This window comes from Bufo bufo, chromosome 7, assembly GCF_905171765.1.
Source record: "Bufo bufo chromosome 7, aBufBuf1.1, whole genome shotgun sequence".
NCBI classification, from domain to species: Eukaryota; Metazoa; Chordata; class Amphibia; order Anura; family Bufonidae; genus Bufo; species Bufo bufo.
The window spans coordinates 134,614,826-134,759,004 of NC_053395.1; positions in this window are offsets into that span (position 1 = coordinate 134,614,826).

The following is a 144,179-nucleotide window of genomic DNA, read 5'->3' on the forward strand; positions in this document are numbered from 1 at the left end:
GGGCTCTCCAGGCAGACATCCTAAAATTTATTTGGCCCCATAAACGATCTCGCATCTCTAAGCTTGTTATGTTCCGCCACAAGGACATATCACGATACTACAAAGCAGCTAGATTGGCCCAACTATTTCTGACACACCTTCCTGCGCAAGCGCAGCCATTATGGGTTACCCTTGAGCAATCATTGATAGCACCGTACTCTTGGAGAGCCCTTATCTGGACCACCTCCTCGTTACCCTCTTCATTCCGCATCAAATCCCTGCTCTCCTACTACTCTATCTTCCTTTGGAGATCTATTAGATTTAAGCACTCTCTCCAGTCTAAGCCGTCCCCCCTAGAATATCTTCTTGGTAATCCAGCTTTCCCCCTGGTCTCCAATCTAGGGCCTTTTCATGGTGGGTTAAAAAAAAGTTGTGCTCTCTCCGGGCATTCCTAGTAAGGGGTACAATGCTGTCCCTGCCGGACTTCACAGAGAAATTTTCCCCACCTCTCCGGGAGCAATTTAATGTCTGGAGAGTCTTCTCATTTCTTCACTCCTTAAAAGAAGGTCCCCATAAGATTGATTATACTCCTTTTGAAAGGTTAATGTCTTTCTCCCTATATAAACAGGGTCTACTGTCCCAGATTTATAATATTCTGAATGCGCCCCCAGAGGACTCCAAACTACGTTACATGTTAGAATGGGAAGCTGATTTATTGGAGGAATCCAGTGTATCTAGATGGTACCAACGCTCCCAGACGCTCTCCAGGGGATCGTGGCAAACCACCCTGGCAGAGACCTCAATCAAGATCCTCAATCGGACATACCTAATACCAGCCAAATTACACCACATATACCCTGAGGTCCCTTCTATTTGTTTCCGGGGGTGTGGAGAGGAGGGTACGATGTTACATACTTGGTGGATATGTCCCAAAGCCTCCAGGTTGTGGATTCGCATTAGCGATCTACTTTGATCCCTGCTGGGGCACACCCTCCCCCCTACACCCTCGGTCTTTCTTCCAGGCGATAAGCCATCAAAGTTGACAAATGCCAAATTTAAATTGACCCAGTATATTTTGTTAGCTACCAGGATTCATATTGCCTCCCAGTGGCGTTCCCTGTCACTAAACTATCAGGCAGTGCTCGATAGGATCAACAGGATTTACCAGTATGAACTGCTGACAGCTATTCGTACAGATACATTTGCCCTATTCGAGAGGGTCTGGGAGCCTTGGTCGTCCTCCCCCATTCCGCCAACCTTTCTCTCTATTCTGAACTCTGATAGGACTCAATATGTATAGTACTCAACTAGGGGATGGATGGGTCTGTGGGTCACCTCACTAATGTTCGTCACCCGAGAAGAAGTTTAGCCGACGCGTCATTGCTTGATTATCACCCCTGACACTGTTTTAGTTTTATTTTCCTTATTTTATTTGTCCGAATTGTTTACTTGACTGGACAATTTGTCCTTTACTATGTACACACTGTGCTCTGTACCTCTTTGCTGTGTAAAACTTTAATAAATACCTTTGAAACAAAAAAAAGCACACAATGTCCGCTAGCCAGGCATCATCATACAGGACCAGGTCATGAGCAAGCTTCTCTAGCAAGTCCTCAATAATAGAAAAGGCTGCTCTCGCCCACGCAGAAGCTGAATCTGCAAAAGTAAGATCTTCCTTTGCTGCACAAGAGAAGCAACTAAAGTTAAAGCAAACAGATCAAGTGTCACTGCAAGCGTCACTGAAAGAAGACAGAGTACGCCGTCAAGCGTCACTGGAAGAAGAGAGAGTACGCTGTCAAGGGTCAATGGAAAAGGAGAGAGTACTCCTGCAAGCGTCACTGGAAAAACTTGCCGCAGAGAAAGAAGCGGCAGCCAATGCAGAGTACCTGGAAGCCATGGGGGGGGGGGGGGGGGGGAAATGTGACACAATAGGGGGTTATGATGTGATCATGATGTAAACTAAAAGGGAGGGGGTGATGTGACATGGTTTGGAGGGGGAGAAATGTGACATGGCGAGGGAGAAATGCGACATAGAGGGCTGATGTGACATAGGTGATTTGACATGGAGGGGGAGAAATGTGACATGGAGGGAGAGAAATGTGACATGGAGGGGGAGAAATGTGACACGGAGGCCTTAAGGGGGAGAAATGTGACATGGAGGGCTCATGGCTGACATGGCGGGCTGATCTGAGGCATTAGGGGCCTGATCTGAGGTCTGATTAACATTGGGGGTCTAAATGCTGGTCTGACCTGAGGTGTAGTGGAATATATTTTTTTCTTATTATCCTCTAAAACCTAGGTGCGTCTTATAGGGCGAAAAATACGGCCCTCAAACCAGCGATTGTCTGAAGCACAGAGAAGATACCAGGACCACACAGAGGAGAAGCCATGCAGATGGGACCAGGGCCAGGTGAGCTGCAGGGGGGGGGGGGGGGGGGGCTCCAAAATGTAGCTTCGCTTGTGTTGGCAAAAATCCTTGCACCGTCCCTGGTTAGATAGTGTAGGTAAGTGAGTGAATAGTGTAGCTGATAGGTTCCAGTGTAGGGTGTTAGGGATATTATATAGTTAGCTCATATATATAATCCAGATATTTAGTGGTAGATAGTCAGTGTAGGTTAGTGAGTGAATAGTGTAGCTGATAGGGTCCAGTGCAGGGTGTAGTGTAGGTTAGATAGAGATATAGTACAGTGTAGGGTTTTGCTGTCTGTTTCGTGTGTAAAAAAAAAAGTTTGTTTCTGAGTTTTAGTGTTTTAGGGTTTCGTGTGGGTAGTGATTAGTGTCAGCGTCCTTTGTCTGTGAAAAAAACAAAAACAAAAACAAAAAAAGGTATTTTTCAGTGTTTTAGGGTTAGTGTTTTAGGGTTTCGTGTGGGTAGTGATTAGTGTCATCGTCTTTTGTCTGTGAAAAAACAAAAAAAAGTATTTTTCTGTGTTTTAGGGTTAGTGTTTCAGGGTTTCGTGTGGGTAGTGATTAGTGTCAGCGTCTTTTGTCTTTGAAAACAAACAAAAAACAAAACAAAAAAATTATTTTTCTTTGTTTTAGAGTTAGTGTTTTAGGGTTTCATGTGGGTAGTTATTAGTGTCAGCATCCTTTGTCAGTGAAAGAACAAAAAAAAAAAAAAAAAAAAAAAAAAAAAAAAGAAAAGTCTGTGTTAAGGTTTAGTATCTATTTTATTTTACCTTTTTTGCCTCATTGTCCCCAACCCAATAAAGTTTGCCCAAATTTCCTCATTACTTTCCTTAAATATTTTTTTTGTATATAAAAACACATCATGAGTAATGATGGACGATCATCCGCCGGGACGATTCGCAAACGCGATCGCGTGAATGTGATCAAATGTTCGCGAACCGCAAGTTTGCGGCGGGCCCCATTCACTTTAATGGCAGGCGAACCTGAAAAACCTTCAGGTAATATTTGCAGCCGCCAAATACTTACTAAAAGTGCACAACATGGACAGTGACATACCAGAAGGGGATCAATGGCAAAAATTCCCACAAATATGTATTTTAATCAGGGGCCATTTTTATCAGTCTTAAAGGGAAACTCTCAAAAATGTGCCCTGCTGGAGCCTAGAAATTTTTTATTTTAGGCCACAGAAGTACAGGCCCCAAACATTAGGCATTCATCCGACAGAAAACATAAAGTGATTATGTGGCTGGAGGTATATTTGGCGGACAGTGGATAACAATTTTACTGCAGTCAAGTGGAGTAAAGGCCCCAAACATTAGGCATTCACCGGACAGAAAACATCAAGTGATTATGTGGCTGGAGGTATATTAGATGGTCATTGGATATCAATTTTATTGCAGGCCAGTGGAGTACAGGCCCCAAAAATTATTAATTCACCGTACAGAAAAGAACAAGTGATTATCTGGCTGGAGGTATATTAGACGGTCAATGGATATAAATTTTACTGCAGGCCAGTGGACTACAGGCCTCAAAAATTATTCATTCACTGGACCGAAAACATCAAGTAAGTATGTGGCTGGAGGTATATTAGACGGTTATTGGATATCAATTTTACTGCAGGCCAGTGGACTACAGGCTCCAAAAATTATTAATTCACCGTACAGAAAAGAACAATTGATAATGTGGCTGGAGCATTAGGCGCAGTGGCGTAGGGATCGCCATAGCAGTGGCTATGGGGCCCTACGCCACTGGGGGGCCCGTCCGACCGCATTAATTTTTTTAAATTTTTTTATTAACACACACAGACACTACACACAGGCAGCGAGGAGGTGGCGTAACTACCGGGGAAGCAGCTGCTTCGGGGCCCGACAGTTTATTTTCAAGTTAGTTAAATATCGATGTCTTAATGTTCAGGCCCCCCTTCACAGCAGCGGTCTTAATGTTCAGGCCCCCTCGCTAATGTGCTCTAATCTTACTGTATTCTAAAGTCTCCTGATGTGTCTGGGATTCGAACCCACAACCTCCAATGTATCAGTGTATCAGAGGCAAAGCATTTACCCTCACAACCATAAAGGAGGCATTGCAACTGATTAAAAAAATTTGACACTTCTACTGTTATAGCTGGCTAAGTGTACATCTATACATATGACAGCTGCCCCAACACACCCAGCACTGCTATATCTCTATGTGACAGCTATCCCAGCACACTCAGCACTGCTATATCTCAATATATGAGCAGCTGTCATGTGTATAGATGTACACTTAGCCAGCTATAACAGTAGAAGTCTCATAATTTTTCAGTCAGCAGCAAAGCTTCTTTTATGGTCTTGTGGTTAGGTGCTTTGCCTCTGATACAGAAAGGTTGTGGGTTCGAATCCCAGCAGAAACCTTTTCTGAAATACAAGCAGTGACTCCATATATGGACATACAGGGCGGGACACAATACAGGAAGAGGCTGCATCGCATCGCTGACATAGAGGTAAGTAGAAGTGTTTATTTTATTTTTTTTAATACCCAACTGTTACTGCCATGGGGGGAGTGGGGGGGCACTTGATACTGGCACATGGGGGGAGGGGGGTTGGTACCTGATCTGATACTGGCACCTGGGGGGGGGGGAGGCACCTGATACTGTGGATGGCACTGTTTAGGGGAGGGGGATCTGTGTATGGCACTATTTAGGGGAGGGGGGGATCTGTTGATGGCACTATTTAGGGGAGGGGGATCTGTGGATGGCACTGTTTAGGGGAGAGCGATCTGTGTATGGCACTATTTAGGGGAGGGGGATCTGTGTATGGCACTATTTAGGGGAGGGGGGGGATCTGTTGATGGCACTATTTAGGGGAGGGGGATCTGTTGATGGCACTATTTAGGGGAGGGGGATCTGTGGATGGCACTTTTTAGGGGAGAGGGATCTGTGGATGGCACTATTTAGGGGAGGGGGATCTGTGGATGGCACTATTTAGGGGAGGGGGATCTGTGGATGGCACTATTTAGGGGAGGGGGGATCTGTTGATGGCACTATTTAGGGGAGAGGGATCTGTGGATGTCACTGTTTAGGGGAGGGGTATCTGTGGATGGCACTATTTAGGGGAGGGGGATCTGTGGATGGCACTATTTAGGGGAGGGGGATCTGTGGATGGCACTATTTAGGGGAGAGGGATCTGTGGATGGCACTGTTTAGGGGAGGGGGATCTGTGGATGGAACTATTTAGGGGAGGGGGATCTGTGGATGGCACAATTTAGGGGAGAGGGATCTGTGGATGGCACTGTTTAGGGGAGGGGGACCTGTGGATGGCACGGGGGGGGGGGGGGGCGCCCATAATTTTTTTTTGCTATGGGGCCCATGCATTTCTAGCTACGCCCCTGATTAGGCGGTCATTGAATAACAATTTTACTGTTGGCCAGTTACATTACAGGTCCCAAAAATTATGCATTCAACGTACAGAAAAGATCAAGTCATTATGTGGCTGAGGTACATTAGGCGGTCACCATATAACAATTTTACTGTTGGCCAGTTAGATTACAGGTCCCAAAAATTATGCATTCACCATACAGAAAAGATCAAGTGATTATGTGGCTGGAGGTATATTAGACGGTTATTGTATAACAATTTTACTGCAGGCCAGTGGAGTACAGACCCCAAACATTAGGCATTCACTGTACAGAAAAGATCAAGGGCTAGATTTATCATTAGCTCAAGTCAGAATAATGTAGTGAAAAAGTTGTGAATTTTTGCGCAATCGCTAAAACTGTGCAAAAATTTGCAACTTTTTTCTGCTCTGCACTATGCTCGCCAGTTTTCTGAAAGTGGGCGTGTTTTCTTATGTAAATGAATCTCTAGACAGATTTACTATTGCGATTATTTAAAAAGTCGCAATAAAGTCACACAATTTTACTCCTGTGAGGACCATGCTTATCTTATGAGACTTTTTAATAGAACATGCGACTTTTTCATAAAGAGGTGCGACTTTTGTAAAGCTGCTTACTGACGGATAAACTGCTACCGTCAAACCACATTTATTACAGTCTTAAAGGGCCAATCATAAATCTGACTTGGCTAAAACTGACTTTAGCCATATGTGAAAGTGGAGTGAGCTGTCAGAGTAATGATAAATCTGGCCCCAAGTCTATATATGGCTGGAGGTATATTAGATGGTCATTGGATATAAATTTTTCTGCAGGCCAGTACAAATACATGTCAAATACATATGTTTAAAAGAACTAAAAATATAAAATTGGATTAAAAACATGGCTAACGAAATCCCCCCTCTTGAAAACCCCCCCAATGGTAATAGGTGAAATTCAATTAAACGTGGTCATCACAGGTGTTGAATTCCTCCGAGATCCATGCCTCATTCATTTTTAGAAATGTGACGTAGTCCACATTGTCGTGAGCTAGTCGAGTGCGCTCATCAGTCACGATCCCCCCTGCTGCGCTGAACGTCCTTTCGGACAGGACACTGGACGAGGGGCAAGCCAAGAGTTCCATGGCAAATGTGCCAGGTCTGTCCACAGATCAAGCCTGCACACTCAGTAGTCAAGGGGTTCCTCGTTTCTCAGAGCGTCCACATCGGCCGTTAACCCGATGTAGTCGGACACCTGCCCGTCTAGGCGTTCCCTGAGGCTGGATCTGAAGGACAGCTGTCGATGGGTTGGCTGCAAGAATGATCTCATATCCGAAGTGACCAATACATCTTCAAACCGCTCTCTTCTTGCATGCATGGTAGGATTGGTACCCGCATCTGTTTCTCTGTGGGTGGGAATTCCTCTGCCAGCACCCGCAACAGCAGAATGCAGCATCTCTCGAAGCAAGGCCTAGAAATGCTCCATTCTGACAGCCCTCTGTGACACTGGTAACATGTCCACCATTTTGTGTTTGTACCGGGGGTCTAAGTACGTTGCCACCCAATACTGGTCCTTGCCCTTTATGCTTTTTATACGGGGTTCCCTCTTCAAACACTGGAGCATGAAGGCCCCCATTTGCACTAAATTGGAAGCGGTGGAGCGACCTGGCTCCTGCTCATCGCCCAGGAGAATGTCATCCTCGATCTCCTCCCCCATCCACGGACAACACCAGGGATCCCAGAAAAGTTTGAAGCCTGCTCTTCTTGCTCCTCCTTCTCCCCCCAGGCACCATCCTCCTCTGACTCCTCTTCAGACTCCTGCTGACTTGTCTCAGATGGAGTAGCCCCCCCCTGGGAATTCATTCAGCATTGTGACTTCCTCATCTTCCTGCTTCTGCTCCTCGCCGGCTTGATCAATGACACGACGCAATGCACGCTCCAGAAAGAAGGCGTAAGGTGTGATGTCACTGATGGTGCCCTGGCTGTGACTGACTAGTTTGGTGATCTCATCAAATGGCCGCAGAAGTCTGCATGCGTCGCGCATGAGCAGCCACTGGCGTGGTGAAAAAGAAAAAAGCTCCCAAGAACCTGTCCTGCCACAGAGTTCATACAGGTATTCGTTAACGGCACGTTTCTTCTGGAGCAGCCTATCAAGCATATACAAGGTGGAGTTCCAGTGCGTCTGGCAGTCACAAATCAGATGTCTGACGGGCAAGTGGTGTCGCCGCTGAACGTCAGCAAAGCGAGCCATGGCCGTGTAAGATCTTCTAAAATGGCCAGATATTTTGGCCTGCCGCAAGACGTCCTGGACCCTGGGGTATTTGGCAATGGATCGCTGCACGACTAAGTTCAGGACGTGTGCCATGCATGGCACATGTGTCATTTTGCCCTGTTTCAGCGAGCTCAGCAAATTGGCACCATTGTCGCACACCACTTTACCAACTGTCAAATTGAGCGAGGTTAGCCACTGATCGGCCTGTGACCGCAGAGCTGAAAGGAGTGTAGGACCGGTGTGGCTCTTGTCTTCCAGGCATAACAGCCGCAGCACATCATGCCAACATCTTACCTGGCACGTTGAATAGGTTCTGGGGAGCTGGGGGGGTGCAGCGGAAGAAGTGGTAGCAGTGGAAAAGGAGGAGTCAGCTGAGGAGGAGATGGAGGATGGAGTAGCAGGAGGAAAAGAAGAGGCAGGCCTGCATGCATTCCATGGAGGTAACACCAAATCCACATGGGTGCCACGGGTTGCATGCTTGACAGCCATCAGAAGGTTCACCCAGTGGGCAGTAAAAGTTAAGTACCTTCCCTGCCCGTGTTTGCTAGACCACGTGTCTGTGGTCAGATGTATCTTGCCACCGACACTGTGTGCCAGAGATACATTCAGTTGCCGCTGAACGTGGCCATAAAGCTCTGGGATGCCCTTCTGGGAGAAATATTTCCTTCCGGGGACCTTCCATTGCGGTGTGCCAATGGCCACAAATTTTCTAAAGGCCTCCGAGTCCACCAATTTATATGGCAGTAGTTGGCGGGCTAGCAGTTCCGACAAACCATTGTTCAGCCGTTGGGCAAGAGGGTTATCCGGCGTCAACAACTTTTTATGTTCGAACATTTGGGCCATGGAAGCCTACCTTTTGCCAGTTAAACGCGACGACGGCATGGTGGAAGGTGGAGTGAAGGACAAATGGGAGGAGAAGGAAAAGGACAAGAGGCAGGACGTGGAGCTTTGTGGGTTCTGACGGTGTTGCTCCCACTGGGCTTGGTGATAGGAGGCTAGGTGCCTTCTTAAAGCTGTCGTCCCTAGGTGCGTGTGGGGATTACCGCGACTTACGCGTTGACAGCACAGGCTGCAGATGGCAACACTATTGTCAGCAGCTGACACGTTAAAAAAAGCCCACACTGCGAAGCCATGTGCCGGCGTCCTGGGAGTGCAAGATCTGACCGTGCATGGTGGATGGTTCACTCCAGATACATTTGCAGTCTGCTTTTTTGCCTCCTGTGCACTCCGAGTTCTGCCTGCTGCTCCGTCTCTCCCTCTGAACTCCACTTCTCTACCTCTCTTGTGGGCACCCATGTGACGTCCATCGACAAGTCATCATCGTCACCTTCATCACCTCTGACATTAGAGATCTCGGAGTAGGCATCAACAGCGGGGACCACCCTCCTTGGCCTGATCTGGGTACTGTCATCAGACCGCTGGGTTGCGGCCGTTGCTACCTCCTCTTCCTCATCCAATACCAAGAATGGCTGCGCATCGGTAAGGTCTGGGAATGGATGGGGAAATAATTCCTCTGACTCCAGTTGAGGGGCTATGATGGTGGTAGTGGTGGTGTCTTTGGGGGTGCACACAGCAGAGAGTGAGGAGGGTGCTGATACAGAGGATGAGCAGGGTGCAGAAGCGGAAGGCTGAGTAAGCCACTCAACCAACTCTGGTGCGTCCTTTGACGTAATCGCGCCACCTTCTCCAACTTCCCACTTAGGCTCCGGCCTAGTGCACCTGCCTGACCCCTACCACCCCTGCGGAATGGCCTGCCTCTTCCTCTGCCTGTCTTTTTAAAAAGACCCTGTGACAAAGTCCCTATAGAAGAGTAGTATTTGTGGAAGCAGGTATATAGAACCCCTTAACCAGTTGCAATCAGTTGTTCCAATAGCGTTTGTCCCTCTGTATAGCTTCGGTATCTCAGCAGAACCGCACACAACTGCTGCACAATACAAATGCACTATAATATACTTTCTATGTTAGAAAGTATATTATAAGTATATCACACCCCTCAGTATATATTAATAAAACTTCGTTGCACTCTGCCGTCTGCTTGCTGCTGGAAGTCGGGTTCCCACCCCGTCTTAAAGTAACAATAAATACTCCAGCGTTTATGATGCAAAAGAATAGGTATTTATTGGATAGTGCGGCTGTACGATACATGTGACGTTTCGGCCACACTCTGGCCTTCATCAAACTGGTGCCGCTTGGTAGATGGATGTCCTGGGAAATAGGCGTGCAGGAAAGAGTGCAACAGCACTGAGGGAAAAGGCGCCTTTTCCCTCAGTGCTGTTGCACTCTTTCCTGCACGCCAATTTCCCAGGACATCCATCTACCAAGCGGCACCAGTTTGATAAAGGCCAGAGTGTGGCCGAAACGTCACATGTATCATACAGCCGCACTATCCAATAAATACCTATTCTTTTGCATCATAAAAACCCCTCAGTGTGTCACACCTATACCAGTCCTTAAAAGGACTTTTGTGGCCCTATTAGCTAGTGTTTGGTGTCCCTAACAGTCTGTCCCTGCTTCACACAGCAACCTCTCCCTACACTGGCAAAAGACTGAATGTAAAATGGCATTTATAGGGTAGGGTGTGTGTCCATGTGCTGAAACGTCTCAATTGGCTGTCCAGTCCCACCTGATGGATGTGTCATGGGTCAAAGTTTGGCGTAATGCAAAAGAATATGGTGCCTACGGATATCGCCAAATGTTCGCATGTTCGACAAATCACGAATGAGCAAAGTTCGCCGCGAAACGACCGCCGGGCGAACCGCAAGGCTATCTCTAATCATGAGTACACATGGGCGTGCCGGCAGCCATGGTCATGGTAGGGGAGTTGGCTCCAGTGCTGGACCGCTGCCAGCACAGGGCCCTTCTCTACCCACGGAGGGGCGAGCGCAGGTGGCAGGGGCATCAGGCTCATCCGTGATTTTTTGGGATTGGCAGCCGCCCCATTTCATCTCAAGACGCCGAGGCAGTGGTGTTATTCGTGACACAAACTAGTGGCACGGTGTCCTCTGCCACGGCTCTGAGTAGCAGCAGCTCTCCGCCTCCAAGAATCGACCCTGATGCTGTTTGACAGCAACAGTGAGAGGGACATCTTGGGGGTGGTAATGCAGGAGAGTGAGCTAGAACTTGGTCTGGATGCTCAGGACCTTTCTGAAGGGATGGAGGAGGAGGAGGAGGAGGGGGTACCGCCCGTCAGTACCCCAGTGACATCCCTTCCAACTGGTGCTGGTGGTTTCAGCCACAGAACCCCTGCACCTAGTCAGACCCAGGCATCAGCGAGGGGACAGCGGAGCCAGGTCAGGGGCTCCATGTCTGCTGCTCCCCTCAGTCAACCACTGGTCGACCTTAGGTCTGACATTACAGGCGATGAAGTGGAGGGTGACTTAGAATAGGTGGCACCCCCCTTATCAGGTGACAGCAGCACTGATGAGGAAAGTATGCACCCGAGGCAAACGGGGCGCCAGGTCACCAGGGAGCCCAGTGGCAGGGGATCCACTGGTAATGGCTGCAGGAGGCGGCAGCAGCAGCAGGTGCCACCTCCACCTGTGCACACCTGTGCGGTACCACTGCCCTTACCCAGCACCTGAGAGTCAACCACTGGCGGGAGAGTGAACAGATGCAGGGTGGTCGCAGCAGTGCCAGCAGCAGTGCGTAGGGAACAGCAGCTCTTGCCACTGTCTTGCAGCCACCCCACCCCCTTCCTACTGTAAGAGCGTGAACCGGAGAGGGACCCCCAGGATACAGCGAAGTCACGGAACAGGGAAAACGACACAGACACCAGCTTTTTATGCAAAAACAGAAACTTTTCTATAACAGTAGTATAACCACAACAATACAAACATGCACAGAATATACTATATCCCTGTCACACACACAGGGGGTAGACCACTGAGCTCTACCCGCACCCCTGTCCCTCCCTACTTGCCTTGAAAGTCCTATTGACAGGGGACAACTGGTCGACAAACCCTCAACTAGGATAAGTGCAGGGAAGACGGACAAAACACACAACAGTGCAGTCAAACGAGCTGAGTCAAAACCTGGATAGCAGCAAGGTACCAGAGGAGAAAGCAAAGGATCGTCAGGAGGCAGCCAGAGTCAGAACTAGTAGGGAATGCCAAAACCAAGGGATGAGACGGACGGAAGTCTAACACGAGCAGGAGAACAGCAAACCAGGTAAGTAATCGCAGGAAGGACCTCAATAACAGGCCATATGTGGCCAGCAGATTGCCTGTTTAAATAGGGCGCTGGTGGAGTCATGTGCTGTGGCCAGCGTCACAGGACTCCTGAGTTCTAATACCGCCGAGCGCCAAGTAAGCAGCTCGCCGCTCAGCCCCATTGCTGTTACCATGGGAATGGGCGACGCCGGGCATGCTATTGGCGCGAGCACACCCCGGCCGTCCCTGCCTCCGCACAGAGCACACCGTGACAGTACCCCCCTTTTACACAGGGCCACCGGACCCAAGGCACCAGGCGACAGCTTCTCAGGATGTTCCACATGAAATTTTTTGACAAGTCTAGAGGCATGAACATATTTAGCTGGTACTCAGGACCTTTCCTCTGGTCCTTTCCAGTGCACCAGGTACTGTAAATAGTTACGGACTCTTAACATCCAATATCTTGGAAACAACAAACTCCACGGAATAATTAACCAGTATCGGCGGCGGAGCGGACTGTGAAGAAACAACAGGTGCAACATGTCTCTTAAGCAGAGATTTGTGGAAGACTTCATGGATGTGGAAAGAGTCGGGCAACCTAAAAGATACTGGGTTAATTACCTCCGTAATATCGTATGGACCTATAAAATGAGATGCTAACTTTTTGGAGGCCATCTTAAGAGACACATTTTTAGAAGATAGCCACACCTTATCCCCAACCTGAAAATCCATCCCCTTAGAACGTTTCTTATTCGCTTTGATTTTAACACTGTTTTGAGCTTTTTCTAGGTTCGACTGAACCTGAGCCCAAACTGTGCACAGTTCTGACGAAAGCTTATCCGCCTCGGGGTAAGATGAGTAGACGTATGACCCAGAATGAAAACGAGGATGGAAACCGTAATTACAAAAGAATGGGGAGACACCAGTGGAGGAATTAACACGGTTGTTTATCGCAAATTCTGCCAAAGAAAGGTACTTAACCCACAATTGTTGATCATCAGAGACATACTGTATGACCTGAGAAACTGTTCTACAGACTGATTAAGTAGTTCAGTCTGCCCGTTACTCTCAGGATGATAGGCAGATGAGAAAGACGATGAAATTTGGCACCTCTGACAGAAGGCTCTCCAAAATCTAGACACAAACTGGACCCCCCTATCCGTTTCAATGTTTTCGGGAATACCGTGCAAACGTACAATTTGTTCGACAAATACAGCGGCCAGAGTCTTAGCATTAGGAAGCTTAGAAAGAGAAACAAAATGTACCATCTTGCTGAACCTATCGACCACTACCCAAACCACAGGTTTACCCTCTGCAGGTGGCAGGTCCGTGATGAAATCCATAGAAATATGAGACCAGGGTTTACTGGGAATCGGTAGGGGTTGCAGCTCACCAGCAGGGCGAGTTCTAGGGGTTTTAGACTTGGCACAAACCTCGCAGGCCGACACATAGGACTTGACATCCTTGACTAGGGTGGGCCACCAGTAAGACCTTGATACCAGCTCTTTAGTACTCTCGATACCCGGATGTCCACACAAAACGGAGTCATGACACTCACCCAACAGCCGGAGATGGAATTGTTTGGGAACAAACAACTTATCTGTTGGTGTGGGTGCCGGGGCTAGATGTTGTTCTGCCTTAATAAGAGCCGTAAGGTCTTGGGACAAGGCTGCTAAAAAGACATTAGCTGACAGTATGGTTTCAGGCGGTGCGTCCGTAGGCTGAAACGCGCAAAAACTCAGAGATAAGGCATCGGCCTTCACGTTCTTACTTCCTGGCCTGAAAGTGATGGAGAAATTAAAATGTGTAAAAAACAATGCCCATCTGGCTTGACGGGGAATCAACCTCTTAGCAGACTCAAGAAACATTCGATTTTTGTGATCAGTGACAACGGTGACACAATGTTTAGCCCCTTCAAGAAAATGCCTCCACTCCTCAAACGCCCATTTAATGGCTAGCAATTCCCGATTCTCCACGTCATAATTTCTCTTGGTGGAAGAAAATTTTCTGGAAAAGAAGGCGCAAGGCCTTAAATTGGTAAGAGTAGAGGGGCCTTGAGAGAGGACCGCCCCTACTCCGTCCTCGGAGGCATCCACCTCTACAATGAAAGGTCTCTCTTGATCTGGCTGAATCAAAACAGGAGCACTACTGAGGGCCTTTAAAAATCTCGGACAAGCCTGACCTGAACTGGCTTTTAAGGGCTGGTTCATTCCATCCAGAGGGAACACACCATCTTCTGAACTGGGTGCACTACTTTTCTGCAGGTTGATCTCCCTGAACCAAAGTTTTAAGAGCGGTTTCAGCTACCATGGCCCTGTCAGGTTCATCATACAAAATTCCCAGAGCCTGAAAGAATCCCTCGACGGAACTGAGACAACTAGCATCGGAAGGCAAGAAAAAAGCCCAATCCTGGGAGTCCCCCTGTAGTCGGGAGATAACTATGCCTACTGCTTTACTCTCAGATCCGGATGACAAGGGGCGTAACCTAAAGTAAAGCTTACAGTTCTCTTTGAAAGAAAGAAACTTTTTACGGTCACCAGAAAATGGTTGAGGAAGCTTAATCTAGGGTACATATGATGACTAGGTGAATGCGGAGTGGAGACACTCTGTCCTGACTCATGTAAACTGAGTTTCTCCCCCAATTCCTGAACCATCAAATTAGAAACATGCTGCGTCAGGGTAACCAAAGGATTCATGGTAACAGTGGTAATTTGGGCCTGTTATTCTGTCACACACACAGGGGGTAGGGAAGGGAACACAGCTCAACCCGCAGGCCTGTCCCTGCCTACTTGCCTCGTAAGTCCTAGTGACAAGGGACAACTGGTCGACAAACCCTCAACTAGGATAAGTGCAAGGAAGACGGACAAAACACACAACAGAGCGGTCAAACGAGCCAAGTCAAAACCTGGAGAGCAGCAATGTACCAGAGTAGCAAGCAGAGAATCGTCAGGAGAAAGCCAAAGTCAGAAATAGGAAGGAACGCGAAGACCGAGGGATGAGACGGATGGAAGTCTAACACGAGCAGGAGAACAGCAAACCAGGTAAGTAATCGCAGGAAGGACCTCAATAACAGGCAGTCTGTGGCCAGCAGATTGCCTGTTTAAATAGGGCGCTGGTGAAGTTATGTGACGTGGCCAGTGTCACATGACTCCTGAGTTCTAATACAGCCGAGCGAGCAGCTCGGCGCTCAGCCCCATTGCGGTTACCATGGGAACGGGGCCCCGGCCATCCCCGCCTCCGCACAGAGCGCACCGTGACAATCCCGGACCCACAGTCATTGTCCCTGCCCAGTGAACAGCCCAAGCCGATGGCGGACACAGCAGAGCCTGCAAAGTCAATACTGTGCCGCAAAACAGGACAAACCTAGCCGATGGCGGACACAGCAGAGCCAGCAAAGTCAATACTGCACCGCAGAACAGTTCTGTACAGCCTGACAATCACACAACCCTATCTATCTAATTTCAGGCCTAGGCTTAGTCTCTGTTGCTTCAGGCGCCACTAGTATAAGGCGATAAGTAAACGGGTGTACTTACCTGCGTCCGTTCTGGGCCCGAGGATGCCTCTTACCCGAGATGGCCACCAGCCTCTCAGCACACGTGCGGCTTTGCTTGGTAGTTAGACTTCTGTCTAAACGCTGTAAGTAGAATGAAAGAAAACCGGCACTCCCAAAAATCTTTGCTGGTGATAGATTTATTGGTCACTCATATGACGCGCAGCGTTTCGGCACTCACAGGTGCCTTTTTCAAATAAGAAGTGAGCAGCAGTATGAGTGGAAGAACATGCAAACAAAACAGGTTTAAATAACCCTCCCCTGGTCATGTGATGATGACATCACGTTGCCGGGGAGACACATAAACAACAATGTGAGTGAACGCCTCCTGCTGAGTCTTCACAGAGGTCACACCCTGGAAAGTAAATTTCAGTTGCACTGTGAAGAGAAACATTGTTGCAAGTAACTAACACAAATTGTGCATATAAACATATCATGGTAGCAACATTCACTAATTGTTATATATTACAAAATTGTGCAACCAACAATAAATTTCAGTTGCACTGTGAAGAGAAACATTGTTGCAAGTAAGTAACACAAATTGTGCATATGAACATATCATGGTAGCAACATTCATTAATTGCTATATATTGCAACAGTGTGCAACCAACAGAGAGAGGCAAAAAAGAGGACTAAGCGGTCTTATAAAAGATCTTATAAGAAGCTGTTAATTGCATAGTCCCGGTTTAACCCTTTAGGAGCCAGTGTCTGTAGCCGATGGATCCAAAAAGCCTCGCGTCTGAGTAACATTTCTATACGGTTCCCACCCCGTCTAGGTAAAGTGACTTCTTCAATGATCTGAAACCGGAGTTGTGAGGCATTGTGTCGCTGCTGGTGAAAGTGTTGAGGAATGGGGAGTAATAAATTCTCATTGCGTATGGTAGATTTGTGTTTACCAAAGCGTTCCTTCATGCGCATGCTGGTCTCACCCACATAACACAGACCGCAGGGGCACTTCAGCAGATAGACAACAAAGGAGCTGTCACATGTGAAGTGTCCCCTCACTGGGATCTGCTCACCTGTATGGGGATGTGAGATACATGCCCCTTTAATGACACTTGAGCAGTGGACGCAATTGAGACAAGGGAAGGTGCCCTTTCTGACAGTGGCAAGTGTCCTTTGTCTAATGTTTAGTTTATTGCTGCCTATGTCGGCCCTAATCACCATGTCCCTGATGTTTCTTGCCCTTTTGTAGCAGATCATGGGAGGGTTCTGGAGTTCTGCAACAGTGGGGTAAGAGGATTTAACTATATTCCAATATTTATACATGACAGATCTGATGCGATTAATCCACGGATGATATTTGACCACAAATGGAATTCTTTTGGGGTTGGATTTTTTTGGTGTTGCATCAGTACTGTTGATTTTGGCCCTTTGTTGTAATAAAACAGAACTGGGATATCCTCTTTGTTTGAATTTGTCAGTCATCTCACTCAATCGTGTGTCACGAGTTGTGGGATCACTGACAATTCTGTGGACTCTTTTGTACTGGGAGTAGGGTAAAGATTTTTTTACTGCAGGGGGATGGTTACTATCATAATTGAGTAAACTATTACGGTCAGTCTCTTTGGTGTAGAGGTCTGTTATACACTTGCCGTCAGTCCCCTTTATAACCCAAGTGTCCAAGAAGGATATTCTGTGAGGATCCCAGTGGAGTGTGAATTTTAGTTCAGGCCAAATATTATTGATGTAGTCAGTGAATTGCTGTAAGGTTTCTACGCCGCCCCGCCATATGCAAAATATGTCATCTATAAATCTTTTCCAAAATTTGCAATTTTGATGAAAAATGGGATTTGGATATATATAATCATTCTCCAACTGTGACATATACGTATTTGCATACGGCGGTGCGGCGTTAGATCCCATCGCGGTCCCGCAGCATTGTTGGTAGTATGTGTCCTGAAATAAGAAGTAGTTTTTTTCTAGTACAATGGTAAGCAATGAGGTGAAGAAATTTTTCTGGTCGGTATTATAATGATTTAACTGCCGCTATCCCCTTTGCATGGGTTATAGATGTGTATAAACTGGATACATCATATGTGACCAATAGGCATTCTTCACCTACATGTACCTGGCTAAGCTCTTCTAGGAAATGCTGTGTGTCCTTAAGGTACGAGGGGGTTCTTTGTGTAAGAGGGGTCAATACCTTGTCTAGTAACATGGCTGGGGGAGAGAGTATGGAATCTGATGCTGCCACTATAGGTCTACCTGGGGGACGTTCCATTGATTTGTGCACTTTAGGCAAGGTATAAAACACCGGTGTAATGGGATGCTGTTTTATTAGAAATTCTGCCATTTTCTGGTCTATAATTTTTTGTTCTAAACTGTTCTGTATCAGAATTTGCAGTTCTCTTTTGATGTCATATACTGGATCGCGTGGTAAGATCGCGTATGTTTTAGTGTCCGACAATTGTTGCAAAATTTCATGTGTGTAATACTCCTTGTCTAGTACTACAAGAGCGCCCCCTTTGTCCGCGGGTTTGAAAATGAGTGATCTGTCATCAAGTAGGTGATTGATAGTCTGTCTCTCTAATGCTGTAAGATTTTGATGTAAATAGTATTGTCCTCCCTTAAACTGTGTAAGCAAGGTACTAATACCTTTCTGGACTAGCTCAATGTACGTTTCTATAGGGTGTGCAGTTTTAGGTGGCATATACTGACTTTTTACCCGTAAGCCATAAGATTTTAGTGTTAAAATGTCCTCAAATCCACCAGGGGGATCCGGATCATATGATACGGTATCTCCTTGTGTGGAGAAGTGAGCCTTCAATCGCAAAGAGCGAAAGAAGCGTTGCAGGTCCATGTCCAAGCCGAAAGTGTCCAAGCAGCAGTATGAGTGGAAGAACATGCAAACAAAACAGGTTTAAATAACCCTCCCCTGTTTTGTTTGCATGTTCTTCCACTCATACTGCTGCTCACTTCTTATTTGAAAAAGGCACCTGTGAGTGCCGAAACGCTGCGCGTCATATGAGTGACCAATAAATCTATCACCAGCAAAGATTTTTGGGAGTGCCGGTTTTCTTTCATTCTTCTGATTTTGGGATTACCTCCACACAAACCGAGCACCCCTCAACCAGTACGCTGTGCCGCCTGACTTCATTACACCAGTATTCCTAGTTTTCTCGGGCGTGCACGCGTTGAACAGAAGCAGCAAACACAGATGAATACTTTCAGCTACCACGAGGAAGAAGCTCAACGCATCGTCTCACAGATCGATTTTTCATCCGATTTTCTCAAAGTTCCATCAAGTGAATTTCGCAGCCGGGACCTTGAGAGAGAGTCTAAACATTTAATCTCCTTGGAGCTTCACGCAACCACTCTTGCGGAATATTACCGCACACAGCGTATACCACGTGGCCTACGCGTCAATCTCAGACCCACTTTATTCGGAGATAATCTGGAGTTTTGTACTCGCTTTGCGAACATTCTAAATAAATGCTCCCTGGATCTGATCACTCTAACGATTGAATACCTTTCTAAAGCCATCGCTGAATGTAAGCAGAATATCACAACCATCGAGACCCAACTACAGGATTGTTTGAAGTCTGAAGATCTCAACATACTAAAGGAGAAGATAGAGAAACACTGCGCAGATCTAAGGACCCAGATCCAAACCACAAAGAGGACCAAATACATCCGGGATTCTGAGGACTACTTATCTAATCGTGTCTACAGATGGCAGGACAAATCCGGTACAGCTACACAGACCATCCGCCGTCCTGGTCGCCGGGCAGGCCATACATCCTCTGGCTCTGGCAGCGACTCCACTACTGGCCAACAGATACCTTTTTTAGGAAGACGACGACGCCAAAAAAAGCCAACACCAGGAGAGCAGGCCGACGCCATCATAGGGGGAGCAGATGCACCACGACTGACCCGGTCCCAGGTACGGCTAGCACACCAGACACTTTAGTTCTCAATTTATCTTCTAAGAACTTAAATCCTCTACAGATGCAGGTGTTGCAGAAGGGACTGTCCTTCAGCCCCACTGCAACCTTGGACACTTTCGGCTTGGACATGGACCTGCAACGCTTCTTTCGCTCTTTGCGATTGAAGGCTCACTTCTCCACACAAGGAGATACCGTATCATATGATCCGGATCCCCCTGGTGGATTTGAGGACATTTTAACACTAAAATCTTATGGCTTACGGGTAAAAAGTCAGTATATGCCACCTAAAACTGCACACCCTATAGAAACGTACATTGAGCTAGTCCAGAAAGGTATTAGTACCTTGCTTACACAGTTTAAGGGAGGACAATACTATTTACATCAAAATCTTACAGCATTAGAGAGACAGACTATCAATCACCTACTTGATGACAGATCACTCATTTTCAAACCCGCGGACAAAGGGGGCGCTCTTGTAGTACTAGACAAGGAGTATTACACACATGAAATTTTGCAACAATTGTCGGACACTAAAACATACGCGATCTTACCACGCGATCCAGTATATGACATCAAAAGAGAACTGCAAATTCTGATACAGAACAGTTTAGAACAAAAAATTATAGACCAGAAAATGGCAGAATTTCTAATAAAACAGCATCCCATTACACCGGTGTTTTATACCTTGCCTAAAGTGCACAAATCAATGGAACGTCCCCCAGGTAGACCTATAGTGGCAGCATCAGATTCCATACTCTCTCCCCCAGCCATGTTACTAGACAAGGTATTGACCCCTCTTACACAAAGAACCCCCTCGTACCTTAAGGACACACAGCATTTCCTAGAAGAGCTTAGCCAGGTACATGTAGGTGAAGAATGCCTATTGGTCACATATGATGTATCCAGTTTATAAACATCTATAACCCATGCAAAGGGGATAGCGGCAGTTAAATCACTACTAGACAACAGTCATTATAATACCGACCAGAAAAATTTCTTCACCTCATTGCTTACCATTGTACTAGAAAAAAACTACTTCTTATTTCAGGACACATACTACCAACAATGCTGCGGGACCGCGATGGGATCTAACGCCGCACCGCCGTATGCAAATACGTATATGTCACAGTTGGAGAATGATTATATATATCCAAATCCCATTTTTCATCAAAATTGCAAATTTTGGAAAAGATTTATAGATGACATATTTTGCATATGGCGGGGCGGCGTAGAAACCTTACAGCAATTCACTGACTACATCAATAATATTTGGCCTGAACTAAAATTCACACTCCACTGGGATCCTCACAGAATATCCTTCTTGGACACTTGGGTTATAAAGGGGACTGACGGCAAGTGTATAACAGACCTCTACACCAAAGAGACTGACCGTAATAGTTTACTCAATTATGATAGTAACCATCCCCCTGCAGTAAAAAAATCTTTACCCTACTCCCAGTACAAAAGAGTCCACAGAATTGTCAGTGATCCCACAACTCGTGACACACGATTGAGTGAGATGACTGACAAATTCAAACAAAGAGGATATCCCAGTTCTGTTTTATTACAACAAAGGGCCAAAATCAACAGTACTGATGCAACACCAAAAAAATCCAACCCCAAAAGAATTCCATTTGTGGTCAAATATCATCCGTGGATTAATCGCATCAGATCTGTCATGTATAAATATTGGAATATAGTTAAATCCTCTTACCCCACTGTTGCAGAACTCCAGAACCCTCCCATGATCTGCTACAAAAGGGCAAGAAACATCAGGGACATGGTGATTAGGGCCGACATAGGCAGCAATAAACTAAACATTAGACAAAGGACACTTGCCACTGTCAGAAAGGGCACCTTCCCTTGTCTCAATTGCGTCCACTGCTCAAGTGTCATTAAAGGGGCATGTATCTCACATCCCCATACAGGTGAGCAGATCCCAGTGAGGGGACACTTCACATGTGACAGCTCCTTTGTTGTCTATCTGCTGAAGTGCCCCTGCGGTCTGTGTTATGTGGGTGAGACCAGCATGCGCATGAAGGAACGCTTTGGTAAACACAAATCTACCATACGCAATGAGAATTTACTACTCCCCATTCCTCAACACTTTCACCAGCAGCGACACAATGCCTTACAACTCCGGTTTCAGATCATTGAAGAAGTCACTTTACCTAGACGGGGTGGGAACCGTATAGAAATGTTACTCAGACGCGAGGCTTTTTGGATCCATCGGCTACAGACACTGGCTCCTAAAGGGTTAAACCGGGACTATGCAATTAACAGCTTCTTATAAGATCTTTTATAAGACCGCTTAGTCCTCTTTTTTGCCTCTCTCTGTTGGTTGCACACTGTTGCAATATATAGCAATTAATGAATGTTGCTACCATGATATGTTCATATGCACAATTTGTGTTACTTACTTGCAACAATGTTTCTCTTCACAGTGCAACTGAAATTTACTGTTGGTTGCACAATTTTGTAATATATAACAATTAGTGAATGTTGCTACCATGATATGTTTATATGCACAATTTGTGTTAGTTACTTGCAACAATGTTTCTCTTCACAGTGCAACTGAAATTTACTTTCCAGGGTGTGACCTCTGTGAAGACTCAACAGGAGGCGTTCACTCACATTGTTGTTTATGTGTCTCCCCGGCAACGTGATGTCATCATCACATGACCAGGGGAGGGTTATTTAAACCTGTTTTGTTTGCATGTTCTTCCACTCATACTGCTGCTCACTTCTTATTTGAAAAAGGCACCTGTGAGTGCCGAAACGCTGCGCGTCATATGAGTGACCAATAAATCTATCACCAGCAAAGATTTTTGGGAGTGCCGGTTTTCTTTCATTCTTCTGATTTTGGGATTACCTCCACACAAACCGAGCACCCCTCAACCAGTACGCTGTGCCGCCTGACTTCATTACACAGTAAACGCTGTAAGTAGTCCTCCTGGAACAATCCATCTCCCTAAGAGCTGGATCTAGGTGTCTGTCAAGGACATGTTTGAGTGTAAGAAGCCAATGTCACAAAGTGCATTGTCTGAACTCTTAGCCCGCCAGCTTTTACCATACAAGCTGGTGGAGTCTGAGGCCTTCAAAAAATTTGTAGCTATTGGGACACCGCAGTGGAAGGTACCCGGCCGAAATTTCTTTGCACAAAAGGCAATCCGCAATCTGTACTCTATTGTGCAAAAGGAAGTAATGGCATGTCTGGCACACAGTGTTGGGGCAAGGGTCCATTTGACCACTGATACCTGGTCTGCAAAGAACGGTCAGGGCAGGTATGATCACCTACACTGCGCATTGGGTAAACCTGCTGACGGCTGCCAAACATGGAATGCGTGGCTATGCAGAGGAGTTGGTGACACCGCCACGACTTGCAGGCAGGCCTGCTGCCACCTCCTCTACTCCTCCTACTCCATCCTCTTCCATACCTCCTCGGCTGAGTCCTCTTCTGCTGCTGCGTCTTGCTCCACATCAACGGCACCCCCCCAGCTCCCCAGGGGCTATTCCATATCCCGGATACGACAGAGTCACGCTGTCTTGGGGTTGACTTGCCTAAAAGCAGAGAGTCACACCGGACCAGCACTCCTGTCCTCCCTTAACGCACAGGTGGATCAGTGGCTGACTCCGCACCAACTGGAGATCGGCAAAGTGGTGTGTGACAACGGAAGCAATTTGTTGGCGGCATTGAATTTGGGCAAGTTGACACATGTGCCGTGCTCGGCACATGTGTTGAATCTGATCATACAACGCTTTGTGCATAAGTACCCAGGCTTACAGGACATCCTCAAGCAGGCCAGGAAGGTGTGTGGCCATTTCAGGCGTTCCTACACGGCCATGGCGCACTTTTCAGATATCCAGCGCGCGAAACAACATGCCAGTGAGGCGCTTGATTTGCGACAGCCCGACACGTTGGAATTCAACACTCCTAATGTTCGACCACCTGCTCCAACAAGAAAAAGCTGTCAACGAGTATTTGTATGACCGGGGTGCTAGGACAGCCTCTGCGGAGCTGGGAATTTTTTTGTCACGTTACTGGACGCTCATGCGCAATGCCTGTAGGCTCATGCATCCTTTTGAGGAGGTGACAAACCTAGTCAGTCGCACCGAAGGCACCATCAGCGACATCATCCCATTTGTTTTCTTCCTGGAGCGTGCCCTGCGAAGAGTGCTGGATCAGGCCGTAGATGAGCGGGAAGAGGAAGAGTTGTGGTCACCATCACCACCAGAAACAGCCTTATCAGCATCGCTTGCTGGACCTGCGGCAACGCTGGAAGAGGAGTGTGAGGAAGAGGAGTCAGAGAAGGAATGTGGCTTTAAGGAGGAGGAGGAAGACCAACCACAGAAGGCATCCCAGGGTGATTGTTGTCACCTATCTGGTACCCGTGGTGTTGTACGTGGCTGGGGTCAAGAACATACCTTCAGTGAGATCACTGAGGACGAGGAACGGGACATGAGTAGCTCGGCATCCAACCTTGTGAAAATGGGGTCTTTCATGCTGTCGTGCCTGTTGAGGGACCCTCGTATAAAAAGGCTGAAAGAGAACGACCTGTACTGGGTGGCCACGCTACTAGAGCTCCGGTATAAGCAGAAAGTGCCTGAAATGTTACCGAATTACCGCAAGTCGGAAAGGATGCAGCAGTTCCAAAATAAATTAAAAAGTATGCTTTACACAGCGTATAAGGGTGATGTCACAGCACAACGGGAATCTAACGGGGAAAGAGGTGAAAGTAATCCTCCTCCTACCACGACCACGCCGGCAAGGACAGGACGCTTTACAGACGTGATGTTGATGGAGGACATGCAGAGCTTTTTAAGTCCTACGCATCGCCACAGCCCTTCGGGGTCCACCCTCAGAGAACGACTCGACCGACAGGTAGCAGACTACCTTGCCTTAACTGCAGATATCGACACTCTGAGGAGCGATGAACCCCTTGACTACTGGGTGTGCAGGCTTGACCTGTGGCCTGAGCTATCCCAATTTGCGATAGAACTTCTGGCCTGCCCCGCTTCAAGTGTCCTGTCAGAAAGGACCTTCAGTGCAGCAGGAGGTATTGTCACTGAGAAGAGAGGTCGCCTAGGTCAAAAAAGTCTAGATTACCTCACCTTTATTAAGATGATTGAGGGATGGATCCCGAAGGGACTGACAGTGGGCGATACATTCGACTAAAAAAGGCCTGATGAGATGAGCTGCCTTGGACTAAAAATGGTCCACACGCTTGTGTATTTTATCTCTGAATGCCGGATGACTTGCGTGACTTATCCGCCATTAACTAGGGTTCAAGCCGCAATGTTTTAGGGCACTTTCTGCCTGGGAAACATAAATCTTTCTGGCCGCTGCTACAGCAGCAGCTGCAACAATACCTAATTTTTCAGGCATGTGTACATGCCTAATTTTTCTGGCCTCTGGTGCTGCACTGTGGCTGCAAAAACAAAACAAAAAAAGAAGGCACATACATGTGTCAATTCCCCTTCGTGATCGTTACCTTGTTGTGGTAAAGGGGCTTGCGTATCACAATGAAACGATCACCTCTATGAGTGTGTTGGCAATGGCAATGTTGGCACACCCCAGATGATAAGGTCGTTGCTTCATTGTGAACAGACCAAAAGCGATCGGCTGGATAATTTTGCATAGAAAAAACATTAAATGGTTTCTACCACCAGAAATACTGCTATGTAGCTGACTGACATTAGCGATGCGCTAATGTCAGCACTACATAACAGTATGTTTCTAACATTAGTCCCTACAGCCGTTTTTGTTAAAAAAGCACTTTTATTATATGCTAATGAGCCTCTAGGTGCTATGTGGGCGTAAAATCAGCACCTAGAGGCTCCGTTCATTCACGCTTTATCCCGCTCAGGTCCAGTGTTCTGCCCGCCCAGCTCCTCTTGATTGATGCCACTGTTCCCTGCATCGTTGGCGAAATCCCGCGCCTGCGCCATTCCCTTATGTCTTTGGCGCTGGGGCAGTGAGTGAAGGCCACTCTCCTGATGCCGGCTTCTTCACTGTGACGTAGTCGGCGCAGGCGCAGTGAGGAATCCGGCACCAGGATCGCATCATTCACTCACTGCACCTGCACCGAAGACAGAAGTGAACGGCGCAGGCGTGGGATTTCACCAACGATGCAGGGAACAGTGGCATCAATCAAGAGGAGCTGGGCGGGCAGAACACTGGACCTGGGCGGGATAAAGCGTGAGTGAACGGAGCCTCTAGGTGCAGATTTTACGCCCACATAGCACCTAGAGGCTCATTAGCATATAATAAAAGTGCTTTTTTAACAAAAACAGCTGCAGGGACTAATGTTAGAAACGTACTGTTATGTAGTGCTGACATTAGCGCATCGCTAATGTCAGTCAGCTACATAGCAGTATTTCTGGTGGTAGAAACCCTTTAATTTTCTTTGTGATCATCTAAAGTGATCATTAAAGCCTACTAGGCCAACAATGGGCCCACACTGCAGAATCATTGTTTTCTGGGTCACTTAACTATCTCAGCACCACCATAGACTTTGAAAAAACCCCATCGCCTGCAATCTCCCAAACGTGCGCACGAGCACAGTCATCACTACACCAAGATTGACGCATAGAGGAATAAAATTTATGTCATGAGTGTGTCAACTATTGACAACTCTTTGCGGTTGTCTAAAATCTATTCCATACACGTCCCCTGATAGGGATTAAACTGATAGGAATAGTACTACTTAACACACCACTCATATCTGGTGGCACAGTACATTACACGGTGCACGCGCAGTGCCCTGAATTGGAAGTAAGAGGACCGACCAAGCATCTTTTTCCATCTCCCGGTTCCTAAAATCTATTCCATACACGTCCCCTGATAGGGGAGGTAACAGGGATTAAACTGATAGGAATAGTACTACTTAAACACACCACTCATATTGGGATTGCTCAGTACATTACACGGCGCACACGCAGTGCCCCAAATTGGAAGTAAGAGGACCGACCAAGCATCTTTTTCCATCTCCCGGTTCCTAAAATCTATTCCATACACGTCCCCTGATAGGGGACAAAACAGAGATTAAACTGTTAAGAACCAATTTTTTTTAAATAAAAAAAAAAAAAGAGGACAGCCTCTGCGGAGCTGGGTATTTTTTGGCCGCGTTACTGAAAGCTCATGCACAATGGCTGTAGGCTCATGCGTCCTTTTTCGGAGGCGACAAACCTGGCCAGTCAAACCCAAGGCAACATCATCGACCTCATCCCATATGCGTTTTTTCTGGAGCGTGCCCTGTGAAGAGTGCTGGATCAGGCCGTAGATGAGCATGAAGAGGAAGAGTTGTGGTCACCATCACCACCAGAAGCAGCCTTGTCGTCGTCGATTGCTGGACCTGCGGCAACGCAGAGAGAGGAGTCTGAAGAAGAGGAGTCAGAGGAGGAAGGTGGCTTTGAGGAGGTGGAAGACCAACGACAGCAGGCGTCCCAGGGGGCTTGTTATCACCTTTCAGGGACCCTTGGTGTTGTAAGTGACTGGGTGGAGGAAGAGACCTTCAATGATGTCAGTGAGGACAAGGAACGGGACATGGCTAGCTTGGTATCCAACCTTGTGCAAATGGGGAGTTTGCGGTTGTGCAAATTGACTGTTTGCGGTGCGTTAAACGGGGAGTTTGGTCTGTCACTGTGAAGCGGGCGTAACCCTTACACTACCTGATCGATACAACATCATACCTGATGTTTTAAAGCACGTTATTCCAAACAATTTAGGAATGTTAGGTGATTTATGCCCTTTATGGATTAAAACCCGACTCTGCGTCAACTGCGTAATTTTCCATGGGAGTTTTGCCATGGATCCCCCTCCGTCATGCCACAGTCCAGGTGTTAGTCCCCTTGAAACAACTTTTCCATCACTATTGTGGCCAGAAAGAGTCCCTGTGGGTTTTAAAATTCGCCTGCCTATTGAAGTCTATGGCGGTTCGCGAACATTTGCGGAAATTCACGTTCGTCGTTCGCGAACGGAAAATTGTATGTTCGCGACATCTCTATTCAGTATATCATGTTTTTACTGGGTATTTTAAGGTATATATATATATTTGTGGTCAGGGCGACGGCCCCTGGACGTAGGAACTAGAGCTAACCTCTGGCTGGGAAATGCCGGGAGCCCGTAGCGAGGATAGGCCTAAAAGGGGGCCTATCCTAAAGGAAGAGCTAAGAAAAGGGAAGGGAGGGAGGGGTACCTGGCCGCACGTCCCGTCCCCTGACCTGCGTGGGGTTAATATAGCCAAGGGGCGTGGCCTCTGCCCCTCCCACAAATACAGGCTGCACGGCAGCCTTAACTACTTGTGGTCAGGGCGACGGCCCCTGGACGTAGGAACTAGAGCTAACCTCTGGCTGGGAAATGCCGGGAGCCCGTAGCGAGGATAGGCCTAAAAGGGGACAAAAAGGAGACTCAACCATGCCGTCAAACACTCATTGCACCGTTACAGGGCAAGTGAACAGAAAGCCTCACGGATCCCGATCGGAGGATTTGGATTATCTCTGGAAAAAACACGACTACCTCCAACGTCCCATGTACCTGATAACCTGAGGAGGCATCTGGTGCTTAGACACCGCCCCAATACGAAAGGAGTGAAGCAGACCCTGTTTAGAGTAAATATACACATACCGTTACGACACCCGTTTGAACGAAAAGACCCTTCACGATGGAGGTGCGGGATATACCGTCTTATATCACAGTGACTTCCATCTACCTTACCTCCTTGTCATGTGTACCGCCACACCGTTCTTGGAGATGGTTAACTGCTGATGCAATTGAAAGAGTGTCTGGAACTAGGAACAATTTACTCCTATGTTGACTAACAGATGACCATATACGAGAAGGTCTGAATCCTGAGAGCTGCAGACTGAAACAAACAATGGTGAAACTGTTGGAAGTGCCTAATCAGGCATCCCAAGCCGCGGCCCCTCAGCTGCCGCAACCACAACGCCCCGCCGCAGACAGATACCTGCCGGCTGTCCGGGCACCGCGGGAGAAACAGCCCCGCAACAGCCGGAGGGCCGCAGCCCACGACCCCCGGCCCAGATGAACCCCAACCATCCACCAAGGGCCCCGAACGGGCACCAACTGTTCCTGGTGGCAAAATACTTACCTCTACTTATTCCCCAGGCCACACTTTCTAATAAGGGCCAAAAGTCAGAACATGGTGCCTGCCGTCCTACCGTAGTAGCAAACTCGGTGAAGTGTAAACCCACCAGGCCTGGGGAACCATCCCCAGGAATACATGGCTATTACGATTGATGAGCTAATGTGCCTGTACTAAGAACAGGACGTACCCCAATACCTGCAGTTGTGACAGAAAATGCTTAAGGACGTGATAAACTATGTATGCTGCGCCTGTAATCGTGATAGGCCTTGCCGTGTCAGGCGACACGACAGACTTCGTACACCTGCGCCTTATTACTGTACCTCCTACTGGAAGATGGACCGATACCCTGGACTTAGGCCGGACACCAACACCCTCAGCCCGAGTTTGTAGATGAAGTAAGCATGCCTGGGAGAAGATGATGTCCGCAAAAGGCCGGCTTGAAATGACTGCTTATAAATAAAACAATGAAACCCAACAACCTAGAAAATAAAAGAGTCAGAGAAAACAATAACGTGAGTGGGACTCTAATGGCACAAGCCACATGTGCGAGCCACCCCAAGAAATTGTATTGCGAGCCACAGATGACCGAGCCATGCGAGCGGGTCTGAGGACAGAAAAGACATGGAACTTACTTGTTGTGGGACCACGCAGCCGGCCTCGACCGGCGTTGTTGTGTGTGTATTTTTTTTTTTTTTTTGAGAAGCCATACGTGAGACTCAAGTGGCGGAGCCATGCGTGAGAGACTCATGGCAAAACACATGTGTAACCCTAAAAGGGGGAAGCCAAGCGTGAGAGACTAATGGCGGAGTCATATGTGTAACCTAAAACGGAGAAGCCATGCGTGGACACTAATGGCGGAGACATATGTGCAACACTAAAATGAAGCCATGCGTGTGAGACTAACGGCGGAGTCATGCGTGTAAGACTAAATGGAGAAGCCATGCGAGAAAGACTCCAATGGCAGAGACCTGTGCAACCCTAAAACGGAGAAGCCATGCGTGAGAGACTAATGGCGGAGACATATGTGTAACACTAAAAACGAAGAAGCCATGCGTGGGAGACTAATGGCGGAGTCATACGTGTAAGACTAAATGGAGAAGCCATGCGTGAGAGACCCTAATGGCAGACATGTGTAACCCTAAAAGGGAGAAGCCCTGCGTGAGAGACTAATGGCGGATTCATATGTGTAACACTAGAATGGAGACGCCATGCATGAGAGACTAATGGCAGAGTCATACGTGAAGACTAAAACGGAGAAGGCATGCGTGAGACTCCAATGGCGGAGTCCTATGTGACACTGAAGGGGGTAAACCATACGTGAGAGACTCAAATGGCAAAGCCATGCGTGAGAGACTCTAATGGCGGAGTCATATGCAACACTAAAAGGAAAAGCCACACGTGAAAGACTCTAATGGCGGAGGCATATGTAACACTAAAAGGGAGAAGCCATACGTGAGAGACTCTAATGGCGGAGTCATAAGTGACACTAAAAAGGGAGAAGCCATACGTGAGAGACTCTAATGGCACAGCCATGCGTGAGAGACTCTAATGGCGGAGTTATATGTAACACTAAAAGGGGGGGAAGCCATACGTGAGAGACTCTAATGGAAAAGCCATGCGTGAGAGACTCTAATGGCTGAGTCATATGTAACACTAAAAGGGAGAAGCCATACGTGAGACTCAAATGGCGGAGTCATAAGTGACACTAAAAAGGGGAAGCCATGCGTGAGAGACTCAAATGGCTAAGCCATGCGTGAGAGACTCTAATGGCGGAGTCATACGTAACACTAAAAGGGAGAAGCCATGCGTGAGAGACTCTAATGGCGGAGTCATATGGCGGCTTAATGTCCCTCTTAATTAATTAACAACCACTATGCAGCACCAGTATGACTTGGGGACTCGCATAACCATGATCCTCTCCGACAATGACCTAGGACGCTAACGAGCCTACAACCATATTGCCCCCTAACGAACAACATAAAAAACGGTCACCGGGCCCCCGAAGCCCTGAGGCCCCCCGAAGCCAAGGGATCGACCTTGAAGACCTTACCGTGATGATACGCAATTAAACGTGAGCCCGACCTAAAGGCAAATGCATAGACATTAGTGATCCGAACCACTTGCATGAATGAAACATTAACCAACCGTGAAATTGAAACAGATGGGAGAAAAACAAGAGCCAGAGGCATTGCAGTTAGCTAAGAAAAGACCCTTGTCGTGACAAACAAATGAACAACTGTAAAACATAGTAGGAACTTACTCCTCTCGGCCCACTGTCCGCTAGGGAGCTATTTGGTTAACCGGGCGGGAGATCAACTGCGTGAATGCGAACCAGAAGTAAAGGAGATCAGCCTGCGTAACCCACCACCGAGGAAAGAAACTTAAGCCTGAAAAGAAGCAGCTATGTTTAACGGAAGAGCAGAAGTAGAGCGGTGCGCTGATAGCCCTAGCAAGAATACTGAGTAACCATGATGTAGAACTTAAAGAAATGCCGCTTAACGTGGAAGCAGAGTAGAACCCATGATGCAAGAACAAGTGGGTAAATGCAGCTCTGGATGTGAGAGGTGCCTAAACCATGGTACGGGCACAGCTCTGAGTATGAGCATGAGGAGCATGGTATAACGCAGCTGTATGAATGCAAGCTGAAGGGAACAGAGTATTAATGTAATGCAACCGCGAACGCTGCTCTAGAAGTGAATGGCGTATAGGACAAAAATGTAAATGCATACACACGGCTGTAGCTTGAAAGTAACCATCCTAACCACGATCGTCTGGTCATGGAGCCCAACTCCCTTCGCCCCAGAGCGCTACAAGTCACGGACCGTGGAACCAAGTCTGATCCTACCGTGAATGTAAGCACATGATCCGAATGAGAACTGTGCCACCATGAACTCATGTCTAGGTTCCCCGCCGTGTGTCGTATTTCTCCGACCCGCCAATACAACTAAATGTGGTGTTTAGGAAGTATACTGAATATTACCTGTGTCTTGACTGCACAACATTACCCAATGGGAACCAAATAGCCAATCTATGTGGTATGTAGGTATACAGTGGCATACGTTTGAGCGAATGTGCACGTGAATAAGCTAAAATCCCCGACACGATATCATGTCCCATTAGATTAAAAGAGGTTGTGTTCAGTAATGTAGAGCATTTATAACAATAATACACATCTGTGGAACACTGGGAACAGGGTAACTGGGTGACAGCTCCCATGAAACCAGCCCCGTGCCTAGTAATGTGCCCGTGCTGGTGTACCTGCGCCTCTGTACATGCGCCCACAGACTCCCGGCCGGCGGCGGGGTTACCAATACAGTGCGAGCACCAGGACCACCACGTAGGCCTGCAAATGTCACACATTTGGCCACCCTTGAAGCGAGACTGGGACAGTGAGTGGGGAACAACAGAATGTTCCCCAATGACGATCAGCCACGTGCCTGATGGAAACAGTGGGTACATAAAAACAAGGTATTAATTGATACACCTTATATATCTATATATATATAAAATACCATTAGACGAAAAAATAAAAATAACAACACATCTATTGTTAGTATATGTGTGAGACTCCAGCTATGGTGGAAAGCTGGCGCTATTACACTTTAATACATTGCTTTACACTTGTCTTTCTGGACTGCAGATTCCCTTTGTGTCTTACTTGCGAACATTTCCTGGTAGCTCTTGGGACCAGGGATTAAAGTGTCCAGGACCGTGTGTGAGTTATCAGCGGCATGCAGAAAGACAAGTTTTGTTTTAAAGCACGTACGGCCAATGTAGTGTTTACTTCTGAACTTTGCTAGAAGATGTTTCTAAGGACGCGTAATATTAGCTGTGATTTGTTAATGTCATCGGTGAGTAAAGCAAATACAAGCAGAGGCAGGGATTGCGATATACAATGTACAAAAGGATAAGCGGGATCAACTGATCTGAACAGAACATGCATGAAGAAGCTTCCACCGGCTCATACACCAACACCGCCCTGATAGCACCGCCGTTACAACCCCAACCAGGGGTGTGGGACTGTACTGACCCGAGGACCACCATCATACCACCGGTACCTGCAGTACAGGCCCGATTCCCGTACGTGAAGAACCTACCCTCTATAATACACACACACTGCTGGCACGTAATAACACCCATACCGCGCTGCATGATGCGTACCCAGCAGAAACGCAAACCATCCACAGCACCATGAACCCGCAACACTGCAAGCATGTCAAGAACCCACATTCTGCATAACATACATACTCTGCTGGCATGTACAGAACACACCCCTCTACATAGGAAATAAATGACTTTTTTTTTTTTTTTTAAGGTTTGCTTCCAATTTACGAACACCTCGGGTCTAGCGTCTCCTTGTCAGCAATGGGGGTACCTGCCACGAGCCGCCCGGCGTAGGGAATGCCACCAGCAAACTGCTGTGCCCAAGTACCCATGCTGAAGTACAGCCGTACCGTCACGTGATGCGGACCTGAGGGGGCGGAGCCGCCGTGCGTGCCCAGCACCGTAACATGCGGCCGACCGCTGACCATCGTGCACGCGACTTGCTGCGGCGGGCCTGAGGCATCCAGCCCGCCCCCAGAATCCCGACACGCTGCGGCCCCGACCCCCGCTCCTCCTGCTTCCGACATGGTGAGTGCCTGTAGCGTGCCGGGAGAGCCGCTGCTACCGCCGCCAGCGCAGAGCCCGGGCAGGCTCCTCTTACCTGCGCCGCCTCGGTATCCACGCCAGGACAGTCCTCTAAATTACTTACCCCACCAGAATAACAAAGGTACGGGACGTGCAGGGAACCAGGCATGCGTACGTCACCCAGAAGTACCTGGCCGCACGTCCCGTCCCCTGACCTGCGTGGGGTTAATATAGCCAAGGGGCGTGGCCTCTGCCCCTCCCACAAATACAGGCTGCACGGCAGCCTTAACTACATATATATATATATATATATATATATATATATTTGTTATACACCCCTTTATTCACATAAAAAAAATTTTTGAAGCACATCACTTGCATGATTATCTGCTCCCTAATGTACATGGTCACTCATTGTTTTATATATACTTTCTCTGGCATCTGAATTATGGTAACACTTGTGGATAATGGCAGTGCTATTTTTTCCATATATGGATTTAGTGGCCGAATATATCGGCATTTTGCTTAGCAATCTACTTTATGTATAAACCACATAAAGATACATATGGGATATATGATTGCTCTATTTTGTGCATTAAACATAATATATAATTGTGGTTTACACAGTAGATCTACCATTATCTTTTTACGGCGCTCCAGGACCTTCTGCGGGTCAGGTGATGGTCACGTGACTGATGACGTGCCTGACATGTGACCGATAATAGCGGTGTCTATTGGTTCACATGCGGCGCTTGTGCATGGATGGGTGTGACTTTCTGGCTGATAGTGGTGACGTCGCCCCGCCCATGCATCGACGCGATGACATCACGGACATGCGCAATGGGCCCATGGAGACGCCGACATGTATGGCCAATACGGGGATGCGGTTGGAGTTTGTCTAATGAGTACCAGGTTCATTTGACTTTGGAGCAACATTTCTATTGGTAGTAGTGATCATTTTAATTAACACAGATTGGTATTAAAGACAATTTTTTGTTCATTGGCTATATCATGTCACATGGGGGGCTTAGTAGGGTATTTAGAAGTTTGATTAATTTTGTACCAGTATACTTGAGAAAGGCTACTGTGTAGCCGAAACGTCGTATTTGTGTGTGTACTCTGAGTCCCCAATAAAAGTCACACTGGATATGCTGCTGTGAAATCTTCTGTTATCTATCCGTGGACAGACTGACATTTATCAAAATGAACGAGTCCTGGATCGGCAGCGACTTCTTGGCCCCCGCCGTTGGCTCAGGGCACTGAAGGGTCCCTTGTCAATCTCTCTCCTTGGCTCTCCCTCCCAAACTTCATTGTTTAACTTCTGTATATATTTCTTGATAAATGTATTTATTTATATATTTATTTATTTATGGATTAATTTTTTTATATATTTATTTATCATTTATTTATATATTTCTGTATTGATGAATTTATTTATGTATTTTTTGATGAATTTATGTATTTATTTATGGATGCATTTATTAATATATTTATTTATTTATTGATGACTATTTACTGTATATAGTTCTCTATTGTTGAATTTCTTTCCTTTTTTTGCGGCAAACAATTTTTATTTTTTTTTAATCGATGAGTTTATTTATATTTTTTCATTAATTTATTAAACCTCTTATTGATTTATTCATTCATTTAACTAATTGTTTAAATATATATATTACACATTAAGTCCATTACAATAACGGGCACTAGAACAGTAGTGCATAAGCATGAGTAGGAACAGTAGATCTTAAATGTCAAGGGAACTTGACCACATTGGCTTTTTGTGTCAAATAACTTGATTAAATTGATTAATCATATCAGCGCTAGTATAGTGCAACCCTTAGGGTACTTTCACACTAGCGTTTTTCTTTTACGATAATGAGTTCTGTCATAGGGGCTCAATACCGGAAAAGCTCATCAGTTTTATCCTAATGCATTCTGAATGGAGAGCAAGCCGTTCAGTATGCATAAGAATGTCTTCAGTTCAGTCACTGGACGGTTTTTGGACGGTTTTTCTGGAACCTACAGGATCTGATTTTCTATGTCAAGTCCACAAAGATGAAGCAAAGCTTCAGCAGCCGGGGTCCATGACTGAGTCATCATTGAGGGGAGGGGAACTGATCCCGGTGGCAGAGCCGGGGACACTTCCACACCTGGGCCGCCGTAAGTTGGTTCCTCACTGGCTGCTGTGATCTGACGAGCAGAGGACGGCTGCCGATGACTGGAGCATGGCGCGTGTGTGTGGCGCTGATCATGTATAGGTCGTGCGATCCGCGGTAACCATGCCTCTTCACAGACAAAAGGAGGGTGACAAAGCCGCTGCTAAACCACGGCAGTCCTGCTGCCCTCTGGCTTGTAGGAATTAGCACACGGGGAGGCAGGCTGTGTTACCGCAGTGTTCTTCTCTAGACTTGATGTGCCCGATATGGAAACTGACAGCAGACCTGTGCGGGCAGCGTGTGGAGCTAATGTTGTACTAATTTATTGTGTGCTGTACAAACTTTAAATACAATTGATAAACAATTTTGACAAAGGAAAATATTGCTTTTTGTATGAATGGGAGCACATTCTTGCTCTAGACAACGAACCTGCTGCTATAAGAGGTGTCTAAGTTTATTTTTGTTCTTGTCCAGGTCTGGTGGAGGCCCATTCCTGGGAACTCATTCCTGCTGCAAACAAAGAACCTGCTGCTGTCTGTTCCTGCTGAGTTAGGCCGAGCTATGTGTAGGCCTTAGACTCGACCATTAACATGTACCTGCTGCTCTTTGTCCAGATCATGTGAAGTTATGTGTGGGCCTAATACTCCACCGTTAACTTTATCTGCTGCTTTTGTCTGTCCTTATCTTGATGAGTTATGTGTCGGCCTTGTCCTACACCGTTACCATTTCCCTGCTGCTGTCTGTTCTGTTCCTGCTGAGTTAGGTCCAGCTATATGTATGCCTTATACTACAGCATTACCATTTCCCTGCTGTCTGTTCCTGCTGATTTACACCCAAATATGTGTACGCCTGACACTAAAGTGTTACCATTTTCAAGCTGATGCTGTCTGTCCTGATATTACTGAGTTAGGCCCATCTATGTGTATGCTTTACACTACAGCGTTACCATTTACCTGCTGCAGTCTGTCCTGCTCCTGCTAAGTTTGGTCTAGCTAGGTGTAGGCCTTATACAATACCCTTAACAATTACCTGCTGCTGCTGTCTGTCCTGATCCTGCTGAGGACTACCATCATGGACCACTTATTTGCCCTTTGACTTTATCAACCATCGAATATTAGAATTCTCTTAAACTGGTGTGCATGCTTAATTTTTTGTGCATGTGCTCTCTTCATCATATATTGTCAATATTTACATATATATTATATATATTCTTTTTAATAAAATAAAATCATGCGGTGTTACGCTTCATTCACCCAAAAACTTTTTTTTTAATTTATTTTATTTTATCTGCTATAATTTTGCTTTAATTGGGTTTTCGGCGGCCCTGGTGTGGTTCTTACTAAAACTAGGTGGCGACCGCATGTGGGCTTCCCTTTTTAAAAGGTCTTGTGCAGTTAACATTGTGCAGGACTAATTAACCACCTCCGGACCGCCTAACGCAGGATCGCGTTCCGGAGGTGGCAGCCCTGCGCACAGTCACGCATATACGCGTCATCTCGCGAGACGCGAGACTTCCTGTGAACGCGCGCACACAGGCGCGCGCGCTCACAGGAACGGAAGGTAAGAGAGTTGATCTCCAGCCTGCCAGCGGCGATCGTTCGCTGGCAGGCTGGAGATGTGTTTTTTTTAACCCCTAACAGGTATATTAGACGCTGTTTTGATAACAGCGTCTAATATACCTGCTACCTGGTCCTCTGGTGGTCCCCTTTGTTTGGATCGACCACCAGAGGACACAGGTAGCTCAGTAAAGTAGCACCAAGCACCACTGCACTACACTACACCCCCCCCGTCACTTATTAACCCCTTATTAGCCCCTGATCACCCCTAATCACCCCTGATCACCCCATATAGACTCCCTGATCACCCCCCTGTCATTGATTACCCCCCTGTCATTGATCAACCACCTGTAAAGCTCCATTCAGACGTCCGCATGATTTTTACGGATCCACTGATAGATGGTTCGGATCCGCAAAACGCATCCGGACGTCTGAATGAAGCCTTACAGGGGCGTGATCAATGACTGTGGTGATCACCCCATATAGACTCCCTGATCACCCCCCTGTCATTGATTACCCCCCTGTCATTGATTACCCCCCTGTAAAGCTCCATTCAGACGTCCGCATGATTTTTACGGATCCACTGATAGATGGATCGGATCCGCAAAACGCATCCGGACGTCTGAATGAAGCCTTAAAGGGGCATGATCAATGACTGTGGTGATCACCCCATATAGACTCCCTGATCACCCCCCTGTAAAGCTCCATTCAGATGTCCGCATGATTTTTACGGATGCACTGATACATGGATCGGATCCGCAAAACGCATCCGGTCGTCTGAATGAAGCCTTACAGGGGCATGATCAATGACTGTGGTGATCACCCCCCTGTCATTGATTACCCCCCTGTAAAGCTCCATTCAGATGTCCGCATGATTTTTACGGATGCACTGATAGATGGATCGGATCCGCAAAACGCATCTGGACGTCTGAATGAAGCCTTACAGGGGCATGATCAATGACTGTGGTGATCACCCCATATAGACTCCCTGATCACCCCCCTGTCATTGATTACCCCCCTGTCATTGATTACCCCCCTGTAAAGCTCCATTCAGACGTCCGCATGATTTTTACGGATGCACTGATAGATGGATCGGATCCGCAAAACGCATCCGGACGTCTGAATGAAGCCTTACAGGGGCGTGATCAATGACTGTGGTGATCACCCCATATAGACTCCCTGATCACCCCCCTGTCATTGATTACCCCCCTGTAAAGCTCCATTCAGACGTCCGCATGATTTTTACGGATGCACTGATAGATGGATCGGATCCGCAAAACGCATCCGGACGTCTGAATGAAGCCTTACAGGGGCATGATCAATGACTGTGGTGATCACCCCATATAGACTCCCTGATCACCCCCCAGTCATTGATTACCCCCCTGTCATTGATTACCCCCCTGTAAAGCTCCATTCAGATGTCCGCATGATTTTTACGGATGCACTGATAGATGGATCGGATCCGCAAAACGCATCCGGACGTCTGAATGAAGCCTTACACGGGCGTGATCAATGACTGTGGTTATCACCCCATATAGACTCCCTGATCACCCCCCTGTCATTGATCACCCCCCTGTCATTGATCACCCCCCTGTCATTGATCAACCCCCCTGTCATTGATCAACCCCCCTGTCATTGATCAACCCCCCTGTCATTGATCACCCCCCTGTCATTGATCACCCCCCTGTCATTGATCACCCCTCTGTAAGGCTCCATTCAGATATTTTTTTGGCCCAAGTTAGCGGAATTTTTTTTTTTTTTTCTTACAAAGTCTCATATTCCACTAACTTGTGTCAAAAAATAAAATCTCACATGAACTCACCATACCCCTCACGGAATCCAAATGCGTAAAATTTTTTAGACATTTATATTCCAGACTTCTTCTCACGCTTTAGGGCCCCTAGAATGCCAGGGCAGTATAAATACCCCACATGTGACCCCATTTCGGAAAGAAGACACCCCCAGGTATTCCGTGAGGGGCATATTGAGTCCATGAAAGATTGAAATTTTTGTCCCAAGTTAGCGGAACGGGAGACTTTGTGAGAAAAAAATTAAAAATATCAATTTCCGCTAACTTGTGCCAAAAAAAATAAATTTCTATGAACTCGCCATGCCCCTCATTGAATACCTTGGGGTGTCTTCTTTCCAAAATGGGGTCACATGTGGGGTATTTATACTGCCCTGGCATTCTAGGGGCCCCAAAGTGTGAGAAGAAGTCTGGTATCCAAATGTCTAAAAATGCCCTCCTAAAAGGAATTTGGGCACCTTTGCGCATCTAGGCTGCAAAAAAGTGTCACACATCTGGTATCGCCGTACTCAGGAGAAGTTGGGGAATGTGTTTTGGGGTGTCATTTTACATATACCCATGCTGGGTGAGAGAAATATCTTGGTCAAATGCCAACTTTGTATAAAAAAATGGGAAAAGTTGTCTTTTGCCAAGATATTTCTCTCACCCAGCATGGGTATATGTAAAATGACACCCCAAAACACATTCTCCAACTTCTCCTGAATACGGCGATACCACATGTGTGACACTTTTTTGCAGCCTAGGTGGGCAAAGGGGCCCATATTCCAAAGAGCACCTTTAGGATTTCACAGGTCATTTACCTACTTACCACACATTAGGGCCCCTGGAAAATGCCAGGGCAGTATAACTACCCCACAAGTGACCCCATTTTGGAAAGAAGACACCCCAAGGTATTCCGTGAGGGGCATGGCGAGTTCCTAGAATTTTTTATTTTTTGTCACAAGTTAGTGGAAAATGCTTATTTTTTTTTTTTTTTTTTTTTTCATACAAAGTCTCATATTCCACTAACTTGTGACAAAAAATAAAAAGTTCCATGAACTCACTATGCCCATCAGCGAATACCTTGGGGTCTCTTCTTTCCAAAATGTGGTCACTTGTGGGGTAGTTATACTGCCCTGGCATTCTAGGGGCCCAAATGTGTGGTAAGGAGTTTGAAATCAAATTCTGTAAAAAATGACCTGTGAAATCCGAAAGGTGCTCTTTTGAATATGGGCCCCTTTGCCCACCTAGGCTGCAAAAAAGTGTCACACATCTGGTATCTCCGTAATCGGGAGAAGTTGGGGAATGTGTTTCGGGGTGTCATTTTACATATACCCATGCTGGGTGAGAGAAATATCTTGGCAAAAGACAACTTTTCCCATTTTTTTATACAAAGTTGGCATTTGACCAAGATATTTATCTCACCCAGCATGGGTATATGTAAAAAGACACCCCAAAACACATTCCTCAACTTCTCCTGAATACAGAGATACCAGATGTGTGACACTTTTTTGCAGCCTAGGTGGGCAAAGGGGCCCACATTCCAAAGAGCACCTTTCGGATTTCCCAGGTCATTTACCTACTTACCACACATTTGGGCCCCTAGAATGCCAGGGCAGTATAACTACCCCACAAGTGACCCCATTTTGGAAAGAAGAGACCCCAAGGTATTCGCTGATGGGCATAGTGAGTTCATGGAAGTTTTTATTTTTTGTCACAAGTTTGTGGAATATGAGACTTTGTATGAAAAAAAAAAAAAAATCATCATTTTCCACTAACTTGTGACAAAAAATAAAAAATTCTAGGAACTCGCCATGCCCCTCACGGAATACCTTAGGGTGTCTTCTTTCCAAAATGGGGTCACTTGTGGGGTAGTTATACTGCCCTGGTATTCTAGGGGCCCAAATGTGTGGTAAGGAGTTTGAAATCAAATTCAGGAAAAAATGAGGAGTGAAATCCGAAAGGTGCTCTTTGGAATATGGGCCCCTTTGCCCACCTAGACTGCAAAAAAGTGTCACACATCTGGTATCCCCGTACTCAGGAGAAGTTGAGGAATGTGTTTTGGGGTGTCTTTTTACATATACCCATGCTGGGTGAGATAAATATCTTGGTCAAATGACAACTTTGTATAAAAAAATGGGAAAAGTTGTCTTTTGCCAAGATATTTCTCTCACCCTGCATGGGTATATATAAAATGACACCCCAAAACACATTCCCCACCTTCTCCTGAGTACGGAGATACCAGATGTGTGACACTTTTTTGCAGCCTAGGTGGGCAAAGGGGCCCATATTCCAAAGAGCACCTTTCGGATTTCACAGGTCATTTTTTACAGAATTTGATTTCAAACTCCTTACCACACATTTGGGCCCCTAGAATGCCAGGGCAGTATAACTACCCCACAAGTGACCCCATTTTGGAAAGAAGAGACCCCAAGGTATTCGCTGATGGGCATAGTGAGTTCATAGAACTTTTTATTTTTTGTCACAAGTTAGTGGAATATGAGACTTTGTAAGAAAAAAAAAAAAAAAAAAAATCATCATTTTCCGCTAACTTGTGACAAAAAATAAAAAGTTCTATGAACTCACTATGCCCATCAGCGAATACCTTAGGGTGTGTACTTTCAGAAATGGGGTCATTTGTGGGGTGTTTGTACTGTCTGGGCATTGTAGAACCTCAGGAAACATGACAGGTGCTCAGAAAGTCAGAGCTGCTTCAAAAAGCGGAAATTCACATTTTTGTACCATAGTTTGTAAACGCTATAACTTTTACCCAAACCATTTTTTTTTTACCCAAACATTTTTTTTTTATCAAAGACATGTAGAACTATAAATTTAGAGCAAAATTTCTATATGGATGTCGTTTTTTTTGCAAAATTTTACAACTGAAAGTGAAAAATGTCATTTTTTTGCAAAAAAATCGTTAAATTTCGATTAATAACAAAAAAAGTAAAAATGTCAGCAGCAATGAAATACCACCAAATGAAAGCTCTATTAGTGAGAAGAAAAGGAGGTAAAATTCATTTGGGTGGTAAGTTGCATGACCGAGCAATAAACGGTGAAAGTAGTGTAGGTCAGAAGTGTAAAAAGTGGCCTGGTCTTTCAGGGTGTTTAAGCACTGGGGGCTGAGGTGGTTAAGGACCCTAATGAAATTTTATTATTTTGTTATTTTCTTGTTTGTTTTAATCAGGATTTAGGTTCGAAAATAGTGTTGTCTGTCACCCTGACTTCCATGTTGACCTCTCCACATGGTTGGGTATGACTGGCGTTATACTCATCCGTGTGGTAATCCTGTTTAGGGAATGGAGCGTTATTGCCAGATCTATAAATTTATATATACATTTTTATTTGATGTTACTTCTTGACAACTATGAAATGATACTGTGCACATGAGATTTTTATAGAATCAAAGCTTTTTATTTTTCATTATAAACTGTGGTATATATAATATTCTTGAAGCCATGTCACCATTTTGGGAGTTATTCTTATCATTTCCAAGGTTTGCTATCATGTGACCGCATAAACAGGATGCGTTTGTGGCTCAGCTTGCGTTCAGTTTCTGGTGCGAACACGTGATCTGTTATCATGTGAACACCCTGTCTATGGACACAAGCGGTCTGTGTGTGTTCCTCCTTTGATGCGATCACATTATTGCATCACATTTTTAGTTATGTAATGCGGAAGCAATGCGCCAACATGCGCGGTTAAGCAAATGGGACGCTATATTGGATCCATGCTGGTTATTTTTTGGCCCTGTCCATTATGTTTTTAATCGGTACACTGGATATTTTAAAGACAAAATTGCATTTTGACATATTTTTTAAATCTGGAATTGTGATGAATTAAGGAAATAATATGAATTCAAATACTTTAATGGAAGTTAATAATTTCTTAACAGTATGGATACTTGTATATTATTGAATTATTTTTTATGTTTAGACATAATACGAATCAAACACATTAAATCTAATTCAATTATTAATAGTTTTTATTAAATAATCACCTAAGTTTGTATTTGTAATTGGCACCATTTACTTTTGTCACAGCTTGAGAAAGGTCCCATTGTGTGGACTGAAACGTCGCTTTTGGTTGAATAAACACACATTTTATTGAGGCTGTGCCGTGTCATGTGTTTATATATATGCAGTGGATATAAAAAGTCTACACACCTGTGTTAAAATGTCATGTTTCTGTGATGTAAAAAAAATGAGACAAAGATAAATCATTTCAGAACTTTTTCCACCTTTAATGTGACCTATAAACTGTACAACTCAATTGAAAAACAAACTGAAATCTTTTAAGTAGAGGGAAGAAAAAATATAAACATAAAATATGGTTGCATAACTTTGCATAACTGTGCACACCCAACTAGCTTCGGCGGGGCTAAGAGCCATTCAAGTGAACGGAGTTTAGCCGCGCCCAGGCCAGTTGATACTAGTCGTGACGTCACTGGGCCAGCAGTAAACAGTGAGAAGGCTGCGGCGCTGCTGGAGCGCCGATGCCTTCTCAAACAGCTGATCGGCGGGGTCCCGGGTGTCGGACCCCCGCCGGTCAGATGCTGATTATCTATCCTGAGGATAGATCATCAATTAAAACAAACTGTAGAACCCTTTTAAACTAATACTTTGTTGAAGCACCATTTGATTTCATTACAGCACTCAGTCTTTTTGAGTATGAGTCTATCAGCATGGCACATTTTGACTTGGGCAAGATTTGCCCACTCTTCTTTGCAAAAACACTCCAAATCTGTCAGATTGCGAGGGCTTCTCCTGTGCACAGCCTTCTTCAGATCACCCCACAGATTTTCAATCGGATTCAGGTCTGGGTTCTGGCTGGGCCATTCCAAAACTTTAATCTTCTTCTGGTGAAGCCGTTCCTTTGTTGATTTGGATGTATGCTTTGGGTCGTTGTCATGCTGAAAGATGAAGTTTCTCTTCATGTTCAGCTTTCTAGCAGAAGCCTGAAGGTTTTGTGCCAATATTGACTGGTATTTGGAACTGTTCATAATTCCCTCTAGCTTAACTAAGGCCCCAGTTCCAGTTGAAGAAAAACAGCCCCAAAGCATGATGCTGCCACCACCATGCTTCACTGTCAGTATGGTGTTCTTTTGGTGATGTGCAGTGTTGTTTTTGCGCCAAACATATCTTTTGGAATTATGGCCAAAAAGTTCAACCTTGGTTTCATCAGACCATAATACCTTTTCACACATACTTTTGGGAGACTTCAGATGTGTTTTTGCAAAATGTAGCCTGGCTTGGATGTTTTTCTTCGTAAGAAAAGGCTTTCGTCTTGCCACTCTACCCCATAGCCCAGACATATGAAGAATACGGGAGATTGTTGTCACATGTACCACACAGGCAGTACTTGCCAGATATTCCTGAAGCTCCTTTAATGTTGATGTAGGCCTCTTGGTAGCCTCCCAGACCAGTTTTCTTCTCGTCTTTTCATCAATTTTGGAGGGACGTCCCGTTCTTGGTAATGTGACTGTTGTGCCATATTTTCTTCACTTGATGATGACTGTCTTCACTGTGTTCCATGGTATATCTAATGCCTTGGAAATTCTTTTGTACCCTTCTCCTGATGGATACCTTTTAACAATGAGATCCCTCTGATGTTTTGGAAGCTCTCTGTGGACAATGGCTTTTGCTGTGGTATGCGACTAAGAAAATTTCAGGAAAGACCAACTAGAGCAGCTGAACTTTATTTGGGGTTAATCAGAGGCACTTTAAATGATGGCAGATGTATGCTGACTCCTATTTAATGTGATTTTGAATGTGATTGCTTAATTCTGAACACAGCTACATCCCCAGTTATAACAGGGTGTGCACACTTATGCAACCACATTATTTTTTGTTTTGTTTTCTTCCCTCCACCTAAAATATTTCAGTTTGTTTTTTAATTGAGGGGTACAGTTTATAGGTCACATTAAAGGTGGAAAAAGTTCTGAAATGATTTATCTTTGTCTCATTTTTTTTACAGCACAGAAACCTGACATTTTAACAAGGGTGTGTAGACTTTTTATATCCACTGTGTATATATATATATATATATATATATATATACACACACACTCACCTAAAGAATTATTAGGAACACCTGTTCTATTTCTCATTAATGCAATTATCTAGTCAACCAATCACATGGCAGTTGCTTCAATGCATTTAGGGGGCTGGTCCTGGTCAAGACAATCTCCTGAACTCCAAACTGAATGTCAGAATGGGAAAGAAAGGTGATTTAAGCAATTTTGAGCGTGGCATGGTTGTTGGTACCAGACGGGCCGGTCTGATTATTTCACAATCTGCTCAGTTACTGGGATTTTCATGCACAACCATTTCTAGGGTTTAGAAAGAATGGTGTGAAAAGGGAAAAACATCCAGTATGCAGCAGTCCTGTGGGCAAAAATGCCTTGTGGATGGTAGAGGTCAGAAGAGAATGGGCCGACTGATTCAAGCTGATAGAAGAGCAACGTTGACTGAAATAACCACTCGTTACAACCGAGGTATGCAGCAAAGCATTTGTGAAGCCACAACACGCACAACCTTGAGGCGGATGGGCTACAACAGCAGAAGACCCCACCGGGTACCACTCATCTCCACTACAAATAGGAAAAAGAGGCTACAATTTGCACGCGCTCACCAAAATTGGACTGTTGAAGACTGGAAAAATGTTGCCTGGTCTGATGAGTCTCGATTTCTGTTAAGACATTCAAATGGTAGAGTCCGAATTTGGCGTAAACAGAATGAGAACATGTATCCATCATGCCTTGTTACCACTGTGCATGCTGGTGGTGGTGGTGTAATGGTGTGGGGGATGTTTTCTGGGCACACTTTAGGCCCCTTAGTGCCAATTGGGCATCGTTTAAATGCCACGGGCTACCTGAGCATTGTTTCTGACCATGTCCATCCCTTCATGACCACCATGTACCCATCCTCTGATGGCTACTTCCAGCAGGATAATGCACCATGTCACAAAGCTCGAATAATTTCAAATTGGTTTCTTGAACATGACAATGAGTTCACTGTACTAAAATGGCCCCCACAGTCACCAGATCTCAACCCAATAGAGCATCTTTGGGATGTGGTGGAACGGGAGCTTCGTGCCCTGGATGTGCATCCCTCAAATCTCCATCAACTGCAAGATGCTATCCTATCAATATTGACCAACATTTCTAAAGAATGCTATCAGCACCTTGTTGAATTAATGCCACGTAGAATTAAGGCAGTTCTGAAGGCAAAAGGGGGTCCAACACCGTATTAGTATGGTGTTCCTAATAATTCTTTAGGTGAGTGTATATATATATATATATATATATATTTTAAAAAAAAATTATTATTATTATTTCTTGTGGGCTTTACAATCTTAAAAATCCTTTGAAATACAAAAACGGCAAAGGAATATATTGCAATTTGTGTGTATGGGAACACATTCCTGCTGCCAACAAAGAACATATTGCTGTCAGAGGTGTATAAGTTTTTTTGGGGGGTTGCCCCGGTCTGGCAGGTTCCAATTCCTGGGAACATATTCCTGCTACAAACAAAGTAGCGAGCTATGTGTAGGCCTTATACTACACCTTTTGCCAAGTACCTGCTGCTGCTACTGTGGTCCTGATCCTGCTGAGTTTTGTGTAGGCCGTTTACTCGCCCATTACCTTTACCTGCTGCTGCGGTCTGTCCTGATCCAGATGAGTTTTCCCCAGGACTAAAGGGGCCTTTCTGCAACCTTATAATATCTAAAAACGAAAGCACACGTTTGAACGTAAAGAAATATTTATTAACAATGTTGATGAACAAATATGCCTTTAAGGCTTTTTTAGTTGCTTATGGAGGTCCAGCAACTCCTGGATCCCCTTACGGTGCAGCCCCTCCAGCTGATGCACCTTCTTATCCAGATGCCGCTGCTGCTGCTGATGTAACCTCCTTTGCTGCTCCAGTATTATCTTTTCCTGGGCGCTGATCTCCAGCATTGCCCTTTAATTGGCCTGCTGCAGCTCTCATAATTATTTTTTTAATTTACTGAGTACTCTTAGGATTTAAAAAAATATTAACCACCTCCGGACCGCTGTACGCAGATTCGCGTTCCGGAGGTGGCAGCGCTGCGCACAATCACGCATATACGCGTCATCTCGCGAGACGCGAGATTTCGCTCCAAGCCGGCCCGCGCATGCGCATCGCGGGCCGGCAAAATTCAAAGAACAAGTTCATCACCAGCCTGCCAGCAACGATCATTGGCTGGCAGGCTGGCGATTTTCAAAAAATCCAATCAAAAGTCATATAACAGATCATATTAGTAAATATGATCTGTTATATGGCTTGTCTGCTCCTGTGCTGGTCCTTTTCGTCGGTTGGATCCAGCAGAGGAGCAGACTGAACTGTGAGTAGCACCAAACACTACACCTTAGCCCCAGATCACCCCCCTGCACCCCAATTAACCCTTTGATCACCCCTTTGATCGCCCCTGTCAATCACTAGTGAAAGGAAAAAAAGTGATCAGTGTAAACTGTCACTTTTTTTTTTCACTGGTATTGGCTCTTAGGTTTTAGGGATAGTTTAGGCCCCTTGGTTAGGTAGTTAGCGTCAGTTAGCGCCCACCCCACCGCACCGCAGTCACTTTTATTCGCTGAATAGCGTATCGCTAATCAGCATTTGTACTTTTATAGTATCTGTAAGTGATCAAAACTGATCACGGTCAGATCTATAATAGTATTAGTGTCACTTTAGTTCGCCCTCCACCCAAAACGCAGTGTTTGCCCGATCAGGCCTGATCGGTCGCCCACACGTGCGTTCACCCACGCCCGCCCCACCGCAGTGACAAAAAAAATATATTTTTTGATCACTGCACATTCATTTTACACGCACTGCGGCGATAAAAAAATCAGTTTTGATATTTTTTATCAACCGCAGCGGCCTCCGGTACTTCGCTAGCCTCCCCTTTGTAAGACAGGCTTGCTTTTTTTCTTGGGTAGTCTCAGGGAATACCCCTAAATTTAGTAGTCCAAATGTCAAACAGGGGGTATTCTTCTGAAGAGGCCTACAGGATTCTGACCCAGTCGGATGAGGAGTGGGAACCCTCATCTGACGAATCTAGCGGGTCAGAATATGAACCTGTAGAAAGCAGTGGCTCTCTGACCCAAAGTTCGGACGAGGAGGTTGAGGTCCCTGGCAGCACCAGGCGTACCCGGCCCCGTGTCGCTAGACCACAGGTTATGCAGGATCCGCTTCAAGAGCAGCAGAGTGGGGCTGTCGCTGCCGGATCACGTGGTGAGGCATACACCAGCAGCGCAGCCCTCCCTGGACCTAGTACCAGCACTGCCGTACAACATGGTGACGTGGCGAGCACCAGAAGGGCAGTTGAAGCTGGTACGGTGGCACGTGCACTAGTTACCCCGTCGCAGCCACCGCACAGACAGGCCCGTAGAGCCCCTAGAATCCCTGAGGTGCTGGCAAACCCTGATTGGCAGTCACCAACTTCAGCCGCACCTGTAGTTCCCCCTTTCACCGCCCAGTCTGGAGTTCGGGTTGAGACAGCTCAAATCGGTTCGGCCCTGGGATTTTTTGAGCTGTTCTTGACTGCGGAGCTCTTGGACTTAGTCGTGGCAGAGACAAACCGGTATGCCACACAATTTATATCCGCCAACCCGGGAAGCTTTTATGCCCAGCCTTTCCGGTGGAAACCAGTCCAAGTTTCCGAACTTAAAATTTTTTTGGGCCTTCTCCTCAACATGGGCCTGACAAAAAAGCATGAATTGTGGTCATACTGGTCCACGCACCCGATTCATCACATGCCCATGTTCTCTGCTGCTATGTCCAGGGCACGATTTGAGGCCATCTTCCGTTTCCTGCATTTTAGCGACAACACCACCTCCCGTCCCAGAGGCCACCCAGCTTTTGACCGGCTCCACAAAATTCGGCCCCTCATAGACCATTTCAACCAGAAATTTGCAGATTTGTATACCCCCGAGCAAAACATCTGCGTAGACGAGTCCCTAATACATTTTACCGGGCGCCTTGGCTTCAAACAGTACATCCCAAGCAAGCGTGCCCGGTATGGGGTCAAATTGTATAAGCTCTGTGAAAGGGCCACAGGCTATACCCACAAATTTCGGATCTATGAGGGAAAAGATCAGACCCTGGAGCCGGTCGGTTGCCCTGACTACCTGGGGAGCAGTGGGAAGACAGTCTGGGACTTGGTGTCACCCTTATTCGGCAAGGGGTACCATCTTTATGTGGACAATTTTTACACAAGTGTGGCCCTCTTTAGGCATTTGTTTCTAGAACGGATTTGCGCCTGTGGCACCGCGCGAACTAGTCGCGTGGGCTTCCCCCAACGGCTTGTAACCACCCGTCTTGCAAGGGGGGAGAGGGCTGCCTTGTGTAACGAAGAACTGCTCGCGAAATGGAGAGACAAGCGTGACGTTAACATGCTCTCCTCCATTCACGCAGACACGACAATCCAAATTGAGCGAGCAACCCGTGTCATTGAAAAGCCCCTCTGTGTCCACGACTATAATGCGCTCATGGGAGGGGTGGACTTCAATGACCAGATGTTGTCTCCGTATTTAGTTTCCCGCAGAACCAGACGCTGGTATAAGAAGGTGTCTGTATATTTAATTCAATTGGCGCTGTATAATAGTTTTGTTCTCTACAGTAAGGCTGAGAGAACACGATCCTTCCTCAAATTCCAGGAAGAGATCATCGAGAACCTCCTTTACCCAGGAGGTTCCGTGGCCCCATCCACCAGTGTAGTTAGCCGTCTACACGAGCGACATTTCCCCAGTGTCGTTCCTGGTACCTCAACCCAACTGTCACCCCGAAAAAGATGTCGTGTCTGTAGCAGGAGTGGAATAAGGCGTGACACCCGCTATTTCTGTCCTGACTGTCCTGACCACCCTGCCCTATGCTTTGGTAAGTGTTTCCGGAAGTACCACACACAGGTACACCTAGCATAGGGATTGCATCTCACAGGACAGGCACACAGGGCTATTAGGGCCCTTTTACTCACAGCTGCTGCAAACCTCTCCTTTCACCTGGGATAAAGTGCATAACGTACTTCGCCACATCTTTGGGCGATTTGCGCTTTGCACATTGTCCCATGGGGAAGGAGAGGTTTGTTCTATAAAGGTAAAAAAAACTAAACAAAAAAAAAATTACCGGTAAGTAAAAAAGTTTAAAAAGTTTAAAAAAAGTTAATATGTTCTGTTCTAAAGTTAATAAAGTTATTGCTTTGCGGCCTGGTTTTTTCTTTTTTGTTTTGTTTTTTTTACCTTTCAGGTGGACCAACCGATCGACTAGCTGCAGCACTGATGTGCATTCTGACAGAAGCATTGCGCTGCTGTCAGACTACACGCAAGTCGGTGTATGCGGCGCTGCAAGACGAGATTTCTCCTCTGCAGTAAAAGATACGTTTGCCGAGGCATATGAGCTGAGGAGGTGGCGGTGTTCATATACTTTGGCAAACACTTTGTATATATAAAAAAAAAAATCCCGGCAATGATTTATTCATCCACATCGATTGATGTGAATGGAGAAATCGGGTTTGCCAGGGCATACGAGCTAAGTGGGTATGGATGTTGGGCGGAGCTCCTATGTCCTGGCAGACGCCTTTCCCCTCCTTTTTTTTTTTTGGCAGAGATTTTTTCATGCACATTGATCGATGCGAATGAAAAAATCTGTGCCGTTCATTTTTTTCTTTCAGCCCAGAGGCTGAACGGAAAAAAAAAATCTCATTACCCGTATGCTCAATATAAGGAGAATAGCAGAAACTCCTAATGCTGGGCATACATGTAATGATTGTGGAGACCCTCAAATGCCAGGGCAGTACAAACACCCCACAAATAACACCATTTTGGAAAGAAGACACCCCAAGGTATTCGCTGAGGGGCATATTGAGTCCATGAAAGATTGAAATTTTTGTCCCAAGTTAGCGGAAAGGGAGACTTTGTGAGAACAAAATCAAAAAAATCAATTTCCGCTAACTTGTGCCAAAATTTTTTTTTTCTATGAACTCGCCATGCCCCTCATTGAATACCTTGGGGTGTCTTCTTTCCAAAATGGGGTCACATGTGGGGTATTTATACTGCCCTGGCATTTTAGGGGCCCCAAAGCGTGAGAAGAAGTCTGGTATCCAAATGTCTAAAAATGCCCTCCTAAAAGGAATTTGGGCACCTTTGCCCACCTAGGCTGCAAAAAAGTGTCACACATCTGGTATCTCTGTATTCAGGAGAAGTTGAGGAATGTGTTTTGGGGTGTCTTTTTACATATACCCATGCTGGGTGAGATAAATATCTTGGTCAAATGCCAACTTTGTATAAAAAAATGGGAAAAATTGTCTTTTGCCAAGATATTTCTCTCACCCAGCATGGGTATATGTAAAATGACACCCCAAAACACATTCCCCACCTTCTCCTGAGTACGGAGATACCAGATGTGTGACACTTTTTTGCAGCCTAGGTGGGCAAAGGGGCCCACATTCCAAAGAGCACCTTTCGGATTTCACAGGTCATTAACCTACTTACCACACATTAGGGCCCCTGGAAAATGCCAGGGCAGTATAACTACCCCACAAGTGACCCCATTTTGGAAAGAAGACACACCAAGGTATTCCGTGAGGGGCATGGCGAGTTCCTAGAATTTTTTATTTTTTGTCACAAATTAGTGGAAAATGATGATTTTTTTTTTTTTTTTTTCATACCCCTTTGCCCAGCTAGGCTGCAAAAAAGTGTCACACATCTGGTATCTCCGTACTCAGGAGAAGGTGGGGAATGTGTTTTTTTTTTTTTTTCATCCCCTTTGCCCAGCTAGGCTGCAAAAAAGTGTCACACATCTGGTATCTCCGTACTCAGGAGAAGGTGGGGAATGTGTTTTGGGGTGTCATTTTACATATACCAATGCTGGGTGAGAGAAATATCTTGGCAAAAGACAACTTTTCCCATTTTTTTATACAAAGTTGGCATTTGACCAAGATATTTATCTCACCCAGCATGGGTATATGTAAAAAGACACCCCAAAACACATTCCTCAACTTTTCCTGAATACAGAGATACCAGATGTGTGACACTTTTTTGCAGCCTAGGTGGGCAAAGGGGCCCATATTCCAAAGAGCACCTTTCGGATTTCACAGGTCATTTTTTACAGAATTTGATTTCAAACTCCTTACCACACATTTGGGCCCCTAGAATGCCAGGGCAGTATAACTACCCCACAAGTGACCCCATTTTGGAAAGAAGAGACCCCAAGGTATTCGCTGATGGGCATAGTGAGTTCATGGAAGTTTTTATTTTTTGTCACAAGTTAGTGGAATATGAGACTTTGTATGAAAAAAAAATAAAAAAAAAAATAATAATTTTCCACTAACTTGTGACAAAAAATAAAAAATTCTAGGAACTCGCCATGCCCCTCACGGAATACCTTGGGGTGTCTTCTTTCCAAAATGGGGTCACTTGTGGGGTAGTTATACTGCCCTGGCATTCTAGGGGCCCAAATGTGTGGTAAGGAGTTTGAAATCAAATTCTGTAAAAAATGACCTGTGAGATCCGAAAGGTGCTCTTTGGAATATGGGCCCCTTTGCCCACCTAGGCTGCAAAAAAGTGTCACACATCTGGTATCTCCGTACTCAGGAGAAGGTGGGGAATGTGTTTTGGGGTGTCATTTTACATATACCCATGCTGGGTGAGAGAAATATCTTGGCAAAAGACAACTTTTCCCATTTTTTTTATACAAAGTTGGCATTTGACCAAGATATTTATCTCACCCAGCATGGGTATATGTAAAAAGACACCCCAAAACACATTCCTCAACTTCTGCTCAGAAAGTCAGAGCTGCTTCAAAAAGCGGAAATTCACATTTTTGTACCATAGTTTGTAAACGCTATAACTTTTACCCAAACCATTTTTTTTTACCCAAACATTTTTTTTTTATCAAACACATGTAGAACAATAAATTTAGAGCAAAATTTATATATGGATCTCGTTTTTTCTGCAAAATTTGACAACTGAAAGTGAAAAATGTCATTTTTTTGCAAAAAAATCGTTAAATTTCAATTAATAACAAAAAAAGTAAAAATGTCAGCAGCAATGAAATAGCACCAAATGAAAGCTCTATTAGTGAGAAGAAAAGGAGGTAAAATTCATTTGGGTGGTAAGTTGCATGACCGAGCAATAAACGGTGAAAGTAGTGTAGGTCAGAAGTGTAAAAAGTGGTCTGGTCTTTCAGGGTGTTTAAGCACTGGGGGCTGAGGTGGTTAAAATTACTTTCAATTATGATTAAGAGGCAATTCGTGCATTCTATGGAGTATTTATAAAAGGACTGACGATTTACATTACAATTCGTTATTTAATGATATTTATGATGATTATATAGTTTGTTAGTTAGTGATAGTTCAGTATAGTATAATGTTATTTAGTTGGTTAGTTAGTGCTAGTTCAGTACAGTATACTTGTATTTAGTTGGTTAGTTTGTGATAGTTACTTAGAGTATAATGTTATTTAGTTGTTTAGTTAATGATTTTTATGTAGATTAAAGAGTTAGTGTCCAGTGTGGTTTTATTTTACTGTTGTGTGTTGTCCCCTCATTTTTGGCCCTTTGTTTCTGTACATGTTATGGATACAGAATTATATTGCTGTGTGCACATATTTACCCTTCTGGCGGGGGCTGGTGACAACCTACTCCTTCTCCTCTTTTTTCTCATCAGGAGCTCGGAGGGGGGAATGCAGCTGCAGAGAGGGACCAGCCTCTTTGGCCTCCACCTCCATCATTTCGCCAACATTAGGTGGTGGTGGAGCATCTGCTTGCTGGGAGGGTCCAGCATGCTCTCCCTCCTCCTCAAATGCCAAGACCATAACCATCACCATACAGAGGGAACTGGAACCCCTGTAATCACACAATGTTTAGAATTTAGACAAACAAATGCAAATTTACTTCTTAATAACTGGGCCATTTTTCTCCTTTCTGCCTGGGCCATTTTTGAACAAATCTGACATGTGTCAATTTATGTGGTAGTAACTTTAAAACACTTTTACTTATCCAGGCCATAATGAGATTGTTTTCTCGTCACATAATTCATGAAAGTGGAAAAATTCAGTCACAAAACTTCATTTGTATTTTTTTTTGAATACTAAATTTACCAAAAATTTGATCACTTAGTATTACGCTTTTGTGATGTAAGGTGTCAACAAAATGACAGTTTTTCTTTTCTTTTTTTTTTTACGGTGTTCACCTGAGGGGTTAGGTCATGTGATATTTTTATACTGCTGGTTATTACGGACGTAGCGATACCTAATATGTATATTTTGTATTTTATTATTACTACACAATAATAGCATTTTTAACCAAAATAAATCATGTTTTAATGTCTCCATATTCTGCGAGCCATATTTGTTTTTTTGTTTTTTTGGGCGATTGTCTTAAGTAGGGGCTAATTTTTTGCGGGATGAGGTGACGGTTAAATTGGGGGTCATACAACGTTTTAATTGCTTCGTGTTGCACTTTTAGTAACATAGTAACATAGTATATAAGGCCGAAAAAAGACATTTGTCCATCCAGTTCGGCCTGTTATCCTGCAAGTTGATCCAGAGGAAGGCAAAAAAAAACAACTGTGAGGTAGAAGCCAATTTTCCCATCTTAACCACCTCAGCCCCCAGTGCTTAAACACCCTGAAAGACCAGGCCACTTTTTACACTTCTGACCTACACTACTTTCACCATTTATTGCTCGGTCATGCAACTTACCACCCAAATGAATTTTACCTCCTTTTCTTCTCACTAATAGAGCTTTCATTTGGTGGTATTTCATTGCTGCTGACATTTTTACTTTTTTTGTTATTAATCGAAATTTAACGATTTTTTTGCAAAAAAATGACATTTTTCACTTTCAGTTGTAAAATTTTGCAAAAAAAATGACATCCATATATAAATTTTGCTCTAAATTTATTGTTCTACATGTCTTTGATAAAAAAAAAATGTTTGGGTAAAAAAAAAATGGTTTGGGTAAAAGTTATAGCGTTTACAAACTATGGTACAAAAATGTGAATTTCCGCTTTTTGAAGCAGCTCTGACTTTCTGAGCACCTGTCATGTTTCCTGAGGTTCTACAATGCCCAGACAGTACAAACACCCCACAAATGACCCCATTTCGGAAAGTACACACCCTAAGGTATTCGCTGAGGGGCATAGTGAGTTCATAGAACTTTTTATTTTTTGTCACAAGTTAGCGGAAAATGATGATTTTTTTTTTTTTTTTTTTTCTTACAAAGTCTCATATTCCACTAACTTGTGACAAAAAATAAAAACTTCCATGAACTCACTATGCCCATCACGAAATACCTTGGGGTCTCTTCTTTCCAAAATGGGGTCACTTGTGGGGTAGTTATACTGCCCTGGCATTCTAGGGGCCCAAATGTGTGGTAAGGAGTTTGAAATCAAATTCTGTAAAAACTGACCAGTGAAATCCGAAAGGTGCTCTTTGGAATGTGGGCCCCTTTGCCCACCTAGGCTGCAAAAAAGTGTCACACATCTGGTATCTCCGTATTCAGTATAAGTTGGGGAATGTGTTTTGGGGTGTCATTTTACATATACCCATGCTGGGTGAGATAAATATCTTGGTCAAATGCCAACTTTGTATAAAAAAATGGGAAAAGTTGTCTTTTGCCAAGATATTTCTCTCACCCAGCATGGGTATATGTAAAAAGACACCCCAAAACACATTCCCCAACTTCTCCTGAATACGGAGATACCAGATGTGTGACACTTTTTTGCAGCCTAGGTGGGCAAAGGGGCCCATATTCCAAAGAGCACCTTTCGGATTTCACTCGTCATTTTTTACAGAATTTGATTTCAAACTCCTTACCACACATTTGGGCCCCTAGAATGCCAGGGCAGTATAACTACCCCACAAGTGACCCCATTTTGGAAAGAAGAGACCCCAAGGTATTCGCTGATGGGCATAGTGAGTTCATGGAAGTTTTTATTTTTTGTCACAAGTTAGTGGAATATGAGACTTTGTATGAAAAAAAAAAAAATATAAAAAAAATCATCATTTTCCACTAACTTGTGACAAAAAATAAAAAATTCTAGGAACTCGCCATGCCCCTCACGGAATACTTTGGGGTGTCTTCTTTCCAAAATGGGGTCACTTGTGGGGTAGTTATACTGCCCTGGCATTTTCCAGGGGCCCTAATGTGTGGTAAGTAGGTAAATGACCAGTGAAATCCAAAAGGTGCTCTTTGGAATATGGGCCCCTTTGCCCACCTAGGCTGCAAAAAAGTGCCACACATGTGGTATCTCCGTACTCAGGAGAAGTTGGGGAATGTGTTTTGGGGTGTCTTTTTACATATACCCATGCTGGGTGAGAGAAATATCTTGGCAAAAGACAACTTTTCCCATTTTTTTTATACAAAGTTGGCATTTGACCAAGATATTTATCTCACCCAGCATGGGTATATGTAAAATGACACCCCAAAACACATTCCCCACCTTCTCCTGAGTACGGAGATACCAGATGTGTGACACTTTTTTGCAGCCTAGGTGGGCAAAGGGGCCCATATTCCAAAGAGCACCTTTCGGATTTCACTCGTCATTTTTTACAGAATTTGATTTCAAACTCCTTACCACACATTTGGGCCCCTAAAATACCAGGGCATTATACCTACCCCACAAGTGACCCCATTTTGGAAAGAATAGACCCCAAGGTATTCGCTGATGGGCATAGTGAGTTCATGGAAGTTTTTATTTTTTGTCACAAGTTAGTGGAATATGAGACTTTGTATGAAAAAAAAAAATAAATAAAAATCATCATTTTCCACTAACTTGTGACAAAAAAAAAAACATTCTAGGAACTCGCCATGCCCCTCACGGAATACCTTGGGGTGTCTTCTTTCCAAAATGGGGTCACTTGTGGGGTAGTTATACTGCCCTGGCATTTTCCAGGGGCCCTAATGTGTGGTAAGTAGGTAAATGACCAGTGAAATCCGAAAGGTGCTCTTTGGAATATGGGCCCCTTTGCCCACCTAGGCTGCAAAAAAGTGTCACACATCTGGTATCTCCGTACTCGGGAGAAGTTGGGGAATGTGTTTTGGGGTGTCTTTTTACATATACCCATGCTGGGTGAGAGAAATATCTTGGCAAAAGACAACTTTTCCCATTTTTTTATACAAAGTTGGCATTTGACCAAGATATTTATCTCACCCAGCATGGGTATATGTAAAATGACACCCCAAAACACATTCCCCAACTTCTCCTGAGTACGGCGATACCAGATGTGTGACACTTTTTTGCAGCCTAGATGCGCAAAGGGGCCCAAATTCCTTTTAGGAGGGCATTTTTAGACATTTGGATACCAGACTTCTTCTCACGCTTTGGGGCCCCTAGAATGCCAGGGCAGTATAAATACCCCACATGTGACCCCATTTTGGAAAGAAGACACCCCAAGGTATTCAATGAGGGGCATGGCGAGTTCATAGAATTTTTTTTTTTTTGGCACAAGTTAGCGGAAATTGATATTTTTTATTTTTTTCTCACAAAGTCTCCCGTTCCGCTAACTTGGGACAAAAATTTCAATCTTTCATGGACTCAATATGCCCCTCACGGAATACCTGGGGGTGTCTTCTTTCCGAAATGGGGTCACATGTGGGGTATTTATACTGCCCTGGCATTCTAGGGGCCCTAAAGCGTGAGAAGAAGTCTGGAATATAAATGTCTAAAAAATATTACGCATTTGGATTCCGTGAGGGGTATGGTGAGTTCATGTGAGATTTAATTTTTTGTCACAAGTTAGTGGAATATGAGACTTTGTAAGAAAAAAAAATAATAATTCCGCTAACTTGGGCCAAAAAAATGTCTGAATGGAGCCTTACAGGGGGGTGATCAATGACAGGGGGGTGATCAATGACAGGGGGGTTGATCAATGACAGGGGGTTGATCAATGACAGGGGGATGATCAATGACAGGGGGGTGATCAATGACAGGGGGGTGATCAATGACAGGGGGGTGATCAATGACAGGGGGGGTGATCAATGACAGGGGGGGTGATCAATGACAGGGGTGGTGATCAATGACAGGGGGGTAATCAATGACAGGGGGGTGATCAGGGAGTCTATATGGGGTGATAACCACAGTCATTGATCATGCCCCTGTAAGGCTTCATTCAGACGTCCGGATGCGTTTTGCGGATCCGATCCATCTATCAGTGGATCCGTAAAAATCATGCGGACGTCTGAATGGAGCTTTACAGGGGGGTGATCAATGACAGGGGGGTAATCAATGACAGGGGGGTGATCAGGGAGTCTATATGGGGTGATCACCACAGTCATTGATCATGCCCCTGTAAGGCTTCATTCAGACGTCCGGATGCGTTTTGCGGATCCGATCCATCTATCAGTGGATCCGTAAAAATCATGCGGACGTCTGAATGGAGCTTTACAGGGGGGTAATCAATGACAGGGGGGTGATCAATGACAGGGGGGTGATCAGGGAGTCTATATGGGGTGATAACCACAGTCATTGATCATGCCCCTGTAAGGCTTCATTCAGACGCCTGGATGCGTTTTGCGGATCCGATCCATCTATCAGTGGATCCGTAAAAATCATGCGGACATCTGAATGGAGCTTTACAGGGGGGTGATCAGGGAGTCTATATGGGGTGATCACCACAGTCATTGATCATGCCCCTGTAAGGCTTCATTCAGACGTCCGGATGCGTTTTGCGGATCCGATCCATCTATCAGTGGATCCGTAAAAATCATGCGGACGTCTGAATGGAGCTTTACAGGGGGGTAATCAATGACAGGGGGGTGATCAATGACAGGGGGGTGATCAGGGAGTCTATATGGGGTGATAACCACAGTCATTGATCATGCCCCTGTAAGGCTTCATTCAGACGTCCGGATGCGTTTTGCGGATCCGATCCATCTATCAGTGGATCCGTAAAAATCATGCGGACATCTGAATGGAGCTTTACAGGGGGTTGATCAATGACAGGGGGGTAATCAATGACAGGGGGGTGATCAGGGAGTCTATATGGGGTGATCAGGGGTGATTAGGGGTGATCAGGGGCTAATAAGGGGTTAATAAGTGACGGGGGGGGGGGTGTAGTGTAGTGTAGTGGTGCTTGGTGGGACTTTACTGAGCTACCTGTGTCCTCTGGTGGTCGATCCAAACAAATGGGACCACCAGAGGACCAGGTAGCAGGTATATTAGACGCTGTTATCAAAACAGCGTCTAATATACCTGTTAGGGGTTAAAAAAAACACATCTCCAGCCTGCCAGCGAACGATCGCCGCTGGCAGGCTGGAGATCAACTCTCTTACCTTCCGTTCCTGTGAGCGCGCGCGCCTGTGTGCGCGCGTTCACAGGAAATCTCGCGTCTCGCGAGAGGACGCGCCGGCGCGTCCAGGAGGAATGAATCAACCACCTCCAGGACGCGTCTGTGCGTACAGCGGTCCGGAGGTGGTTAAGGGAGGAAATTTCCTTCCCGACTCCAATCAGAATAACTCCCTGGAACAACGACCAAAAAAACAACAAAAAATATTTTATTTAGCACAGTTTTTTTTTTTTTTTTTTAACAGTGTTCACCTAAGGGGTTAGGTCATGTAATATTTTTATAGAGACGGTCGATACGGACGCGGTGATACATATTATGTCAACTTTTTTCCCCCTTTTTTAAATTTAACTTTATTTTGGAAAAAGGATGCTTTTTTTTCTTGAAATTTTTGTTTTTGTTTTAAAACCTATTTTTTTTAACTTTTTTTTCCAGTTTATTTTCTGTCCTTTACTGGGACTTCAACTTTTGGGGGTCTGATCCCCTTTACAATGCATTACAATACTTCTGTATTGTAATGCATTGGCTGTAATTGTATTACCAGTGTAATGCAGGGGGCTGGATCTCACAGGCCCCCCCGGAAGGCATCCACGATGCCTAAGGAAGGCATCGGGCTACCTTCCCTGCCCTGGGGTCCCCGTCACAGCAGCGCGGGGACCTGATGGACACCCTGCACATGTCTGAAGCTCGCACGTGCCGCGGTCAGCGCTGACTGCGACCGTGCAGGGGTTACTGTGCCGGCATCGGTTATTTCACCAATGCCGGCGCATACAGCAGGGGTCCAGCTATCAGTGACTGCCAGACCCTTGCCCCCGATCGGGCGGGCGCAGCTCCTGCACCCGCCCGATCACCATGCAGTACATTTATGTCACTGGGCTTCACGTCACGTCCAGATCTGATGTAGATGTACGTGCAAGGAGTTAAGTGGGGGTGTATCTAATGTAATGATGTATGGGACCTTTTACTGGAATACAGAAAGATAATTGCAGTTTATATATATATATATATATATATATATATATATATATATATATATATACACATACATACATACATATACATATATACACACACACATATATACAGGGTGGGCCATTTATATGGATACACCTTAATAAAATGGGAATGGTTGGTGATATTAACTTCCTGTTTGTGGCACATTAGTATATGTAAGGGGGGAAACTTTTCAAGATAGGTGGTGACCATGGCGGCCATTTTGAAGTCGGCCATTTTGAATCCAACTTTAGTTTTTTCAATAGGAAGAGGTTCATGTGACACATCAAACTTATTGGGAATTTCACAAGAAAAACAATGGTGTGCTTGGTTTTAACGTAACTTTATTCTTTCATGAGTTATTTACAAGTTTCTGACCACTTATAAAATGTGTTCAATGTGCTGCCCATTGTGTTGGATTGTCAATGAAACCCTCTTATCCCACTCTTCACACACTGATAGCAACACTGCAGGAGAAATGATAGCACAGGCTTCCAGTATCCGTAGTTTTAGGTGCTGCACATCTCGTATCTTCACAGCATAGACGATTGCCTTCAGATGATACGAGATGTGCAGCACCTGAAACTACGGATACTGGAAGCCTGTGCTAGCATTTCTCCTGCAGTGTTGCTATCAGTGTGTGAAGAGTGGGAGAAGAGGGTTGCATTGACAATCCAACACAATGGGCAGCACATTGAACACATTTTATAAGTGGTCAGAAACTTGTAAATAACTCATGAAAGAATAAAGTTACGTTAAAACCAAGCACACCATTGTTTTTCTTGCGAAATTCCCAATAAGTTTGATGTGTCACATGACCCTCTTCCTATTGAAAAAACAAAAGTTGGATTCAAAATGGCCGACTTCAAAATGGCCGCCATGGTCACCACCCATCTTGAAAAGTTTCCCCCCTCACATATTAACTTCCTGTTTGTGGCACATTAGTATATCACTAACCATTCCCATTTTATTAAGGTGTATCCATATAAATGGCCCACCCTGTATATATTTATGTGTGTGTAAAACGCACAATATCAGCAGGTTACATCTGTACCTCGCTGTGTGTATAAATTATATATATACTCCAGCTGAGATGTATGATGTATCCAGCTGATTTGCTACATGTTACACCAGTTAATATGTAATCATTTGTAAAGGGATACAATACTTATTTTCATAACTGTATATATACACATTACAGAGTGTTGGCAAGAGATACAAAAGTAATGTAAGCATTGTACCTTGGCATATTTTTTCATAGATCTCTCTGATCCGCTCCGAATTCTTCCTCTTCAAATCCGACCATTTTTATTTAATATGGCCATCCTAGGGTGATTGCCCTTAAACTTCCTCTTGAGCTCGAAAATTGCTTCCGACCATCTTTTCCAATTGCCTCAAACTTCGGGTAGTTCCAAAACAGTTGCTAGGCCACGCCCCTTTTTGAGCATGCACATTAAGCAAATTTTATATTGCGATTTTAGTAATGAAAAAAAATATATGAACGAAGATAACGAATTCACGAATATATAATGAATATTCGGCCATATATTCGCGAAATATCGCAAAATCGAATATTGCCTCTGCCGCTCAACACTATTGATCATTTTCCCAGAATAGTGGATGGGGGTCACCAGAAGCTCAGGGAACTCAGCGACTTGTTAATAGAGGTACAGGTTTCTCAGGCAGAAGGAGATCTGCCCGGGCTATCAACCTGATTGTCCAAAAAAAATAACTTATAACCTACAAGAGAAGTGGATTGCGCATGGTTTTCATTATAAACAGGTTCATAATGTACCATTTCCCCCCTTTGTGGTGTTTGTAGACTTTGTTACTCAACAGGCAAGGATCAGAAACGATCCCAGTTTTGACTTTACATTGTCATATCCCACTACCCCTGGTATCAAACCTCATAAAACAACAGTGGCAGTCCACAAAACTAACGTTGCCTCCATAGGTTCTCCTTACAGGCCCTTTAAGTCTTCCCAAGAAGAGAACAAACTCAAAGATCTTACCAAAGAATGCCCCCTGCACAAGAAACCACATCCTCTACTAAAAGGCAGAGCCTTCACGGAGAAGTCTTTAGAGGACCGAAAATAATTCCTCAAAGAAAGAAAACATCTGCTTCAGGTGCTGCGCTACAACATTGCACTTTGCCAAGAATTGTAAGGTCAGTGTGACATGCATAGAATGTGGTAGCACAGAACACAACACAGCTTTACACCCAGGACCTCCCTCTCAGGTAGGTCTCACCCCAAGCAGAGGAGCATGACAGGAAGCAGATAGACACTGACGTAGACACCCCAGTAGTCACTGAAAAGTACTTGCAGGAGGGAAGTCTTGCTAAAAAATGTGCCTTGTCAGAGTTTATCTGGTTAGCCACTGAGATAAGGCGATCAAGGTATACGCAATCTTAGATGATCAAAGCAACAGGTCTTTAGCCAAATCCACCTTCTTCGACACCTTTAACATCATAGGGCCCAGTTCTCCCTACTCCTTAAGGACATGTGCTGCTACCGTTGAGTCGGCAGGGAGGAAAGCAACTGGATGCAAGGTGGAGTCTATAGATGGTCAGACCTGCTTGTCACACCTTTACCGTTTAAAACACGGAGACAACGCTTACCTAACAACAAAGAACTTGTCTACAGTCGATTCATCGTCCTCAAGCACAAACTTCAGAGTACACCAGAGACGAGAGAACATTTCTTTACCTTCATGGAAAGAATATTCCAGAACAACCATGCAGAAATGGCACCCACGCTTCAAGACTCACAGGAGTGTTGGTACTTACCCATATTCGGCGTGTATTGTCCTAAAAAAACAGGGCAAATACAATTAGTATTTGACTCGAGCGCCAGGTGCGAAGGCGTTTCGCTAAATGAGGTCTTACTGTCTGGTCCAGACCTCAACAACAGACTTCGAGAGGTATTTCTCCGCTTCTGCAGAGATTCCGTAGCATTTATGGCCGACATACAACAGATGTTCCACTGCTTCCTCATCAAGGAAGAACACAGAAAATACTTGAGGTTCTTTTGATACTGCAACAACGACCCCAATGAAGACATTGTAGCGTACCGAATGAGAATGCACATCTTCAGAAACAGTCCTTTACCCTGCAGTCACTATCTACAGTCTCAGGCATTCAGCCCGAGAGGGTGAAGCAAAGTATGGGTCGGATGTCAGATCCTTTGTGGAAAAAGATTTCTACGTGGACGACTGCTTAAAATCTACACCCACGAACGAGACCACAATCAGTCTCCTGAAAAGGGCCCAAGAAATGCTCGCTCTATCTAATTTGAGGTTGCACAAAATCGCCTCCAACAGCCGTGAGTTAATGAAAGCCCTCTCATCCCAAGACAATTCAAGTGATCTAAAGGACTTGGATCTTAGCACCGACTCCCTTCCCATGCAACGGAGCCTCGGTTTGCTCTGGGATAAAGTCACACCAAAAGAAGACAAATCCGAGTAGAAAACAATAAAATCTGTCTTTATTATTGCATAATAAAACAAGAAATCACAGTATTTAAATGGTTGGTACTTCTGTATTGTAATGCATTGGCTGTAATTGTATTACCAGTGTAATGCAGGGGGCTGGATCTCACAGGCCCCCCCGGAAGGCATCCACGATGCCTAAGGAAGGCATCGGGCTACCTTCCCTGCCCTGGGGTCCCCGTCACAGCAGCGCGGGGACCTGATGGACACCCTGCACATGTCTGAAGCTCGCACGTGCCGCGGTCAGCGCTGACTGCGACCGTGCAGGGGTTACTGTGCCGGCATCGGTTATTTCACCAATGCCGGCGCATACAGCAGGGGTCCAGCTATCAGTGACTGCCAGACCCTTGCCCCCGATCGGGCGGGCGCAGCTCCTGCACCCGCCCGATCACCATGCAGTACATTTATGTCACTGGGCTTCACGTCACGTCCAGATCTGATGTAGATGTACGTGCAAGGAGTTAAGTGGGGGTGTATCTAATGTAATGATGTATGGGACCTTTTACTGGAATACAGAATGATAATTGCAGTTTATATATATATATATATATATATATATATATATACACATACATACATACATATACATATATACACACACACATATATACAGGGTGGGCCATTTATATGGATACACCTTAATAAAATGGGAATGGTTGGTGATATTAACTTCCTGTTTGTGGCACATTAGTATATGTAAGGGGGGAAACTTTTCAAGATAGGTGGTGACCATGGCGGCCATTTTGAAGTCGGCCATTTTGAATCCAACTTTAGTTTTTTCAATAGGAAGAGGTTCATGTGACACATCAAACTTATTGGGAATTTCACAAGAAAAACAATGGTGTGCTTGGTTTTAACGTAACTTTATTCTTTCATGAGTTATTTACAAGTTTCTGACCACTTATAAAATGTGTTCAATGTGCTGCCCATTGTGTTGGATTGTCAATGAAACCCTCTTATCCCACTCTTCACACACTGATAGCAACACCGCAGGAGAAATGATAGCACAGGCTTCCAGTATCCGTAGTTTTAGGTGCTGCACATCTCGTATCTTCACAGCATAGACGATTGCCTTCAGATGATACGAGATGTGCAGCACCTGAAACTACGGATACTGGAAGCCTGTGCTAGCATTTCTCCTGCAGTGTTGCTATCAGTGTGTGAAGAGTGGGAGAAGAGGGTTGCATTGACAATCCAACACAATGGGCAGCACATTGAACACATTTTATAAGTGGTCAGAAACTTGTAAATAACTCATGAAAGAATAAAGTTACGTTAAAACCAAGCCCACCATTGTTTTTCTTGCGAAATTCCCAATAAGTTTGATGTGTCACATGACCCTCTTCCTATTGAAAAAACAAAAGTTGGATTCAAAATGGCCGACTTCAAAATGGCCGCCATGGTCACCACCCATCTTGAAAAGTTTCCCCCCTCACATATTAACTTCCTGTTTGTGGCACATTAGTATATCACTAACCATTCCCATTTTATTAAGGTGTATCCATATAAATGGCCCACCCTGTATATATTTATGTGTGTGTAAAACGCACAATATCAGCAGGTTACATCTGTACCTCGCTGTGTGTATAAATTATTTACCAGGAACGAGACCACAATCAGTCTCCTGAAAAGGGCCCAAGAAATGCTCGCTCTATCTAATTTGAGGTTGCACAAAATCGCCTCCAACAGCCGTGAGTTAATGAAAGCCCTCTCATCCCAAGACAATTCAAGTGATCTAAAGGACTTGGATCTTAGCACCGACTCCCTTCCCTTGCAACGGAGCCTCGGTTTGCTCTGGGATAAAGTCACACCAAAAGAAGACAAATCCGAGTAGAAAACAATAAAATCTGTCTTTATTATTGCATAATAAAACAAGAAATCACAGTATTTAAATGGTTGGTGGTACAAGCATAAACAAGGCTAACAATGCCCTAGCAAGAGGTACAGACTAATGGTGAAATACAGGCATATGGTTGGACAATTAATAAACCAAGGTATATAATACACTACATGATACAATGTTGACACCCAAATAAAGTGCAAGTGCATGAACTCAAATCACATGTACATACTAAGGCAGCCCATACAATTGATATACAAATGTGTAGCCATACAAAAAAGCCGTCTCCTCCTGTGTCCCTTTACTGCTGCTAATTTATAAAAAAGTCCAAAAACACAATAAGGCTACTTTCACAGTTGCGTTTGGTGTTCCGCTTGTGAGATCCGTTTGAGGGCTCTCACAAGCGGCCCCGAACTGATCCGTTCATCCCCAATGCATTCTGAATGGATAAGGATCCGTTCAGAATGCATCATTTTGGCTCCGTTCCGCCTCCATTCTGCTCTTGCAGCGTTTTGGTGTCCGCCTGGCCGTGCGGAGCCAAACGGATCCGTCCTGACTTACAATGCAAGTCAATGGGGACGGATCCGTTTGACGTTGACACAATATGGTACAATTGCAAACGGATCCGTCCCCCATTGACTTTCAATGTAAAGTCAGGAGTCCCTATTAATATACCATCGGATCGGCGTTTTCTCCAATCCGATGGTATATTTTAACTTGAAGCGTCCCCATCACCATGGGAACGCCTATATGTTAGAATATACCATCGGATTTGAGTTAGATCGTGAAAACTCAGACCCGACAGTATATTCTAACACAGAGGCGTTCCCATAGTGATGGGGACACTTCTGTAACGGGGTTCCAAAGGTGCACTCGGTCCCCCATTAGCCGCAGACCTGCTGCTTAGTTTCGGGAGCGAGGTTCTGTGTTTGACCTCGTTCCCAGGGCGGCTTTACTAGCTGGGTGGCTCCCTGCTCCTAAGTCTGCCTTGAGCGCCAAGCTGATCACTCGGTGATCGACTGGTTGGTCTGTCGGTCATGTGACGCTGGCCACGTCACATGACCCTCACTCCCCAGTATAAATACAGTCAGACTGCTGGCCACAGGTTGCCTGTTAATTTAGGTTCCACCTGTGATTTGGTCTTTCCTGGCGTACTTACCTCCTGCTGAATTCCTGATGATCCTCTGCCTGCTCCTTGTGTACTTTGCTGCTCTCCTGGTATTCTGACCCCGGCCTCCTCCTGACGATCCTCTGCTGGCTCCTTTGGTATTTCACGTCTCTCCTGGTATTTATGACCCCGGCTTCTCCTGACAATTCTCTGCTTGCTCCATTTGTACTTTGTAGCTTTCCTGGTATTGACTCGGTCCGTTCACGTCCTGTTGTTTGTCTGTCTGTCTTTCATCCCTGCACTTATTCCAAGTTAGGGATTGCCGTCCAGTTGTCCCCTGTCATTAGGACTCGCGAGGCAAGTAGGCAGGGCCAGCGGTAAGGGTGGAGCGCAGTGGTCACTTCCCTCCCCTCTGTGTGTACGCGACCGTTACAGCTTCAAGTTAGAATATACTAAGAACTGTGGACATAACGGCCCCCGGCTGCCTGGCAGCACCTGATCTCTTACAGGGGGCTGTGATCCGCACAATTAACCCCTCAGGTGCCGCACCTGAGGGGTTAATTGTGCGTATCATAGCCCCCTGTAAGAGATCAGGTGCTGCCAGGCAGCAGGGGCCAGACCCCCCTCCCTCCCCAGTTTTAAATTCATTGGTGGCCAGTGCGGCCCACCCTCCCTCCCCAGTATTAAATTCATTGGTGGCCAGTGCGCCCCCCCCTCCCTCCCCAGTATTAAATTCATTGGTGGCCAGTGCGGCACCCCTCCCTCCCCAGTATTAAATTCATTGGTGGCCATCGGAGTCCCAGTTTAATCGCTGGGGCTCCGATCGGTTACCATGGCAGCCAAGACGCTACTGCAGTCCTGGCTGCCCCGGTTACTTAGCAATTTTAGAAGCATTATACTTACCTGCGCTGTCTGTGGCCTGCCGGGCGCTCCTCCTACTGGTAAGTGAAAGGTCTGTGCGGCGCATTGCTTATAGCACAGACCTTTCACTTACCAGTAAGAGGAACGACCGGCCGGCCACAGACAGCGCAGGTAAGTATAATGCTTATAAAATTGCTAAGTAACCATGGCAGCCAGTAGCGTCTTGGCTGCCATGGTAACCGATCGGAGCCCCAGCGATTAAACTGGGACTTCGATCGGAACTCTCCGCTGCCACCAATGATGGGGGGGGGGGTGATTTTAATTAGGGGAAGAGAGGGGAGGCTGCACTGGCCACCAATGCACCTGCACTGGCCACCAATGAATTTAATACTGGGGAGGGAAGGAGGGAGGGGGGCCGCACTGGCCACCAATGAATTTAATACTGGGGAGGGAGGGGGGGCCGCACTGGCCACCAATGAATTTAAAACTAGGGAGGGAGGGAGGGGGAGCCCCCTGCTGCCTGGCAGCACCTGATCTCTTACAGGGGGCTGTGATACGCACAATTAACCCCTCAGGTGCGGCACCTGAGGGGCTAATTGTGTGGATCACAGCCCCCTGTAAGAGATCTGGTGCTGCCAGGCAGCAGGGGGCCGTTATGTACACAGTTCTTAGTATATTCTAACTTGAAGCGCCCCCATCACCATGGGAACGCCCCTGTGTTAGAATATACTGTCGGATCTGAGTTTTCACGATGTGAAAACTCAGATCTGAAAAAGCTGTTTATGCAGACGGATCCGTTCTGAACGGATGCAAGCGTTTGCATTATAGGTGCGGATCCATCGGTGGATACCATACGGATCCGCACCGAACGCAAGTGTGAAAGTAGCCTAAGCTAAGGAAATAGACTATCTCAGCAAAGGTCAAACAGTCTCCAAAGATAGTGCTTTGAAGAAGCTTGATCCCATCATTGACCAAAATAGGTTGCTAAGAATGAAGGACCTAGTGACGTCTGTTGACGCCAGACGGGGAGTGTTCTGCCCTAGCAGAGTTTCTGAATTCATTCTGTTAGAGTTCCTGTAGTTATTAGTCTGGCTATAGCACCATCTAACGGTCTTAAAAATGTACTACACTTTGTTTTTCTGTTAATAAAGATTATTGTATTGTGGGAGGTGCAAAACATTGTGGAACTGCAATGTATCCTGGGAAAGAGAAGCCCAGTCTCCAGTCATCAAGGACACACTAGCAGAGCTGTCCTTCTGCATATCTTCTTCTTAAATTCCACCATCCTTGTGCAAGCATATCTGGTGAGAGATCTACCTTGTATCAGGGACATTATGTTATGCAGAGCTGTTTAGTTAGTTATAATTGTCACTCAGGGAGTTACTTCTGTTAACTAAGGTATGGGTCAATGTGTCACCCGTGGGTGACACTGGACATCAGCGCAGGCAATACACTCTAAACGGCTACTGATACTAAGTGGGGGGGCTAAGTGGACTGGGAACACAACAAAGAAGAGGGGGAAGGAGAGACACCATGCAGGCAAGGTGTAGTGTATGTCGGCTGTCTCAGTGAAACGGTATACTGGGTGATCGTTAAGGTTGGAAGCATATGAATGGTAGCAATATGATTCCTACCTGAAAAGTGGTTCCCTCTGGTGTGCGTGCTTCTAGTAGTTATGGAGGCCTTCTTTCCTCTCCTATTTCTGCGGAATCTCCTTAGAATACTTGATTATACGTTGGCGCGTGCTCTTCATTCACCTTGTAGCCCGAGCGCTGCCCCGGCCGGAAGCAAGCGCTCTGCAAGGTGGCTTGGTTACTTCGGTTGTCCTGGATACCGAATCGGTGACGTCACCTACGGCAATACTGTAGCGTCCGTGGGACAAAAAACCTTCCACTTCTCTTTCTACTTCTGTTAACTAGCCATGCAATATTATGCTAGGCAGCCATTTTACCATGTGGTTCTATGTAATGCAAATGTTATATTACATGCTATCTGTACTTTATACTTATACTTGCTATTTGTATTCTTATAGTTTTACCACTAGAATACTCCTGTTTTGCCAATAAACAAGTTAGACTACAAAGTCCTCTTTTTTGGAAGACAGGAATGGTTTATACTGAATGTCAGACTGCACACTGTGTGAACGTGTATGAAGCCAGAGCAACCCTTATTAGCAAACCCCATGCTATATATATATATATATATATATATATATGTATATATATCAGTGATGCCAGCACCACGTAGGGGCGAATAGATGTAAAGACACTCCTACAGCCTGGTAACAGGAATTACAGCTCGATACTGTAATACATTAAATATGACAGTTCAAAAGTTTAAAGTGCCCACATATAAGACATAGTGGGACACTGCATCCCCCTTGGTTCAAGATAAGCCATCCTCAGCATTTGTCTTGCTAGATGCTGTGGGTCTCCACGCTATCACCTGAAAGATATAAAATAGAAACATAGAAACATAGAATGTGTCGGCAGATAAGAACCATTTGGCCCATCTAGTCTGCCCAATATACTGAATACTATGGACAGCCCCCGGCCCTATAAAATACACGTCACAAACACAAATATACAAATTTTTACTATTGCAAGATACTATTATGGCACTTAGAGAACCTCATGTAAGGAAAGGGTTATGCTTAACAATAGACATTTATTGAAATATCACATATATATTTTTATTTTTCTCTCTCATGGTGCAAGGGTGACTATCGGCGTTGCATCTTCTGTGCTTGATGGTGACAAAAATGGGCGTTGTTCTTACATTGGGGCAATGTAGTCCATGACATAGTCCTGAGACAAAGTCCATCCCTGATTTGGGGTATAAAATATTTGTAATCCAAGGAGTTAAAGTGTAAAAATCCTTGATTTCTAAAAACATGCGTTCCATGGGATAAGACGCAGAAGAAAGTCTTTCTGCACACATGACTTAAAAACGTTGCATAACTTTTTGAATTAAAGTCCCAGACAAACTGAGAAAGGTGTAAAAAGGGATAAATTGGTGCAAACCTAGGCGCAACATGGGATTTTGGTACAAGGAGTGACTGCTTCAGGTGGCTTGGAGAACTGCCATAGTCAATCACAGAGTTCACTCATACAATTGGCTCCAGTTCCTTTATTTTTTTTCTTGGTAAGTATCATAATGTCATGAAGTTGGCCTGCCGGCCTTCTTTCAGGTTCGTGTCGTGGTCTTTTGAAACTTCTTCCTCTGGAACGATAGAGGACCTCCCGTGGTGGATGAAACCTAAGTTAGGGGGTCTGAGTGGAGCTCTAGCAGGTTCCAGGCACCCGACAAATCTTCCACAGATACGATCCTAGCAGAGCTGCGCGCATATGTCAGCCTCTCCTTTGTGACGCGCTGCGGATTTTGTACCTTGACATCTCCGGCAGCAGGCTCCGGCCCTTCAACAGTGGCTTGTGGTGGCAGTGCGGGCTCCGGCCTTAATGGATCCTCAGTAGGTGCATCGCTGCTCCAGCCTTCTAGGCCTTGCAGTGCTCTGCGGCATTGACCCTCCTGGTAGTCCTGATAGTTCCGCTGGGCTTCTGCGACTTCCATATCCTCAGTGGGTCGGAGCAGATCTCGATGGTGACTGGCTGCCAGAATATGTTTGGGCCAATAAAAAAAACACTGATGCTGGTACGTGGCAAGGGCCCCTCCATCAGAAATCTCAGGGTCACCTTCAGATTCCGCACTGGATCTGGAGTCCTGCCTCCATAATTTACAAATTAGAGAGATCATGGAGTTTACCCCCTCTAATTTGTAAATTATGGAGGCAGTCCGGCAGATCGGCCCTCTTTACGAGATAAGAGATAAGATGCCTTTATTGTCACTGTACAATACAATGTAATACAATGTACTATACAATGAAATGTTGTTTGGAGCAATCCTAGATGCCATGGACAGAGGAACAAGAACTGACATTTAAACTGAAGTATTACACTAGAAAAAAACAACAACATTGCACTAGAAAGCATTACTATTCACAGTTCACAGTATACACTGCGTGCAGAATTATTAGGCAAATGAGTATTTTGACCACATCATCCTCTTTATGCATGTTGTCTTACTCCAAGCTGTATAGGCTCGAAAGCCTACTACCAATTAAGCATATTAGGTGATGTGCATCTCTGTAATGAGAAGGGGTGTGGTCTAATGACATCAACACCCTATATTAGGTGTGCATAATTATTAGGCAACTTCCTTTCCTTTGGCAAAATGGCTCAAAAGAAGGACTTGACAGGCTCAGAAAAGTCAAAAATAGTGAGATATCTTGCAGAGGGATGCAGCACTCTTAAAATTGCAAAGCTTCTGAAGCGTGATCATCGAACAATCAATCGTTTCATTCAAAATAGTCAACAGGGTCGCAAGAAGCGTGTGGAAAAACCAAGGCGCAAAATAACTGCCCATGAACTGAGAAAAGTCAAGCGTGCAGCTGCCAAGATGCCACTTGCCACCAGTTTGGCCATATTTCAGAGCTGCAACATCACTGGAGTGCCCAAAAGCACAAGGTGTGCAATACTCAGAGACATGGCCAAGGTAAGAAAGGCTGAAAGACGACCACCTCTGAACAAGACACACAAGCTGAAACGTCAAGACTGGGCCAAGAAATATCTCAAGACTGATTTTTCTAAGGTTTTATGGACTGATGAAATGAGAGTGAGTCTTGATGGGCCAGATGGATGGGCCCGTGGCTGGATTGGTAAAGGGCAGAGAGCTCCAGTCCGACTCAGACGCCAGCAAGGTGGAGGTGGAGTACTGGTTTGGGCTGGTATCATCAAAGATGAGCTTGTGGGGCCTTTTCGGGTTGAGGATGGAGTCAAGCTCAACTCCCAGTCCTACTGCCAGTTTCGGGAAGACACCTTCTTCAAGCAGTGGTACAGGAAGAAGTCTGCATCCTTCAAGAAAAACATGATTTTCATGCAGGACAATGCTCCATCACACGCGTCCAAGTACTCCACAGCGTGGCTGGCAAGAAAGGGTATAAAAGAAGAAAATCGAATGACATGGCCTCCTTGTTCACCTGATCTGAACCCCATTGAGAACCTGTGGTCCATCATCAAATGTGAGATTTACAAGGAGGGAAAACAGTACACCTCTCTGAACAGTGTCTGGGAGGCTGTGGTTGCTGCTGCACGCAATGTTGATGGTGAACAGATCAAAACACTGACAGAATCCATGGATGGCAGGCTTTTGAGTGTCCTTGCAAAGAAAGGTGGCTATATTGGTCACTGATTTGTTTTTGTTTTGTTTTTGAATGTCAGAAATGTATATTTGTGAATGTTGAGATGTTATATTGGTTTCACTGGTAAAAATAAATAATTGAAATGGGTATATATTTGTTTTTTGTTAAGTTGCCTAATAATTATGCACAGTAATAGTCACCTGCACACACAGATATCCCCCTAAAATAGCTAAAACTAAAAACAAACTAAAAACTACTTCCAAAAATATTCAGCTTTGATATTAATGAGTTTTTTGGGTTCATTGAGAACATGGTTGTTGTTCAATAATAAAATTAATCCTCAAAAATACAACTTGCCTAATAATTCTGCACTCCCTGTATACACTCACCTAAAGAATTATTAGGAACACCATACTAATACGGTGTTGGACCCCCTTTTGCCTTCAGAACTGCCTTAATTCTACGTGGCATTGATTCAACAAGGTGCTGATAGCATTCTTTAGAAATGTTGGCCCATATTGATAGGATAGCATCTTGCAGTTGATGGAGATTTGAGGGATGCACATCCAGGGCACGAAGCTCCCATTCCACCACATCCCAAAGATGCTCTATTGGGTTGAGATCTGGTGACTGTGGGGGCCATTTTAGTACAGTGAACTCATTGTCATGTTCAAGAAACCAATTTGAAATCATTCGAGCTTTGTGACATGGTGCATTATCCTGCTGGAAGTAGCCATCAGAGGATGGGTACATGGTGGTCATGAAGGGATGGTCAGAAACAATGCTCAGGTAGCCCGTGGCATTTTAACGATGCCCAATTGGCACTAAGGGGCCTAAAGTGTGCCCAGAAAACATCCCCCACACCATTACACCACCACTACCAGCCTGCACAGTGGTAACAAGGCATGATGGATACATGTTCTCATTCTGTTTACGCCAAATTCGGACTCTACCATTTGAATGTCTCAACAGAAATCGAGACTCATCAGACCAGGCAACATTTTTCCAGTCTTCAAAAGTCCAATTTTGGGGAGCTCGTGCAAATTGTAGCCTCTTTTTCCTATTTGTAGTGGAGATGAGTGGTACCCGGTGGGGTCTTCTGCTGTTGTAGCCCATCCACCTCAAGGTTGTGCGTGTTGTGGCTTCACAAATGCTTTGCTGCATACCTCGGTTGTAACGAGTGGTGATTTCAGTCAACGTTGTTCTTCTATCAGCTTGAATCAGTCGGCCCATTCTCCTCTGACCTCTAGCATCAACAAGGCATTTTCGCCCACAGGACTGCCGCATACTGGATGTTTTTCCCTTTTCACACCATTCTTTATAAACCCTAGAAATGGTTGTGCGTGAAAATCCCAGTAACTGAGCAGATTGTGAAATACTCAGACCGGCCCGCCTGGCACCAACAACCATGCCACGCTCAAAATTGCCTAAATCACCTTTCTTTCCCATTCTGACATTCAGTTTGGAGTTCAGGAGATTGTCTTGACCAGGACCAGCCCCCTAAATGCATTGGAGCAACTGCCATGTGATTGGTTGACTAGATAATTGCATTAATGAGAAATAGAACAGGTGTTCCTAATAATTCTTTAGGTGAGTGTATATAGCAAGAGCAAAGTAGGAAGTGCTTATGAGTATATATACACACTGATCAGACACCACTGCAGACAAGAGATTATCATGGGTTCATGAATGCAGCAGTCACTTTAAGTCTGTGGTAGTTTCTATCCTTGGAAGGGGCAATAGTCTCTGAGCATTTAGGAGACTGCTTTGGGGTAAAAGCTGTTCTTCAGCCTAGTGGTGCGGGCATGTAGGGCTCTAAGACGCATACCAGAGGGTAGGGGAATGAAAAGGCTGTGGCCGGGGTGAGTTGGAACCCCGCAGATAATTTTGCCCTGTTGCTGCAGCGAGCAGTAAAGATGTCCTCCAGTGATGGTAGCTGAGTACCAGTGATTCTGCCAGCCATTCTGATGATGCGCTTGAGGGTCTCCTTGTCCTCAGAAGAGCAGCCGGAGTACCACACTGTAATGCAGTATGTGATAACAGATTCTATGGTGCACCTGTAAAACCGAACGCTGGTTAACGAAGTAGTCCCGCTGAGTTCCCTGATCATGGAGGAACCGAAATCCTCTCTCCTTATCAAATGAGAGGACAGTTCCCAGCCTTCTCTCTAATTGATGTGTACATTCAGCGGGGTGTTCCACCAACCTTTTAGTGAGCTCCTCGAAATGCCCGCTGCTCGGTTCTCCGCGAGCAAAGCCTGCCTCAAGGGGTCGCATGGCCCAAAGCCGCCCGGTCTCTCTGGGGATGACTGCAGTTCTTCCACAGAATGGTCTTCCTCGGGTGTCAGCATTCCGGCCGGGCGTGGTAAAGGGGTAGGGGAGAGGCATGATTCCCAAATCTCCACATGTATCAACTCTGACCAGTCCAGCCCTTGGCTGCTCTGCAATTATTTTCCCCTGAGGGATCGGTTCTGCCATATCTTTTTTCGAGTCCGGGTGGCTTGTTCTCCGCCATGACGCTCACTCCTTCCGCCTCGGTACGCAGCACCATGTTCAGCACGTTTCTCCACCCATCACAGAGGTTCTGCCTTCTCACCAGCCAGCCCCCTCGGTTTACTTGCATAAGGGGGGCAGCCCAAACATTTGGAGACATAATGTAAAGTCTATGGTGGCACAGCACAAATTCATTTTCCCACTCTTTTAAAGGGGCGGCAACTCAATTTTCCCGCTTTTGAGGGGGTGTCACTAACTTTTTCCTCAGAGATGGTCTTCAAGCGGCCATTTTAAATGCAATCAAAAAGTCAATTCACTGACAGCAAGCAGTTTTAGTGACATAAAAATATGCAATTTTTCCACTTTTGACAATGCGATTTTGTAGCAGGGTCTTGTATACTATTCCCATGCAATTTGTAACCCACAGAAACACCTTTTCAGCTCAATAAAGATGTTTAAAGTCGCTCCACTGACAGTAAGGAGTTAAAGCAAAATTAAAGTCTCTTTCAAAGTACATATGGTTTGGGGTCCTATTCACACTAGGCGCAGAGGATACACATCCTGTTCGCATGCTGCTCGTGATGCCAATTTATGCAGCGAACCGGACCGCAGGGACAAACACTTGAGCTACGGTGGGCCGATGGGGGTAGTAGTTGTTTGTACTCACAGTTAGCAGAGCCTCCTTGGGCCGGCGTGCAGTGATGGGGAAGACAGCACTAAATCCTCCGGGGCACTATCTAGTACAGGGATCACCAGCCAGATGGTAGTTGAGGTGCCCTTGATGGTATAGATGTTTAGGGTGCATTTGAGGCAGGGTCCCTGGTGTTCGTGACGCCAGCACCATTAGAAGCAAAGGTTGGTGGTGGAAAAGATGAGGAGTCAGTTGTAGTAAAACAGTTGAACTTTTACTTAAATCACATGTCTACAGGTAGTCAGTACAGTTCATGTAGATAGCATAAGTAATAATCCAAATATTGGTTCAGCTGTATTCCTTATAACAGGCTTGGCAATTGTAATTTGAGGAGTTTCCTTCTTTCTATATCTGTCTATACTTTGTCCACACTTTACCACTCAGGTACTGAATATAATAAACTCTTACCAGTCAGAATTAATCCACAGGGCGGCTACCTAATGGCAGGCATCAGTCTTCTGCTCCATTCTTTGGAAAGGATGCTCACTGAAGAATTACGGTCCACTATGTCCATAGAAGCATTTGGTGAAGGATAATTCTGCGCATTAATTATCCGGCCATGTCCAGGTACTTTTTGGTTCCTCCTGGTCACTGTTGCTTGTGAAGTCCATTGGCTGATGCTAGCTCTAATATCCACTAGACTTTCTCTATATTCAGACATAGACTCACTGGTCTGTGCTGTTCTGCTGGAATTCTGTTCTGTATACTCCCTTAACTTGATCAGGGCCAAGGGGCTACAATGGCAGCTACATGGTGGATTAGGCATTTTCTGCTCCTCCATTAACTTTCTTCTCACTACACACCAACAACTCTCTTCCTCAACTCAACCACCGTTATTAGCAAACCCCATAGTATATATATATCAGTGATGCCAGCACCACCTAGGGGCAAATGACACTCCCACAGCCTGGTAACAGGAATTACAGCTTGATACCATAATACATTAAATATGACAGTTCAAAAGTTTAAAGTGCCCACATATAACACATAGTGGGACACTGCATGTTCATACAAGGCTTCCCAGAAATACTGGCACAGTTGCAGGAAGCAGTGGTACAACATTCCTGTGCAAATTTTATTTTCAGCTACAGCAAACATTTGGTGGGGGTAATTGCCTTGCACTTTGGATGTTTATTCAGTGTCTTCAATGAAAGACATGAAAAGTACAACTGTTTGTGTGTTATTAGTTAAAGGGGTTGTCCGGCATTGGGGACATTTGTCTAATAGTAATCTACTAACATACACATTACAAACATGCATGTAGTACCTTTAGAACATATTTTTCAAGCCCTGTTTTCCTTCTGTCAATTCTTTGCCGGAAGTGAGTATTTTCTTGTCTTCAGTGACGTACCGGGTCCCTGGCAGGTGAGCAAAGCCTCCTCTTCCACTGCTCAGGGAGCCTGGTGACGTCACTGGCAGCCTAGGTAATTATGCAGAGGATGGAGGGGCGGTAACTTGGCCGGCCGACATCGTGCTAAGCCCCGCCCCTCCAGTCTGGTGACGTCACTGGGCATTGAGCATTATAATGAATGGAGTCAAATTACTCCAAGCCACAGAATGCATGAATATGTATGAGGGGGGCGGGTGCAGGGATGCGATTTTACACAGGAGAAACCAGGAGATGCCGCTCTGCACTGGGAACCACAGTGCAGTGCAGCAGGAAGTGATCGCAGAGATAAACAGATATGTAAACAATCTGTTGGGGACTGTAGGAGCCATGCTCCAGTGTAAAAGATACCTAAAACCATCTTGGGAACATAGACTCTGCTACTAAAGGTAAGATGTTTTTTTTTTAAAAAGTTTGATCCCGGACAACCCCTTTAACCTCTTGGGCGTACCTGTCGGAAATCATTCAGCAGGCACTCTGTGACAATGCCGAGGGGGGGCCTGTGACCCCCCCATATCGGCGATCACTGCAAAACGCAGGTCAATTCAGACCTGCAGTTTGCAGCGCTTTCGGAAGTATCAGATACTTCAAAATGCCTTTTTTTATGTTTAACCCCCCCCTGCAGCCCTCTTTGTGATGTGCCGGCGGGCACAGCGGGTGGGGAGTGCGTGCGGTGCGGCAGTGCGTGCGGGCGATCATCCGCGCGCGCGCCCTCTCATTTTCATGATGGCCGAGCTTGTAAAGCATAGTGTCAGCACATTGCTGACACTCTGCTTGAAATGGCTGACATCACACAGATGACAGCCGTTTAACTCCTTCCATGCCGCGGTCCGTAGGGACTGCTGTATGGAAGGGGTTAACTGGGAGGGAGCTCCCTCCTTCTCCTATCAGGGACTGCTGGGCCTTTTCAGCCCCCGATTCTTGATGGGATCACAGAGGGAGGGGGACCCCCTCCCTCCCCATCACCCGCTGCTCTGTTGTGGCAGCGGGTGATGGTTACCATGGCAACCGGATGCCTTCACAGGCTTCCGGCTCTCCATGGTGCTGATCAGACTTCTGCTAAAGGCAGAAGTCTTATCAGACTAAGTGTAAAGTGAAAATACAGTACAGAACACTATATAGTTGTATTATACAGACATCAGACCACACTGGATCTTCAAGAACCAAGTGGGTCTGGGTCAAAAAAACTGTAAAAAAAAAATGATCACTGATAAAAAAATAAAAAAATAAATTCCCTACACATGTTTGATATCACCGCGTCCATAATGACCTGATCTATAAAACGGTCATGTTACTTTCCCCACACGGTGAACGCCATAAAAAAATAAAAATAAAAACTATGATGAAATTGACATTTTGCCCACCTTACTTCCCAAAAAAGGCAATAAAAGTGATCAAAAAGTCGCATGTATGCCAAAATAGTACCAATCAAACCGTCACCTCATCCCGCAAAAATTAGCCCCTACATGAGACAATGGCCCAAAAAATAAAAAAAACTATGGCTCTCAGACTAAAACATGATTTTTTTGTTTAAAAAATGCTTTATGTTAAACGTAATATATTTTTTTAAAAGTAGACATATTAGGTATCGCCGCATCCATAAGAACCTGCTCTATAAAAATACCACATGACCTAAACCCTGAGGTGTACACCATAAAAAAAAAAAACTGTGTCAAAAAAGCCATTTTTTTGTCACCTTACATCACAAAAAGTGTAATAGCAAGCGATCAAAAAGTCGTATGCCCCCCAAAATAGTGCCCATCTAACTGTCAGCTAATCCCACAAAATGATACCCTACCTTAACAATCGCCCAAAAACTGAAAAAACTAAAGACTATGGAGACACTAATACATGATTTTTTTTTGTTTCAAAAATTATATTATTGTGTAAAACTAAATAAAATTCACGAAAGTATACGTATTAGGTATCGCCACGTCCGTAACGACCGGCTCTATAAAAATATCATATGACGTAACCCCTCAGGTGAACACTGTCAAAAAAATTAAATAAAAACTGTGCTAAAAAAAATTGTTTTGTCACCTTATGTCACTAAAAGTGCAACACCAAACGATCAAAAAGGTGTATGCCCCCCACAATGGTGCTAATCTAACCATCACCTCATCCTGCAAAAAAGGATACCCTAAATAAGACAAATCGCCCAAAATTTTTTAAAACTATGGCTCTCAAAATATGCAGACACTAAAAAGTTTATTTTGGTTTGTTTCAAAAATGATATTACTGTGTAAAACCTAAATAAAAAAATAAAAAAGGTATACAGTTTAGGTATTGCCACGTGCGTAAAAACCTGCTCTATAAAAATACCACTTGACCTAACCCCTCAGGTGAACACTGTAACAAAAAATTTAATAAAAACTGTGTAAAAATTTTTTTTGTTACCTTACATCACAAAAAGTGTAATAGCAAGCGATCAAAAAGTCATATACACCACAAAATAGTGCCAATCTAACCGTCATCTCATCCCGCAAAAATGATACCCAACCTGTGACAATCGCCTAAAAACAAAAAAAGAAATGGCTCTCAGACTATGGAGACACTAAAACATGATTTTTTTTTGTTCCAAAAATGATATTATTGTGTAAAACCTAAATAAAATAAAAAAGGTAAACATATTAGGTATTGCCGCGTCTGTAAGAACCTGCTCTATAAAAATAGCACATGATCTAACCTGTCAGATGAAATTTGTAAATAATAAAAAATAATAACAATGCCAAAACTGGCAAATTTTCTATTTAAGGCCTCTTTCACACTTGCGTTGTCCGGTTCCGTCGTGTACTCCATTTGTCGGAGGTGCCCGCCGGATCCGTAACACCGTAAGTGAACTGAAAGCATTTGAAGACTGATCCGTCTTCAAAATGCGTTCAGTGTTACTATGGCACCCAGGACGCTATTAAAGTCCTGGTTGCCATAGTAGTAGTAGGGAGCGGGGGAGCAGTATACTTACCATCCGTGCGGCTCCCGGGGCGCTCCAGAATGACGTCAGAGCGCCCCATGCGCATGGATGACGTGATCCATGCGATCACGTCATCCATGCGCGTGGGGCGCCCTGACGTCACTCTGAAGCGCCCCGGGAGCCGCACGGACGGTAAGTATACTGCTCCCCCGCTCCCCACTACACTTTACCATGGCAAACAGGACTTTAGCGTCATGGCAGCCATGGTAACCATTCAGAAAAAGCTAAACGTCGGATCCGGTAAAGCGCCAAAACGACTTTCAGCTTAAGGCCGGATCCGGATTAATGCCTTTCAATGGGCATTAATTCCGGATCCGGCCTTGCGACAAGTGTTCAGGATTTTTGGCCGGAGCAAAAAGCGCAGCATGCAGAGGTATTTTCTCCGGCCAAAAAACATTCCAGTCAGGAACTGAAGACATCCTGATGCATCCTGAACGGATTTCTCTCCATTCAGAATGCATGGGGATAATCCTGATCAGGATTCTTCCGGCATAGAGCCCCGACGACGGAACTCTATGCCGGAACAGAACAACGCAAGTGTGAAAGAGCCCTTAATCCTTTTTTTTCCTGTAACAAAGCAAGGGTTAACAGCCAAACAAAACTCACTATTTATTGCCCTAATTTTGTGGTTTACAGAAATGCCCCATATGTGGTCGTAAACTGCTATATGGCCACATGGCAGGGCGCAGAAGGAAAGGAACGCCATATGGTTTTTGGAAGGCAGTTTTTGCTACGCCATATGGTTTTTGGAAGGCAGTTTTTGCTGGACTGGTTCTTTGACACCATGTCCTATTTGAAGCCCCCCCCTGATGCACCCCTAGAGTAGAAACTCCAAAAAGTGACCCCATTTAAGAAACTACACCCCTTAAAGGTATTCAAAACTGATTTTACAAACTTTGTTAACCCTTTATGTGTTCCACAAGAGTTAATGGCAAATGGAGATGAAATTTCAGAATTTCTATTTTTTGTTACTTTGCCTCACAAAAAGTGTAATATAGAGCAACCAAAAATCATATGTACCCTAAAATAGTACCAACAAAACTAACACCTTATCCGTTAGTTTCCAAAATGGGGTCACTTTTTTGGAGTTTCTACTCTAGGGGTGCATCAGGGGGCTTCAAATGGGACATGGTGTCTAAAAACCAATCCAGCAAAATCTGCCTTCCAAAAACCAAATGGCGTTCTTTTCCTTCTGCGCCCTGCTGTGTGCCCGTACAGCAGTTTACGACCACATATGGGGTGTTTCTGTAAACTGCAGAATCAGAGTAATAAATGTTGAGTTTTGTTTGGCTGTTAACCCTTGCTTTGTTACTGGAAAAAAATTATTAAAATGGAAAATCTTCCCAAAAAGTAAAATTCTGAAATTTTATCTCCATTTTCCATCAAATCTTATGGAACGCCTAAAGGGTTAATAAAGCTTGTAAATCTGTTTTGAATACCTTGAGGGGTGTAGTTTCTTAGATGTGGTCACTTTTATGGAATTTCTACTCTAGGGGTAGATCAGGGGTTCTTCAAATGGGACATGGTGTCAAAATAAAAGGCCATCAAAATCTGCCTTCCAGAAACCATATGGCGTTCCTTTCCTTGTGCGCCCTGCCGTTTGGTCATACAGCAGTTTACGACCACATATCGGGTGTTTCTATAAACTACAGAATCAGGGCAATAAATATTGAACTTTGTTTGGCTGTTAACCCTTGCTTTGTTACTGGAAAAAATGGATTAAAATTGAAAATTTGCCTCTCACCAGAACAAAGATTAAGATTGTTCACGTGCATTCACAAAACATCTATTGCTAGCAATGTCCAAGAAGCTGGATTCAAACTTATGTCCCGTTGGTATAGGGTCCCTACTAGACTTAATTCCATTTTTCCTCAAGTTTCTCCTTTGTGCTGGCGTTGTGGCTCCGAGAGAGGCACTATCCTACATACATTCTGGAGCTGTCCACATCTGTCGGAATTCTGGGATTCGGTGTGGTTGATTTCATCTAAATTCACATCATATACCCTTCCTAAGACGCCTGCTTTTTTCCTGCTCCATCAGTGCGAGATTCCCCTCTCCACTTATAAAAAATCTGTGGTGAGACATCTGGTGAACGCCGCAAGAGCTTGTATCCCGTGCCTTTGGAGGCAACCGTCTGTTCCCTCTGTAGCCATGTGGATCAACAAAATCCAGGAGACCATGAGAATGGAAGACCTCACCTCGTCAATAAGACATACTGAGAAGATTTTTACTAAAACCTGGAGTCATTGGTTGGAATTCTATGACTCTGCTGAATGTAGGTCTCTTTTATCCCAGTCATGAGAGCGAGGTTTGTTGTCTATCCTTCCCTTCCCTTTTCCCCTTTTTTCTAAATGTATCCCTCACCCCTCTTTCTATCCTTTCCTTTATACGTCTGCTGACGCTCCAGTTTTTTTTCAAACTATTCCACATATGTCTATGTGATATCTCATTGGATATTGTGTTTATTTGACTTAACAAATTACCACTGCGAGACTTTTCGCTTTACTTTGTGTAACCTGTTCGACAACTGATTCATGTCTTGTCTTGAATTGAAAAATTCTAAATAAAGAATTTATAAAAAAAAAAAAATTGAAAATTTGCTCAAAAATTTAAATTTTGAAATTTAATCTCCATTTGTCAATAACTCTTGTGGAACACCTAAAGGGTTAACAAAGTTTGTAAAATCAGTTTTGAATACCTTGTGGGGTGTAGTTTCCAAAATGGTCATTTTTGGGTGGTTTCTATTATGTAAGCTTTACAAAGTGACTTTAGACCTTAACTGGTCCTTAAAAGGTGGGTTTTGGAAAATTCCAGAAAAATTTCAAGATTTGCTGCTAAACGTCTAAGCCTTGTAACATCCCCAAAAAATAAAATGGCATTCCCAAAATGATCCAAACATAAAGTAGACATATGGTAAATATAAAGTAATAACTATTCTTTGAGGTATTACTATGTATTATAGAAGTAGAGAAATTGAAACTTGGAAATTTGCAAATTTTTCAAAATTTTGGGTAAATTTGGTATTTTGTTTTATAAATAAAAATGAATATTTTTTACTCCATTTTACCAGTGTCATGAAGTACAATATGTGATGAAAAAAACTATCTCAGAATGGCCTGGATAAGTAAAAGCGTTTTAAAGTTATTCATACATAAAGTGACACTGGTCAGATTTGCTAAAAATGGCCTGGTCCTTAAGGTGAAAATGAGCCCGGTCCATAAGGGGCTAAGTTATATTTTGTTTGGCTTTAATTGTAACTTGAATAGGAACACCTCACTCACCTCCATCAGAACACAAGGTTATCAGAATCACATATCACCCATTTGTTTGTCATAGTCTAGTGTCACACAGTGTTGACTTTGCTCCAGCATTAATAAGATATGTCATAAGCGCATAGTATTCAGACACATTACTTGCTCAGACCATCTACACCAGCAGAGAAATGCTGTAGTGAAGGTGTGAGAGATGTGCAGGAAGTTTCAATCTGATGTAGTGAATACCATCAAACTACCTGCCCTTTAGTAGAAGAAAAGAAGCTATTCCCAAATGCTAAGTAGTTATAATAGAACACAATCTTGTGGAGCAGAGATGAATTTTCTCCCAATATAAGCATGCACAAAATATATAAAGTATATAGCATGGTTAATGCACAGTTACAGTTAAATATATTAATGGATAGATAATGGATAGAAACTACCTGTGTCTGCTATCTTCATAAGTGTTTCTGTGATAGATCAGATGCTTTGAACAGGTGTATGAATATATTCTCGCAGGAGCACAACACATCTGACTATTTAACGCACAATATCAGAGCAAGGCCTTCACTCATACCAGCACTAGATTATTGGTATTTGTCTCCTCCACTTTCCAGGAAACTGTTGATCTAGGAATGCTCGGACCTGACACCCATAATGTGGTGGTGCACCATCTTGCTGGAAAAACTCAGGGAACGTGCCAGCTAGATGAACAGTTTCCTGGAAAGTGGATTGGTCGTCGTGGGCCAGTTGAATGGCCCCCAAGGTCTCCCGATCTGACCCCCTTAGACTTTTATCTTTGGGGTTATCTGAAGGCAATTGTCTATGCTGTAAAGATACGAGATGTGCAGCACCTGAAACTACGGATACTGGAAGCCTGTGCTAGCATTTCTCCTGCGGTGTTGCTATCAGTGTGTGAAGAGTGGGAGAAGAGGATTGCATTGACAATCCAACACAATGGGCAGCACATTGAACACATTTTATAAGTGGTCAGAAACTTGTAAATAACTCATGAAAGAATAAAGTTACGTTAAAACCAACCATTGTTTTTCGTGTGAAATTCCCAATAAGTTTGATGTGTCACATGACCCTCATCCTATTGAAAAAACAAAAGTTGGATTCAAAATGTCTGACTTCAAAATGGCCGCCATGGTCACCACCCATCTTGAAAAGTTTCCCCCCACACATATACTAATGTGCCACAAACAGGAAGTTAATATCACCAACCATTCCCATTTTATTAAGGTGTATCCATATAAATGGCTCACCCTGTAGTTTTTCTTGCATTTTGATAGTGATAAAAAAATTAAAAAGTGGTAAAAAATCAGTTTTATTGTTTTGTCGCCATATTTTGACCCCTATAACTTTTTGTAATTATTTGTATGGAGGTGTATTGGGGCTCATTTTTTGAGGAGCGATCTGATCTTTTCATTGACACCATTCTGGGGTGTGTATGACTTTTTGATCACTTTTTATTAGATTTTTGTAGAAAATGAAGCGACCAAAAACGGAGAATCGGCCATTTTGATGCTTTTTTCCATTTTGCTGTTTTCCGTATGGGGAATATATTTTTATATTTTTATACTATGGGCATTTTTGCACATTGCGACACCCATGATGTGAATTTTTTTAATTTTTTGCGTTCTTTTATTTTTATTTTGGGAAAAGCGGGGTGATTTGAATTTTAATGTTTTTTTTATTTATTAATTTTTTTAAACTTTTTCTTTTACACTTTTTTATAGTTCCTATAGGGAACTATAACAATCAATCATCTGATTGCTATTATCATAGACTCCAATGCACTTGCATCGGAATCTATGATGATTTTAATACTTTCCTATGGAGCCCTATTACAGGCAAGGTCTCCATAGGAAATACTATGCAGCAGCCCCCTGTCATTCACAAAGACAGGGGCTGCGGCACACAAGCTCCGGCTCCTCCGATCGCCACACGGGGTTAAAAGTTGGTGATCGGCATTACTGCCAGGGGAGTCTGCCATAATAAGCAGGCGGACACCCGCGGCTATGGTGCCTGCAGCGCTCAGGAGCGGGCGCCATCTTTAAAGACCCGGCCAGCGCCGCACTATTACGGCGCTGGTCGGGAAGGGGTTAATCAGGTGAGCGACAGCGATGTGTCTAGGCAAACAGTCTGATAGGGAGGTTGTGCTTCAGTGTGGAGTCAAGTGTAGAGAGATTCATATAAGATATGAGGATATCAGGTTATTCTTAGGTCACTTTAAGATGTTGGTGTATATTTCAGTGCCAAGTTACTTGGCAGCTGTCCACAGCATAAACAAAAAAGTTAAAAGTCAAAATTTGGAGGAAATTGTGAAATTGATTTTTTCATTCACAAAAGCATGCCAAAATGTATTTACTTTACAGTCTTCCAGTTACCATGACAATACTAAATGTTTGGTGAGCAGAAAAGCATGGTTTCTCAAATTCTTAAACAGGATAGTCATGTTTATTGTCACCAATATATTACTAGAATGCTTTCTGAAGGTTTCCATACACTCCTCTTAAATCTTTTGGCTTAGAAGACACGTGTCTGAATGTGAAATTAATCATATTTGCCCACCCAAAGCTATTTGGGTCTTTATATTAGCAATGCACTAAATAAAATATCATAAAGCAAGATATATTGCTGCAATAATCATCTCTCTCAGGTTAGAGCCACCATCCATCTTTGTTATTATGGTATAAACCAGGCGTGAAAAATTACAGTTTGTTCTGTAATGTCTTCATATGAAAAGTAAGGCACGCTCATTGATCACTGTTCTCCAAGCAAAATAAAGAATTTGGACATTGTATGCATTATGAGAAATGTAAAGTTTCCAGGAATAATAGAGGGAAATTATTATTTTATGTCAGGTAAGGTAGACTAGTAATAATGCTTTTTACAATGTGTATATGTTGTTTACAATTCTTTGTCTCAGAAGATACAAGGGTAGTGTCATGCATGTGATGATGGAATAATGGAGTGAATTTTATTTAAAGAAAATTACAATAGGAAACCACTACTACATTTTAGTTTGTGGATTGTACGGTTTGTTGCTTTTGTCAAACAGATTAAATGTACAAGATATTTTAACACTTTAGTGTTCCTTCAAGCTTTCGTTCTCAAAATCATTCACCACTAGAGTTCAGCGGACACCCGGATGCCCGGGTCAATGGGTTTGGCCGAACGTCACAAAAAATTTCGAGTTCGGGACCCGAACTTGACCGCGAACCCGAACCCCATTGAAGTCTATGGGGGGGCCGAACTTTGGAGCACTAAAATGGCTCTAAAAAAGTCATGGAAAGGGCTAGAGGGCTGCAAATGGCAGCAAAATGTGGTTAAGAGCATGACAAGTGATCTGCAAACAAATGTGGATAGGGAAATGACTTAAAATAACATAAAATACATTTAAAAATAATAATAATCTTGATCTAAGAGGATGAGGTCCATATGGAGTAGGAGGTTGAGGAGGCGGTGGATGTGGTGGTGTAGGTGGAAGCAGCGGTGGAGGAGGAGGAGGTAGCCTACACTGGTTTTTGGTTTTCATTTTAATTTTTGTTTAAATTAAGGTACACCCCAAAACATTGGAAAATATACCCTGTGATAACCCCCTCCAGCCGTGCTAAACAAACATTCAGACAATACACTGGCTGCCGGGCAGGCCAGCATCTCCAAGGGGTAAAGGGCAAGCTCAGGCCATGTGCCCAATTTGGAGACCCAGAAGTTGCAGGGGCCAGACCCATCAGTCAGTACGTGTAGGCGTGTGCACATATACTGCACAACCATGTCGCACGTCCCAGTGATGTCCACGATCCAATTGGATATCTGCTCTATCAACTTTCGACGTTCTTTTCTGCACCTACCATGTTGATCACGGTTAGCGGCCAATGAGGGTTCCACGCCGGAGAGGGAGTGTGAGAAAGGGAGACCACATCCAAGGGAGGTCAATGGCTGAAATGTGATCGAGTTGAAATGTGGGACAAGTTGTTAAAACGAAAGGATCGAATGAAAGGAGGGGGCGCGTGTAAATTAAAGACGAATTTTAGAAATTTAAGTCCCTGTCAATTATGCAGAGCAGGGGTTTTTCCATCTGCAAAAATGGGTTAATGACACCCACCAATGGAACAGACTATTTTTAAAAATTTCAGGCCCTGTCAACTATGCAGAGCAGGGGTTTATTCACGCCAAACTGTGTTCATGTCACTCACCAATTGAACAGACGATTTTACAAAAATTAGGTCCCTGTCAACTATGCAGAGCAGGGGTTTGTAAACTGCAAAATTGGTAAAATGTTACCTGACAATGTAACAGACGATTCTTTGAAATTTAGGTCCCTGTCACCTATACAGAGCAGTGGTTTATTCACGGCAAAAATGGTAAAATGTCACCCAAGAATGTAACAGACGCTTTTGCACCCTGCTTCCTCTTCTGCGTGCTGGTTCCTCTGTGCGACCTCCTCCGAACTAGACAGGTCACTCGCATGACCTTGATTCCATGTGGGGTCTAGTATCTCATCATCCTCCAAATCATCTTCCACTCACTCTTTACCCCTGCCCTCCTTGTCGATCTGCATACTGCAGAAAGCCGCAGCAGTTGGCACCTGTGTTTTGTCATCAGAGACGTGCTGCGGTGGTCTTCCAATGTCCTCATCCTGAAAAATAAGTGGTTAGGCATCAGTGCACTCAATCTCTTCCACTTCTGGTGCAGGGCTATGTGGATGGTCCACGGAAACCCTGCCAGCAGAGTCATCAAAAAGCATAACAGACTGCTGCATGACTTGGGGCTCAGACTGCTCGCCTGATTTGCAAGGGGGTGAGTATAAAGACTCATGGCCATGGGCTGTAGGTGCCAACTGTGGTCTTTGATCAGGGGACTGGATGGGAGACAATGCGAAGGAACTGTAGGCACTGTCAGCCCCCCAATCTACTATAGTCTGTACTTGTTCTGGCCTCACTTGATTCATACTGTCCTAAATGCAGTTGTCACGGCAGACAGGATACAAGATACACAGGATATAACAAAAAAGTGTCTAGGCAAGAAGCTGGGGAAAGGGGTCATCTCCTGACAAATCCCTACCAGCTCTGCCTAGACTACTATGCCCACATTCAGACCCTGAAGGTGGGAATGAATGTGTCCTCGTGCCTAGAATCCCTAAGATGGTGAAAGGGGGAAAGAGGCAGCCTGCTCCCTCAGACCTGGAGGGGGCAGGCGTCTCTCTAACAGCCTAGACAGACAACCACAATAAAACAAAACCAACTTATCTATTGCTGAGCAGGAAAAGCCAGTCCTTCCTTCCTTCCTTCCTTCCTCTGAGCCAGACAGAAGCTATAACCCGCCCAGGACACTGGGAGTGGGCGTAATTTTAACTCTTACCAATGACCCCACCCAGTGCACCTGAAGGGAGGCGGATACAGCTCCACTCCAAAACAATAATAAAAGTCTACACATGTGCTGCTAACCTAGCAGACCTCTGCACATGACCTGAGCAGGGCATGACAGCAGTGTAGGCCGCAAATGTACTTTCTAGCACAAAAGATGAGCATTTGTCACCCAACAATGTAACAAACAAATTAGTGAAATGTATTTCCCTGTCTACTAGGTAGAGCAGGGGTATATCACAGGCAAAAATTGGTTAATGTCACCCAACTATGTAACAGACAAATTAGTGAAATGTATTAACCTGTCTACTAGGTAGAGCAGGGGTATATCACAGCCCAAAATTTGGGATATGTGATTCAACAATGTATCAGACAAATTAGTGAAATGATTTAAAATAATATAAGTAAAAATTAAAAAAAATAATCTTGATCTATGAGGTGGAGGTCCATATGGAGTAGGAGGTTGAGGAGGCGGTGGACATAGCGGTGTAGATGGAAGGGGCAGTGGAGGAGGACGAGGTAGCCAACACTTTTTTTTTATTTTTATTAGGGTACACACCAAAAGAGTGGGAAATATCAAAAATACAACAATAGGCAATTGCGCTGTAGTATAACAATGGCTGGGTAAGGCCGGTATACATGTCTATTTTGCACAAGGTACAGACAAGTCCTGTGGGATCCCTGCCTGGTTCATTTCAATGAACGTGAGTTTGTCCACACTGGCTGTGGACAGGTGGCTGTTCTGGTCTGTGATGATGCCCCCTGCCGTGCTAAACACACGTTCAGACAATACACTGGCTGCAGGGCAGGCCAGCACCTCCAAGGCGTAAAGGGCAAGCTCAGGCCATGTGCCCAATTTGGAGACCCAGAAGTTGAAGGGGGCAGACCCATCAGTCAGTACGTGTAGGCGTGTGCACACATACTGCTCCACCATGTTGCTGAAATGCTGCCTCCTGCTAAGACGTTCTATATCAGCTGGTGGTGCTGGTTGTTGTGGCGTGCTGACAAAGCTTTTCCACATTTCGGCCATACTAACTCTGCCTTCTGAGGTGCTGGTGGTGCCCCAGCTGCGTTGGCAAACTCTTCCTCCTCCTCTGCCTTCGCCTTGTGTTTCCACTGTGACCCCACTCTCAGGTGGGAATGCCACCAGCAGCGCTTCTACCAGCGTGCACTTGTACTCGCGCATCTCACTATCACGCTCCAGCGACTGAATTTGGGATGGTACGTTGTCCTTGTAACGGGGATCCAGCAGCGTGGCCACCCAGTAATCAGCACAAGTTTTAAAAAAAAAAAAATTAAATATAAAATGTGCACGTGCTCTCATGAAATGCGTTTCATGAGAGCACGTACACATCTTTTTTTTTATTTTTTATAATCTTTATTGTTTTTTCATGACATTCCCCACCCATCACCCGTTTTTCAATGGCCGCTTCTAAAAACAGGAGAAAAAAAAATAAATCACTCCTCTAGTCCACCTCTCTCTCCCCCACCTCCATCCCCCAGCCTATACCAACCATTTCTGCCATACTTTAGAAAATCTATGTTTTTTCTTCCTATTTACCAATTCCTCACAAACCAGTGAATTTCTAGTAAGCCTCTCCCATTCCTTGATCGTGGGTACAGCACTACCCCCCCCAGTGTCGGATGCTACACCTCCTAGCATAAAACAGCAATTTGGAGGCTATTTCTCGATGTTAATGGATATCCATTTTGTCCATAACCCCCAATATGCAAATCTCAAAATGGCTGGGGACTTTAATCCGATTGTATTGCTCTTTTCTATCCCTGACCTTTCTCCAGTACTCTTGGGTCTTCAGGCATGTCCATAGTATATGAACATCATCCACTCCTATCTCCCCACACTTTAAACATCTGAAAACTTTAGGTTTATAACACTTCATTAAAAACTTGGGGGAATAATAAAGACGATATAGTATGTTAAATTGGGTAATTCTATGGGAGAAATTCTTTTAGATCCTATTTTTCCACTGTATGGCCAAATCCCAGAACTCTTCGCATTGGGGGTCTATAGTATCCTGCCATTTATGCATTAGGCTTTTACTTGCTATTTCGTTGTAGCAGACAATAGTATATTTTGGAGACAAGTTTCCCCCCTGTTGTTAATCCAATAATATCAATTAGCGGTTATGGAAGGGCAACAATTTGTGTACCCCATCCCAGCCGCTTTCTCAATACTTGTTTTAATTGTAGATTAAAAAAACACAGTTCTGTATTACTCAATCCATACTCCTTTTTAAAATCCTCATAAGGTATTATATCCCCATGTCTCCATACCTGGCCCAGTTTGTAAACTCCATGTTTCCACCAAATTTCTTGTTCAATTACCTTTAGTTCTATTAATTGGGTATTATCCCACAATATGGTGTCTGCATGGAGTCCAACCTGGGTCCAAAAGGGCCTTACTTCCTTCCAAACCTTTTCCATCAGCGCAAATATCGGTATCTTTCTGCTTCCCTGTTGTGTCAAAACCCCCGCTTCTATCAGCTGAAAAATAGTACAGTTCTCTAGCCTTTCATTTATCCCTAATATCATAGACTTATATCTTTGCGTATTGCTCCACATTATCATGTTTTTTATTTGACCGGAGCTAAAATAAAGTTCCATATCTGGGACTGATAATCCCAATCGGTGCACCCAATCTCTTCCACTTCTGGGGCAGGGCTAGGTGGATGGCCCTGGGAAACCCTGCTAGCAGAGTCATCAAAAAGCAGAAGAGACTGCTCCATGACTTGGGGCTCAGACTGCTTGGATGATTTGCAAGAGGGTGAGGTGAAGGACTGATGGACATTGGCTGCAGGTGCCAACTCTGATCTTTTAGCAGGAGACTGGGTGGGAGACAATGTGAAGGAACTGGAGGCACTGTCAACCACCCAATCTACTATCGCCCATACTTGTTCTGGCCGCACCATTCGTAGAGCCACATTTGGCCCTACCAAATAACGCTGAAGGTTCTGTCGTCTACTCGCACCTGAGGAAGGTGTTTCACTTGGGGGTGTAGCTGGCACAGATTGAACACGTCCTCTCCCTGCAACAGGAGCTCCACCAGCAGCACCACGACCAGGGCCACGTCCCTTATTTGACGCTCTCCTCATTCTTTGTGTTTACCCACCAAACTAACAGATGGTTTATGTCAGGCGACAATTTAACCGCCAATAGTCAATAATTAAGTTTACTGAGAGTAAGGCAGTGCCGGTGTCATAAAGAGGAAAAATTTCTTGGTCACACAACAGTGTGCCAGATGAATTTTATATAATTACTTCCCGGTCACAAACATTTTTAATTTGTGAACCAACAATGAAACTGCGGTATTGACTGGTTGTATTCGACTGACAAATACAGCAAAGGCCCCAGATGTTGGGTCTTGCCCAAAAAGGGTATTTTTTTGAAACTAGAATATAACAGCAGTATCTAACGCTTGTATTTAACTGTGACAAATACAGCAAAAGCCCCAGATGTAGGGTTTTGCAAAAAAAATTTGTTTTTTTTAAAACCCAGAATATAATTGCAGTATTTCAAGCTTGTATTTCACTGTGACAAATGCAGCAAAGGCCCTCTATGTAGGGTCTTGCAAAAAATTGGTGTGTTTGTTCTCAGGAAGAAGCCGCTGGCAATGGCTTTTCTCCACTCATTATTTAGGACATACAGTTGCAAGAAAAAGTATGTGAACCCTTTGGAATGATATGGATTTCTGCACAAATTGATCATAAAATGTAATCTGATCTTCATCTAAGTCACAACAATAGACAATCACAGTCTGCTTAAACTAATAACACACAAAATTAAATGTTACCATGTTTTTATTGAACACACCATGTAAACATTCACAGTGCAGGTGGAAAAAGTATGTGAACCCCTAGACTAATGACATCTCCAAGAGCTAATTGGAGTGAGGTGTCAGCCAACTGGAGTCCAATCAATGAGATGAGATTGGAGGTGTTGGTTACAGCTGCCCTGCCCTATAAAAAACACCCACCAGTTTTGGGTTTGCTTTTCACAAGAAGCATTGCCTAATGTGAATGATGCCTCGCACAAATGAGCTCTTGAGCTAAGTTGAGTTGTTTGGAAGAAACACACAACACTATGTGTGGAGAAAAAGAGGCATAGCAAACCAACATCAAAACCTCATGCCAACTGTGAAGTATGGTGGTGGGGGCATCATGGTTTGGGGCTGCTTTGCTGCGTCAGGGCCTGGATGGATTACTATCATTGAAGGAACTCCCAAGTTTATGTCACGGCCATGGCTATGACCGTGACTCCTGAACCGCATGCGGTTGTCAGCGGTTTTCATTGGTGTTCAATCACAGGTGAGGGCTGTGGTATTGGCCTCACCTGTGGTTGCCGCTGGCAACAGTATGTATGTGGCAGCGTAGCAGGCTGAGCTGTGCCATGCAGCTCGCTACGCTGCGCATGCGGTTCTGTGTGATGTGTGGATGTGTGCACTGTGTTTTATGTTATTGTGTGCACGTCTCCTTTAAGTGGTGTTTTCCCTTCCCTGGTGTTGGAAGGGGATTAACCCTTCCAGTGTGTGTGATCACTGGGTGTGTCCGACTGTGGGGTGTGGCTTCTTGGCCTATAAAGCCTCACTGCTTTTGTAGGCCTGCAGGTTGCTTCAGCCATGCTTAGCTGAGAGCAGCCTCATGTATTTATTACCTGCCAGTAAGAGCCACCCCTGTGGTCATAAACTTTAATGTCATAACCATATTGTGCTTTAGTTATTTCCAGTTATGTGTGATGTCCGTGTGATGTTTTATATGTGATTTTGTGCAGCTATGGATCTGGGTCCCTGTGTAGGGATGCGCTTGTGATCTGCACCCTGCTAACACAGGGATCCAGTCAGCAAGGCTGTGGCAGGTAGGTGGAACTCCTTGTTCACCTGCCATATCCATAGAGCTGTTTATGTCTCCCCTTTTCCTGCAGCTTGGACGTTGAGACTCCTGCTCCTCCGTGTCTAGGAGGAGTGGGCTTCTCTTACTCAGCTCCTAGGTGAGGGTCATCTTGAGGGCCAGCAGGGACTTTTAGGTTCCGGAGCATGGGCCCTCCTACCATCAAGGTTGGCCCATGTAACTAGGAGCTAGGGTCAGGTTAGGGATGCGTTTAGGAGGTGACCTGCTCCCTAATCCTGTCTACATGGCCATAGCAGCCGTAACATCACCGGGCTGCACACGGCTGAGGATTTCCCCCATCCTCAGCCGTGACAGTTTATTAAGACATTTTGCAGGAGAACTTAAGGCCATCTGTCCACTAGCTGAAGCTCAAGAGAAGATGGGTGTTGCAACAGGACAACGACCCAAAGCATAGAAGTAAATAAACAACAGAATGGCTTAAACAGAAGAAAATACGCCTTCTGGAGTGGCCCAGTCAGAGTCCTGACCTCAACTCGATTGAGATGCTGTGGCATGACCTCAAGAAAGCGATTCACACCAGACATCCCAAGAATATTGCTGAACTGAAACAGTTCTGTAAAGAGGAATGGTCAAGAATTACTTCTGACCGTTGTGCACTTCTGATCTGCAACTACAGGATATGCTTGGTTGAAGTTATTGCTGCCAAAGGAGGTTCAACCAGTTATTAAATCCAAGGGTTCACATACTTTTTCCACCTGCACTGTGAATGTTTACATGGTGTGTTCAATAAAAACATGGTAACATTTAATTCTTTGTGTGTTATTAGTTTAAGCAGACTGTGATTGTTTATTTTTGTGACATAGATGAAGATCAGATCACATTTTATGACCAATTTGTGCAGAAATCCATATAATTCCAAAGGGTTCACATACTTTTTCTTGCAACTGTATACACACACAGCCAGGTGCATGTTTATGGGGGGGGAGGGAGATATGGCCAACAGCTATCTAATGTGAATGGACATAACTTTAAGGCTTATGTCTCGTCACTAAACCCCTTGGTTAAAGGAGGCTCCTAAGCAATCAGCCAGTATCACCAGGGAAAATTGTAGGTGGCCACACATTTCCCCTGTAACAGTTTTGACTTAAAGGATGGAAGATACTCAGGCCCATAAACCTCCCATCTACCTTACCGCCCCCTCCTGTTCCCCAATTAACACACAGAGACATCTTCTTAGGAAAAGAGCCTTCTCGGCCAATTTATTCAACAACATTAATTATCACTTAACAGAAATACGTAATAACACGCATAACATATCAATTACCATAACAATTACCTTAACATCTGAACCATTGAATAGGATCCTACAAGGCAACAGGTAAGCTGTGTTCTCCACCATTCACCTCCACTTGTAATATCGCCTTACCCTCGGCCGCGGTCACCGACCCGAGAGCACCGAATACTCCAAACTGTAATTAGTCTCCCCTGTAGGCCCATCTGCCCAACAGGAGCCCCATGCACAAGCTTACCGAACCTCCTGAGATGCACACTCCACCTTGGCATGCACCTCTTAAACTTATCATTGCCTTCCAGGACCCTCCATTACCACGCCACGAACGACCATAGGAGACACCTCACCTATGGGAGTCCTGCCACACCCGAAGAGCCGTCTCCAGACCCTCCTGAATCCCTAAGGCCCACATGTCAATACCCACCTCATTCAGGTGAACACCATGAGACCTAAGGAACTGAGGCGATGCCGCCTCCAGCTCCCAATGCCGCACCACAATTCCACCATGGCGCCTCACAAAACGTCCAACCTCCCTATTAAGTTTAGCCTGGGCCTTGTTAAGACGGTCAACCGACCTCGCAAAACGCCAGACTCTCCGAGCCACCACCTCGGACCAAACCACCAACACACCCGGAACATCCGACCACAAACGCAGAAGATCCAGCTTCATATCACGAATCACCTCCCTAGTACTGCGAACACCCAGGTCATTCCCCCCAATGTGCAATACAACAATATCAGGTGACCTATCCAACGAGACCGAAGCATGAAATTCTGGAAGCACCCTACCCCACAAAAGGCCCTGTATGCCAATCCAGCGCACTTGCATGTTAGCCGGGTCGAACCCCAACTGCCGTCCGTTCCTCCGCACGTCCGCCCGCAATGCTCCCCAGTACACGTAGGAGTGTCCGAAGATCCAAGCCATACAAGCCGACCCTGTAAACACATAAAATTAAAACCTAACTCACCGGTCAGCGTAATAAAATACCGTATAAACAACTGAACATTGCTCCCCTTGGCACTCACAACATGTGAGTACGAACATACGACTGATAACACCTAGATTCCCACCGGCTAATACGTTTAATGGCCTCCTCCCCCAGGCCCCATCTGGCCGCCTCCGTTGCCGCCCCAATCCTAACGGAATGGGACGCAAAGTCCTGAGCCGGGTAACCCGCTGCAACCAAACACTTCCGAAAAACCGCAACAAACTGATACCTCGACAATGCCGACCCATCTACATGCATCAACAACGAACCCACCACCTCCGGCCTAACCTCCAACAACTCCTCCACACACCTGACCGGACACAAAATGGACCCAAGCAACGGGCGCAGTATAATAACCACCCCTTTGCCCTCCTGATCCGTCTTAGACCTACGCAATGCGCAACGCAAACCCCCCCCAGAAAAACACTCATACTGCCGCAACAAACCTCCCCCACACGACCGATTACCCGACACCAATTCAGACACCCTGAATGCCCCAAAAAAGGCCAAGGAAAAAGCAGCCCTAAACAAACAAACCTCATAAGGCGTCAAACATACCACACCAACCATCTCCCACAACGACTGCAACACTGCCCACGAAACCGGCCTACGCGTGTCTGGCTGCGCGGCACTACGCCTATAACCCTTCAAAGCTTGCCTAACCAGAAAGCAGTTAGACACATCCATAAGACCCCGCAACCGCAACCAAAAATTGACGGCCGCCACTCGCTTGTAAACCACCGAAACAGACACCCCCGAACTATAAGACAAACCGATAAAATATACCAACAGCATCTGAAAATCCTCCACTACCTCACAACCCCCCACCTGATCCAACAACTGCTCCCACTGGGACCACACCGAAGAATACGCCAACCACGTACTCCTACTCACGGACCGGCGAATCAACTCAGAGGAGACCCCAAGGCCACGTTCCAGAGCCACTGAGGACATGATAGACCCGTCTCGTCCGCATCCGGCACCAGCCCGCGAAAACGATCCCACTGAAAGCGAGAAAGTGAATCAGCAATGTCGTTATCAACACCCGGAACATGCACAGCCACAAAACAAGCATTCAACCGCAAGCCACTAAGCACTAAATGGCGAAGCAAGCGCACCACCGGGGGCGAATTAGCAGACTGACTGTTAATCGCCTGAACCACCCCCATGTTGTCACAGCAAAATCTCACTCTTTTATTTCTGAGCACGTCCCCCGACAACTCAACAGACAAAATGATCGGAAACAATTCCAACAAAACCAGATTCCTCAAAAAACCTGCCTCCACCCAAACATCCGGCCAGGCACCTGCGCTCCACTGCCCCCCGCAAAAGGCCCCGTAACCACAAGACCCCGACGCATCCGTACACAACTCCAAATCAACACTGGACACAGGCGCCCCCATCCACACCGAACGCCCATTAAATTCCTCCAGAAAACGCTCCCACACCAGCAGGTCATCCCGAACCTCAGATGATAATCGCAAAAAATGGAAGGGCTTCCGCACCCCAGCCGTCGCCATGGCCAAGCGCCTGCAGAACACCCGGCCCATTGGCAGAATTCTGCATGCAAAATTCAACTTCCCTAGAACTGACTGCACACGCCGCAACTGCACCTTTTTCGCCCTCCTCAAGAAAGCAATATCATCGCGCAAGTCCGCCACCTTCTCCTCCGGCAACCGACACTCTATGGCCACACTATCTATCACTATACCCAAAAATTTCAGACGTCGCTGGACCCAAACGACCAGCTATGCTCTCCATCGTGTGAAGTAACACCGAACAAACTCGCGACCCAGCAGGTCCCAGAAACAAAAAATCGTCAAGATAATGTAACACGGAAGTCCAACCCGCCTCCTGCTTCACCACCCACTCCAAGAAGGAAGCAAACTTCTCAAACAAAGAACATGAAATTGCACAACCCATCGGCAGACAACAATCAACATAAAAACTGCCCTCCCACTTAAACCCCAACAAGTGAAAACTGTCCGGATGAATGGGTAACAAACGAAAAGTGGCCTCTATATCCGTCTTTGCCAACAAAGCCCCTTTTCCAAAACGACGCACCCACCGAACCGCCTCATCAAATAAAGTATACGAAACCGAATAAAGCTCCTCAGCAATACCATCATTAACAGAACTACCCTCAGGAAACGACAAGTGGTGTATGAGCCTAAACTTGCCCGCCTCCTTTTTTGGGACCAAACCCAAAGGTGACACTCACAAACCTGACAAGGGGGATTTCGCAAATGGGCCAGCGACCCGCCCCGCCGCGACCTCCTTACCAATCTTCTCCGCTACCACGTCCGGCCTACGCAAAGGCGATGCCAAGTTACGGGGAGCCACCACCGGACTGACCGAAAAACACGGGATCCGAAAACCATCCCTGAAACCAACAAACAACAAAGCCGCTGCAGCCCTATCTGGGTACCTCTCTAACCACGGCACCATCTCTTCAACCTTCACTGGCGTCACCCCTCTTCTGCGCCCCATCAACTCCTTTTCCTCGCCCCCGCTTGAAACACCGTGACAGACTGTGCGCCCCACCGCATCCGGAACACTCGTGCTTGAACCGACAGTCAGCGAGGTATCTGCAATAACCTTCATTGAACTGCCAACAGCAACCCTTCTTTTGCCCGCCACCAGGCTCGGACACCGAGGGAACCCCGGCTGCCCCACGAAAGGACTGATGACCCACCTTCGGAGCCGCCATAAGCCGCATCCAAAGACCGATATCTTTGTGATCCCAGCGAATACTCGCCCGGACCGCCTTCTGCTGACGAAATTGCTCGTCGTACCTCAACCATGCCACACCCCCATACGTCCTATAGGCCTCACCAATGGCATCCATGTAACAGAAAAGCGCGGAACAGTGTTCCGGCGCTTTTTCCCCCACCACACTTGCCAAAATGGCAAAAGCCTGCAGCCAATTTAAATACGTCCGCGGTATCAACCGGTACCGACGCTTCTCCTCCTCCTCCTTTTTGGACTCATCAGGCCTAACCCTATCCAAACTAAACTTTTCCAACTGAAGCAAAGAGAATATCTCCACATACTCGTCCTTCCAGATCTTCTCTTTAACCTCCGCCTTCAAATGAGCCCCCAGCGGCCCCTCAAAACAGACGTAGACCTCACCCTTAGCTGCGTCCGCCAACCGCACCTCGTCCCCAACTTTTCCTTTCTCCCCAACACCGACCGACACATCCCCAGTCCCCGGAGCCGCCAAATCCGCCCCAACGTTACTCGAGCCAGCCCCGCCAGACTGACACCCCATAACACCGGACGCCACTGGAGCCCATACCTCCGCAGGTGACTCCCGCACACCCGACCCCAACCTAGACAAAAGCGACACCATCCCCTCTAGCAATTCCTGCGCCAACCCCTGGCCCTGCAAAACACCCCCCCACCGTTTGCTCAACAGGAGCCCGTTGCTGACCCCCCGAAGGCCCCTCACCTGACCGGCCCTGAGGTATCCGCCCAGCAGCCACGGTCCGCCCAGACACTCCAGCCATCGATGGTCCGCTCAGCTGCGCTGCCGCCGGACCGGCTCCATCCTCGTCCATCCGCCCGTCGTCAGCTTCCCAGTCGTCCTGGCTCACCTCGCAGTCCTCCACTTCCGCCAGCTGTCCAGGCCCGCCGACAGGCGGCCGCTGCCTCTCGTCGCCCCCGGCAACCGACGTAAACCGACTCCGTCCAGGCTCACCGGAAGGGGAACCGGCAGCCGCATCAGAAATAACTCTATCACTGCCGTCGTCCTGTACTGCAGCACCTCCGAATCCAGCTCCCACAGCAACCTCAGCCTCCTGAACAAATCCGGCTGCAGTACCTGGAACAGCCACCGGTGTCGCTGCCGCGCTCCGCCCGCTCCTCTGCAGTCTCACAGAAGAACGCCCCCGGCCCTGCGACAGGGGCCGCGCCGCAACACGCACCACTGCTGACCGCACTTTAGGATCCAGGCCCGCACTGACAGGCCGTGGGGCCGCACGCTCCTCTCCCCGCCGTGGCCCACTCGCTGCCCGCTCCTCAGGTAAGGGACGACGCCTGGCTCGCTCCCCATCCGACAAGGCCTCAAGGGGAGACGCAGCACCTCCATAGCTCCTCCCACGCGGTGAATAGGACGAGGCGACGGGCGCAGCCCGGTCCTCTCCCGCTGGTGCCCGGCGCCGACCAGGATTCCTCCCGCTCACTGCCCTCACCGCCTGCAACGAAGGGTCCCTGCTAGGGCTCCTTAAGCGCCGCCGCACCCGTGGGGTAGCCTCAGGGCTCAGCCTCTCTGGGGGCACAGACCTCCTAGCCCTGGGCCTAGCAGCAGGGGTGGCCGGTGTGGGGACCGGACCCGCCAAGACAACCTGTAAACTCTGCTGCAACCAATCGGCCCCATGTCTCTCCGCCCCGGCCTTCACTGCATCCAATAAAACGTCCGAAGACTCCATAACTCACAGCAAAATCCTTCCAAAAACCTTCCTGCTTCTTCCACAAGCACCGTCTGATAAACTCCGCCCCCACTCCCCTCATATACTGCCCGGGAAAATACATGACCAAGACCCCTCCCCACGACCTAACCTTAACCCTCAACTGCCTGAACTCCCCCCCCCCCAAGTTAAAGAGCACTATGCCCAGGCTGCGCCTAGCTCCGTTGCTCCCAATACAGGGAAAATGTATTACAGCAACTCATTCACTTTAGGCGACCCTGTAATATTACTAAACTAAGTCTGAACAACAGAATCCTATATTAAGCTAGGTCCATTACAGTTTACAGAAAGTGGCACATTAGACATACTATCAGGAACATAGAAACATAGAATGTGTCGGCAGATAAGAACCTTTTGGCCCATCTAGTCTGCCCAATATACTGAATACTATGACAAGCCCTTGGCCCTATCTTATATGAAGGATGGCCTTATGCCTATCCCATGCATGCTTAAACTCCTTCACTGTATTTGCAGCTACCACTTCTGCAGGAAGGCTATTCCATGCATCCACTACCCTCTCAGTAAAGTAATACTTCCTGATATTACTTTTAAACCTTTGCCCCTCTAATTTAAAACTATGTCCTCTTGTAGCAGTTTTTCTTCTTTTAAATATTCTCTCCTCTTTTACCTTGTTGATTCCCTTTATGTATTTAAAAGTTTCTATCATATCCCCTCTGTCTCGTCTTTCTTCCAAGCTATACATGTTAAGGTCCTTTAATCTTTCCGTGGTAAGTTTTATCCTGCAATCCATGTACTAGTTTAGTAGATCTTCTCGGAACTCTCTCCAAAGTATCAATATCCTTCTGGAGATATGGTCTCCAGTACTGCGCACAATACACGAAATGAGGTCTCACTAGTGCTCTGTAGAGCGGCATGAGCACTAGAATTAGAATTTGAGCACTAGAAATAGAATTTCCTACTGCTCTATGACATTGTCTGCCTACCTTTAAGTCACATTACTGACCTACAGTAAAAAGAAATCACCACCACACCAATCAATAATAACTTCTCCCAGGATAAAAAAAATAATATATCAACCCACAAATTTATAAGGAACCACAAAGAAATTAAAAATCTATATTTTTCTTTTGGACAAACACATGCCCCACAACAACATGAAAAGACAAAATTAAAATAGTATTAACAGATGAAGAATTAGGGCTGCTTGTTATCATAATAAACGGCCATGCTGCTGTTTAGAAATGATATTGCTTTATATACCAATGATTACTGTATATGGTAATAGACACTCCTGATGCAAAATACTGTTATATTACAGCACAGGGAAACAAATGGATCTGATGGACCTATATAGAACTCCATGTAATACACAGACCACCACCAACAGTCACAAGAATAATAAAGGTACTACTGCACTGGTCCCGATTGTAATTATTATTGTTATATAATTATTTATTTGAGTGTGATGAACACTATGGGGGTTATTTTTTTAACGCCGGTCTTAATACCCCTTTAGCTGGCAGTGGATGCCCCAAACTTGCACCATGTAGATGCGCCACCCCCCCTTTTTTTTTAAACCTAGCGTGAGGGGATCATATGTGGTCTCCAATGCTGTTGTTTTAACCAGCCAGTAGTGAAACTGCTGCAAAAATGGCAAACAGTTACAGCGTTTAGTGAATGGGATTTATTTTACCACAATTAGAGTTTGGCCGAACTTCACAAAAAAGTTTGAGTTTGGGACCCGAACTTGAGCCCGAACCCCATTGAATTCAATGGGGACCCGAACTTTTGAGCACTAAAATGGCTGTAAAAATGTAATGGAAAGGGCTAGAGGGCTGCAAATGGCATCCAAATGTGGTTAAGAGCATGGCAAGTGCTCTGCAAACAAATGTGGATAGGGAAATGACTTTAAATAACATAAAATACATAAAAATAAAAAATAATAATCTTGATCTAGGAGGACAAGGTCTAGGAGGACAGGAGGTTGAGGAGGCGGTGGATGTGGCGGTGTAGGTGGGAGCGGTGGTGGAGGAGGAGGTAGCCTACACTGCTTTTTGGTTTGAAACTTATTTTTATTTTTTTAAATTAGGGTACACCCCAAAACATTGGGAAATATAACCTGTGATAACCCCCTCCAGTCATGCTAAACACACGTTCAGACAATACACTGGCTGCAGGGCAGGCCAGCACCTTCAAGGCGTAAAGAGCAAGTTCAGGCCATGTGCCCAATTTGGAGACCCAGAAGTTGAAGGGGGCAGACCCATCATTCAGTACGTGTAGGAGTGTGCACACATACTTCTCCACCATGTCGCACGTCCCTGTGATGTCCACCATCCATTTGGATATCTTCTCTATCAACTTTCGATGTTCTTTTCTGAGCCTACCATGTTGATCACGGTTATTGGCGAATCTGGGTTCCACGCCAGAGAGGGAGCGTGAGAAAGGGAGACCTCATCCAAGGGAGGTCAATGGCTGCAATGGGATGAAGCGGAAATGTGGGATAAATTATTAAAGCAGAAGGATCGAATGAAAGGGCCAATTAAAGACGAATTTTAGAAATTTAAGTCCCTGTCACCTATGCAGAGCAGGGGTTTTTCATCGCCAGAAATGGGTTAATGTCACCCACCAATGGAACAGATTATTTTAAAAAATCGCGGTCCCTGTCACGTATGCAGAGCAGGGGTTTATTCAGGGCAAAAATTGTAAAATGTCAACCCAAGAATGTAACAGAAAAATTAGTGAAATTTATTAACCTGTCTAATATGGTAGAGCAGGGGTCTATCACAGCCAAAAATTGGTGAATTTCACCCAAAAATGTAACAGACAAATTAGTGAAATGACATAAAATAAAATACGTACAAATAAAATAAAAAATACTTGATTTATGAAGTGGAGGTCCATATGGAGTAGGAGTTTGAGGAGGCGGTGGACGTAGCGGTGTAGGTGGAAGCAGCGGTGGAGGAGGACGAGGTAGCCAACACTGGTTTTTGGTTTTAATATATATATATTTTTTTACTAGGGTACACTCCAAATGAGTGTGAAATATCCAAAATACAAGAATGAGCAATTGCGCTGCAGTATAACAATGGCTGGTTAAGGGCGGTATACATGTCTGTTATGCACAAGGTACGGACAAGTCCTGTGGGATCCATGCGTGGTTCATTTTAATGAACGTGAGCTTGTCCACATTGGCTGTGGACAGCGGCTGCGCTTGTCTGTGATAAAGCCCCCCGCTGTGCTAAACACACGTTCAGATAATACACTGGCTGCAGGGCAGGCCAGCACCTCCAAGGCGTAAAGGGCAAGCTCAGGCAATGTGCCCAATTTGGAGACTCAGAAGTTGAAGGGGGTAGACCCGTCATTCAGTACGTGTAGTGAACACATACTGCTCCACCATGTTGGTTAAATGCTGCCTCCTGTTAAGACGTTCCATATCAGCTGGTGGTGCTGGTTATCGTGGCGTGCTGACAAAGCTTTTCCACATTTCGGCCATTCGACCTCCTGCTCCTCCTCTGCCTTGGCCTTGTGCTTCCACTGTGCCCCCGCTGTCAGGTGGGAATGCCACCAGCAGTGCATCTACCAGCGTGCGCTTGTACTCGTGCATCTTACGATTACGCTCCAGTGAGGGAATTTAGGACGGTACGTTGTCCTTGTAACGGGGATCCAGCAGCGTGGCCACCCAGTAATCAGCACAAGTTAGAATGTGGGCAACTCGGCTGTCGTTGCTGAGACACTGCAGCATGTAATCGCTCATGTGTGCCAGGCTGCCCAGAGGCAACAAAAAGCTGTCTTTTGTGGGAGGTGTAACGTCTGTGTCCTCTGTATCCCCCCAGCCACGCACCAATGATGGTCATGAGCTGGTCTGGGTGCAACCCTGCTGTGAACATGGGTTCTCCTCCACCTCATTCTCCACCTTGTCATCCTCCAGAACTGTGCCCTGGCTGGACAATTGTGTACCTGGCGTTTGTGGTGCAGGAACCCACCCTTGGAGCCACATGTGAAGGACTGTCCGGAAACCCTATGAAATTATACCTTTTCCTTTTCCTCCTCCTGTGCCACATTCTCTTTCATCATCGTCAGCAGCGTTTTTTTAAGGAGGCATAGAAGTGGGATAGTAACGCTGAGAACGGCGTTATTGGCACTGGCCATGTTGGTGGAGTACTCAAAACAGCGCAGCAAGGAACACAGGTCTCGCATGGAGGCCCAGTCATTGGTGGTGAAGTGGTGCTGTTCCGCAGAGCGACTCACCCGTGCGTGCTGCAGGTGAAACTCGACTATCACCTGCTGCTGCTCGCACAGTCTGGCCAGCATGTGCAAGGTGGAGTTCCACCTTGTGGGCACATCGCATATGAGGCGGTGAGCGGGAAGGCCGAAGTTACACTGCAGCGCTGACAGGCGAGCAGCAGCAGGATGAGAACGCCGAAAGCGCGCACAGATGGCCAGCACTTTCTACAGCAGCTCTGACATATCGGGGTAATTTTTAAGGAATCTCTGCACCACCAAATTCGGCACATGCGCCAGGCAAGGGATGTGCGTCAAATCGGCTAGTCCCAGAGCTGCTACGAGATTTCGCCCATTATCGCACACCACCAGGCCGGGCTTGAGGCTCACTGGCACCAATCACTCATCGGTCTGTTGTTCAAGGCCCGTCCACAGCTCTTGCGCGGTGTGGGTTTTTTCCCCCAAACAGATAAGTTTTAAAACTGCCTTCTGTCGTTTACCCCTGGCTGTGCTGAAGTTGGTGGTGAAGGTGTTACGCTGACCGGATGAGGAGGCGGTAGATGATGAGGAAGCGGAGTAGCAGGAGGAAGCAACAGAAGGCAAACTGAAGCACCCTGCAATCCTCGGTGGTGGAAGGACATACGGCAAACTGCTATCCACCTCAGGCCCAGCCGCCACTGCATTTACCCAGTGTGCTGTTATGGAGATATAACGTCCCTGACCATGCTTACTGGTCCACGTATCCATAGTGAGGTGCACCTTGCCACAGATGGCATTGCGCAGTGCACACCTGATTTTGTCCGCCACTTGTTTTTGCAGGGAAGGGATGGCACGCATGGAAAAATAGTGGTGGCTGGGCACGACATACTGTGGGACAGCCACCGCCATAAGGCTTTTAAAACTCTCAGTCTCCACCAGATGGAATGACAGCATTTCAAAGGCCAGTCATTTTGAAATGCTGGCATTCAGGGCCAGGGATAGCGGGTGGGTAGGGGGGTACTTCCTCTTCCGCTCTAGTGTTCGGGAGATAGAGAGCTGAACGCTTCCGTGGGACATTGTGGAGATGCTTGGTGACCCAGGTGTTGGTGTTGCTGGCAGATCCTCTGTTTGTGGGGTGCCAGGTGGCACTGTCACTCCAGAGGTGGATGAAGAGGCCGCGACTACAGCAGAAGAGGAAGCAGGAGGAGCCAGAGACCTTTCTTGGTTTTTAAGGTGTCTACTCCACTGCAGCTCGTGCTTTGCACTTAGATTCCTGGTCATGCAGGTTGTGCTCAGGTTGAGAACGTTTATGCCTAGCTTCAGGCTCTGATTGCACAGCGTGCAAACCACATGTGTCTTGTCGTCAGCACATTGTCTGAAGAACTGCCACGCCAGGGAACTCCTTGGAGCTGGCTTTGGTGTGCTCGGTCCCTTGCTGTGGTGGGCAGTAGCAGGCGTACTGTCTAGGGGACGGCCGCTCCGCTTTTGCACCCTGCTCCCTCTTCTGCTGTGCTGGGGGCTTTGTGCGACCACCGCCTCTAGACATGTCACTCGCATGACCTTGATTCCATGTGGGGTCGAGGACCTCATCGTCCTCCACATAATCTTCAACCCAGTCTTCACCCCTTCCCTCCTTGTCGGTCTGCACACTTTTGAAAGCCCCTGCAGTGGGCACCTGTGTTTCGTCATCATCCGAGACGTGCTGCGATGGTCCTCCAATGTACTCATCTTGAAACATAAGTGGTTGGGCATTGGTGCACTCAATCTCTTCCACTTCTGGGGCAGGGCTAGGTGGATGGCCCTGGGAAACCCTGCTAACAGAGTCATCAAAAAGCATAAGAGACTGCTGCATGACTTGGGGCTCAGACTGCTTGGCTAATTTGCAAGGGGGTGAGGTGAAAGACTGATGAACATCGGCTGCAGGTGCCAACTCTGATCTTTCAGCAGGAGACTGGGTGGGAGACAAAGTGAAGGAACTGGAGGCACTGTCAGCAACCCAATCTACTATCGCCCATACTTGTTCTGGCCTCACCATTCGTAGAGCCGCATTAGGCCCGACTAAATACCGCTGCAGGTTCTGATGCCTACTCGCACCTGAGGAAGGTGTTTCACTTGTGCATGTAGCTGGCACAGATCGACCACGTCCTCTCCCTGCAACAGGAGCTCCACCAGCAGCACCACGACAGGGGCCACGTCCCTTATGTGACGCTCTCCTCATATTTCTAAAATTTAGGATCTTGCCCAAAATGGGTGTTTTTCTAATAGCAAAATAGAACCACAGTATCTAAAGGGTGTATCTCACATGTACAGATGCAGACTAGGCCGCAATTTAAGATTTTTGCCCAAAATGGTTTTTTTTTTGATAGCAGAATAGAACAGTATGTAAAGGGTGTATCTGACAATGACATGTGCAGCAAAGGCTTAAAAATTTTGTTTTTTGCCCTAAATGGGTGTTTTTTTAATAGCAGAATAGAACCACAGTATCTAAAGGGTGTATCTCACACGTACAGATGCAGACTAGGCCGTAATTAAAGGTTTTTGCACAAAATTGGTGTTTTTTAAAACCTAGAGAATTATAGCTGTATTTCTAGCTAAAATTGCACACTGACTAATGCGGCAGAGGCCCCAGATGGAGGGTACTGCCAAAAATGGGTGTTTTTTTCAAAGCCAGAAAATTATTGAAGTATTTCAAGCTTGTTTTTAACAATCACAGATGCAGCAAAAGCTGCAATATTAAGTATTTATATTTATAATATGACAGCTGTATATAACGCTTGAATATCACACGTGCAGATGCAGCAAGGGCTGTAAAATTGTGTATTTTGCCCAAAAAGGGCGTTTTTTTAAAACCAAGAAAATTATAGCTGCATTTCTAGCTTAAATTGCACACTGACTAATGCTGCAAAGGCACCAGATGTAGGATATTGCAAAAAAAAGGGTGTTTTTTTAAAACCAGATTATTATTGCAGTATTTCAAGCTTGGATTTGAATGTCACAAAAGCACATATGGTGCACATATGGTGCACTGAGCTTGCATAAAATGGACGCCGCCACCCACCTAACTAACAGATGGATAAAAGTTATTTTTCTCTATCACCAGGCTCAGGGCAGGGTAAAAAGATTGTGCACTGTACCCACACAACTAAATCTATGTAGATCGCCGAGTTCAATTGGAGTTTTGATTAAAGATTCTGTCCTATTCTCTCCCTCACAGCAGCAGCATCCTATCCCTACACTAAGCACGGCAGAGTGACGTGCATCGCTACGTGACTCCAGCTTATATAGAGGCTGGGTCACATGCTGCACTGGCCAATCACAGCCCTGCCATTAGTAGGCATGGCTGTGATGGCTTCTAAGGGCACACAGTTAAAATGCTTGTCGATTGGCTGCTCTGCAGCCTTTCAAAAGGTGCTAAGAAATCGCCGAACACCGAACTTTTACAGAAATGTTCGGGTTCGGGTCCGGAGTCCAAAAATCCTAAAGTTCGGTACGAACCTGATCTTTACAGTTCGGGTTCGCTCAACCCTAACCACAATGTAACATATGACAGCATTGCTGCGTGACAAAACCGCTGTGAAAATATAAAGTATTCCTGAGCTTCTCCAAGTGAACTTCGATTACCACAATCTCAGCTAGTGTTGAGCGAAGAAAAGGATATGAAGAGTAATTCAGTCTGAAGTTTAGGAAAACTTCAATTCGCAACAAATCCGAATTTCCTCGCGCTCTGTGGTAACAAATCAGTTTTTCCTACAATGTCAGCTGCACTTGTTATAAAGTGAAAGAAAGCAGCCTGGGAAAGCAAGATCACCCATAAGGCCGTGCAGCCAGCCAATCCGCAGATAGACATCCCCTGTGATGTCACACCCCTATAAAACCCTTATCCTGAGTAGAGATGTCGCGAACATAAAATTTTCCGTTCGTGAACGGCGAACGCGAATTTCTGCAAATGGGCGAACCGCCATAGACTTCAATAGGCAGGCGAATTTTAAAACCCACAGGGACTCTTTCTAGCCACAGTAGGGATGGAAAAGTTGTTGTTTCAAGGGGACTAACATCTGGACTGTGGCATGCCGGAAGGGGATCCATGGCAAAAATCCCATGGAAAATTACATAGTTGATGCAGAGTTGGATTTTAATCCATAAAGGGCATAAATCACCTAACAATCAAAAATTTTTTTGAACAACATGGTTTAAAACATCCAGTGTGTGTATACGATCAGGTATGATGTTGTATCGATCAGGTAGTGTAAGGGTTACGCCCCCGTCACAGATATTGACAGACCAAACTCCCCTTTGCGTATCACAATGAAGCGATGAAGCGAAACAGTCCATTTGCCCAACCGCAAACTCACCATTTGTACAAGGTTGGATACCAAGCTAGCCATTTCCCGTTGATGTCATTGAAGGTTTCTTCCTCCACCCAGCCACGTACAACACCAAGGGTCACAGAAAGGTGAATTGAATAGATTTTTAGAACGGGGAGATGGTTAAAAAAACGCTGGCTCCCTCCCCTTTGTTTGAATCCACGGTCACTGCGTCTGCGCCGTGCAATTTACTGTCCCACCCGATATGAATGGTATTTTCTGTAGTTCTCTCTTCTCATCAGTTTAATCCCTGTTACGTCCCCAATCTGGGGTCCATTTATTAAATTGATTTTTCGAACGGGGAGATGGTTAAAAAAACGCTGGCTCCCTCCCCTTTGTTTGAATTTACGCCACGGTCACTGCGTCTGCACCGTGCAATTTACTGTCCCACCCGATATGAGTGGTATTTTCTGTAGTACTATTCTCATCAGTTTAATCCCTGTTACGTCCCATATCAGGGTGGGATTGCATTTTGTGAAAAAAAATTTAGGCCGGGTACCTTCGACTGCCTTCACAGTGACAGACCAAACTCTGATACACCAAACTGAATTGATTTTAGGAACCGGGAGATGAAAAAAGCAGCTTGGTCGGTCCTCTTACTCCCAAGTTGGGGCACTGCGCGTGCACAGAGCAATGTGCTGTGACACCCTATATGAGTGGTGTCTTAACTAGTACTATTCCTATCAGTTTAATCCCTGTTATGTCCCCTATCCGGGGACATGTGTCGAATTGATTAACCATTGTTGAATTAACGAACCATTACGACATCCTGGAATAATTTAGTTCTGAGCTTTGTACTTGCTTTGTATTGGAATTGTTCGGGATTTTTTAAATTGTCTGCATTATTTCTAATAAACTATTAAGAGACTTTATTAAGATTTTTTTATTTTATGTATTAAAAACCCACCCATACATCTTAAAAAAATAAAATAAAAAAATTTAATTTTTTTCTATGAAAAATTATCCAGCCGATCGCTTTTGGTCTGATCATAATGAAGCAACGGCCTTATCATCTGGGGTGTGGCAACATTGCCAATACACTCAGAGGTGATGATGATCGCTTCATTGTGATACGCAAGCCCCTTCACCACAACAAGGTAACGATCACGAAGGTGGAATTGACACTTATATGTGCCTTTTTTTTTTGTTTTGTTTTTGCAGCCACAGTGCAACACCAGAGGCCAGAAAAATTAGGCATGTACACATGCCTGAAAAATAATGTTATTGTTGCAGCCGCTGTTGTAGCAGCGGCCGGAAAAATTTATGTTTTCAAGGCAGAAAGGTGACTAAAACATTGCGGCTTGAACCCTAGTTGGTTGCGGAGAATTCACGAAAGTCATCCGGTATGCAGACATTAAATACAGCAGCGTGGGGACCATTTTGAGGCCAAGGCATGTCATCAGGCCTTTTGTTAGTCAAACGTATCCCCCACTGTCAGTCCCTTCGGGATCCATGCCTCATTCATCTTAATGAAGGTGGGGTAATCAACACTTTTTTGACCAAGGCGACTTCTTTTGTCAGCGACAATGCCTCCTGCTGCACTGAAGGTCCTTTCTGACAGGACACTTGAAGCGGGGCAGGCCAGAAGTTCTATCGCAAACTGGGATAGCTCAGGCCACAGGTCAAGCCTGCACACCCAGTAGTCAAGGGGTTCATCGCTCCTCAGAGTGTCGATATCTGCAGTTAAGGCGAGGTAGTCTGCTACATGTCGGTCGAGTCGTTCTCTAAGGCTGGATCCCGAAGGGCTGTGGCGATGTGTAGGACTGAAAAAGCTCTGCATGTCCTCCATCAACAACACATCTGTAAAGCGTCCTGTCCTTGCCGCCGTGGTCGTAGGAGGATTACTTTCACCTCTTCCCCTGTTAGATTCCCGTTGTGCTGTGACATCCCCCTTATAAGCTGTGTAAAGCATATTTTTTAGTTTTGTTTTGAACTGCTGCATCCTTTCTGACTTTCGGTAAGTTGGTAACATTTCCGCCACTTTCTGCTTATACCGGGGGTCTAGTAGCGTGGCCACCCAGTACAGGTCGCTCTCCTTCATCCTTTTTATACGAGGGTCCCTCAACAGACATGACAGCATGAAAGACCCTATTTGCACAAGGTTGGATGCCGAGCTACTCATTTCCCGTTTCACCATCCTCACTGATGTCATTGACAGTCTGTTCTTCACCCCAGCCACGTACAATACCACGGGTCCCAGATAGGTGACAACAACGAGCACCCTGGGATGCCTGCTGTGGTTGGTCTTCCTCCTCTTCAAAGCCACATTCCTCCTCGGACTCCTCTTCCTCATACTCCTCTTGCAGTGTTGCCGCAGGTCCGGCAAGCGATGATGACAAGGCTGTTTCTGGTGGTGATGGTGACCACAACTCTTCCTCTTCCTCTTCACGCTCATCTACAGCCTGATCCAGCACTCTTCGCAGGGCACGCTCCAGGAAGAAAACAAATGGGATGAGGTCGCTGATGATGCCTTCGGTGCGACTGACTAGGTTTCTCACCTCCTCAAAAGGACGCATGAGCCTACAGGCATTGCGCATGAGCGTCCAGTAACGTGGCAAAAAAATTCCCAGCTCCGCAGAGGCTGTCCTAGCACCCCGGTCATACAAATACTCGTTGACGGCTTTTCTTGTTGGAGCAGGCGGTCGAACATTAGAGTGTTGAATTCCAACACACCTGAAATGGCCACACACCTTCCTGGCCTGCTTGAGGACGTCCTGTAAGCCTGGGTACTTAGACACAAAGCGTTGTACGATGAGATTCAACACATGTGCCATGCAAGGCACATGTGACAACTTGCCCAAATTCAATGCCGCCAACAAATTGCTTCCATTGTCACACACCACTTTGCCGATCTCCAGTTGGTACGGGGTCAGCCACTGATCCACCTGTGCGTTGTCAGCCGTCAGCAGGTTGACCCAATGCGCAGTGTAGGTGATATACCTGCCCTGACCATGCTTTGCAGACCAGGTATCAGTGGTCAGATGGACCCTTGCCCCAACACTGTATGCCAGAGATGCCATGACTTCCTTTTCAATCACTAGAGTAGAGGTTTGGGATTGCCTTTTTTGAAAAAAAAATTTGTCCGGGTACCTTCCACTGTGGTGTCCCAATAGCGACAAATGTTTTGAAGGCCTCAGACTCCACCAGCTGGTATGGTAATTGCTGGCGGGCTAAGAGTTCCGTCAAGCCAGCTGTCAGACGCCGGGCAATGGGGTGACTCTGTGTTATTGGCTTCCTACTCTCAAACATTTCCTTTACAGACACCTGACTGTGGGCAGATGAGATGGAACTGCTGAAGGTGAGAGGCGGAGTGGCGGGTGGTTGAGAGGGGGCAAGGAGGACAGCAGTGGTTGACGTGGCTGAAGATGCTGGACCAGGAGGAGGATGGTGGCTTTGAGCTTGTGTGCTGCTTCTACTCGTCATCATGTGTTGATCCCATAGGCGTTTGTGATGTGCGATCATGTGCCTTCGCAAAGCAGTTGAACCTAGGTGGGTGTTGGATTTCCCACGACTCAGTTTCTTTTGGCACAGGTTGCAAATGGCATCGCTGTTGTCAGAGGCAGACACACAAAAAAAATGCCACACTGCTGAGCTTTGCAATGACGGCATTCTGGTGGTGGCAACAGCATGCGTTGATTGGCGTGCTGTCTGGCTGACCCCGGGTGCCGATACATGCTGTCTGACTGTGCCACTAGCTCCTTGCGATGACCTTCCCCTGCTTCCAACTCGTCTCCTCCTTCTCTCTGTCTCCCCTTCTGAACTTTCCCCATCTTCTTCTTCTCTTCGAGCAGGCACCCACGTGGCATCCACCGACACATTGTCGTCATCAACCACTTCACTTGTATCTGACACCTCAGCAAAGGAAGCAGCAGCGAGTACAACATCATCATCATCATCACACTGTACGTCCATGTGTGCAATGCTGCCTGACTGAGACATATCCCTGTTATCTCCATCCTCTGGCAATAATGGTTGCGCATCACTAATTTCATCCAAATGATGTGTAAATAACTTCTCTGAGGGATCAAGTGAAGCGGCTGTGGTGGTAGTTGTGGTGGTGGCGGCGGGCGGGAGAGTGGTAACTTGAGAGCAGGTGACCAAAGCTGAGCTGGAGGAGGATGGTGCGTCAAGGTTCTTAGCGGAAGCTGTTGAAGATTGGGTGTCCTGTGTAAGCCAGTCAACTATTTTCTCTGAATTTTTTGGGTTCAGGGTACGTGGCCTCTGAACACTGGGCATTATTCCAGGGCAAGTGGAAATCACAGCACCACGAACACGATGGCCCCTGCGGCGTGGCCTGCCTCTGCCTGTCATTTTTTATTAGATAAGGGTTACTATGCGTGCAAGGTACTGTGCCACCCTATCGAAGTGGTGGGCAGTGGGCACAGTACAGTCTGTGTGGACCTGACACACACTGGCTTGCAACTGTGATTATATCACAGAAAAATATTAAATTGAATTATTTTTTATCTGAAAGGTATTTGAGTGAGTGACACCCTGTAACGGTTTAAGTGGAGGCCTAGCCACTAGCCATTGGCCACAATACAGTCTGTGTGGGCCTGACACACATGGGCTTGCAACTGTGATTATATCACAGAAAAATATTAAATATAATTTTTTTATCTGCGAGGTATTTTCTGTCACACCCTGTATGAATGGTGTGCACACAGTACTGTCTGTGACTGAGCCTGAAGCCTCTCACACACGGGCAGGCAACTGCAATATATACACTCACCTAAAGAATTATTAGGAACACCTGTTCTATTTCTCATTAATGCAATTATCTAGTCAACCAATCACATGGCAGTTGCTTCAATGCATTTAGGGGTGTGGTCCTGGTCAAGACAATCTCCTGAACTCCAAACTGAATGTCAGAATGGGAAAGAAAGGTGATTTAAGCAATTTTGAGCGTGGCATGGTTGTTGGTGCCAGACGGGCCGGTCTGAGTATTTCACAATCTGCTCAGTTACTGGGATTTTCACACACAACCATTTCTAGGGTTTACAAAGAATGGTGTGAAAAGGGAAAAAGATCCAGTATGCGGCAGTCCTGTGGGCAAAAATGCCTTGTAGATGCTAGAGGTCAGAGGAGAATGGGCCGACTGATTCAAGCTGATAGAAGAGCAACGTTGACTGAAGTAATCACTCGTTACAACCGGGGTATGCAGCAAAGCATTTGTGAAGCCACAACAGGAACAACCTTGAGGCGGATGGGCTACAACAGCAGAAGATCCCACCGGGTACCACTCATCTCCACTACAAATAGGAAAAAGAGGCTACAATTTGCACGAGCTCACCAAAATTGGACTGTTGAAGACTGGAAAAATGTTGCCTGGTTTGATGAGTCTTGATTTCTGTTGAGACATTCAAATGGTAGAGTCCGAATTTGGCGTAAACAGAATGAGAACATGTATCCATCCTCTGATGGCTACTTCCAGCAGGATAATGCACCATGTCACAAAGCTCGAATCATTTCAAATTGGTTTCTTGAACATAACAATGAGTTCACTGTACTAAAATGGCCCCCACAGTCACCAGATCTCAACCCAATAGAGCATCTTTGGGATGTGGTGGAACGGGAGCTTCGTGCCCTGGATGTGCATCCCTCAAATCTCCATCAACTGCAAGATGCTATCCTATCAATATGGGCCAACATTTCTAAAGAATGCTCAGCACCTTGTTGAATCAATGCCACGTAGAATTAAGACAGTTCTGAAGGCAAAAGGGGGTCCAACACCGTATTAGTATGGTGTTCCTAATAATTCTTTAGGTGAGTGTATATACTGATTCATAAGGTATACATAAGGTACTACAGTAAGTACAGTACAGTAATTGCGGACCCATTCGGATTGAATGTACTTAACAGCTGCGGGGCCTGGTGTATTAGAGTAGAGTCACTGCACCGAGCCCCGCCATGAGTGTCCCCGCCTCCTCCGTCCACACTGATACTTCGCTGGCCGCGCTGTGCAACATAGCGGCCAGCGAAGTATCCGCAATCCGCTTTATAAGACGCCCGGCCATTTCCCCCCCACTTTTGGGGGGAAAAAGATGCATCTTATAAGGCAAAAAATTACAGTAAATAGTAAACATATTGCACATTGTCTACGGACTACTTACCACCAGGACAATAAGATGAGCTGGTCTCTGGCTGCAGTCTGGCTCTGGGGACTGGAGACAAACACGGTACGTGCACCATTCACCAATGTCGCCCTGAGGTCCTGGGGAAGAAGAAAGCAGCTGCACGCCTGCACCTGCAGGCTGCACTCCAATCTAGGCAGGAGCCCACTTCTGTTCTGTCCCAGAAGGAGAAGACACTGCCGCTGCTGCCGCACTGGGGGTCGGGGGAGGCAAATTGGTGGACAATGGTTGCCGTGGCTGGCTGCTCGGCTGCTTGCTGCTTGCTGCTCAGTGTGCGGCCTTCTCTTACTCTTTTGCTCCACCCCTCTCTCTGCGTCACGTGCTCAAGGGTGGGAGGGGTCAGGGGGTTCAGATCAAGATCATTCAGGCCAGGGCGGCAGAACTCCGCCTCCGCTCCCCACCCTCAGCAGCCTGAAGCCAGCAGCCAGGTAAGCTAGCAGCAGTTAGTCACTCAGACCACCAGAGAGACAGACAGCACAGCGGTGTCAGACTGTCATTGTCACTGTCAGTGACAGTCTGACAGACTATCTCTCTGGTCCGCCTGCTGCTCCGCTGCGCCCCCGCCCCACCCCCACGGCTTCACTGAGGCAGGCGGCAGTGACTCAGCCTCTGCCCCGATTCTTCTCCGACATGTCAGACAGCACAAGGCAGACACAGACAGCAGGCGCAGGCAGGCTGCGCAGCACTGAGCCGGCGGCCGGAGATTCTTTAGAGCACTCAGCCGCTCAGGCGGCGCAGCATGAGGGGCGCCGCTGGCCGGCCGCCACTTAAGTTAACTTATATAACCAACGTTTTTGTTTTTTTTTTAAACCGCAACGGGCGCCCCCTGATAAATGGCGCCTTACTGGTGGCGCCGGCCCTGGATGTGGTCAGAAGGTAACAAAAGAAATACAGAAAAAGATAGAAAAAAGAAAGAAATAGTCAATGAATAATCCAGCTGGAGGAATGTCCAAATTTATCAGGGAAATATAATTTGCATAGCAATTTGGAGAAGAGCAGCAATGATAAAAGAACATAAAAGCAATAAGACAGAAAGAATCTATGTGTAGACTAATCTGGATGTGACCTAGGTGTAATCACTGGAGAAGTATAATCCTATTTATGCAACAGGAGCTCAAAACATCATTATAGAGTGCTGTGCCATCACTCATATTGTCTTCTCACAAGCAGAATTCCTGAAGTTAAAGATCACCTACATCTACTGTACATCTAGTACACCAGAGAAGCATGACAGCCAATTTATAGTGACTGATCGTTCAGGCATCATAGTAACTAGAGACAAGCCAGTACTTCTAAAAAGTATGGTATTCAATGATACATTTGTTCACACTTATAACAATTGTAATGATATTTTTGATAGCATTTGTCAAAAGCTTAGTAATGAAACTGCACCCTTCTGAAAAGAATGGTAATGTCCATGTTCTCCTATGGCACAGGCACAACTAATATGGTCCATAAATAGGTTACAATTAAAGCATGGACAGGATTGCACAATTCATAGTTACCACCTTGTCTATAATTAAAAACAATGCTGGGTGATAATCATTGGTGACGTTATGAATCGATGCATTTCCCAAAAAGTTTTTTTTCTATCTAATAGATTTTTTTAATTTTATTATTTTCCTATCTCGTACAATGCAGACTCATATCTGTGGCCTCACAGGACTGTTGCTAAGGGTGCCCATATACATTAGTCTAAAGTTGCTAAAAACAGATTATTTCAGTTTTCAACCAAAATCATTGTTCATCAGGAGAAATTTGGCCATGAACAATCCTTTTACATAAATCACTGCAAAAGGTGCACCACAATGATATGCAACTGACAACAGGTTAATCCCTTAAGGACTCATGCACACAACCGTTTTTTTTTTTTGCGGTCCGGGGTTCCGTTTTTCCGTGATCCGTGTCCGTTTTTTCTTCCGTGGGTCTTCCTTGATTTTTGGAGGATCCACGGACATGAAGGAAAAAGTCGTTTTGGTGTCCACCTGGCCGTGCGGAGCCAAACGGATCCATCCTGACTTACAATGCAAGTCAATAGGGACGGATCCGTTTGACGTTGACACAATATGGTGCAATTGCAAACGGATCCGTCCCCCATTGACTTTCAATGTAAAGTCAGGGGTCCCTATTATACCATCGGATCGGAGTTTTCTCCAATCCGATGGTATATTTTAACTTGAAGCGTCCCCATCACCATGGGAACGCCTCTATGTTAGAATATACCATCGGATTTGAGTTAGAGCATGAAAACTCATATCCGACAGTATATTCTAACACAGAGGCATTCCCATAGTGATGGGGACGCTTCAAGTTAGAATATACTAAGAACTTTGTACATGACTGCCCCCTGCTGCCTGGCAGTACCCGATCTCTTACAGGGGGCTGTGATCAGCCCAATTAACCCCTCAGGTGCCGCACCTGAGGGGTTATTTGTGCGTATCATAGCCCCCTGTAAGAGATCAGGTGCTGCCAGGCAGGAGGGGGCACACCCCCCTCCCTCCCCTGTATTACATTCATTGGTGGCCAGCGCGGCCCCCCTCTCCCCCCCTCCTAATTAAAATCCCCCCCTCCTTGGTTAGTTTAATAGCGGTCTGCAACCAGCGCAGGATAAATGTCTGGATTTATCCTGCATATAAATGTATATATATTGTTTGATACCTCCATTTGCAATATAACATGAAAAAACCTAACATGAGCAAAAGCTGTTCCCTTAGTCAAAATACAGTCAAAAACAAATATTGACTCAACATCATATCTTCTTAAATATCTCAGTGTCTCACTATCTACACACCGCGCACGTCTGACCTGGACATTTAAAATCTTCACAAAAATAAATAAATGTATATTTTTCCTATTTATAAGCTTATGCTGTTGCTATTTCTCATTGTATATGTACATATATCTCAGCAAGCATGCGCTGACTTCTGTATGGCCTTTAAGTCTGGGCCGGCACCAGGTGTAGATGCCCATCATTGGTGGCAGCGGAGAGTTCCGATCGGAGTCCCAGTTTAATCGCTGGGACTCCGATCGGTAACCATGGCAACCAGGATGCTACTGCAGTCCTGGCTGCCATGGTTACTTAGCAATTTTAGAAGCATTATACTTATCTGCGCTGTCTGTGGCCGGCCGGTCGCTCCTCCTACTGGTAAGTGAAAGGTCTGTGTGGCGCATTGCTTATAGCACAGACCTTTCACTTACCAGTAGGAGGAGCGCCCGGCTGGTCACAGACATCGCAGGTAAGTATAATGCTTCTAAAATTGCTAAGTAACCATGGCAGCCAGGACTGCAGTAGCGTCCTGGTTGCCATGGTTACCGATCGGAGTCCCAGCGATTAAACTGGGACTCCGATCGGAACTCTCCGCTGCCACCAATGATGGGCATCTACACCTGGTGCCGGCCCAGACTTAAAGGCCATGCAGAAGTCAGTGCATGCTTTCTGAGTTATATGTACATATACAATGAGAAATAGCAACAGCATAAGCTTATAAACAGGTAAAATATACATAGATTTTTTTTAGTGAAGATTTTAAATGTCCAGGTCAGACGTGCGCGGTGTGTAGATAGTGAGACACTGAGATATTTAAGAAGATATGATGTTGAGTCAATATTTGTTTTTGACTGTATTTTTTCTAAGGGAACAGCTTTTGCTCATGTTAGTTTTTTTTTGTGTTATATTGCAAATGTAGGTATCAAACAATATATATACATTTATATGCAGGATAAATCCAGACATTTATCCTGCGCTGGTTGCAGACCGCTATTAAACTAACCAAGGGGGGGGGGGGATTTTAATTAGGAGGGAGGGCCGCACTGGCCACCAATGAATGTAATACAGGGGAGGGAGGGGGGTGTGCTTCCTCCTGCCTGGCAGCACCTGATCTCTTACAGGGGGCTATGATACGCACAATTAACCCCTCAGGTGCGGCACCTGAGGGGTTAATTGTGCGGATCACAGCCCCCTGTAAGAGATCCGGTGCTGCCACGCAGCAGGGGGCAGTCATGTACACAGTTCGTAGTATATTCTAACTTGAAGCGTCCCTATCACTATGGGAACGCCTCTGTGTTAGAATATATTGTCGGATCTGAGCTTTCACGAAGCTCAGCTCTGAAAAAGCTTTTATGCAGACCGATCTGCGGGTCCGTCTGTGTGAAAGTAGCCTACGTCCACGGACCACAGACGTCAATCTTGTGTGCATCCGTGTTTTTTCACGGACCCATTGACTTGAATGGGTCCGTGAACAGTTGTCCGTCAAAAAAATAGGACAGGTCCTATTTTTTTGAAGGACAGGAAACACGGATCACGGCCGCGGATGAACAACGGTGCATTTTCCGAGTTTTCAACGGACCCATTGAAAGTCAATGGGTGTGCAGAAAATCACAGAAAACGGAACAACGGCCACGGATGCACACAACGGTCGTGTGCATGAGGCCTAAGGCTGATGTTAAAAAATGAGACTTTAGCCAATGTATTCAAGTGAGGAACAAAACGGAGCCCTTTTGCACCACTTTCAAGGTATCTCAGTGTGGCTGTCACGGCCACGGTTTTGGCCGTGACTCCTTGGGAGCCGCATACTGTTGCCCGCGGTTTTGGGTTGTAGTGTCAACCGCAGCTTGAGGCATAATGTAGTTGGCCTCAGGTGCGGTTGCCGCGGACAACAGCTATGTGTGCGGTTTCCTAGGAGTTGTGTGCGAGTATGAATGCACTTTGGTATGTCTGTGTACACTCTGTGTTATGTCTGGTGTGCACGTTCATCTTCCCCTCATTGTGGTTGCCCGTGGCAACGTTTGGTCGTTGTTATACATGTGGTGGCAGTGTCCCAGCCTTCGGGCTGACTCCCTGGACATGAGTGCCACCCATGTCGTTGCCTGCGGCAACAGCCACAGTGTATGTGTTGTTTGGACACTTTTCCTTTTTATGTGTGTTTCCCTTCTTTGGTGCTGGAAGGGTTAACTCCCTTCCCAGTGTGTGTGTGTGTCTCACTGGGTGTGTCCGACTGTGGGGTGTGGCTTCTTGGCCTATAAAGCCTCACTGCTTTTGCAGGTCTGCAGGTTGCTTCAGCCATGCTTAGCTGAAAGCAGCCTCCTGTCTTTACTACCTGCCAGTAAGAGCCACCCCTGTGGTCATAACCATAATGTCTCATTAAGTTATTTCTAGTTATGTGTGATGTCCGTTTGATGTTTTACATGTGATTTTGTGCAGCTATGGATCTGGGTCCCTGTGTGGGGATGCGTTTGTGATCTGCACCCTGCTTACACAGGGATCCAGTCAGCAAGGCTGTGGCAGGTAGGTGGAACTCTTTGTTCACCTGCCATATCCATAGAGCTGTTTATGTCTCTCCTTTTCCAGCAGCTTGGCCGTTGAGACTCCTGCTCCTCCGTGTCTAGGAGGAGTGGGTTGTCTTACTCAGCTCCTAGTTTAGGGCCATCTTGAGGGCTAGCAGGGACTTCTAGGTTCCGTAGCATGAGCCCTCCTACCATCAAGGTTGGCTCATGTAGCTAGGAGTCAGGGTCAGGTTAGGGATGCCTTTAGGAGGTGACCTGCTCCCTAATCCTGTCTTCATGGCCAAGCAGCCATAACATCACCGGGCTCCACACGGCTGAGGATTTCCCCCATCCTCAGCCGTGACAGTGGCATAGACTACCACTAGACTACCTAACATTCTAGTGCACTTGGTAGTCTGTGTCACATGGCCTGTTATAGGTGGGGCTTGCAGCCCTATCCCTTCTCCCACTACATGAGTGATCTCCCTATGGAGGCATGTGGGAGCTTGGCTTTGAGTTAGATCTTAGCACCTCTCAGACCGTGTTCACACACCATAGTTAGTCTAGTGGTAGGACCCATGCCACACTGAAATACCTTGACGGTGGTGTAAAAGGGCTCCAATGTGTTCCTGACTGGAATACATTGGCTAAAGTCTCAGTTCTTAACATCAGCTTGACGGATTAGCCAGTGTTGTCACTTGCATATCATTGTGGTGCACCTTTCGCAGCGATTTATGTATTTTTATATTTGCATCCACACATTATCCCATCTTGTGTAGGATGCCATTGTGGTGCATGTGGTCCACTGCCGACATCCTCGATTGTATGCATTTTTGCTGGGGATTGCCGCTAGCAACGGATCACATGCGGAGGAATTGCTCCTCCGATTTTAAACACGCTACAGTGTTTGGGGCCTTTGAGCATTTCCTCCCATTTATGCCACTTTATTTTAGTGATTTTTCTGAACAATCCTTTTACCTGACCTTTCATTCACATTGTGGAATTTGCCATCAGAATTTTGGCATGGACACATTTTTAAACTGAAGCTGTTCTGCAGTTTGCAGGCTGGCATTTTAAAATAGTTAGTGCCAGTGCAGTGTGCGAATAGCCGCCGTTTGGAGCTACAGTGGGTGTCTGCTCACGGTTTAGCTATATTTAGTGGAGCTAACTCATGAGCAGGTCCATGGCATCCAAAGTGAACAAAAGCAACAGAAACAGTGGTGACTTCTGCCTCGTTATACATGGTGGATAGAGATGGCCTTGCGGTTCGCCCGGCGGTAGTTTCGCGGCGAACTTTGCGTGTTCGTGATTCGCCGAACAGATGGAGATATTCGCGCCCGCCATATTCTTTTACATTGTGAAGAACCTTGACCCATGACACATCCATCAGGTGGTACAGAACAGCCAATTGAGACATTTCAGCACATGGACCTACCCCCTACCTTATAAATAAACCTGATCTGGCCGCCATTATACATTCAGTGTTTTGCCAGTGTAGGGAGAGGTTGCTGTGTGGAGCAGGGACAGGCTGTTAGGGACACCAAACGCTAGCTAATAGGGCCACAAAAGTCCTTTTAAGCACTAGTATAGGTGTGCTATCGATAGGTGTGATACACAGAGGGGTGCGATATACTTATAATATACTTTTAGAATGAGTCAAAAAACACTTAGATCTATATAGTGATTACCTGGAAGTCATGGGCCTAGGGGCTTAGTAGGGCCATTTTTATATAGGGTAATGTTCCGGACGGGGTCGCTCTTATCAGGGCGGGTGGTCTGTGGTTAGGCAATCAGGGCCAGAATAGCACCCCCCTGTAGGGCAATATCAGGGACAGTTCTTTGCCCACCCTGTCCTTCAATACCACATCATCATCTAGCCCAGGGATAGATGGTTTTTGCTTTCCCTCTGGGATTCATGGATGTGCACTGGAACCCCCCGGATTGTGGTAGGACATATGGTTTCTGATTTGGTGCCGCCGAGCACTTGTTATTGCCTACCACATCTATGCTTTTTGGTTACCTTTAATAATTACATTTATTTTCATTTTAAGGAATATCTTTTCCATTGACACGCCGCAAAATGGGTCCACATCCGTTCCGCAATTTTGTGGAACAGGTGCAGACCCATTCATTTTCAATGTGGCCGAAATGTGCTGTCCGCATCCGCATTTGCGGATCCGCACTTTTGCATCCGTGCTTCCGTTTCCGCAAAAAATAGAACATGTCCTATTCTTGTCCGCAATTGCAGACAAGATTAGGCATTTTCTATTATTGTGCCGGTGATGTGCGGTTCGCAGATTGCGGAATGCACATTGCCGGTGTCCATGTTTTGCGGATCCGCAAAACACTTACGGATGTGTGAATGGACCCTCATTGTAACAATATTAAAAGGTTACGCTTTATCTTATGTATATTCTAATGGATTGCCTTCCGTGTACAATGTTATAATATACTTTCTATGTTAGAAAGTATATTATAGTGCATTTGTATTGTGCGGCAGTTGTGTGCGGTTCTTCTGCGATACTGCAGGTATATAGAGGGACAAGCGTTATTGGAACAAATAATTTCTACTGGTGTGATATACCAGTCGCCCCCCCAAAAACTGTCAAATCTTCCACTGCATTAAAACTACATTATGTGAACACGACCTCAGAACTTGGAGGGGTTTCTCTGCACATTCTGACCGAGTCCAATCAGTGACGACAGTGTCTGACTATGCAGGGACTTGCCATGATGATAATTTATTCATACATTTCTAGGAGGAACAAAAAAGAGGAATAATGAAAAGATGCCCCAGAATTATTTCATGAGGAACACAAGTATCTAGACATGTCAGAAAAGCTCACAGCTCCTTACACACAGATTTAATAATGTAAATGCTGCGGAATTCTAGGTCAGTTTGCACCAAAGAACTAGTGTAAGTTCCATGTTCCAGACTTATTATGTGTTATAGACAATTCTGAAATCTGTAAAAAAAATGGAAAAATGAGGCATGGTTTAACATGTGTTAAAATTGTGCCAAAATTTTGTAGCAAAATATTGGTCTTAAGTAAGGGTACTTTCACACTTGCGTTAAGAGGATTCCGGCAGGCAGTTCCGTTGCCAGAACTGCCGGATCTGGAAATTCGTATGCAAACCGATAGCATTTATTTCAGGATCTGGATCCGTCTGACAAATGCATTGAAATACTGGATCTGTCTCTCCGGTATCATCTGAAAAAACGGATCCGGTATTTCTTTTTTTCTAATTTTTAAAAGGTCTGCGCATGCGCAGATCGGGAAACCGGATCCGGTTGTCCGGAACACTTAGTACCGGATCCGGCATTAATACATTTCAATGGAAATTAATGCCGGATCCGGAATTCCAGCAAGTGTTCCGGAATTTCGGTCGGAGAAAATACCGCAGCATGCTGTGGTATTTTCTCTGGCCAAATACTGTAAGAGTGACTGAACTGAAGACATCCTGATGCATACTGAATGGATTGCTTTCCATTCAGAATGCATTAGGATAAAACTGAAGCGTTATTTTCCGGTTATGAGCCCCTGTGACAGAACTCAATACCGGAAAACTTTAACGCTAGTGTGAAAGTACCCTAAGCCTGCCTACTACCTATCTATACACACCCAATCCTACCCAGTACCCTTTTTGCCCCCACACAGTCGATATACTGTATAGCAATATTTTATTATAGTAATCTACTGTGGGGGCCTGGGCAAGTAAAATAATAAAAACAAACCTCACCTTCACCAAGACTATTGCTCCACCATTTCTCACTTGGGTTACACACAGTGATATATCGTTGTGGATAAAGCGTGACATCCAGTATACCACACATATAAGGCCTCATGCACACGACCGTTGTTGTGTTCTGTTCCGCAAAATGGGGTTCCGTTGTTCCGTGATTTGTTTCCGTGTGTCTGCCTTTATTTTTGGAGGATCACCAGACATAAAGGAAAGTAAAAAAAAATCTAAGACAGGTTTGCCATGCAGATGATAGGAAAAAAATGGAAGCGGACAACAATCTTGTGTGCCTCCGTGTTTTTTAGCGGTCCCAGTGACTTGAATGGGTCCGCGAACCGTTTTCCGCGAAAATAATAGGACAGGTTATATTTTTTGGATGGACTGGAACCACGGACGCGAATGACAAACGGTGCATTAGCCGAGTATTCAACGGACCCATTGAAAGTCAATGGGTCCGCAGAAAATCATGAAAAACGGCACAACGGACACGGAATAAAACAACAGTCGTGTGCATGAGGCCTAACACTGATATATCACTGATTAGCTGCAGGCAGAGCAACAAAAAAAATGCATCACTGTTTCTGTAACCTGGGTATAGAAAGGAATGGCAGCGGCACTGAAGAAGTTGAGGCAAGTTATTTTAATATTTCACTGGCTCCAACCCCACAGCAGTTCTGCCAGTGCTGTATGGGATCCACCCAGTCCCATTTTTTAAATGGGAGAAGGATAGGAGACCTCGATTACAGCTGCAACTATGCCAACAAAACATATATCCTTTCTTGGGACAATGGAACCATGGCCGTACCAACAGCAGCACAGCCTCCAACTGAAAACTATGGGAGGCGGATTCTGAGCAGCCGCTGTCCAAAGTGGACTGCAAAAGTCTCTCTTATGGAGACTTCTTGTCTTCAGTGATTCCGTTTCAGTCAGACTCACTCAAACTGACGAAATTGAATCAATTAACTTAAGATTAGAAGTTTAACAGAGGAATAATCTATTCTGACTCTGGGCTCATTGCTGCTGGATAAGGGAAGGAGCCAGGAGGATTGGTGTGGAAATTTATGGGAGGTCAGCCATAGTCCGAGGCCTCTCTGGCCCTGGATACTGCTGTAATGGTGTCAGCCACGGCGCAGATAAATCATACAGGAGACGTGGTGCCGCCGGTGGAAAACCTCTTCTTGAGCTGTTGAGGAGGAGCGATGTCTGCGGCATTCCACACAGGGGCAGCCAGGCCATATGATATCTAATCTCAGGCCTAGCCAAGCTGCTCTGCTGTGCCCTCTACAACCCCTGCTTGTCTGCTCTGATGTCTGTTCTCAGCAACAGCACATCATGTCGGTATTAGTGTTGATTGAGCATGCTTGGCTGAACACCAAGACTCCTCCTCAACAGCTATGCAGCCAATAAACATGCAGGTAAGTACTGCTCTCACTGTAATGCCGTATCCATGTTGGCTACTGACATTACAGTGATTGGCTGGCCGAAACGCGCCATGACGCGTGTATGGCTAAGTTTTAGTCAGGGAGAGCTGTGCTGAGGAAGGGACAGACAGTGTAGGGAGTGATATAGAAATATTTTTATTAGAAAAACTTTTCAGAGACCCAAAAGTCCTTTTAAGGACTATTGTGTGTGGCAACATCAAATTTTAGTGCATCCTGCGCTAAAGAGCGTGCAGACAGCGACATTAGCTGCGCCACATCTCCAGTGTAAAGTGTGCACATCCCAAAAATAACTGACATCCAGTGTACTTTTTCCGTAGACGGTGTCCACTACGAACTGTGACATTAGCTGCGCCACATCTCCTGTGTAAAGTCTGCGCATCTAAAAAAATATCTGACATCCAGTGTACTTTTTCCGTAGACAGTGTCTTCTGCAGAAAGTCACATTACCAGCGCCACATCTGCAGTGTAACGTGTGCACTTAAATTTATCTGTGACATACAGTGTACTTTTTCAATAGACGGTGTCAGCTTCTGACAGTGACATTACCAGTGCCACATCTGCGGTGTAACGTGTGTGCATAAAATTTTTATCTGACATACAGTGTACTTTTTCCGTAGACGCTGCGGACAGTGGCATTACCGGTGGTAGCTCTCCTGTATAACGTTTCCTCATCCCAAATATCTGTGACATTCCCTGTAATTTTTTATTAGCTGCTGGTGACAGCATTGATATTATCTGCGGGATATCTCCTGTGTGACGTTTCCACATCCCAAATACCTTTTTACATTTGTTTGCACATACACTTCCAAATCCTACGCTACTGTACGTGTGACATACTTTCAAGCATATATAACAGTTAATATGAAGGCGAACAGTAAGGGACAGGGCAGTGGCTGGGATGCTGATGGTGTATGCAGAGGCCTTGGCCCTGGGCGCGGTGAAACTGTGCCTTCTGCTAGAGCACAAGAAAAACAATCATCCACGATACCTAGCTTCATGTCCCAGTTTGCAGGGCGGCGCTGACACCACTCTTGAAGTCAGACCAGTGTGACCAGGTGGTCAGTTGGATTGCAGCAGATAATGCTTCCAGTCGGTTAAGCACCACCCTGTCTTCCACCAAGTCCAGTCTCATTAGCCAAGAGTCTGCTCAACACAATCCTCACCCTGATCCTCCTTCCGCCCACCATGTAGTCTGGGCAAACAAGTGATCCCACACTCGGATATTCCTAGGACCTCTTTTCAGTGCCATTCCTTGATTTGGCCCTCTCGTCAAGCACGCTTGAAGAGGGACAGATCTTGTGCCCTGATTCCCAAACTCTTGAGAATCCACAGTCACAAGAAGATGATGGTGGGGAACGGCAATTACTGTTTAATGAGGTGGATGATGATGAGACACAGTTGCCAATAAGTCAACGGCAATTACTGTCTAAAGAGGTTGATGAAGAGGATGAGACACAGTTGTCAATCACGAGGTTGTGGTTAGGTCAACAAGTCTCGAGGATGAGCAGAGTGAGGAAGTGGAAGAGGAGGTGGTGGACGACAAAGTCACTGACCCAACCTGGGAAGGTGGAATGCCGAGCGAGGAAAGCAGTACAAAGGGGGAGGAATCTGCAGCACCACAGGCTGGAAGAGACAGTGGTGTGGCAAAAGGGAGAAGGCAGCCACACCAAGCAGGCCTGCAACTGTTCCACAGAGCACCCCCTTGCGGAAATTCTACTTGCCAAGGGGAAGTTGTTCCGCAGTATGGCTCTTTTTTGAGGAAAGTGCGGACAACAAAAGAATAGTAGTTTGCAAACTGTGCCACACCAAAATGAGCAGAGACGTGAACGCTTGCAACATCGCCACCACCAGCATGATCTGCCACATTGCATCCAAGCACTGTAATAAGTGGGGCGAACGCCTAGGTCCTCAATCTGTGTCTGCGGGTCACACCACTGCCTCCTCTTCCCATGTGTTACGTGCTGGCCAATCCCCTGTCGAAGGTGCAGGCCCAGATGGACCTCCGCAAGCACCTGGACCTCCGCAAGCACCATCAGCAACTACATCCACTTCCGTGTCCCAGGGCAATGTACAAATGTCCTTACCCCAGGCATTTGAACGCAAGCGGAGAATACCCAGCCACCCACCCACAGGCCATAGCACTAAAGGCGCAGCTTTCCAAATTACTGGCCCTGGAAATGTTGCCATTTAGGCTTGTGGACATTGAGGCCTTCTGCAGCCTGATGTCGGTAGCCATCCTATGTTATGTAGTACCCAGCCACTATTTTTCAAGGTGTGCCATGCCCGCCTTACACCAACATGCGTCCCGTAACATCACACGTGCCCTGACCAACGCAGTTACTGGGAAGGTCCACTTAACCACATACACATGGACAAGTGCATTCAGCCAGGGATGCTACATTTCCCTGACGGCACACTGGGTGAATGTTGTGGAGGCCGGGAGCGAGTCGTACCCTGGGATGGCACAGGTGCTACCGTCGCCAAGGATTGCGGGCCCTACGTCAATCAGTGTTTCGGCCAGCACCTATATTAGTGGCTCCAACCCCCACTTCTCCTCCTCAGCCACCACTTCCACCTCTGAATTATCCGCGTGCAGCACCAGTCAGTAGCTGGAAACAGTGTAGCACTGGAGTGGGGAAGCGGCAACAGGCCGGGCTGAAGCTGATATGCTTAGGGGACAAAACAGCACACAGCCGCAGAGCTGTGGCAGGGGATAAGAGACCAGACTGAGCTGTGGCTCTCGCTACTCAACCTAGAACCAGGCATGGTTGTGTACGATAATGGCCGTAACTTGGTGGCGGCTTTGGAGCTCAGCAAGCTTACAAACACATCCCATGCCTAGCACACGTCTTCAACTTAGTGGTTCAGCGGTTTCTCAAAAGGTACCCCAATTTGCCTGAGCTACTAGTGAAGATGCGCCGCGTGTGTGCACATTTCCACAAGTCATCAACAGCTTTAGCCGGTCTGTCAACGCTGCAACAGCGCTTGAAATTGCCAGCTCACAGGCTGTTGTGCGACGTGAGCACGCGCTGTAACTCGACGTTCCAAATTTTGGCAAGGCTTTGTGAGCAGCAGAGGGCAGTAGTGGGATACCAGCTGTAACATGGTCGTCACTTTTCCAGTCAGCTTCCGCTATTCACAAGCGAAGAGTGGGCATGGATGTCTGACCTCTGAGTTTTTAAGAAACTTTGAGGAATCAACACAGATGGTGAGCGGCCATAACGCTATTATCAGCGTAACCATCCCATGCTCGCTGCTTACAATTAAGGACGACACTTTGCATGTGGAAGAGGTGAAAATGGTGGAAGACATTATATAGGGTGATAGCCAGACCACCCTCAGTTCATCTCATTGTGAATTGGATGATGAAGAGGAGGAGCAGGAGACGGTTGCCTCAGCTACAGAGGGTAGTACCCATGGAAGTTGAATTCCATCTGTTCTGTGTGGGTGGGTAGAAGAGGAGGAAGAGGATGAGGCGATTGAGAGTGATCCTCCTGATGACGACAGCAAAGTCTTTCCTGTTGGTACTCTGGCACACATGGCTGACTTCATGTTAGGCTGCCTTTCCTGCGACCGTTATACGCATTTTAGACAACACGGATTACTGGTTGTTCACCCTTCTCGAACCCCGCTACAAAGAGAACTCATCTCTCATTCCTCTGGTGGAGAGGGCGAGCAAAACAGTGCAATACCAGAACATCCTTGTTGAAAAATTGCTCCAAAAATTTCCATCTGACAAGGCTGGTGGCAGAGTCCGTAGTTCCTTGGCCATCCGAGGAGGGGAGACAAGAGGAACACATAGCAGTTCCAACAGAGGCAGGGCAACACTCTTCAAGGCCCGGGACAGTTTCATGACACCCCGTCAGCACCCTCACCCTGATGCACGGCCTACTGTCACAAGGAGAGAAAAATTTTGGAAGATGTTGGAGTACATATCAGACCTTATCCGCATCCTCAATGATCTCTCAGTGCCTTACAACTACTGGGTGTCCGAGCTGGACACGTGGCACAAACTGGTGCTCTACGCCTTGGAGGTGCTGGCCTGCCCTGCCGCCAGCGTTTTGTATGAGTGGGTATTTAGTGCTGCTGGTGGCATTATAACAGATAAGCGTATCTGACTGTCAACTAAAAAAGCTGACAGGTTGACTCTTATAAAAATGAACAAGGCCAGGATTGACCCTGACTTCTCAACTCCACCAGAGGAAAGCTGATGAACATAAAAGGCACTTTAAATTTGTTGTTTATAATGTACTGAATACACTGTATTCCCATGCACCCCTTCCACCACAAAAAAGGGCATATGGTTGAATCTTCCTTTTCTCATCCGCCTCCTCCTCTTCCATCATATCAACATGCTTATTCGTCGCATATATGCCCTTGCATATAATGTTTTACAGGGTCAGCTCACCTGCAGACCCTCGCATATAATGTTTTACAGGGTCAGCTCACCTGCAGGCCCTCACCTACAACCTTTTAGAGGGTCAGCTCACCAGCAGGCCCTCACTTGAAATCTTTTACAGCGTCAGCTCACCTGCAGACCCTCGCATATAATGTTTTGCAGGGTGTAGGAAGGCACAAGTGTCCGTCATTGACGTAAGATATGTGTCACCGAGATTCCTGGCCTCGGTGAGGTAAGAGCCGGTTATTTCATGCGGCAGCTAGTGCTGGCTGACATGGTTTTGCTATTTAGTATAGCTGTAGAGCCAATCCGGGCCGGCATTTACTGGGAGAAGCCAAAGTGCAGGGTGGGTGGCTTCTCCCCACGTTCCAGGCCGGGTCTTGGTTTGGGCTATAAAACACAGGCAGCACTGTCAGGTGGTGAGAATTTACTCCTCTCTGACAGTGAAGCTCTGTCAGTCTCTGTGTTGGGACCTGCGAGTTTGGGCCTGGGTAAAGGCCTGCTACCTTGTTGGCGTGAGAGTGTCACGGCCAGTGGTTTGTTTTGTGACACTTTCCTTCACTTGGTTGCCCGTGGCAACATGTGGTGTTGTGTGCATGTGGTGGCAGTGTCTCAGCCCTATGGCTGATCCCCAGGACATGATTGTCACGCATGCTGTTGCCTGCGGCAACAGGTGAAGTGTGTTTGTTTATGTGTGTATTCCACTTTAAGTTTCCGTCTTCCCTTGCCTGGTGTTGGAAGGGTTAAATCCCTTCTCTGTGTGTGAACACTGGGTGTGTCTGTGTGGGTGTGGCTACTTGGGCCTATATAGCCTCAGTGTATATCACTTGTCTGAGGGGTCCTTCAGCCATGGTTAGCTGGAGCAGCCTCCTGTGTATTCCATCTGCCAGTGGGGGCCACCCTTGTGGTCATAAGTTTCCTGGGTTCCCGTGTGATGTCTGTGTGTGCGGTGTCCTTTGTGTTGTTTGTGGACAGCAGCACTTGCACGTGGGTTCCAGGTGGTGTGTCTGTGGCAGGTAAGTGTGGTTCTAGTCTCACTTACCTGTCACTGCCATATGTCTGTTCATGTTCCCCTTTCTATGTAGCTTGGCCACTTTAGACTCCTGTTCCTCCGTGTCCAGAAGGAACGGGCTGTCTACCCAGCTCCTAGTCCAGGGCCACCCTGAGGGCGAGCAGGAATATCAGGTTCCAGTGTATGAGCCCTCCCACCTTCAGGGTCATATGGCTAGGAGACAGGGTCAGAATTAGGGCTGTGTAGGAGGTGACCTTCTCCCTTATTCCTGTCCTGGCCGCACCGCCCGCCTCCCGCAACGCCCCCACCGCATGCGACCCCCCCCCCCGCACCACCCCCCCTGCACCCCTGCACGATTTTATGCCGGTGGGTGGTGCGGGGGGGTGTCGCATGCGGTGGGGGCGTTGCGGGAGGCGGGCGGTGAGGCAGGCGGGATCGCGATCCCCCGCCCGCCTCCCCATGAACGATCGTTGGCTTCTAGTGGGTATACCAGGGTGCCAGCACATTTCTGGCACCCTGGTATAAACGGCTGACATCTGTGTAGATGTCAGCCGTTTAACCCTTTCCATACCGCGGTCCGTACAGACCGCTGTATGGAAAAAGTTAACTGTCATCGGTCAGGGAGCTCCCTCCCTCTCCTGTGCCTTTGCAGCCCCCCGATGGAGAAGGAGAGAGCCCCCAGAGAGCCCCCCTCAGCCCTGTGCTCACCCTTCCCCGTCTGCGAAGTTCTGAGCAGACGGGGAAGGTTCCCATGGCAACATGACGCCTGCTCAGGCGTCCTGCTGTCCATGGTGCTGAACAGATCTGTGCTAAAAGCATAGATCTGTTCAGTGTAAGTAAAATACAGTACAGAACAATATATATTGTACTGTACTGTATTATACAGACATCAGACCCACTGGATCTTCAAGAACCAAGTGGGTCTGGGTCACAAAAATGTAAAAAAAAGTGAAAAAAGTTAAGATAAAGTTAAGATAAAAAAAAAAACATTTATCACTGAATAAAAATTAAAAAAATAAAATACACTACACATATTAGGTATCGACGCGTCCGTAACGACCTGATCTATAAAACGGTCATGTTACTTTCCCCGCACGGTGAACGCCATAAAAATAAAAAAATAAAAACTATGAGAAAATTGAAATTTTGCCCACCTTACTTCCCAAAAAAGGTAATAAAAGTGATCAAAAAAGTTGCATGTACGCCAAAATAGTACCAATCAAACCGTCATCTCATCCCGCAAAAAATGAGACCCTACTCAAGATAATCGCCCAAAAACTGAAAAAACTATGGCTCTTAGACTATGGAAACACTAAAACATGATTTTTTTTGTTTCAAAAATGAAATCATTGTGTAAAACTTACATAAATAAAAAAAAAGTATACATATTAGGTATCGCCGCGTCCGTATCCACCGGCTCTATAAAAATATCACATGACCTAACCCCTCAGATGACCACCGTAAAAAAATAAAAACAAAAACGGTGTAAAAAAAGCCATTTTTTGCCATCTTATGTCACAAAAAGTGTAATAGCGAGCGATCAAAAAGTCATATGCACCCCAAAATAGTGCCAATCAAACCGTCATCTCATCCCGCAAAAAATGAGATCCTACTCAAGATAATCGCCCAAAAACTGTAAAAACTATGGCTCTTAGACTATGGAGACACTAAAACATTTTTTTGGTTTTAAAAATGAAGTTATTGTATAAAACTTACATAAATAAAAAAAATAGTATACATATTAGGTATCGCCGCGTCCGTGACAACCTGCTCTATAAAATTACCACATGATAAAACCTGTCAGATGAATGTTGTAAATAACAAAAAAAAAAAAGTGCCAAAAAAGCTATTTCTTGTTACCTTGCTGCACAAAAAGTGTAATATAGAGCAACCAAAAATCATATGTACCCTAAACTAGTACCAGCAAAACTGCCACCCTATCCCGTAGTTTCTAAAATGGAGTCACTTTTTTGGAGTTTCTACTCTAGGGGTGCATCAGGGGGCTTCAAATGGGACATGGTGTCAAAAAACCAGTCCAGCAAAATCTGCCTTCCAAAAACCGTATGGCATTCCTTTCCTTCTGCGCCCTGCCGTGTGCCCGTACAGCGGTTTACGACCACATATGGGGTGTTTCTGTAAACTACAGAATAAGGGCCATAAATAATGAGTTTTGTTTGGCTGTTAACCCTTGCTTTGTAACTGGAAAAAAAATATTAAAATGGAAAATCTGCCAAAAATGTGAAATATTTTCCATTAAATCTTGTGCAATACCTAAAGGGTTAACAACGTTTGTAAAATCAGTTTTGAATAGCTTGAGGGGTGTAGTTTCTTAGATGGGGTCACTTTTATGGAGTTTCTATTCTAGGGGTGCATCAGGGGGGCTTCAAATGGGACATGGTGTCAAAAAACCAGTCCAGCAAAACCTGCCTTCCAAAAACCAAACCGCGCACCTTTCACTCTACGCCCTACTGTGTGGCCGTACAGTAGTTTACGGCCACATATGGGGTGTTTCTGTAAACAGCAGAGTCAGGGCAATAAAGATACAGTCTTGTTTGGCTGTTAACCCTTGCTTTGTTAGTGGAAAAAATGGGTTAAAATGAAAAATTAGACAAAAAAATGAAATTCTCAAATTTCCTCCCCATTTGCCAATAACTCTTGTGCAACACCTAAAGGGTTAACAATGTATGCAAAATCAGTTATGAATACCTTGAGGGGTGTAGTTTCTTAGATGGGGTCATTTCTGGGTGGTTTCTATTATGTAAGCCTCGCAAAGTGACTTCAGAGCTGTAGTGGTCCCTAAAAATTGAGTTTTTGTAAATTTCTGAAAAATTTCAAGATTTGCATCTAAACTTCTAAGCCTTGTAACATCCCCAAAAAATAAAATATCATTCCCAAAACAATTCAAACATGAAGTAGACATATAGGGAATGTAAAGTCATCACAATTTTTTGGGGTATTACTATGTATTACAGAAGTAGAGAAACTGAAACTTTGAAATTTGCAAATTTTTCCAAATTTTTGGTAAATTAGGTATTTTTTTGTGCAAAAAAAATAATTTTTCTGACTTCATTTTACCAGTGTCATGAAGTACAATATGTGATGAAAAAACAATCTCAGAACGGCCTGGATAAGTCAAAGCGTTTTAAAGTTATGAGCACTTAAAGTGACACTGGTCAGATTTGCAAAAAATGGCCTGGTCCTTAAGGTGAAAATGAGCCCGGTCCTTAAGGGGTTAAAGTCTCCTAAAGTACCCTTAAAATAAATGTGAAATTTTTTTTACTTTTATTTTAATGTCCCTTCTTTCCTTTTACTAAAAATAAGCAAAATAAAAAAAAAAATTAATCATTGGTATTATTGCATCCCAATGTTTTGGATACACACAACCTGTGCTATCTTAGGGCTCTTTCACACTTGCGTTCTTGTCTTCCGGCATAGAGTTCCGTCGTCGGGGCTCTATGCCGGAAGAATCCTGATCAGGATTATCCTAATGCATTCTGAATGGAGAGAAATCTGTTCAGGATGCATCAGGATGTCTTCAGTTCCGGAACGGAACGTTTTTTGGCCGGAGAAAATACCGCAGCATGCTGCGCTTTTTGCTCCGGCCAAAAATCCGGAACACTTGCCGCAAGGCCGGATCCGGAATTAATGCCCATTGAAAGGCATTGATCCGGATCCGGCCTTAAGCTAAACGTCGTTTCGGCGCATTGCCGGACCCGACATTTAGCTTTTTCTGAATGGTTACCATGGCTGCCGGGACGCTAAAGTCCTGGCAGCCATGGTAAAGTGTAGCGGGGAGCGGGGGAGCAGCATACTTACCGTCCGTGCGGCTCCCGGGGCGCTCCAGAGTGACGTCAGGGTGCCCCAAGCGCATGGATCATGTGATCGCATGGATCACGTCATCCATGCGCATGGGGCGCTCTGACGTCATTCTGGAGCGCCCCGGGAGCCGCACGGACTGTAAGTATACTGCTCCCCCGCTCCCCACTACTACTATGGCAGCCAGGACTTTAATAGCGTCCTGGGTGCCATAGTAACACTGAACGCATTTTGAAGACGGTTCCGTCTTCAAATGCTTTCAGTACACTTGCGTTTTTCCGGATCCGGAGTGTAATTCCGGCAAGTGGAGTACACGCCGGATCCGGACAACGCAAGTGTGAAAGAGGCCTTAACTGTCTTCTCCAAATTGCAAGTTGTTAGTGAGTCATGCACGGGAGAAAAATCACACTGACACCAAGGATCAAAGCAGATTGTTTATTGCAGAAAGTTAAGCAGTACATACAGTGGATATAAAATATCTAAACACCCCTGTTAAAATGTCAGGTTTCTGTGATGTAAAAAAATGAGACAAAGATAAATCATTTCAGAACTTTTTCCACCTTTAATGTGACCTATAAACTGTACAACTCAATTGAAAAACAAACTGAAATCTTTTAGGTAGAGGGAAGAAAAAAAAAATTAAAATAAAATATGGTTGCATAAGTGTGCACACCCTTAAACTAATACTTCTTTGAAGCACCTTTTGATTTTATTACAGCACTCAGTCTTTTTAGGCATGAGTCTATCAGCATGGCACATTTTGACTTGGCAAGATTTGCCCACTCTTCTTTGCAAAAACCCTCCAAGTCTGTTAGATTGCAAGGGCATCACCTGTGCACAGCCTTCTTCAGATCACCCCACAGATTTTCAATCGGATTCAGGTCTGGGCTCTGGCTGGGCCATTCCAAAACTTTGATCTTCTTCTGGTGAAGCCATTCCTCTGTTGATTTGGATGTATGCTTTGGGTCGTTGTCATGCTGAAAGATGAAGTTCCTCTTCATGTTCAGCTTTATAGGAGAAGCCTGAAGGTTTTGTGCCAATATTGACTGGTATTTGGAACTGTTCATAATTCCCTCTAGCTTAACTAAAAAAAACTGCCCCAAAGCATGATGCTGCCACCACCATGCTTTACTGTGGGCATGGTGTTCTTTTGGTGATGTGTAGTGTTGTTTTTGCGCCAAACATATCTTTTGGAATTATGGCCAAAAAGTTCAACCTTGGGTTCATCAGACCATAACACCTTTTCCTACATGGTTTTGGGAGACTTCAGATGTGTTTTTTCAAAATGTAGCCTGGCTTGGATTTTTTTCTTCGTAAGAAAAGGCTTTCGTCTTGCCACTCTACCCCATAGCCCAGACATATGAAGAATACAGGAGATTGTTGTCACATGTACCACACAGCCAGTACTTGCCAGATATTCCTGCAGCTCCTTTAATGTTTCTGTAGGCCTCTTGGTAGCCTCCCAGACCAGTTTTCTTCTTGTCTTTTCATCAATTTTGGAGGGACGTCCAGTTCTTGGTAATGTCACTGTTGTGCCATATTTTTGCCACTTGATGATGACTGTGTTCCATAGTATATCTAATGCCTTGGAAATTCTTTTGTACCCATCTTATGACTGATACCTTTTAACAATAAGATCCCTCTGAAACTTTGGAAGCCCTCTGTGGACCATGGCTTTTGCTGTGGGATGTGACTAAGAAAATTTCAGGAAAGACCAACTAGAGCAGCTAAACTTTATTTTGGGTTAATCAGAGGCACTTTGAATGATGGCAGGTGTATGCTGACTCCTATTTAACATGAATTTTAATGTGATTGATTAATTCTGAACACAGCTAAGTCCCCAGTTATACGAGGGTGTGCACACTTATGCAACCATATTATTTTAGTTTTTTTGTTTTCTTCCCTCCACCTAAAAGATTTCAGTTTGTTTTTCAATTGAGTGGTACAGTTTGTAGGTCACATTAAAGGTGGAAAAAGTTCTGAAATGATTTATCTTTGTCTAAATTTTTTATAGCACAGAAACCTGACATTTTAACAGGGGTGTGTAGACTTTTTATATCCACTGTATGTACATCAGTGGGGGCCTCCCACCTGAGGCTCGTGGCATTGTTCCATTGGTTATTATACAAAAATAAATTTTCACTATGTTAACTATTAGCATAGCTAAGGAATGTAAACTATAGATAAGTGTGGAGTGATCATGGATGCCAGCTCCATCTTGTAATGTTTTCAGATCTTTCAGTCTCATATCCACAACACCAAAGTGGCTATACAATAAAAATATAAATGCAGATCAGCTGTATGAGGGGACAGCGCACTGTGCACACCGTTTCCTCATACAGCTAATCGGTGCAGGTGCCAGGTGTTGGACCCCGCCGATCTGATATTGAGGACCTATCCTGAGGATAGGTCATCAATAGTAAAAGCCCAGACAACCTCTTTAAGCATAAGCAATTGCAGCAAGCTCCATCACATGAAATATATTGCACCAAGTTAACCCTAGGTAGATTAATATCCAAATTACAAGGGAGATGGATTTTTTTTTTTTTTTTTTAGAAGAATAGAATGCTAGGCTGCTCTACACTTTGAGGATACAACATGAGTGCTGGCACTCTATTTCAGTTCGGACAGTTATGTGCAGTCATATTCTTTATCCATAATATAAAATAAAAAAGTTTGTCCTTATCTTTGCAAAAAAATATATTTCCTGCTGCTGGATCCACAAAAGGGAACATGTCTATTTCCACCATCAGAACTGAATAATACTGCCGGATCCATGCTGCTGGCGCTGATGCCACACAAATGAGTTCTGTAATTGGTGTGGCTTAATCACGTGATTTCATGCTAAAATATCAGACAGGGGTCTGTATGTGGTTTCAGCCTCTGATTGGATAATGTTACCATGTATCCTGCAATAATTGAGTTATGGTGGTTTTTATGAATCTGAAAAGATTTTAGGTTGGATAAGGTGGGGATAGATGAGATGTGCGTTGAAAATATTTTATTGATATTTTAAATGCACAGGAAGATAAGTTACAGAAATGGGAGTGAGGTTAAAATACCCCCTGGTGTTAATTGAGTCGGTTTCTGAGCGAAAACCGGGTCAGGCTACTTTGAAGTGAAGTTTTATACGTGGATTTGAAAGCCGCTATCTTGTAAAGTAAATAAATGTCTATTTGACGCAATCCATGTTTGTGGACCTTCACTATTGGTGCTACAATTTTGTATTAGGACCATGTCACGGAGGATCAGTATTTCCGGCGGCTTGTGTTCCGGAGGAGAAAGTGAAGGATGGTGTGAACTAAGGAGCTAACTAGAACTAATGTGTTAACCAGAAGAGAGAATGCTTACTTCACGTGAGACTTTGGTTGTTCCAGCAGTGCAGATCCAGATTTATTCATGTTCTTTATCTGTTATGTTTTTTAGGTGTGTGTGTCACCGCCAGCTCTGTGAGAAGATCTGGCAGACGTTCTTCTCTACCTGTTGTATGATGTTCTTTGTTTTGGTTTCACTTTCTCATCTCCTTTCCTTCTCCCAGCTGCCACCTATTTGCACTGATTGTCTCCCTTTATATTCCCTCCCATACTGCCTCACTTTGCGGTTTATACTTCTTCCTGGATTGTGTTCACTGCTGGAGGCTGCTTCTCCTGATTCCTCAGATAAGTCTGTTTCCTTTATTTGTGTTTCTTGCTGGCTTGATTGTAGGTGACCCTGACTCCGTATCAAGTGCAGGGAGCCGGTGGTCGTGTCCCCTCACTATTATAGGGTTTTCAGGTGTCACATAGTATAAGGTACGAGGGCATTCAATAGTTTACCATAAAGATCTTTGCATGGGCATAGCAGTCAGGGAGAGCTCTAGGGGTTTTATAGGGCTCACCCATATGCTCCTTAGTTATGCTCCTTAGTTTGGGATCAAGCCAGTCGGATTTTTATTTATAAGTTCCAGCTTTCTGCAACACCATCCGAGACATTATAAAACGCCATAACCGTCTTAAGCATGGATCCGGTTTCAGCCTGGATTGACCGCATGCAAGGTCTTTCACTGGAGGTAGCAGATCTCAGTAAAACTGCGTCTCAGTTTCAGGTGACCGGTTCTGCTTGCGTTCATGGAGTTTGTTCCAAGCCTAAGATCTCGCTTCCGGATACGTTCTCCGGGGGTAGTGAGAATTTTGTTCGCTTTAGAGAGGCTTGCAAACTCCATTTTCGCCTACTTCCCAATTCCTCTGGTGATGAGGAGCAGAGGGTGGGGATCATCTCGCTGCTCAGGGATAACGCTCAGTCTCGGGCCCTATCGCTGCCGGTCGGGGCACGGCCCCTCCGATCGGTGGATGAATTTTTTGTAGCCCTGGGACAGATATATGATGACCCGGATCGTATTGCTCTGGCTGAATCTAAACTGCGTCTTTTATACCAGGGTAAACAGTCCGCAGAGATATATTGTTCAGAATTTCGGAGATGGGCAGCTGATTCTGGTTGGAATGATGTTGCACTCCGAAGTCAATTTTGCCATGGTCTTTCAGAAAGATTGAAAGATGCATTTGCTTTTCATGAGAGATCAGCATCGCTAGAGTCAGCCATGTCTCTAGCTGATCGCATTGACAGGCATCTTAGAGAGAGAGGAGACTAGTCTTTCCTGTCATATTCAGTCCAAGGACAGTGGGGCTGTCTCATTCAGTGCGCAGGGGTCTCAGTCTCTCTCAATCCCCTCTGAGGAGGAGGCCATGCAGCTGGGTTTGCTTGCCTCCGATAGTAGAGGATTCAGCTCTCAGAGGAGGGTTTGTTTCTGTTGTGGGGGTATAAATCATTTGGCTAATGTTTGCCCCTCTAGGAGATTCATGGAGTTTTCTGAGGGTAATAAAAGAAAAACAAAAAGAAAAAACCCTCTAAAAACTTTCCATTTGCTACTATTGGCAAGGTTGATGCGGAAATTGAAGGTTTGCCATTTACTTGTAGTTCCCGTTTTCTCCTACCTGCCAGGGTGGCGCTAGACAGCAAGAACATTGTTTGTGAGATTTTTGTAGATAGTGGAGCAGCTGTCAATCTCATTGATAATCAATTTGCAATAACGCATGGTTTCCAGATATGCACTTTGGAAAAGGATATACCAGTTTTTTCTATCGATTCCGCTCCACTTTCTCAAAGATCGTTAAAGGGCATAGTTCACAATATCCTGTTGACTGTGGGTGACGCTCATGTTGAGAATATGTCATGTTTTGTCTTAAGCGGATTACCAACTCCTCTAGTGTTGGGGCTACCCTGGCTCACTAAACATAACCCCACCATTGATTGGCAAGCAAGGCAAATAAATGGTTGGAGTGAGTTTTGCAGAGAGAATTGCCTCACGGCATCTCTTTCAGAGATTTCTACCAAGACTGTGCCATCTTTTCTCTCTGAATTTTCGGATGTGTTTTCCGAGAGTGGTGTCCAGGAGTTGGTGTCCAGGAGATGGTTCTTTAAGACATTGTCTGGATTTCAGGGAGCTAAACCGTATCACGGTTCGTGACCCATATCTGATCCCGGACCTGTTTAACCAGATTGTTGGGGCTAAGGTTTTTTCTAAGTTGGATTTAAGAGGGGCATACAACCTAGTCAGGGTCAGGGAAGGGGACGAATGGAAGACTGCCTTCAATACCCCTGAGGGTCATTTCGAGAATTTGGTTATGCCCTTTGGTTTGATGAATGCTCTGGCCATCTGCCAACATTTTGTGAACAGCATTTTTCATCATTTAATGGGGAAATTTGTACTGGTGTATCTGGATGACATTTTGATTTTTTCTCCTGATTTCAAGACTCATCGAGACCACCTACGTCAGGTCTTGCTGATTCTGCGGGATAATAAATTGTACGTTAAACTGGAAAAATGTGTGTTTGCGGCTCCGGAGATTCAATTTCTTGGTTTTCTTCTCTCCGCTTCTGGTTTTTGCATGGACCCTGAGAAGGTCCGCACTGTGCTTGATTGGGAGCTTCCTGAGAATCAGAAGGCGCTGATGCGGTTTTTGGGTTTTGCCAATTATTACAGAAAGTTCATTTTGAATTATTCCTCTGTTAAGCCACTCACTGATATGACTAAAAAGGGGGTAGATTTTTCTTTGTGGTTGGTAGATGCGCTTAAAAACATTTTCTAGTATCAAAGAGAGTTTTGCTTCCGCTCCCATTTTGGTACAACTGGATGTCTCTCTACCTTTTATTGTTGAGGTGGACCCTTCTGAGGTGGGTGTGGGTGCGGTCTTATCTCAGGGTCCCTCTCCTGCCAAATGGCAACCGTGTGCCTTTTTCTCAAGAAAACTCTCCTCTGCAGAGAGAAATTACGATGTGGGAGATAGGGAGTTGTTGGCCATAAAATTTGCTTTTGAGGAATGGCGCCATTGGTTAGAGGGAGCCAGACACCCTATTACCGTGTTTACAGACCATAAGAATCTGGCCTACTTGGAATCGGCCAAGCGTCTGAACCCGAGACAGGCCAGATGGTCTTTGTTCTTTTCTAGGTTTAATTTTGTTGTTACATTCCGCCCTGGGGTTAAAAATGTGAAGGCAGATGCCCTGTCACGTTGTTTTCCGGGAGGAGGGAACTTTGAAGACCCGGGTCCCATTTTGGCTGAAGGGGTTGTAGTCTCTGCTCTTTATCCTGATTTGGAGGCAGAGGTTCAGGCAGCCCAGGCAGAGGCTCCTGATCTTTGTCCCCCTGGGAGGTTGTTTGTGCCTCTCGCTTTACGACACAAGGTTTTTAAGGAGCACCACGTTACTGTCCTTGCTGGGCACCCGGGGAGCAGAGCCACAGTGGATCTCATTGCTCAGAGATTCTGGTGGCCGGCTCTTCGTAAGATGGTGGAGGGTTTTGTGGCAGCCTGCGAGACCTGTGCTCGTGCCAAGGTCCCTCATTCACGGCCATCGGGTTCTCTTCTCCCGTTACCCATTCCTTACCGTCCTTGGACGCATCTGTCCATGGACTTCATTACGGACCTGCCTCGTTCCTCGGGGAAGACTGTGATTCTGGTAGTAGTGGACCGTTTTAGCAAAATGGCGCATTTCATTCCCTTTCCTGGGTTACCCAATGCTAAGACGCTGGCACAAGCGTTTGTTGATCACATTGTTAAATTGCATGGCATTCCTTCAGACATGGTTTATGATAGGGACACGCAATTTGTTTCCAGATTCTGGAAGGCCTTCTGTTCTCGCTTCGGGGTTTGGTTGTCGTTCTCTTCTGCTTTTCACCTGCAGTCGAATGGTCAGACCGAACGCGTCAATCAGAATCTGGAGACATATCTGCGCTGTTTTGTGGCGGAGAATCAGGAGGATTGGTGTTTTTTGTCCCTTGCTGAGTTTGCTTTGAATAACAGTCGCCAGGAGTCCTCTGATAAGTCACCATTTTTTGGTGCATATGGGTTTCATCCGCAGTTTGGGACATTCTCTGGAGAGGGGTCTTCTGGTTTACCTGATGAGGAGAGATTTTCCTCGTCTTTGTCATTTATTTGGCAAAAGATTCAGGGTAATCTGAAGAGGATGAGTGAGAGATATAAGCGTGTGGCGGATAAGAGACGTCTTCCTGGTCCGGACCTGAATGTGGGGGATCTGGTGTGGTTGTCTACAAAGAATATCAAACTGAAGGTTCACTCCTGGAAGTTGGGTCCTAGGTTTATTGGGCCTTACAAGATCTTGTCCGTCATCAATCCCGTTGCCTTCCGTCTTGATCTTCCTCAGACTTGGAAGATCCATAATGTTTTTCAGAGGTCCCTATTAAAACCTTATGTCCAACCCACTGAACCCTCCTCTTCCGATTGTTGTTGATGGTAATCTTGAATTTCAGGTCTCTAGGATCGTGGATTCTCGCATTATCCGCGGTTCTCTCCAGTACCTAGTTCATTGGGAGGGTTATGGTCCTGAGGAGAGGATGTGGGTCCCAGTGGCGGACATTAAGGCCACTCGTCTCATCAGGGCTTTCCATAGGTCTCATCCTGAGAAGGTGGGCTCTGAGTGTCCGGAGTCCATCCGTAGAGGGAGTGGTACTGTCACCGCCAGCTCTGTGAGAAGATCTGGCAGACGTTCTTCTCTACCTGTTGTATGATGTTCTTTGTTTTGGTTTCACTTTCTTATCTCCTTTCCTTCTCCCAGCTGCCACCTATTTGCACTGATTGTCTCCCTTTATATTCCCTCCCATACTGCCTCACTTTGCGGTTTATACTTCTTCCTGGATTGTGTTCACTGCTGGAGGCTGCTTCTCCTGATTCCTCAGATAAGTCTGTTTCGTTTATTTGTTTTTCTGGCTGGCTTGATTGTAGGTGACCCTGACTCCGTCCGTATCAAGTGCAGGGAGCCGGTGGTAGTGTCCCCTTACTATTATAGGGTTTTCAGGTGTCACATAGTATAAGGTACGAGGGCATGCAATTGTCTACCATAAAGATCTTTGCATGGGCATAGCAGTCAGGGAGAGCTATAGGGGTTTTATAGGGCTCACCCATATGCTCCTTAGTTTGGGATCAAGCCAGTCGGATGTTTATTTATAAGTCCCAGCTTTCTGCAACACCATCCGTGACAGTGTGTTACTTTAACTACAAACAATAACTGCTTTCTCTACGCCATTTCAAGATTTTATAAGAATTGTTAGTAATGTCGCTAATAATGATGAGTTCTCAAAAACATAGTTAAAGCCTATTCTTATTTCAGATATTTATAGGACATCCTCAGGGTATGCCATAAATGTCTGTTAGATTCATGTCCCAGGCAGCCACCGTAATGAATAAGGAGGTGACCAGGATTATGGATTTATTGTACCACACGGTTTCCTTAATTCCCATAGAAGAGAACAGAAGATGTCAAAACTGAACTGTTTCCATAATCTTGATCACCTCTTTATTCATTAAGGCAGCACCACATTCTAGAGATAGTGTATCATCCTTCTGGGACCGCATCTATGTCTAATATGAGAATACCACTTCAACTCTTTATGATTAATGAAATGATGCATTAAAGTTATGTGAAATCATTTTTTTTTTTTAAATGCTTTCCACGTCACTATCAATTTTTTTTCTTAATCTTTAAATCCTGTAGTTTTCATAAAAGGATCATTCCAATGATAATAGGTGATGGTCTTAGTTTATCTACTACCCCTCCCTGCACCATGACTTCTGCAAATGCCACAGATCATGTCAAGTAAACTAGTCTAGTTAACTCTCCAACAGAAGTCAATTAACATCTAAGTCCATTATTCCTATAGTCCATGTGGAAGCTATAAAGCAGATTTCTAAATGCTGTTAACAGCAGGTCAGTCAAGATGGCTGCTCCCATACTCATGTACAGAAAATAGAATAAAAATAAATCTACAATCAGATAAAAGGGAACAGAAATAAAGAACATGCATGACTGTAAAAGAGACTACACATTCCTTTAAGGAATGCACATGGTGTCCATGATTGGATACTCCTATTCATCCTAATTAGGGATGAGCGAATCG